At 39.5% G+C, this 126,782-nt stretch overlaps 12 protein-coding genes across 15 annotated transcripts; 4 read left to right on the top strand and 8 right to left on the bottom strand.

The window, feature by feature from the left end:
* Positions 1-20,328: 20,328 nt before the first annotated feature.
* On the bottom strand, positions 20,329-26,704 carry r3hcc1l (R3H domain and coiled-coil containing 1-like). The gene is made up of 7 exons (XM_042485412.1): positions 26,443-26,704; positions 25,057-25,537; positions 24,581-24,768; positions 24,263-24,333; positions 22,802-22,897; positions 22,539-22,679; positions 20,329-20,798 (listed from the first exon to the last, which is right to left on the bottom strand). The coding sequence occupies exons 2-7, from the start codon at positions 25,513-25,515 to the stop codon at positions 20,746-20,748; spliced, it is 1,008 nt and encodes a 335-aa protein (XP_042341346.1). The 5' UTR covers positions 25,516-25,537; positions 26,443-26,704; the 3' UTR covers positions 20,329-20,745.
* Positions 26,705-26,867: 163 nt separating this feature from the next.
* On the top strand, positions 26,868-32,980 carry crtac1a (cartilage acidic protein 1a). Its single transcript, XM_042485860.1, has 14 exons — positions 26,868-26,990; positions 28,066-28,271; positions 28,362-28,558; positions 28,669-28,805; positions 28,944-29,100; positions 29,731-29,865; positions 30,485-30,621; positions 30,703-30,839; positions 30,975-31,057; positions 31,248-31,348; positions 31,438-31,606; positions 32,103-32,248; positions 32,548-32,587; positions 32,685-32,980. The coding sequence occupies exons 2-14, from the start codon at positions 28,075-28,077 to the stop codon at positions 32,690-32,692; spliced, it is 1,644 nt and encodes a 547-aa protein (XP_042341794.1). The 5' UTR covers positions 26,868-26,990; positions 28,066-28,074; the 3' UTR covers positions 32,693-32,980.
* A 2,067-nt stretch (positions 32,981-35,047) lies between these two features.
* On the bottom strand, positions 35,048-39,611 carry golga7ba (golgin A7 family, member Ba). The gene is made up of 5 exons (XM_042485861.1): positions 39,558-39,611; positions 37,384-37,509; positions 36,776-36,928; positions 36,369-36,470; positions 35,048-36,263 (listed from the first exon to the last, which is right to left on the bottom strand). The coding sequence occupies exons 1-5, from the start codon at positions 39,603-39,605 to the stop codon at positions 36,180-36,182; spliced, it is 513 nt and encodes a 170-aa protein (XP_042341795.1). The 5' UTR covers positions 39,606-39,611; the 3' UTR covers positions 35,048-36,179.
* A 1,437-nt stretch (positions 39,612-41,048) lies between these two features.
* zfyve27 (zinc finger, FYVE domain containing 27) lies at positions 41,049-53,189 on the bottom strand. 2 transcript variants are annotated; one of them, XM_042485288.1, is made up of 13 exons: positions 52,893-53,189; positions 49,840-50,071; positions 49,652-49,722; positions 49,363-49,549; positions 48,320-48,415; positions 47,476-47,588; positions 47,265-47,383; positions 46,233-46,304; positions 45,516-45,536; positions 43,073-43,214; positions 42,883-42,929; positions 42,682-42,763; positions 41,049-42,567 (listed from the first exon to the last, which is right to left on the bottom strand). In XM_042485288.1, the coding sequence occupies exons 2-13, from the start codon at positions 50,061-50,063 to the stop codon at positions 42,497-42,499; spliced, it is 1,245 nt and encodes a 414-aa protein (XP_042341222.1). In that variant the 5' UTR covers positions 50,064-50,071; positions 52,893-53,189; the 3' UTR covers positions 41,049-42,496. The 2 variants fall into 2 exon arrangements, with proteins under 2 accessions (XP_042341222.1, XP_042341223.1); XM_042485289.1 differs by lacking the exon at positions 45,516-45,536.
* Positions 53,190-57,679: 4,490 nt separating this feature from the next.
* Positions 57,680-60,722, bottom strand: si:ch211-284e13.5 (uncharacterized protein LOC793850 homolog). The gene is made up of 3 exons (XM_042485697.1): positions 60,079-60,722; positions 58,928-59,260; positions 57,680-58,271 (listed from the first exon to the last, which is right to left on the bottom strand). Exons 1-3 carry the CDS (start codon positions 60,641-60,643, stop codon positions 57,745-57,747), a joined length of 1,425 nt encoding a protein of 474 aa, XP_042341631.1. The 5' UTR covers positions 60,644-60,722; the 3' UTR covers positions 57,680-57,744.
* A 3,029-nt stretch (positions 60,723-63,751) lies between these two features.
* On the top strand, positions 63,752-65,441 carry avpi1 (arginine vasopressin induced 1). Its single transcript, XM_042484447.1, has 2 exons — positions 63,752-63,841; positions 64,929-65,441. The coding sequence occupies exon 2, from the start codon at positions 65,013-65,015 to the stop codon at positions 65,373-65,375; it is 363 nt and encodes a 120-aa protein (XP_042340381.1). The 5' UTR covers positions 63,752-63,841; positions 64,929-65,012; the 3' UTR covers positions 65,376-65,441.
* A 3,572-nt stretch (positions 65,442-69,013) lies between these two features.
* pi4k2a (phosphatidylinositol 4-kinase type 2 alpha) lies at positions 69,014-76,623 on the bottom strand. The gene is made up of 9 exons (XM_042485044.1): positions 75,964-76,623; positions 73,030-73,230; positions 72,806-72,937; positions 72,413-72,566; positions 71,104-71,165; positions 70,897-70,996; positions 70,603-70,736; positions 70,390-70,449; positions 69,014-70,271 (listed from the first exon to the last, which is right to left on the bottom strand). The coding sequence occupies exons 1-9, from the start codon at positions 76,300-76,302 to the stop codon at positions 70,110-70,112; spliced, it is 1,344 nt and encodes a 447-aa protein (XP_042340978.1). The 5' UTR covers positions 76,303-76,623; the 3' UTR covers positions 69,014-70,109.
* A 716-nt stretch (positions 76,624-77,339) lies between these two features.
* On the top strand, positions 77,340-81,382 carry pgam1b (phosphoglycerate mutase 1b). Its single transcript, XM_042485045.1, is given in 5 exon segments — positions 77,340-77,734; positions 78,969-79,243; positions 79,355-79,535; positions 81,169-81,287; positions 81,289-81,382. Coding segments are annotated over 5 exon segments (765 nt in total). The 5' UTR covers positions 77,340-77,595; the 3' UTR covers positions 81,340-81,382.
* A 1,978-nt stretch (positions 81,383-83,360) lies between these two features.
* exosc1 (exosome component 1) lies at positions 83,361-89,910 on the top strand. The gene is made up of 8 exons (XM_042485225.1): positions 83,361-83,389; positions 85,038-85,153; positions 85,373-85,447; positions 85,564-85,652; positions 85,739-85,772; positions 87,154-87,204; positions 87,539-87,623; positions 88,681-89,910. The coding sequence occupies exons 1-8, from the start codon at positions 83,362-83,364 to the stop codon at positions 88,785-88,787; spliced, it is 585 nt and encodes a 194-aa protein (XP_042341159.1). The 5' UTR covers position 83,361; the 3' UTR covers positions 88,788-89,910.
* Positions 89,911-90,664: 754 nt separating this feature from the next.
* Positions 90,665-95,121, bottom strand: knop1 (lysine-rich nucleolar protein 1). Of its 2 annotated transcripts, XM_042485404.1 has the most exons (7): positions 95,059-95,121; positions 94,602-94,678; positions 94,224-94,292; positions 92,836-94,103; positions 92,673-92,735; positions 92,198-92,263; positions 90,665-91,225 (listed from the first exon to the last, which is right to left on the bottom strand). In XM_042485404.1, the coding sequence occupies exons 4-7, from the start codon at positions 94,054-94,056 to the stop codon at positions 90,920-90,922; spliced, it is 1,656 nt and encodes a 551-aa protein (XP_042341338.1). In that variant the 5' UTR covers positions 94,057-94,103; positions 94,224-94,292; positions 94,602-94,678; positions 95,059-95,121; the 3' UTR covers positions 90,665-90,919. The 2 variants fall into 2 exon arrangements, with proteins under 2 accessions (XP_042341338.1, XP_042341339.1); XM_042485405.1 differs by lacking the exon at positions 94,602-94,678 and having other exon boundaries at positions 95,059-95,118.
* Positions 95,122-98,416: 3,295 nt separating this feature from the next.
* Positions 98,417-109,651, bottom strand: gprc5bb (G protein-coupled receptor, class C, group 5, member Bb). Its single transcript, XM_042485852.1, has 5 exons — positions 109,576-109,651; positions 106,066-106,584; positions 104,285-105,380; positions 100,389-100,501; positions 98,417-100,303 (listed from the first exon to the last, which is right to left on the bottom strand). The coding sequence occupies exons 3-5, from the start codon at positions 105,378-105,380 to the stop codon at positions 100,259-100,261; spliced, it is 1,254 nt and encodes a 417-aa protein (XP_042341786.1). The 5' UTR covers positions 106,066-106,584; positions 109,576-109,651; the 3' UTR covers positions 98,417-100,258.
* Positions 109,652-110,998: 1,347 nt separating this feature from the next.
* On the bottom strand, positions 110,999-115,891 carry LOC121942599 (LITAF domain-containing protein-like). 2 transcript variants are annotated; one of them, XM_042485853.1, is made up of 5 exons: positions 115,804-115,891; positions 113,047-113,160; positions 112,844-112,894; positions 112,554-112,701; positions 110,999-111,823 (listed from the first exon to the last, which is right to left on the bottom strand). In XM_042485853.1, the coding sequence occupies exons 2-5, from the start codon at positions 113,150-113,152 to the stop codon at positions 111,718-111,720; spliced, it is 411 nt and encodes a 136-aa protein (XP_042341787.1). In that variant the 5' UTR covers positions 113,153-113,160; positions 115,804-115,891; the 3' UTR covers positions 110,999-111,717. The 2 variants fall into 2 exon arrangements, with proteins under 2 accessions (XP_042341787.1, XP_042341788.1); XM_042485854.1 differs by having other exon boundaries at positions 113,047-113,157.
* Positions 115,892-126,782: the final 10,891 nt, after the last annotated feature.

Genomic DNA, 126,782 nt, shown 5'->3' with positions numbered 1-126,782 from the left:
AATGCTAACTTCCAGCTGCTGCCATCCAGGTGTGAAACCTTCCATGGTAGAGCACATATGGAGGTTGTTGTAGTACTTGGTACTTGATTATGATGCACAGTGGAACATGGAAGAACTCCAACTTGAAATCAACTAGCTTATGTGGCACAGAGCTGTAAGCATTTGCCAAGTCGAGCTAAAGCACGTTGTATCTGCTCCCAGATCATGGATGAATGCTCAGTGCATCCCAGAAAGCCTGGGATCCCAGCTTTTTAGCAGCTTGTATCAATGTACCTGTTACCCTTGAGGAAGCTGGTCATCCTTCTTGCATGGACTGAGAAGACAATCTTCCCTTTCACATTTAACAAAGCAATGCTCCTAAACTGATGGTGGCGCAATTTTGCTCTTTGGGAATGAATACCCCAACTGCCTTTTGCCACTCCAATTGTATTGTTTGGTTCTCCCATGCAAACCTTATGAGTTTCCAAATGATTTTTACCACTTGGGGGCAGTTCTTACACAGCTTGTAGGGGATTACATTCGGTCCTGGCACTGATCTGGACCTTTTGATGACCTCTTTGATCTCACTCAGTCTTGGGAGGAAGGTATCAAAGGGGGTACTTGGTGGTGCTGGGCATAGTCCGTACCCCAGTGAGCCAAGTGATGTGTCTTTGGCTGTATCTGCATATTGGACCTTGGTGTACTGCTCCAGCTCCTCACTGGAGATGACCACCTTTTCACTTCTCTTTTCATCCAGCAGATGGCGGGCAAACCTGAACAGAACCTTGAAGAAGTCTCTTCTTTCCTTCTCCTTCCTTTTTCTCTGCCTCCTAATCCTCTCTGCTCCTCGGAGCTTGGCAAGCCTTTCTTTGAGCTCATCCCACAGCACCTTTAGCCCTGCCTTTTCCTCCGGGGCTGCTTTCCTCCCTTTTGTGCAGCTGACATCTGTTGTTTAGAAGCTCTTAGATTTGCTTCTCCCTTCATCCTTTCTGTCTCGGGGCTGTGGCTCGCCTGACTGTCAGTTCACCAAACCTCCTCTTGCACTCCAAATAGATGATGCTGCTAAGGTTATTTAGTTTGCGTTCAACTTTCCCTTGCAAGGACGGCGTCAGGATTTCACTCAGGTTTTTGTCAAGCCTGCGTCATTCCACTTGGTCTCTTGCCTGTGGCCACTTAATCCTGCCATGCCTCTCTAGTTGTTTTAACTGGTCTGATGTTTGTGTGTCTGAGATGGGCAGTCGTGCCTTTTGCTCTGGGGTATCCCCATCTCTTGGCCTACATCCTCTGCTGGTAGCCTCTGAGGACTGTTGGGTCCTGCTGCGCTGTGGTTTTCTACCTGGCTTCGGGTCCCTTTCGTCTGACCTGCCAAAGCAGTGCAGTCGTGCTGATCAGGCTCCCTGGCACACTTCTTCCTTTCTTGATGGATGTTCAAGCCTGTGAGTAAAGTCACTTTCTGCCAACCACATGAAGACTTCCGTGAAATTTCTCTTTGTTGTTGTCTGTTCTGTTATCGTTTGATCCATCCTAGTAGGCCCATCTTCCACCCCGCCTCTCGTAGATTTATGTAGATAATACCAATAGTAATACTATTATTGCTCAGGTGGTGATCAATCAGCCTGAGTAGCATTAGTAGCAAAGCTTTAAAATAAAAACAAAAAAAGGTATAACAGTGATGTAAGGTGTGTTTGCTGTTTGGTGCTGGGAAAGTCAACACCTTACACCACCAGATTCTTTTATTGTTGTGGCAGATTAGATTAGTCCTTCATTTGGACCATGCCTCACATTTAATTTGCTCCATGACATGCAGCAAAACTGAGGCAGAGCTGGCACTGGAAACCACCACTTGCTCAGTCGTGGTTTGTGTTTGTGTAGTTAATCTAATGATTGTGTGCGAGGCACCCAGCAGGCCGCTGTGCTCTGTGGTACATCACCTCCTCATGAAGCCACAGCAAAGCATGAGATTATAGGCAGGGCTCAGATCTCACACGATGATGGTAAAAAGCAGATAAAATCTGTATACAGCTCAGCAGCAAGAACAACAGAGCACAGGGAGGTCCACTTCTGTTCTGGAAAACTCACTGTGAATATTTGACCACATTTGGTCTAATTCCACACTGGAAGTTATGTAAGAAGTTTATGAAGGGAGAGTCACGTGTACACTGAGACCAGCTGAAACCTCAGCAGTTTAAAAAAAAAGTAGGGACAGAAAGAAAAGTGGCTCATAGTGGTCTAATATCCATTATGGTTATGTGTAATATGTTATAAAATGACGAAAAAGGCAAGACTATAGTAAGGCAAAAATGTCAATATTTGACATGTCCCAAAAACAGTGGAAAACACTTCAAAACAGCATAAAATAGCGTGCTGAGAAACACCATACATTGAAAACGTGCAAAAACGGCCCAAAATGGCATAACATAGCATGTCAAAAAAATGACCAAAAAAGCAAGGCTATAGTATGGCAAAAATGTCAAAAAATGACATGTCCCAAAAACAGCTGAAAGCACTTCCAAACAACATAAAATGGCTCGCTGGGACACACCATGACATTTAAACGTGCAAATGAAGCCAAAAACACCATAAAATAGCATGTCGAAAAAATGACCAAAAAAGCAAGGCTATAGTATGGCAAAAATGTCAAAAAATGACATGTCCCAAAAACAGCTGAAAGCACTTCCAAACAACATAAAATGGCTCGCTGGGACACACCATGACATTTAAACGTGCAAATGAGGTGAAAGAACAAAATAAAATAGCATGTCGAAAAAATGACCAAAACAGCAAGGCTATAGTATGGCAAAAATGTCAAAAAATGACATGTCCCAAAAACAGCTGAAAGCACTTCCAAACAGTTTAAAATGGCTCACTGAGACACGCCATGGTATTTAAACGTGCAAACATGGCCAAAAACAAAATAAAATAGCATGTCGAAAAAATGACCAAAAAAGCAAGGCTATAGTATGGCAAAAATGTCAAAAAATGACATGTCCCAAAAACAGCTGAAAACACTTCCAAACAACATAAAATTGCTTGTTGGGACACACCATGACATTTAAACGTGCAAATGAAGCCAAAAACACCATAAAATAGCATGTCAAAAAATGACCAAAAAAGCAAGGCTATAGTATGGCAAAAATGTCAAAAAATGACATGTCCCAAAAACAGCTGAAAACACTTCCAAACAACATAAAATGGCTCGCTGGGACACACCATGACATTTAAACGTGCAAATGAAGCCAAAAACACTGTAAAATAGCATGTCGAAAAAATGACCAAAACAGCAAGGTTATAGTATGGCAAAAATGTCAAAAAATGACATGTCCCAAAAACAGCTGAAAACACTTCCAAACAGTTTAAAATGGCTCGCTGAGACATGCCATGGTATTTAAACATTCAAACATGGCCAAAAACAAAATAAAATAGCATGTCGAAAAGATGACCAAAAAAGCAAGGCTATAGTATGGCAAAAATGTCAAAAAATGACATGTCCCAAAAACAGCTGAAAACACTTCCAAACAACATAAAATGGCTCGCTGGGACACACCATGACATTTAAAATGTGCAAATGTGGCCAAAAAACACCATAAAATAGCATGTTGAAAAAATGACCAAAAAATCAAGGCTATAGTATGGCAAAAATGTCAAAAAATGACATGTCCCAAAAACTGAAGCAATTCGAAACGGTTTAAAATGGCTCGCTGAGACATGCCATGGTATTTAAATGTGCAAATGTGGCATAAAACAAAATAAAATAACATGTTGAAAAAATGACCAAAAAAGCAAGGCTATAGTATGGCAAAAATGTCAAAAAATGACATGTCCCAAAAACAGCTGAAAACACTTCCAAACAACATAAAATTGCTCGTGGGACACACCATGACATTTAAACGTGCAAATGAAGCCAAAAACACCATAAAATAGCATGTCAAAAAATGACCAAAAAAGCAAGGCTATAGTATGGCAAAAATGTCAAAAAATGACATGTCCCAAAAAACAGCTGAAAGCACTTCCAAACAGTTTAAAATGGCTCGCTGAGACATGCCATGGTATTTAAACGTTTAAACATGGCCAAAAACAAAATAAAATAGCATGTCGAAAAAATGACCAAAACAGCAAGGCTATAGTATGGCAAAAATGACAAAAAATGACATGTCCCAAAAACAGCTGAAAACACTTCCAAACAACATAAAATGGCTCATTGGGACACCATGACATTTAAACGTGCAAATGAGGCCAAAAACACCATAAAATAGCATGTTGAAAAAATGACCAAAAAATCAAGGCTATAGTATGGCAAAAATGTCAAAAAATGACATGTCCCAAAAACAGCTGAAAGCAATTCGAAACGGTTTAAAATGGCTCGCTGAGACATGCCATGGTATTTAAATGTGCAAATGTGGCATAAAACAAAATAAAATAACATGTTGAAAAAATGACCAAAAAAGCAAGGCTATAGTATGGCAAAAATGTCAAAAAATGACATGTCCCAAAAACAGCTGAAAACACTTCCAAACAACATAAAATCGCTCGCTGGGACACACCATGACATTTAAACGTGCAAATGAAACAAAAACACCATAAAATAGCATGTCGAAAAATTGACCAAAACAGCAAGGCTATAGTATGGCAAAAATGTCAAAAAATGACATGTCCCAAAAACAGCTGAAAGCACTTCCAAACAGTTTAAAATGGCTCGCTGAGACATGCCATGGTATTTAAACGTTTAAACATGGCCAAAAACAAAATAAAATAGCATGTCGAAAAAATGACCAAAAAAGCAAGGCTATAGTATGGCAAAAATGTCAAAAAATGACATGTCCCAAAAACAGCTGAAAACACTTCCAAACAACATAAAATGGCTCATTGGGACACACCATGACATTTAAACGTGCAAATGAGGCCAAAAACACCATAAAATAGCATGTTGAAAAAATGACCAAAAAAGCAAGGCTATAGTATGGCAAAAATGTCAAAAAATGACATGTCCCAAAAACAGCTGAAAACACTTCCAAACAACATAAAATGGCTCGCTGGGACACACCATGACATTTAAAACGTGCAAATGAAGCCAAAAACACTGTAAAATAGCATGTCGAAAAAATGACCAAAACAGCAAGGCTATAGTATGGCAAAAATGTCAAAAAATGACATGTCCCAAAAACAGCTGAAAACACTTCCAAACAGTTTAAAATGGCTCGCTGAGACATGCCATGGTATTTAAACATTCAAACATGGCCAAAAACAAAATAAAATAGCATGTCGAAAAGATGACCAAAAAAGCAAGGCTATAGTATGGCAAAAATGTCAAAAAATGACATGTCCCAAAAACAGCTGAAAACACTTCCAAACAACATAAAATGGCTCGCTGGGACACACCATGACATTTAAATGTGCAAATGTGGCCAAAAACACCATAAAATAGCATGTTGAAAAAATGACCAAAAAATCAAGGCTATAGTATGGCAAAAATGTCAAAAAATGACATGTCCCAAAAACAGCTGAAAGCAATTCGAAACGGTTTAAAATGGCTCGCTGAGACATGCCATGGTATTTAAATGTGCAAATGTGGCATAAAACAAAATAAAATAACATGTTGAAAAAATGACCAAAAAAGCAAGGCTATAGTATGGCAAAAATGTCAAAAAATGACATGTCCCAAAAACAGCTGAAAACACTTCCAAACAACATAAAATTGCTCGCTGGGACACACCATGACATTTAAACGTGCAAATGAAGCCAAAAACACCATAAAATAGCATGTCAAAAAATGACCAAAAAAGCAAGGCTATAGTATGGCAAAAATGTCAAAAAATGACATGTCCCAAAAACAGCTGAAAGCACTTCCAAACAGTTTAAAATGGCTCGCTGAGACATGCCATGGTATTTAAACGTTTAAACATGGCCAAAAACAAAATAAAATAGCATGTCGAAAAACTGACCAAAACAGCAAGGCTATAGTATGGCAAAAATGACAAAAAATGACATGTCCCAAAAACAGCTGAAAACACTTCCAAACAACATAAAATGGCTCATTGGGACACCATGACATTTTTAAACGTGCAAATGAGGCCAAAACACCATAAAATAGCATGTTGAAAAAATGACCAAAAAATCAAGGCTATAGTATGGCAAAAATGTCAAAAAATGACATGTCCCAAAAACAGCTGAAAGCAATTCGAAACGGTTTAAAATGGCTCGCTGAGACATGCCATGGTATTTAAATGTGCAAATGTGGCATAAAACAAAATAAAATAACATGTTGAAAAAATGACCAAAAAAGCAAGGCTATAGTATGGCAAAAATGTCAAAAAATGACATGTCCCAAAAACAGCTGAAAACACTTCCAAACAACATAAAATCGCTCGCTGGGAACACACCATGACATTTAAACGTGCAAATGAAACCAAAAACACCATAAAATAGCATGTCGAAAAATTGACCAAAACAGCAAGGCTATAGTATGGCAAAAATGTCAAAAAATGACATGTCCCAAAAACAGCTGAAAGCACTTCCAAACAGTTTAAAATGGCTCGCTGAGACATGCCATGGTATTTAAACGTTTAAACATGGCCAAAAACAAAATAAAATAGCATGTCGAAAAACTGACCAAAAAAGCAAGGCTATAGTATGGCAAAAATGTCAAAAAATGACATGTCCCAAAAACAGCTGAAAACACTTCCAAACAACATAAAATGGCTCGCTGGGACACACCATGACATTTAAACGTGCAAATGAGGCCAAAAACACCATAAAATAGCATGTTGAAAAAATGACCAAAAAATCAAGGCTATAGTATGGCAAAAATGTCAAAAAATGACATGTCCCAAAAACAGCTGAAAGCAATTCGAAACGGTTTAAAATGGCTCGCTGAGACATGCCATGGTATTTAAATGTGCAAATGTGGCATAAAAAACAAAATAAAATAACATGTTGAAAAAATGACCAAAAAAGCAAGGCTATAGTATGGCAAAAATGTCAAAAAATGACATGTCCCAAAAACAGCTGAAAACACTTCCAAACAACATAAAATTGCTCGCTGGGACACACCATGACATTTAAACGTGCAAATGAAACCAAAAACACCATAAAATAGCATGTCAAAAAATGACCAAAAAAGCAAGGCTATAGTATGGCAAAAATGTGTCAAAAAATGACATGTCCCAAAAACAGCTGAAAACACTTCCAAACAGTTTAAAATGGCTCGCTGAGACATGCCATGGTATTTAAACGTTTAAACATGGCCAAAAACAAAATAAAATAGCATGTCGAAAAACTGACCAAAACAGCAAGGCTATAGTATGGCAAAAATGACAAAAAATGACATGTCCCAAAAACAGCTGAAAACACTTCCAAACAACATAAAATGGCTCATTGGGACACACCATGACATTTAAACGTGCAAATGAGGCCAAAAACACCATAAAATAGCATGTTGAAAAAATGACCAAAAAATCAAGGCTATAGTATGGCAAAAATGTCAAAAAATGACATGTCCCAAAAACAGCTGAAAGCAATTCGAAACGGTTTAAAATGGCTCGCTGAGACATGCCATGGTATTTAAATGTGCAAATGTGGCATAAAACAAAATAAAATAACATGTTGAAAAAATGACCAAAAAAGCAAGGCTATAGTATGGCAAAAATGTCAAAAAATGACATGTCCCAAAAACAGCTGAAAACACTTCCAAACAACATAAAATCGCTCGCTGGGACACACCATGACATTTAAACGTGCAAATGAAACCAAAAACACCATAAAATAGCATGTCAAAAAATGACCAAAAAAGCAAGGCTATAGTATGGCAAAAATGTCAAAAAATGACATGTCCCAAAAACAGCTGAAAACACTTCCAAACAGTTTAAAAATCGCTCGCTGAGACACACCATGGTATTTAAACGTTTAAAATGGCCAAAAACAAAATAAAATAGCATGTCGAAAAAATGACCAAAAAAAGCAAGGCTATAGTATGGCAAAAATGTCAAAAATGACATGTCCCAAAAACAGCTGAAAACACTTCCAAACAACATAAAATCGCTCGCTGGGACACACCATGACATTTAAACGTGCAAATGAAGCCAAAAAACACCATAAAATAGCATGTCAAAAAATGACCAAAAAAGCAAGGCTATAGTATGGCAAAAATGTCAAAAAATGACATGTCCCAAAAACAGCTGAAAACACTTCCAAACAGTTTAAAATGGCTCGCTGAGACATGCCATGGTATTTAAATGTGCAAATGTGGCATAAAACAAAATAAAATAGCATGTCGAAAAAAATGACCAAAAAGCAAGGCTATAGTATGGCAAAAATGTCAAAAAATGACATGTCCCAAAAACAGCTGAAAACACTTCCAAACAACATAAAATGGCTCGCTGGGACACACCATGACATTTAAAACGTGCAAATGAGGCCAAAACACCAATAAAATAGCATGTTGAAAAAATGACCAAAAAAGCAAGGCTATAGTATGGCAAAAAATGTCAAAAATGACATGTCCCAAAAACAGCTGAAAACAATTCCAAACAGTTTAAAATGGCTCGCTGAGACATGCCATGGTATTTAAACGTTTAAAACATGGCCAAAAACAAAATAAAATAGCATGTCGAAAAAAATGACCAAAAAAGCAAGGCTATAGTATGGCAAAAATGTCAAAAAATGACATGTCCCAAAAACAGCTGAAAACACTTCAAACGAAACGGTTTAAAATGGCTCGCTGAGACATGCCATGGTATTTAAATGTGCAAATGTGGCATAAAACAAAAATAAAATAACATGTTGAAAAAATGACCAAAAAAGCAAGGCTATAGTATGGCAAAAATGTCAAAAAATGACATGTCCCAAAAACAGCTGAAAACACTTCCAAACAACATAAAATGGCTCGCTGGGACACACATGACATTTAAATGTGCAAATGTGGCACAAAACAAAATAAAATAGCATGTTCGAAAAAATGACCAAAACAGCAAGGCTATAGTATGGCAAAAATGTCAAAAATGACATGTCCCAAAAACAGCTGAAAACACACTCCAAACAGTTTAAAATGGCTCGCTGAGACATGCCATGGTATTTAAACGTTTAAACATGGCCAAAAAACAAAATAAAATAGCATGTCGAAAAAATGACCAAAAAAGCAAGGCTATAGTATGGCAAAAATGTCAAAAAATGACATGTCCCAAAAACAGCTGAAAACACTTCCAAACAACATAAAATGGCTCATTGGGACACACCATGACATTTAAACGTGCAAATGAGGCCAAAAACACCATAAAATAGCATGTTGAAAAAATGACCAAAAAAGCAAGGCTATAGTATGGCAAAAATGTCAAAAAATGACATGTCCCAAAAACAGCTGAAAGCAATTCGAAACGGTTTAAAATGGCTCGCTGAGACATGCCATGGTATTTAAATGTGCAAATGTGGCATAAACACATAAAATAACATGTTGAAAAAATGACCAAAAAAGCAAGGCTATAGTATGGCAAAAATGTCAAAAAATGACATGTCCCAAAAACAGCTGAAAACACTTCCAAACAACATAAAATCGCTCGCTGGGACACCCATGACATTTAAACGTGCAAATGAAGCCAAAAACACCATAAAATAGCATGTCAAAAAATGACCAAAAAAGCAAGGCTATAGTATGGCAAAAATGTCAAAAAATGACATGTCCCAAAAACAGCTGAAAACACTTCCAAACAACATAAAATCGCTCGCTGGGACACACCATGACATTTAAACGTGCAAATGAAGCCAAAAACACCATAAAATAGCATGTTGAAAAAATGACCAAAAAAGCAAGGCTATAGTATGGCAAAAATGTCAAAAAATGACATGTCCCAAAAACAGCTGAAAACACTTCCAAACAGTTTAAAATGGCTCGCTGAGACATGCCATGGTATTTAAACGTTTAAATGTGGCCAAAAACAAAATAAAATAGCATGTCGAAAAAATGACCAAAACAGCAAGGCTATAGTATGGCAAAAATGTCAAAAAATGACATGTCCCAAAAACAGCTGAAAACACTTCCAAACAACATAAAATGGCTCATTGGGACACACCATGACATTTAAACGTGCAAATGAGGCCAAAAACACCATAAAATAGCATGTTGAAAAAATGACCAAAAAAGCAAGGCTATAGTATGGCAAAAATGTCAAAAAATGACATGTCCCAAAAACAGCTGAAAGCAATTCGAAACGGTTTAAAAATGGCTCGCTGAGACATGCCATGGTATTTAAATGTGCAAATGTGGCATAAAAAAAAAATAAAATAACATGTTGAAAAAATGACCAAAAAAGCAAGGCTATAGTATGGCAAAAATGTCAAAAAATGACATGTCCCAAAAACAGCAAAAAACACACTTCCAAACAACAAAAATCGCTCGCTGGGACACACCATGACATTTAAACGTGCAAAATGAAACCAAAAACACCATAAAATAGCATGTCGAAAAAATGACCAAAACAGCAAGGCTATAGTATGGCAAAAATGTCAAAAAATGACATGTCCCAAAAACAGCTGAAAGCACTTCCAAACAGTTTAAAATGGCTCGCTGAGACATGCCATGGTATTTAAACGTTTAAACATGGCCAAAAACAAAATAAAATAGCATGTCGAAAAAATGACCAAAAAAGCAAGGCTATAGTATGGCAAAAATGTCAAAAAATGACATGTCCCAAAAACAGCTGAAAACACTTCCAAACAACATTTAAAATGGCTCGCTGGGACACACCATGACATTTAAACGTGCAAATGAGGCCAAAAACACCATAAAATAGCATGTTGAAAAAATGACCAAAAAAGCAAGGCTATAGTATGGCAAAAATGTCAAAAAATGACATGTCCCAAAAACAGCTGAAAGCAATTCGAAACGGTTTAAAATGGCTCGCTGAGACATGCCATGGTATTTAAATGTGCAAATGTGGCATAAAACAAAAAAAATAACATGTCGAAAAAAATGACCAAAAAAGCAAGGCTATAGTATGGCAAAAATGTCAAAAAATGACATGTCCCAAAAACAGCTGAAAACACTTCCAAACAACATAAAATGGCTCGCTGGGACACACCATGACATTTAAACGTGCAAATGAGGCCAAAAACACCATAAAATAGCATGTTGAAAAAATGACCAAAAAAGCAAGGCTATAGTATGGCAAAAATGTCAAAAAATGACATGTCCCAAAAACAGCTGAAAGCAATTCCAAAACAGTTTAAAATGGCTCGCTGAGACATGCCATGGTATTTAAACGTTTAAACATGGCCAAAAACAAATAAAATAGCATGTCGAAAAAATGACCAAAAAAGCAAGGCTATAGTATGGCAAAAATGTCAAAAAATGACATGTCCCAAAAACAGCTGAAAGCACTTCCAAACAGTTTAAAATGGCTCGCTGAGACATGCCATCGCATTTAAATGTGCAAATGTGGCACAAAAAAAAAGAAAATAGCATGTCGAAAAAATGACCAAAAAAGCAAGGCTATAGTATGGCAAAAATGTCAAAAAATGACATGTCCCAAAAACAGCTGAAAACACTTCCAAACAACATAAAATGGCTCGCTGGGACACACCATGACATTTAAATGTGCAAATGTGGCACAAAACAAAATAAAATAGCATGTTCAAAAAAAATGACCAAAACAGCAAGGCTATAGTATGGCAAAAATGTCAAAAAATGACATGTCCCAAAAACAGCTGAAAACACTTCCAAACAACATTTAAAATGGCTCGCTGAGACATGCCATGGTATTTAAACGTTCAAACATGGCCAAAATCAAAATAAAATAGCATGTCGAAAAACTGACCAAAACAGCAAGGCTATAGTATGGCAAAAATGACAAAAAATGACATGTCCCAAAAACAGCTGAAAACACTTCCAAACAACAAAAATGGCTCATTGGGACACACCATGACATTTAAACGTGCAAATGAGGCCAAAAACACCATAAAATAGCATGTTGAAAAATGACCAAAAAATCAAGGCTATAGTATGGCAAAAATGTCAAAAAATGACATGTCCCAAAAACAGCTGAAAGCACTTCCAAACAGTTTAAAATGGCTCGCTGAGACATGCCATCCCATTTAAATGTGCAAATGTGGCACAAAAAAAAAGAAAATAGCATGTCGAAAAAATGACCAAAAAAGCAAGGCTATAGTATGGCAAAAATGTCAAAAAATGACATGTCCCAAAAACAGCTGAAAACACTTCCAAACAGTTTAAAATGGCTCGCTGAGACATGCCATGGTATTTAAACGTTTAAAATGGCCAAAAACAAAATAAAATAGCATGTCGAAAAAATGACCAAAAAAGCAAGGCTATAGTATGGCAAAAATGTCAAAAAATGACATGTCCCAAAAAACAGCTGAAAGCACTTCCAAACAGTTTAAAATGGCTCGCTGAGACATGCCATGGCATTTAAATGTGCAAATGTGGCACAAAAAAAAAAAAATAGCATGTTCGAAAAAATGACCAAAAAAGCAAGGCTATAGTATGGCAAAAATGTCAAAAAATGACATGTCCCAAAAACAGCTGAAAACACTTCCAAACAACATAAAATCGCTCGCTGGGACACACCATGACATTTAAACGTGCAAATGAAACCAAAAACACCATAAAAAATAGCATGTCGAAAAAATGACCAAAAAGCAAGGCTATAGTATGGCAAAAATGTCAAAAAATGACATGTCCCAAAAACAGCTGAAAGCACTTCCAAACAGTTTAAAATGGCTCGCTGAGACATGCCATGGTATTTAAATGTGCAAATGTGGCAAAAAACAAAATAAAATAGCATGTCGAAAAAATGACCAAAAAAGCAAGGCTATAGTATGGCAAAAATGTCAAAAAATGACATGTCCCAAAAACAGCTGAAAACACTTCCAAACAACATAAAATGGCTCGCTGGGACACACCATGACATTTAAATGTGCAAATGTGGCACAAAACAAAATAAAATAGCACTTCGAAAAATTGACCAAAACAGCAAGGCTATAGTATGGCAAAAAATTCAAAGAATGACATGTCCCAAAAACAGCTGAAAAACACTTCCAAACAGTTTAAAATGGCTCGCTGAGACATGCCATGGTATTTAAACGTTCAAACATGGCCAAAATCAAAATAAAATAGCATGTCGAAAAACTGACCAAAACAGCAAGGCTATAGTATGGCAAAAATGACAAAAAATGACATGTCCCAAAAACAGCTGAAAACACTTCCAAACAACATAAAATGTGGCTCATTGGGACACACCATGACATTTAAACGTGCAAATGAGGCCAAAAACACCATAAAATAGCATGTTGAAACAATGACCAAAAAATCAAGGCTATAGTATGGCAAAAATGTCAAAAAATGACATGTCCCAAAAACAGCTGAAAGCACTTCCAAACAGTTTAAAATGGCTCGCTGAGACACATGCCATGGTATTTAAACGTTTAAACATGGCCAAAAACAAAATAAAATAGCATGTCGAAAAAATGACCACAAAGGCAAGGCTATAGTATGGCAAAAATGTCAAAAAATGACATGTCCCAAAAACAGCTGAAAACACTTCCAAACAACATAAAATCGCTCGCTGGGACACACCATGACATTTAAACGTGCAAATGAAACCAAAAACACCATAAAATAGCATGTCGAAAAATTGACCAAAACAGCAAGGCTATAGTATGGCAAAAATGTCAAAAAATGACATGTCCCAAAAACAGCTGAAAACACTTCCAAACAGTTTAAATTGACTTGCTGAGACATGCCATCGCATTTAAATGTGCAAATGTGGCACAAAAAAAAAATAAAATAGCATGTCGAAAAAATGACCAAAACAGCAAGGCTATACTATGGCAAAAATGTCAAAAAATGACATGTCCCAAAAACAGCTGAAAGCACTTCCAAACAGTTTAAAAATGGCTCGCTGAGACATGCCATGGCATTTAAATGGGCAAATGTGGTAAAAAAACAAAATAAAATAGCATGTCGAAAAAATGACCAAAAAAGCAAGGCTATAGTATGGCAAAAATGTCAAAAAATGACATGTCCCAAAAACAGCTGAAAACACTTCCAAACAACATGAAATGGCTCGCTGGGACACACCATGACATTTAAACGTGCAAATGAAGCCAAAAACACCGTAAAATAGCATGTCGAAAAAATGACCAAAACAGCAAGGCTATAGTATGGCAAAAATGTCAAAAAATGACATGTCCCAAAAACAGCTGAAAGCACTTCCAAACAGTTTAAAATGGCTCACTGAGACATGCCATGGTATTTAAACGTTTAAACATGGCCAAAAACAAAATAAAATAGCATGTCGAAAAAATGACCAAAAAAGCAAGGCTATAGTATGGCAAAAATGTCAAAAAATGACATGTCCCAAAAACAGCTGAAAGCAATTCGAAACGGTTTAAAATGGCTCGCTGAGACATGCCATGGTATTTAAACGTTCAAACATGGCCAAAAACAAATATAAAATAGCATGTCGAAAAAATGACCAAAACAGCAAGGCTATAGTATGGCAAAAATGTCAAAAAATGACATGTCCCAAAAACAGCTGAAAGCAATTCGAAACGGTTTAAAATGACTCGCTGAGACATGCCATGGTATTTAAATGTGCAAATGTAGCACAAAACAAAATAAAATAGCATGTCGAAAAAATGACCAAAACAGCAAGGCTATAGTATGGCAAAAATGTCAAAAAATGACATGTCCCAAAAACAGCTGAAAACACTTCCAAACACATAAAATCGCTCGCTGGGACACACCATGACATTTAAACGTGCAAATGAAGCCAAAAACACCATAAAATAGCATGTTGAAACAATGACCAAAAAATCAAGGCTATAGTATGGCAAAAATGTCAAAAAATGACATGTCCCAAAAACAGCTGAAAGCAATTCGAAACGGTTTAAAATGGCTCGCTGAGACATGCCATGGTATTTAAACGTTCAAACATGGCCAAAATCAAAATAAAATAGCATGTCGAAAAAATGACCAAAAAAGCAAGGCTATAGTATGGCAAAAATGTCAATAAATGACATGTCCCAAAACAGCTGAAAACACTTCCAAACAACATAAAATGGCTCGCTGGGACACACCATGACATTTAAATGTGCAAATGTGGCACAAAACAAAATAAAATAGCACTTCGAAAAAATGACCAAAACAGCAAGGCTATTGTATGGCAAAAATGTAAAAAAATGACATGTCCCAAAAACAGCTGAAAGCACTTCCAAACAACATAAAATGGCTATCGGGGACACACCATGACATTTAAACGTGCAAATGTGGCCAAAAACACCGTAAAATAGCATGTTGAAAAAATGACCAAAACAGCAAGGCTATAGTATGGCAAAAATGTCAAAAAATGACATGTCCCAAAAACAGCTGAAAGCACTTCCAAACAGTTTAAAATGGCTCGCTGAAACATGGCATGGTATTTAAACGCGCAAACATAGCCAAAAACAAAATAAAATAGCATGTCGGAAAAAAGACCAAAAAAGCAAGGTTATAGTATGGCAAAAATGTCACAATTTGACATGTCCCAAAAACAGCTGAAAACACCTCAGAACAGCAGAAAAGTGTGTGCTTTTTTATTTATTAAAGTATTCATTAATTCCAGACATGTCAAAATCACAAGACCAAAACATTATAAATACAAACCCACATCCACAAATCTTTCACACTAAAGAAATTGTAATATATATATATATATATATATATATATATATATATATATATATATATATATATATATATACACATAAACACACATACATATGAACATATTTGCATATAAATAATCATATACATTCACATATATACATTTACACGTATGTTTAAGAATATACATACACCTATTTTAAGTGATTTTTTTTTCCCTTTTCCTTCCTTTTTTTCTTCCTGTTTTCTTTTTTGAAATAGACATCTACAAAATAAATAAATAATACCTAATGTTTACACCCTGTCTATATATACCTACTATGCACATACAATATACATACACATACATATGAATACACATACTGCACATATGTCCATTTTAACATGTCTGAAAAGGGGTAGGAAGAAGTGTAACTTATTTGATCCTACCCCTTCTCCAGTATTCATTAATTACCATCGATAATCAACATCGTCATCATCAACAACACCTCAAAACAGCATAAAATAGCGTACTGAGATACAGACCATAGAAATTAAAAGTGCAAATATGTTCAAAAACATCATAATTTGACATGTCGGAAAAAAAGACCAGACAAGTAAGGCTATTGTATGGCAAAAACGGCAAAATTTGACATGTCCCAAAAACACTTAAAACACTGAAAAACCACATAAAATGCCATGCTGAAACACGCTATAGCATTTAAAATGTTAAATATGGTCAAAAACACCATAATTTGGCATGTTGAAAAAATGACCAAAACAGCAAGGCTATAGTATGGCAAAAATGTGAAAATTTGACATGTCCCAAAAACAGCTGAAAACACCTTAAAATGGTATAAAATAGCGTGCTGAGACACGCCATAGCATTTACAAGTGCAAATATGGTCAAAAAAAAACATAATTTGGCAGTTGAAAAAATGACCACGACAGCATGGCGAAAAAGTCAAAATTTGACATGTCCCCAAAACAGCTGAAAACAGCTACAAATGGCATAAAATACTGTGCTGACACAGACCATAGAAGTTAAAAGTGCAAATATGGTCAAAAACATCATAATTTGGCATGTCGAAAAAAATGACCAGACAAGTAAGGCTATAGTATGGCAAAAATGTGAAAATTTCATGTTTCCCAAAAACAGCTGAAAACACCTCAAAATGGCATAAAATAGCGTGCTGAGACACGCCATAGCATTTACATGTGCAAATATGGTCAAAAACACCATAATTTGGGATGTCGAAAAAATGACCACGACAGCAAGGCTATAGTATGGTAAAAACGTCAAAATTTGACATGTCCCAAAAAACTGCTGAAAACACCTCAAAATGGCATAAAATACCATGCTGAAACATGCCATAGCATTTAAAATTGTAAATATGGTCAAAAAACAAAAAAAAAAAAAAAAAAACATAATTTGGCATGTTGGAAAAAATGACCATGACAGCAAAGCTATAGTATGGCCAAAAATGTCAGAATTTTACATGTCCCAAAAGCAGCTGACAACACCTCAAAACAGCATAAAATAGCGTGATGAGACACAGACCATAGAAGTTAAAAGTGCAAATATGGTCAAAAACACCATAATTTGGGATGTCGAAAAAATGACTACGACAGCAAGGCTATAGTATGGCAAAAATGTAAAAATTTCATGTTTCCCAAAAACAGCTGAAAACACCTCAAAATGGCATAAAATAGCGTGCTAAGACACGCCATAGCATTTACAAGTGCAAATATGGTAAAAAAAAAAAAAAAAAAAAAAAAAAAAAAAAAAACATAATTTGGCAGTTGAAAAAATGACCACGACAGCAAGGCTATAGTATGGCAAAAATGTCAAAATTTGACATGTCCCAAAAACAGCTGACAACACCTCAAAATGGCATAAAATACTGTGCTGAGACACAGCCCATAGAAGTTAAAAGTGCAAATATGGTCAAAAACACCATAAATTGACATGTCAAAAAAATGACCACGACAACAAGGCTATAGTAGACCATATAGACCATAGAAGTTAAACGTGCAAATATGGTCAAAAACACCATAATTTGGCAGTTGAAAAAATGACTACGACAGCAGCTATAGTCTGACAAAAATGTCAAAATTTCCTGTTTCCCAAAAACAGCTGAAGACACCTCAAAATGGCATAAAATACCCTGCTGACACAGACCATAGAAGTTAAAAGTGCAAATATGGTCAAAAACACCATAATTTGGCAGCATGTCAAAAAAATAACCAAAAAAGCAAGGCTATAGTATGGCAAAAATGTCACAATTTGACATGTCCCAAAAACAGCTGAAAACACAACAAAACAGCATAAAATACCATGCTGAGACAAGGCCCAGAACACCATAACGTGCAGAAACGGCTGAAAAAAACATAATATAGCACGTCATCCAAAACATCCAAAAATGCAATACTATAGAATGGCAAAAATGCTCAGAATTTTACATGTCCCAAAAACAGCTGAAAACCACATGAAATAGCACCCTAAAACACGCCATAGCATAGATTACTGCCACAACAGCCAAAAATACCATAATATGGCACGATGAAAAAATGACCAAAAGTGCCACATAAAACCACATAAAATAGCATGCTGAGACACTCCATAGCATAGGACGTTGCAAATAAACAGCCAAAAAATTTTAAAAATAGCATGCCCCAGCAGACCACTCCATCCAAGATGACTGATGCCACGACAGTGTCAAAGGAAGTCCTCAGGAACAACCCCTGTATCTGTATCCTGGCATAATACACAATGTGGAACAAAACGTCCAAAAACGTCATAATACAGCATGTAGAAAAAAAAACGACAAAATATGAAAAAAACGTCCTATTATAGTATGTAGTCAGAAATATCACAAAAAAGTCTTAGAATAGTATGTCATCAAAAATACGACAAAAAAGTCATAGTTTAGTATGTTGTCCAAAAAAGTGATATCCTTAGACACCCATAGACTACTATTTAGTTTCAGGTTTAGTCAGACTTTGGATGAAATCACTCAGAAACACCAGGACCCATCGCTCTGTCTCATCCAGCCGCTCTCATTAGCGCTCATTATTATTACCACTGGCAGATGCAGTGATTTGGGGGCCTGGGGCCACAGGACATTAATTTTCATCCTTTCTCCAACTGAAAATTTTGGCAGGGTGTTGGCAGCTAGTAAAGTAAAATGATCAATAGCACACACTGAAAGTTCAAGTCCTGCACTCTGGAGAGATTGGCCTATTGTCAGCACAATGTGCTTAAATAAAGATATAGATAATTTAATGATATATTGACAGCAAAGCTGGAAATTTCCCCCGTTTTCATTTTTTGAATCTGGTCACCTTGAGTTAGCCTAATTTACATTTCACCGCTTTTAACCAATAAAAATGTAAGTGTTTAAAACTTAAATGTGTAATAACAGCAGTTGTAAAGTGTTCCATTTCCATATAACACTAACACCATCAACTGCTAATATTTTCCATCAGAATAATTCATAAAGTTTTCTGGCCAGTAACAAAACAGTTTGGGGGGTAACCTACACAGTTCTATTTTTCAACTTCAATTTCAAGAATGTGAACTTTGAATTAAAATGTGCGATGAGTGCATTAACAGCATCAAAATAGAGCTTGTTTACAAAAACAAACAAACAACAACAGTTTAGGATTCTACCAGACCCCTACTGCAGAGGTGGGGGCTAACGGGTGATAAGCCCAGGGCATCAAAATCTCGCTCCAGCCAAGTATCCAAAGCTGGCGACCCTGAAATTTGGGCTGGGCCGCAACAACGCATTTCATACAACTCTGGTTCCCAACCTGGGGGTCCTGGGGATCATGAGGCCTTCTTGATTTTAAGGACTGCTAAAAAACCATAAAAAAATAACAGAAATTTTAACTAAATAAAACAAAACTACTAAGATACTTAATTGCAATTGTTTTTTTTTTTATTTTAGATTAATGTTCTATATCTACTTTTTTTTAATCTCATGGGGCACTGTGAGGACCTGAACACAAGCTATATTCACAGAGCCTCACTTTCTGCTAAACAGCCTCGACCTGCCATAGAAAAGATTTCTTAAACTTCTCAAAAAAAGCCTTTAAAGAATATCTGACTGTAGGTTTCTAGAATCCTATTTTAAAAAGCGTCAGCAAATATCAGGATAACTCACCTCTGATGCAATATTCACAGGAAATAATCTGCTCACCGTTTATCAGAATTGCTAATCTAACACAAACTTCCTGCTGTTAGGTATTTGGGTTAATCGGACAGTTTATCAGATGTTCTCTACTGTAATTATTGTGATTTTAATATAATATGAAATGTCCCTAAAATATGTCTTCAGTGTATTCAAAGATAGTAAAGACGTCCCTGAAGAAAAAATGGCTGTGAACCACTGTACACGGTCCAGCCAAATACTCGGTTTTAACATACTCTTGTTTTTAACTGACTTACAAAATGAACACAAAACTCAAAGCTTATTCAGAATGAATAAAAAACAGTATCATCTTCATCATCATAATCATCAGTCCTGCTTGGACAAGGCTTTCAATTCTCAGAAAAATGTTTAATAGACAAGTTAACAGGATCTCAGCAAAGTCTTCATAAAGAGTATGATGATGATGTGGATGTATATATATATATATATATATATATATATATATATATATAAAACACATGGATTTGAATGGGTCATCTTTAAAAAATTCATATAAAAACAAACATGAAGCCTTAAATGTACTCAACTGGGTTTGACAAATGGTTGTACTCAGTACTCCATACTGTGATTACTAAGTTAAGAAATATGAAAGAAAACACAGGTGAGTGGGTTGTGTTGGCCTTGGCCATGGCACAGAGGCGACATGGACAAACTATACACATAAAAGTGAAAGAAGAACAGAGGAACAATCTCATGTTATGTAACACTGCAGGAAAACCGGCAGCGAATAGAGAGAATTTAGTATGATGAAGGATTTGGGCAGAAAGGATAAAACAGTGTGAATCCACTTCTGGGAAGTGCAGTGGTAGGAAGGAGTGGCCACTTGATGAAAACAGAGTAGGAGAGGAAACTGAGAAGACTTGAGCCTCTGCTGAATCAAGGACCCTAAAAAGAAAATAAAGCAGTAGTTTTCTGTCCAGTTCACTTCCCCTCCCAAGCATCTTCCTTCTGTTTGGCTGCCAGCCGTTTTTGTTCTGAAAAATAAATCACAGACACACGGTTAAACATATCACTCAGCTAAAGCCTTAAACTAAGCGAGCCTCAGGTGATCTGAAGCTCTAAATTTGTATCGCCGTTTTCGCCACATGCAGGGAAGGGAAGAGTTGAGGCACGCCGAGGAGCCGGATGTAAATTTATCTCTGGATACGAACGCGCATGGCATGGATTCCAAGGACACAATGTTCAGCACATGATGCACTTCTGCGCTGACATTCACTGTTTTGGGTTGTGACCTTACGTAAAGAGCCCAGCAGTGCGTCCAGGCTGAGAACAAAAGGAGCTTTTTTTAAGTTATATAGTTATATATTAGTTCGTTTTTTTAGCTATACTCATGGGCCCTGACTTCCTGACTGGCTCCTCGGCGGACACCAATTTGTGGTTTTCTGTGCCTATATACTTATGTTCCATCTGTGCAGGGAAATGGCTGCTGTGCTGATTATAGACCTGTTGTCATCTGCGCAGCAGTGAGAGCATCTTTTTTTGGCATCAACTTGCAACTACACAGCTCCCACTTGTGGTGGGAACCTTGTGATGCAAAAACTAGGACGGTCAGATCAGAAAGCTTTTATGTTTTTAATATTTATTTACTTATTCAGGGAAGGTTGACCGGCAAATCATGTTCTTTCTTCACGAGACCCTGCCTGACACACTCAGACACATTAAAACTGAACCTAAGTTGAAGATCTGCAGCATTTCAGTAATATTCAATTCAATTCAATTTTAATTGAATTGAAATTAATTATTTTGTGTCTTAAAAAAGCATAATAAAAACAAAAAAAGCACAAACAATGTGACACAGAAATATACAATAAATGACATTAATCCGTACACAGGGTAACTTGCACCTATGCACATTCACGCTTCAACGAGCAGCTTAATCATCATCATCTGTACTGCAAGTATAATATGTACTTTTACTGTCACCGTATCACTGTCATCATTATCATCGTCATCGTCATCATCATCATCATCATCATCATCATCAGTACTACAAGTACAATATTAACTGTTACTGTCACCCTATCACTGTCATCATCATCATCTGTACTACAAGTGTAATATGTACTTTTACTGTCACCCTATCACTGTCGTCATCATCATCATCATCATCATCATCAGTACTAGAAGTACAATATGTACTGTTTCTGTCACCCTATCCTAACATCATCTTCATCATCGACATACTACAAACCAACATATACTGTTATTGTCGCTGCATCATCATCACAGGTAACAGACAACCAAAGCAGTTATCTTACTCTACTGTAAGTGTTTAAAGCATGAAAGGAAACAGGAATGAAGGAGTTTTTATACCTGTTTTTTGCTAACAGGTGTGTTTAGACACAGGCCAGATGGTTAGAGCTTGTTCTCTGAATTCAGGGGCACAGTCAGAGCGAATAGCTGATGCTTTTTTGAGCACCTGCTTATTAAATATGTCATTTAAACTACTAAACTGTACCCCCACTATCTTACTTGCATGTTTCACAATCTTAGCGAGGGCATTTCTCTCTTTTAAACAAAGGTTGCCGAACCCGCAGATGATGGAAAATGAGATGACTGACTCTGTGAAAGCACTACAGAACAATAGTCGGCTCCCTGTATATTAAATTGAGAGAGCAGGCCTTCAAAAGAAGACGTACGGCTCATCACAGGCCATCTTCACATAAAAAAACTCAGTCATAAACTCAGCATAACAATTTCTGTTAGTAATGCACCTCTTGCTTCCTGGAGCTTTCTCCGCTCTGCCTCGCGCTGGTCCTTTGTCAGGTTGCTCTTTACGCCGAGGGCACTGATCACAAGCTTGCGAGCCAGTGCTGCACTCGTCTGTGGTCTCTCTTTAGCAGGCAGGAGGTAGTCTGAGGATGGGAAGAGACATGAGGAATAATGAGGAATAAACATAACATAAGTCTCTTAATATGTGCGCTACAGAGGAAAAACTGACAAAGAACCGGAAAGGCATTCAGCTAAGTATTTGTACCTGAGCAGCTACGAGCTTTGGCCTTCGTAGCGGATGAGGATTTGGAGAGCGGTCGCAACTTCATCAGTGGATGTTTGGATCTTAAAGCTTCGCGAGCTGAAAATGGAGAACAAACACATTTTTTTTTTTTTTTGGAGGCAGCTGAGGCCACATTCACACTGATATGTTTTTATTTTAAAATTGACTCTTAAAATGAAACTATCTTTGTACACACAAGCATTTTAGCTCCATTTCAGAAATAATCTGTCCATACTAAGAAGCCTGAAATTGCATATCACAATGGCATGACACTGGTCATGTGTCTGTCAATAAAAACAGGAAGCAGATTATATACTCTCCAGCTGGTACCTTAAATACAGAAATATAATACAGCCATGGTGAAAAGTAAAAGCAAAGATTTCTTTGCTTGTGGCGCCAACAGGGTGAAACTGACAGCAATACATGAGTATAAGGCAGTCAAGGCAGTGGAAATCAGATTGGGAGTCAATGCAAAGCAAAAACATTGATATGTCAGAGTGATACCAGGAGCCAGAGGAAGCCATGGCAATGGGAAAGGATTACCACCACAAAACAGATAAAAATAAAAAAAAATGTATTAAGAAGCAGCTATAACATTTTGGCTAAAAAAACTGTGATTGCTAAGATCCAGTAGCATACGTGGGTGTCTATGTCATCGTTTTCAAAAGTCTGTTTCTGCCTGTTCAGACTAAAATGCAACCATGAATTTTCTAAACTACAACAGGGTCAGCAACGTTTGCAAAGGTCTCCACTTTAGGAGTTCCAAAACACTGAAGTAGACCCGAGTGGAGCATCAACATAGCAATAGCTGCATATTTTTTTTCCAAATACTATTTTTTGGGGGGGCATTTTGCCTTTAATGATAGGATAGCTGTAAACAGAAAGGTAGGGTGGGAGGGGGAGGGCATGCAGCAGGGCTGGAATCGAACCCTGCCCGCTGCAAAGGACTCAATGGGCACACACTCACCCCAATACTTACAAGGAAAGTGTAGTGGTGTGGACGCTGCCTGATAAAGCACGTGTAATGTTATGTAAAAAAGTGGTTCAAATGTGATTCTTCTTACAACACACAACAACATATTAGCTCAGCAGTTAAGATCTAATTCATGTGGTCTATTCATGTCCGCTGATCCTCCCTATTAAACCATTTTCCAGGGTGCCGGTTGGCTCTGTATGAAGGGGCGGGGCGCCCAAGGGACAGAGGCTGTGTCCTCGCCGTAGCAACCTCGGGTCTGACTCCAGCCTCTGCCCTTTGCTGCATGTTATCCCCTCTCTTTCCCCATTTCACCCAGCTGTCCTATGAAAAATAAAGGCAAAAAAGCCAAAAAAATATAATCCTCCCATTTTGGCAGGAAAAAGCCTCACGTCATTACTTACTGCAGGGGATAATGAATGGTTGTGTATCCGCCACTTTAATTTTATGCGACACAGCGCTTTACTAACCTGCTATGGGGCTTGAGAAGAGGCCCAGGGCATGTCTGTCATCAATCCACTTGATGTCAAAGCCTCTCTGTCTGAAAAAACAGTGAGTGAATCGTCACACAACTAACAGAAACTGTTACAAAACTTAAAGAAGATAAAAATGATACTTCTGAGTCTCAGATGCAATATGTACACTGGCGATGCCATTCACTAAAACACTGCTTTCGACAGATTTCTACTGTTTAACCTTCAAATGCAGCGAGGACATGATGAATGAGGATTCTACAGCTGTTTTAAATCGCTTTTAAGGCTAGCTTTGGTACAGAGAATTATACTTACTGGTAGCACTGAAATAACTTGAGGAGATCCTCTGTCTTAAACTCTACAGGGAAGTCGTAAATCTCTACGATGTGAGCAAGTTCGTCTTCTGTGAGGTCAATGTCATCATCGTCATCACGGTCCATTTTGTAGTAATCAAACCTGGGCTCCTGGATTGACTCCTTCTTTCTACCCGCCTTCACAGCCAGCTGGAGAAGGAAGAAGTGAGAAGATTGAGAGCAGATAAAAACAGGTGGGAGAAGAAGGGATGATAAGGAGATATGCTTTTATTGTTGTGTTGTACGTTTTATGTGTATAATAAGAACACTTATTACTGTTTTAGCCCAGTGTACACATAAACTGGAGAGTGTGAGAGTGTGAGTGTGTGAGTGTGTGTGTGTGTGTGTGTGTGTGTGTGTGTGAGAGAGAGAGAATTTTGGGGAAAGTTCTCCAATTATTGTTTATTATTTTTTTATCGCCGGGCCCAAGCCCCTCACCTCTTCAAGTAGGTGCGGATCGAGACAATCCCCATCATCATTAAATAAGGTGTCCCAACTCTCCTCCTCCGCTTCCTGAGCGTCTGTTTCTTCCAGTCGTGAGGCAACATCTCCCTCCACACTGGCTGAGTCAGGCACCCCGTTAACCTGCGCATCTGTGTCCTGTAATCGCTCTTCCTTTACATCAGAATCACCATTCTGTATCTCTCCTTCAACAGGCACTCCCTTGTCAGCTGCTCCAGCCTTGTCCTTCTTGTTCTTGGCATTTTTCCTTGCCTTGTCTGTGTAGCGAGGCCTGGGTCTTGGTTTGACTTCTCCCTGAGTCTGAGTTTTATCTTTGGAGCCATGAAGACGTTGCTTGGGGACATACAGAGCCTGACTTGGCTTCTTTGACTGAGAGGGAGGTGAGGCTGCTGGCTGGGAGGGAGCACAGTCTTCTTTTGTCTGTTCGGACTCCATTATTAAGTTATATTAAAAATACCTGCATCATAGAGGAAAGGAAAGAGGACAAAAGACAATGTAGTGGAAAACCAATGTACATAATATCACAATCAGAAATACTTGATTGATCACTAAGGGGAGACTGACTGTGGTTTGTGCAGTCACTCTGATTCAAAGCATAGAGAATTATGGAAAGTAGAAATACCTACCAGAACACAGTAAGCAAAAATAGAAAATAGAAATAAACTAATAATAGAAACAATCAGAACTAGTATGAAAATATTTAAAAGTATTATATGTATGTATAATGAGCTGAATATGTAAAGTGTGTAAAATAGAAGTACAGTAGTAATAATAAGAAACAGTTATCACTAATATATTAATATTTAAAATTATGCATATGTTGAATGTGCTGAGTGTGTGAAATGTGTAAAAATATAAAACTTTGTGCCTCATGCTACAATACAATGTACACAACAAGTATATAGAGTATAAAATGTGAATGATGCTACAATATACAACAGGTATATACAGTACATGAGGAAGAATAACACTATACAACAGGTATATAATATATACAATATTTACAACATCTGTGCCATGTTAAATATAATATAACCTATATAACGCCGATGTCTAAAATCTCGGTTAACAGATTTCCAAGCAAATCTTGGTGAGATTAATGGTAAAATAAATCAAATTCATTCTTATTCACTGGATTAGTTAATTCCGCGAGGAGAAAGTCTAAACATCGGACCAAATGACCGGTTAGCTTGCTAGCTTATCTATTTAGCTAACTAATCTTGCACTCGCTACGGTTGCAATTCCTGTTTGTTAAGGACAGAAACGTAACATTAACATCACTATAGAGCAAAATATAAATGTATGTATTCGTTTTCATTTAAAACATTCTTAAATATAATAATTGTTGCTCTTTCGCCTTACCCGTGTTTGGTTTGTTTGCTACAGATTTTCGTCGCACTGGTGACGCAAGCGTGGGACGACGCAAAGCATTGTGGGAGATGATGTTTTCGTATTGGGTTGCAACTGAACCACTCTAGAGGGCCTGTACGTTTTTTACCCATACAATTTGGTTTTTCTTGACAAAACTAATTGTCTTTATGAGTCTAGGGAATTTTAAATTTGTTGTCGCTTGTATGTATTCTCTCTGTGCCGTCGCAGTAATGTGCACGGCAACAGCGCCTACAAACCATGCATGTATTATAAGGAAGTCAAACAGAGCAGACTTCCGCCTCTGACATACTCTCGCACAGAAGCAGATCACACATTGGTCAACAGTCTGATTTGATACTCAGTTGTTCGCTGATTGGCCGATCTCCTGTGCGTTACACAAGCCGTTTCGTAAATTTTAGAGGCTGAAGTTGTGTAAGGTGGAGACCTGACAAATTATATAGTACACGGTGCCTAACACACTTACATCACTGAAGCGAAGTTACATTATTTCCATCTCTGTGCACAGATAGAGCTGTCAGGTAAGACGGGTTTTAACCAAAGTCCTGCACGCCATTAATGCTGGGCATCAGTGCTGCAGTATTATATCATGCATCTTCTTTCTTATCTTTATTTTTTTCCTGTTTTCTTTATTTTTTAAAATAACAATTAATCACAAATGTATTAATCTAGCAATAAAGAAACTGTTACCAAAAGAGGAGCATTAATAAATTTGTGTGCAAAGACACCGTCGTGCAGTTGCGAAAGAGTTGATTTTATGGACGGTATGCATGCATCCAGAAATTTTCAAATGTATGATTTCTTTCTTATAATGGGAAAACACAATGGTGATCAGTGGTAGATTTGCAGAGAAACACTTCGCAGTTAAATCTATTTTCTATTGTGGCTTTCTAATGATTTGTACAGTTATAGGAGACGAACTTCCTCTCCATAATGTTCTTTGTTTGATCTGATCGTCACTTTGAATCATTTTATAAAATTGTGGTGTTTTTACCCCTTGATGTGTGAAAGTGGTGTATAATTGTAATGCAGTTTTTACTCATGCTCAGTATCTCTATAAATTAGTACCCAAAAGCTATACTGAAGTAAAAGTACAGATTAAATGTACTTAAGTTATGTAAATATATGTGCAAGTAAAAGCTAGTAACAAACAAGCAAGCAGTCAGAATTTGGAGAATTTTATTTTATTTTCTTCTTCTTAAAATTTTTACCACCTTAAAAATGAAACCTACACTACACTGGAGGAAAAATATGTCTGTTTTCACAACTTAAAGGAATTAAACACTATTATTGACACTATTATTTTAGTAGTGACTAAAATGCCTAGGACAAATGTATTGGAGTAAAAGTATACATTTTATTTAGGAAATGTAGTTAATTAAAAGTGAAAGTTAAGTAAATATAAAAACTTAAGTCAAGTGCGAATTCTCTCAAGAAATATTTAAGTAACAAAGTATTATTTCTTCATCACATTAAACCACTGACATTATCTTTGCTCATCATCATTATGTCTGTCCTGCTTCATACAAAATTCTTGTGCATCTTCTGCATCATGATTTGAAATGGATAACTCAGTCCTGCTCTGTGTTGAATCAGGCCGCAGTGATGTGGGGTTCAGGACTGTTGCTCCTCCTGGTAGGACTCTGGCATCAGTCCCATGCCCAGAGCTCTGAGTCCATGCTTAAGGTTGTTACACAGACGATGCTTCCTCCGGACAGTCTGCACAATCCCACACAACTCAACTATGGGATGGCTGTGACAGATGTGGATGGTGATGGCGACTTGGAAGTGGTTGTGGCGGGGTGCGTGTTTGACAAGGTCATCAATTTTATATGTTAGTTAAACTGTATTGAAATATGCATCAAAAAAATATGTTTGATGTTTTCTTTCAGGTACGATGGGCCCAACTTGGTGCTGAAGTACAATTACACTCAAAACAGACTGGTAAACATTGCTATTAATGACAACAACTCTCCATACTACGCCCTGAGGGACATAGCAGGAAATGCTATTGGAGTCACTGCCTGTGATGTGGATGGAGATGGACGTGAGGAGATCTACTTCCTCAACACAAACAGCGCCTATTCTGGTAAAAAGTGCATTAATATGATGTGTCGTAAACTTTTTTTTTTTTTTTTTTTTTTTTTTTGCTTCAGCAAATAAACACAGATAGCTTAATGATTTTTGCTCTCTTTTTAGGACGGGCAACTTATTCAGACAAGTTGTTCAAGTTTCGAAATGGTCGTTTTGAAGATATTCTGGAGGACGAGCTCAATGTGCGCCGTGGGGTTGCTAATCACATGGCAGGACGTTCGGTTGCATGTGTTGACAGAAAGGTCAGTAAACTCACTTTGAAACCTTTTTTGTCAAACTCCACCATCTTATTCCTATTTCCCTGTTTTTTTCAGCCACTTTCTCAATAATTCCTTCAAAAACAACTTTCTCTCACTCTCTTGCCCGTTGTTGCTCTTCAGGGAACAGGCCGTTACTCGGTCTACGTGGCCAACTACGCCAGTGGCAACATCGGTCCCCACGCTCTCTTAGAAATGGATGAAGCTGCCAGTGATGTTGAGAAGGGCATCATCGCTCTGTCTGACGTGGCTGCCGAGGCCGGGGTCAACAAGTTCACAGGTCAAGAGCATGAGGTTACCACCGGGTCTGACAAGTGAAGCCAATTTATAAGTGCCTTAAACCTGCATTCTTCCTAATGGCCAGCAGGGGGCGACTCCACTGCTGCAGAAAGAAGTGTGATTGTCAGAAGTCTATGAAAAAATGTCCCTACTTACCACTTGTTTTATTTCTTCAGTGAACATTTTCTGAAAGAGTTTGAGGTCTTAATTGTTAGTTTCAAGTCTTCTGTAATACAACATGATGTTCATTTTGTAAATTCTGGTCCCATTTAGAGTAAAATAGGCGATAAAGCAGAGTATGCTTTAGAGTGTGCTAACATGTGATTGAAAAGTCTACCACAACGGTGTCCTTGGGTTTTTTAGTCAGACCCATCTCTCGCTCCTTCCAGGGTCCGTGCTGTCATCCAGATATGGTCACTTCTGGCTTCAAAACAACAAGATGGTGACGGCTAAAATGCCAAAATCCAGTCCTCAAAATAGTCGTCGACAAACCAATGCATGACATCACAGTGGCTATGTCCACCTCTTTCATACAGTCTATGATCTGGAGCCAGATTAGAGAAGTTAAGTCTGTGATGTTTTGGAAGTGTGCAGAATCAGCAGAGGGACTGACGGTTAGCTTGTTGTGCAGGTGGGCGCGGCGTGGTGGTCGGACCAGTCCTGAGCCAGACGAGGTCGGATGTTTTCTGTGACAATGAGAACGGACCCAACTTCCTGTTCAAGAATAATGGAGATGGGACTTTTGTTGATATGGCCAAACAGGCAGGTGAGTTTAAAACAAGAAGGGAAGAAGTAAGTACAGGTATATATTTTGATTTCACTGCGGTGTTTGAGCACAATTTTTAGTTCCAAAAGCAATTTAAAAATTTGTTCTTTTAGTTTTCCAGCAAAAATTGTATGTTTTGCCCTTTTAACTTTAAAGCCTACCAGTACTTTTAGTCATGCTAACAGCAGATGGGAGTATCAGTCTGTTTGTCAGTCAGTTTGATAACCATGTGATAGATTGCCATGGGAGTACTTTTGTGTATGACTAAATTCACAAAACAGTTGAAAAACTGATGATGTTCCCATCTCCTTCAGCTGTACTTGGGTTAGTGCTAACTAGGGGATTTAACACGCTAAACTAAGACCGTGTCCATGGTAAATATTGCACCTGCAAAACACCAGCATGTTAGCATTATAAGCATTTTAGCATGTTTAACAGTTTTGAATAAATAAGACCAGGGAAGCAATTTAAATGTAATATATTAAGGTAATTTCATTAAGAATGTAGTCTGGTTGGGGTACTAAAAAGCATTACCATCTGCCAGAGTGTCTTTTTTGATGCTACTACAAGGAGTCGCCAATGTGGGGAATTAAAATTATTTTTGTGTCACCTTGTGAAGGTGTGGCGGACCGGTACCAGCATGGCAGAGGAGTTGCACTGGCTGACTTCAATGGTGATGGAAAGACGGATATCATCTACGGCAACTGGAACGGCCCACACAGACTTTTCCTGCAGCGCAGCGACTCTAAATTCAAGGTAAAGGAGGAGGGCAGGATAGAGGCAGAAAAGATGAAGTGAGTTTGATAAAGGAGGTCTTGACAGTGCTTTCTTGTGCAGGACATAGCCACCGGAGAATTTGCAGCTCCCTCACCTATTCGCACAGTCATCGCTGCCGACTTTGACAATGACAAGGAACTGGAAGTGTTTTTCAACAATATTGCTTACAGAGGGGAAGCCCCAAACAGGCTATTCAGGTAACACTTGATCTATTATGTTAACCCAAAGTCCAATAAGAAGCAGCAAACTCTTGAAAACTGGCAGTAAAAAAAAATCCTGGGTAATTGTTCAAATTCTAATCTATACTTAGATTGTCTTGTGTTTGTTTGCAGGGTTTCAAGGAGAGTTAATGCAGACCCTTTGATCCAGAAGCTTAACGTGGGAGATGCTGCAGAGCCAAGGGGGCGAGGGACAGGTCAGCTCGACCTCACAACAGAGGACACTCATCCTTTTTATTCCCATAATGTTATAACCTGAAGTAAATATGTGACACTTCTACTCTTTGCTGTTTGAATGATATTTACAGAGACACAGCTGTAAGGTTAACACCGCAGTGATGTTGTTATAAAGGTCACTGCAGTGAAAGCTCTGTTTGTTTTGGACAGGCGGGACCGTGACAGACTTAGATGGAGACGGACAGCTGGAGCTGTTGCTGGCACATGGAGAGAGTGCTAAGCAGCCAATCTCTGTCTTCAAGGTCACACAGGTGTGTATGTGTGTGCCTGTGTGCGTGTGTGTATTTTTATAATAATTGAGCGCTAAAGATCCACAATCTGAATTGTCAAACCTCATCAGGGCTCATCCAACAACTGGCTTCGGGTCATCCCTCGCACACGATTTGGCTCTTTTGCACGGGGAGCCAAGGTGACAGCCTTCACCAGTCAGAGTGGAGCACACACACGCATCATTGATGGAGGCTCAGGGTACCTGTGTGAGATGGAGCCAGTCGCACACTTTGGATTAGGTAATTTCCTTTTATACTTTCATCCTAATATACACACACACACATATATGTGTGTATATATATATATATAAAGAAAATGTGCCCACATGAACCCCTAAAGCTTATTACTTAAAGATATACCATTGACAATTTTACCAAAAAAGAAAAAAAAAAAAACAATGTATAGACTCATACGTAAGTAATTTCTCCCAATCATCACTTATGAACCACTAGAAGTGTGGTGGTGTGTAAATTCACATTTGATTTTGCCGGTTTCGGAAAAGTGGTTCAAAATTTGCACCATAATCGAATGAAAATTGGACTGCATGTGTCTAACTAGCTGTTCCCCCCTGCCTCCACTCTTCCTGCTTAGCTAAGCTAAACTAAACTAAGGTAATGGCCGGCTGACTCTAGCTTTCATGTTGAAGGTACAGGCATGAGACTGATATCAATCTTCTCATCTCTGCAAGAGAAAATCATGTACATTTCTTTTCTTCTTTCTACCCATGACTACCAGGGAGTGACAATGTGACGGTACTGGAGGTCTCCTGGCCAGACAGCAGCTCCACCACTCGAACCCTTCAGCCTGGTGAAATGAACTCAGTGGTGGAAGTAGCCTATCCCAGAGCAGGGGAAACATCTCTGCTTGCCAATGACACGCAGGTACGCAGAGCGGCTCCACGGCATGAATTATGAAGACGGGTAATGTTCCAGTCAGTGTGGGATGGTGGCCTCATAAACTTATTCAAATCAATTTGACTTTGTCTCTCACTGTCAACGTCAGTTCAGTTAGAAGCAATTTTACAACAAAATGACAGAAGTTTTTTAATATTGTGTGTCAGCACTCAGTCAATAACTAACTGAGTGGTGACACATGATAATTTTTTGTCCTTTGTCTGCAAATTCTAAATAAATCTACTTGTTAGTTTTAAAAACCAATGACTTTTCTTCTTTTTGTTTAGTGTGGCAAAGGCTTTGTGGTCAGGAATGGCCGCTGTGCAGGTAAGAAATCGAAACAATTTAAACTTTTTTTTCTGAAGTGCCTTAAAGATGAATAAAACCATTTTATTTAATTTTATTTTTGTTGCTGTTTTCACAGGTCTGTGAAGACAATCATATCAAATGCAATAAAAATTTGCTTTGGAAAATGCAGTCTTACAGAAAACATGTTTTTTAAAGACTTTTTTGTCTGTAGCTGAAGACAAGAGCCTTGTTTTTATTACTCTATGAGTAGTGTAATGTGTTTGTGTTTCTTATTTTTTCCCTTTGATTGTTTACTTGAGTTTTTCTTCTTTTTTTTTGTTTCTCATGTTTTTCCTTTGATTGTTTACTACAACTGCTAGCTTATTTTTTATGTGTCATGGCAAACTCCCTAAATAAACAGCTACAAATCAATATGGTGTTCAGTACTAGTAGTAAAACACCCTCCATCTCCACCTACAGACATCTGAAAATGAACCAGTAAGAACAAGATGTGAACTCTGGCTGACACAGATGAGCTATCATCTCAAAGCTTTCCGCACCAAGCAACAATATTCCTAAATTCCTCTCTCTACCTCTGTTCTGCCCTTTTTTCTCATCTCCATCAATTCAGCCATTCATGCTGTGTTGTCTTAATCTGATGTTTGCCTTTCCCTGTTTTCCTTCACCATTTTTTCCTGTTCTCTCCTCCTCTGTCCCTCAATTCCTGCAGCACTGGCTCCCTTTTACGATGGCGTCCGCTCCACCTCTGTCTCTGCAGTTAAAGCTTCCCGTTATGAGACAGTTTTACTACAGTGTGTCATAGTACTCTCTCTACTGGCAGATCTCAGGGGATGGTAGTCTCGAGGGTAAAAGCGATACAGTGAGACAGCATGCACCAAGGTTTTGCTAAAAGACTTGACTTCCTGTGTCAAGGAGTAACAGCAAGTCTGCTGTATCAGAGTGAAAGTCCTAGGATCTGGACATCCTGCAATCTGGACATTTCTTCTATGCTCAGATGAGCTGGGTGCATGCAGTAGTGCCTCTGTGTCAGATCATGCTGTATACACAGATGAAAATGCTACAGTGGCATGGTTAAGTATGCATGCAAACACGAGGGAACTTTCTTGACCAAAGCTTATTATTAATATGTAATGTAGACCTTTTCTACAAACTTGTCATAGCATGAAAAGTACAGGTGTTCTGAATATCACTAATGATAAAGTGTCCCAGTAAGTTGTGAGCCAACATGCACAATACCAACACCAAACTGAAGCAGCCTGATGGAATTCAGCAGTCATTCATGCTATTATTTTCCTTACTTGATAAGTCAAACATGTATTTTGTGAGAAAGGCCTGTTGATTAAAAAAAAAAGCCAATAAGAACTTACAGTAAAATTCACGATATGAAAATATGTTCATAAGTCCTGTCTAGCCAAGATGACAGAACGGGACCTCAGACATTAAATGTAAGAAGGTTAAACCACAAGTGTACCTAAAAACAATAAAGCAGCAATTTTTTGACCATATGGGGACAGTGGGACCAACAAAACATCAATATAATATCACTCAACAAAATTTGATGGTGAACATGGTAGCCAACCGTTGTTATTTTTTCTACACATCCAGCAGTCACAGGGCAACATTATCATTTATTTGGAGATGTGTCTGGTCATCAAACAGATGAATGGGTAATGTTCAGTAGTTTTAATAGACCCCTTTGCTAAAAATAGCTGCACTGAAGAAAGCAGTTAGACTGAAACAGCAGTAAAGTTGTATACTTTAAAACCAAAACAAGCTAAATGTCTCTAAAAGCTTTGTGGATATGAAGGGAACTCCATGTTGGAGATGGCTCTAAATAAAGGTATTATGTTTCTGGTTTGTTCGTACATACATCCCATCCTCATAAAGGCGATTTCCTCAAGAACGCCTTGAGGAAATTTCTTGAAATTTGGCACAAATGTCCACTTGGACTCGAGAATGAACTAAAATTTGTAGTCAAAAGTCAATGTCTGACTTCACAAAACATGTTAATGACCACAACTCAAGAATGTACACACTGAGTTTGACAAAATTTACCACAAATGTCCAAAAGAAAAACAAATGAAGTGATGACATTTTATATCCAAAAGGTCACAGGTCAGCTCCACTGTGACATCATAATAAAAGTACTTTTCTGGCCGTTTATCAAGGCCACAACTCAGGAGCAGAAGGGGAGACATTTGGACAGACACTGAATGAGAGACACAAATATGGGTGCCCACCTTAAAACTGTGCTGATTATGTAGATCCTCTGTGCTGCTGGGGGGGACGATGTGTGTGAAGCATCCAAAAGCCTGCTTTCCATTTAGGAGTTCTGCCACTTTGCAGTCACGGCTTACTGACACACCTGCATGGAACGAGGTCATTATCAAGGTTACCCAAATGTCTGCGGCAGCTAAAGGACCGATTTGTGGATTTATGGTTCAATAACAAAGAAAGATGAGCTCTGTGTGGCTGTGATGAAACGGTATTTATTTGACACCAGTCATAGATACCTCATTGCCACATGTATCAAACAACAAGCAGTACGAAAGTTTGTTCTTGCACAAAAATGTCACCAAAATAAAAGACACATTCACATTTGCGAGCCAGTTTTTGGCAGTTATTGTTCTTTGGAAGTTTGTTCAGAAATCACGGACGGGTTGGTGTACTTTAAAACCCTACATGTAAGATTCAGGAAGACTTTTTGACCCATCCTTTTTCTCCTTAGTACTGCAGTTAATGTACAGTATGTCTTTGCATAATCAAAATTTAGGAAGAGTTGGTCTCTTTCATTGAAACCAAGAGGTTAGTACTTAGGTTTGTGCGTGTGTCTGTTTGTGTGTCTAACAAATAAAATATAGGCTTCATGTGAGAAATAACGAAGTTCTGCTACATAAAATACATGGACGGGCTGAATGACATTCATCTGCTACCAGACAGCATGATTCACATCAGAGGTGAAGGAGGTTCTTTTGTACAGTTTATCTGGGCTGTGCGTGGGTGAAACTTTGTGATGCCTTCAAACACATCCTACCTACATCCGATATATCCTGGAAACTCATCCGGAGCTACAGAGCACATATTTTAAAGCCAGTGTCTGGTGTACAGGGTTGATGGCGATGACTTCAGTCCAGTTTGGTCCGGTGTGGTTCAGCGGTGGTGGCTGAGGTATGAGGTTAGGTGAGGCTTTGGGTCTTCACTCCTGCCTCAACACTTCTTTCCTCCTTCTTCTCACATCCCATTTCTCACCCGGCAGAAAACACGTGAGGACAAACAGGATGGTAATGGTACGATCACACAAAGTATTACCAGCAAAAGGAAAAGGCTTTCTGTTCACAAAGACATTGCATCCTACAGTAACATGACTGTGTCGGCACATGCACATCGCTTTGCAACAAACTACAGTGTGTGCTTTAAAAGCTTGAACACCTCTACGATGGCATGTCAGAAGCAACATGCCTTTCTTTGTTAAAAGCTTGTGAATGCTTTGTGTGAGCGTAGCGTTGGGGTGTATGGGTTAAGTGTTGGAACAGGAGCAGCATCATTCTCCTAAGTTCTCCCTGCGGGGTTGTGAGTGATCAGGGGGACATGGTTGTTAGGGGGTACCCAGTCATCGAGCAGTGCTGCCGGACACAGAGCTGCTCCCTGAGCTGGAGCCGCTGGAGCCCCGGTCTTCGTAGATGGAAATCTCTATCTGGTGGAAGAGTTAAGGACCAATAGTTTGCTGTGGGGTGTGGTCGGTAAAGATCAGTTCTAATGCTTCTGTGTACATGAACCCAAAGACACTGAGAAAGGATACGACACGCATTCCCCTTTCTATGGGATCTGTAATGAGCAGTCCCCTGGGAGCATAGATCTTCTCATTCTGCTCCTGGATGTACTTGGCAATCTTCTTCAATACCTAAAACACAAACAAAGGAAAACAGAAATGACATGACATTTGAGGTGAGAAATAGGCAATGCAGTAACAGAATCTTTCATATTATTTCAGCACTACCGAGTCTGATAGTTTGACTGCAGTTCACTAGCAGTGATAACATGATTGACAGCTGCGTTAGAGACTCCTCGGCTCAGATTGTTTGTTTCTTTCACGTGTGGTGAGGCTATTACAAGCAATATGAGGAGGAACATGATTTTTTTTCAGCAATCATGGCGGTTACCAATTACAACTTCAAAATGTATCAAGTTTGAGATCATCGGTCTGACCTTCTCATAGCGTGTCTCCATGCAGAGGAAGATAAGATACGCTGTAGCGCAGGCCAGACACCCCTCCAGGTAAGACTGGCCTCCTATCTTTTCTGCCTCTGCGTAGTAGTTATTCAGCGTCTTCACAGTGTCCTCAAACAGTGTCCGCTCAATCTGGAGACACACACAGATTCATAAGTAGCAACGCTTTGATTGGTAAAGATTGATAATGGCCATCTCTGCATAGCAATAAGGCAAGCAAAGCACTGGAAAAGCAGAAAGTAACATGCTAAAAAAATATTTTGTCATTAATAAACAAATACTGCAAAGTGTACTTGAAGTATTCACAAGATACATTTTTGTGTGTGTTTGAGGATATAGAAGTTGGTGGAGTAAAGTATGTTCAAAAGTTAAGAAATGTTCTAAAAACATGTTCATACTACTGATGTAATGATCTGTTCATATAAATAAGATCAAATGCAGCCCATATTTCTTTGAATTTAGCAACTATTATCCCTCTTAACATGAAGAAAAGCTGTTTTAGGCTGAAAGGCTAGGATAAAAATGCAACAAAACATAAAAACAGTTCTTTTTAAATGCACCGAAGTCAAAAGCTACAATCTCCTCACCCTGCTCTCCAGCTCGGAGGGGAACTTGGTCTGAAACCTGCAGGTGGTCCCTTCGCTGTAGTCTCTCTGGATGAAGACTTTATTAGCCAGAGATGCACTGTGCCGCAACTCCTGCAGATTGTGGAACTGGGGAGGAGAAATCACACACACACGGACACATTATAAAAATGTTTGATACAGTATGTTTTTAATGAGTCCCCAGAGAGAGCCCTCATCTCTCTCTACGCACCTGTACGCTCACAATGTGCACAAACAGTGGCTGGTTTGGAAGTATAGGATGATAGAGGGGAAGCGAACGAGGTGTGATCAATCACTCTGTGGCTCAGTGTCTGCACTCATTTCTGCCTTGTTGTCTGTTGGAGCAGAGCCCAGCAGTGGACATACTATCTTCTCCATACACACACACTCTTCCCTGCTCTCCCTTCCTCTCTCTGGTCTTACAGGGAGACGGGACAACATTTCACTACAGCTCACAACAGATCGATCAGGCGGAACAAGATGTGGCAGACTGATAAAACAACATGAAAAAAGTCTGCATGCTTGTAGGTCCCTTATGTGCAATTTATTGACACGTCCACATGTACTATTTCGAGCTCCCGCTCTTCTTTAAACTTAATTTTATATGAAAAGGTGCTATCTTTAAATACCAAAGCTAAAATAAATGACACATCCACAAGTAACTGTCACATGGTATTACACGTGAAAAATATATATATAATATAAATCATCCTCTCATATAATATATATATATATGAATAAAAATCCCCCCTCAAATATGTCATACATTATATATATGTATACACAATATCCACAAATATGTTTTATCTTTTTTAAACTGTTCATGTGGAGAAAAGTACATATACAAAAAATACCATACACCAGAAAGGTTTACCGAGATTTATATAGAGATGTATATGTGTGTTAAAAGATTCTTAACTGGAAATACCTCTGAGCTCACAAGAAATAACATCAGGCCATAGGCCCTCGTGCCTCTCATATGGCTAAATCTATTTTAGAGACACCCCTATATTAAATATCTAATAAAAAGGATGTCCCTAATCACATCTTATAAAGACATTAGAAATATCCACCACTACACATGGATGAGAGGAACACAATGAGTAAATCTGGGGTCCAACAAATACACAGAAAACGATGAACAGTACTGGTTTCATGGATAGACATTGTCTGGAGTTGTACATCCTGACAAGAAGCCCAGACAGTTACCAGTACACCTAAACATCAGTCTGTATCACAAATAATGATCAACATCGTGTCAATATGGGTTAGAAAACACCAAATAAATAAATAAACTGAAGTAAATGAATAATAATAAAAATAATAAATAAATCGACACTCCTGGACTTGTCAATAATTGGTATATAATGGAGCTACAGTATGCAGACTTTTTTGTTTTTTCATCATGTTTTTTATTGATATTCTTCTTGTCCAGCACCTGTCTTACACGGTTTATGACTGTGCGGGACTACTGTTTTTCATGTAGACTGATAAAAAAACCGAAAAAACTCTCGCAGTGTTTGTGATGAAAATGTTTCGAATATGTATGTTGGGTAAACAAAATTTTTTGCATTATTATTTTCCTTAATTTTCTGAGAGCAAACAGATGCAGGCTGGGGAAGCAGTGCGGAAGGTCAGGACAGCGTGGCTTCTGTCCATGGTGCTGAACGCTATGCTTCCGCGCGTGCACGTGTGTGTGTGTGTGTGTGTGTGTGTGTGTGTGTGTGTGGTCACTGTCCGCACGTTGGCCTGTCACCGGATTAACGGGGCGTCTCAACAGACAAAAACACCGAAACAGCTTAACATCGCGGGGAGCTGATCTGCTGTTTGTGTCCCATTTCCATGAAGCACAGCTGACTTTCAAATATCCCGTTTATGTTTTTTCTTCTTAAAAATACGTTTCACGTGAGCAAAATAAATAAATAAATAAATAAATAACCGACCAGTCCTCGGACGAAACTGGCATGATAATGTAGGACACGGCCGTCAGTAGTGATTCAAGTGAGCCGCACAGTCGCACCGTGTGCAGCCTACACTGCCCTCACTGACCACGCTAGCTGCACCTGTTTTATTCAGATGGTAATAACGCTGTTTGTGCTGGAGAGCGAAACCTCTGCAGGGAATGAAATACAAGAGATATAACGTGCCAGTCTTACCTCTGTCGCCATGTTGCCATCCGCCGCCGTAGGGACGAGTCCCTGCATGCGCTGAAATCGCTTTAGTGGGACACGGGGACAGATTGGAGGAGTGGAAGGGGGAAGGGCGGGGGTCGGAGAGAGAGAGGGGGGTACTGTTAAAGAGGTCCAGGTACAGTGTTTAGGTCATATTAATTCAGCTTTTTCACGTGGATCTGGACGTTACCGCAAAGACAATATTCCATCTTGCCATTGGTGTTTCTAATAACAGTAAAAATGGCTCATCTCTTTTCAAGTGTCCCTGTAAAACATGACAGTGTGACAGTGAGACAGCATCCAAAATACCTGGACCTCTTTAACAGTAAAGTCAAAAGCAATCATCATTTACTTGATTACCAACACCTTTGCATATCCTGCTTTGTAAAAAAAAAATGTATTGAAACAAGGAAAGATTGTTATAGCTACTGGATTTAAGGCCCATCTGCCAAATCTGGGTCACCATAATAAAAATAAGGTGATTCACACCCGGAATTGTTGCCTACTTACAGTATACATAACCTGCATAAAACAGCAACAAAATAGAGCTTGTTTATAAAAAAAAAAAAAAATACCCGTGGAGGTGTGGAGGTCTGGAGGATTTCCCACACCCCCTGATAAATGTCCTAGCTAAGCCCCTGATGTCCTAGTGTCCTGACATCCTAAAAACGTCCTAAAATCCAAGTAATGTCTTAAAATCCTAGAAACGTCCTAAATTCATTGGGGGAAAAAATAAAAAAATTTGGGAATGTCATAAACTCACGTCCTGAAAATCTTGTAAATGTCCTAAAATCCTAGAAAAGACCTAAAATCCTAGAAATGTCATAAAATCCCAGAAATGTCCTTAAAATTCCATAAATATCTTAACCAACCTAGAAATTTACTAAAATCCCAGAAACATCCTAAAAATCCTAGAAATGTCCTAAAATCTGAGAAATGTCCTAAAATCCTAGAATGTAATATTGACACTTTTAGCTCTATTTTAGCCTCCTCCATCTGCAGAGTAAAATATCTGTCTCCTTAAATTTAGATATTTTTAAGTTGCTCTGCATTGGTCATTTTTGGACCAAACAAGTCCACATTCATTAGACAAAGAAATCACATTTCTGAAGTTAAATTGCTATAAGCCAGACAACAAATTAAACCTGAAAAACATGAACATCTGGGCTACCAAAGATACACCAGCCTGCCTGAGTGGAATTGATCAGATGATTGATCCATCCCATCAGATTATTTTAAACTGCAAAACCTGAAATTGACTATTTCCAAAATAAAATATATTTAAATAAGCTATTAGCTATTAATTCAGTTGTATATCAATATCAATAATTGTCTTTAAGTAGTGGTTAAGTCTTATAATTTCGTATAAAGTTGCTTGTATTATGGCCTTTCTTTGTTTCCATACTAGGGGAAAGACACCTACAGAGCCTGCCAGAGATGTCCAGTTCAAAAAGACCATACTTTACCACTTGTGAATTTAAGTTAATGAAATCATCACAGAGTTTATTTCAATAATGGCAGATCTCATCCATAAAATAAGGGCAATATATACAGACTTAATCACTGGGTGAAATAATAACTTGCACTTTCTGGAGTTTTAAATTAAATATATTAGATATAATAGAACAATTTGTAGTAACAGTTCATATCTGATTACAATAAAAGCAAAGCAAACTATTACAATCATCTGTGTCTGAATCATGATTAAAACAACTTTTCCACCACAGTCCACATTTGGGTTTGTAATGCCTCTACATCAATTCTTTTAAGTCCCGCTCGCAAGAGTGTGAGGCTCTGATGATGGTTTCAGATGGCTGCTCATCAGTCTACTTAATCCAGTTGGGTCGACTTTGATCCAGTTCGAGGAAAAGCACAGGACCTCTGGCAGTTTTTCCGACTTATAGACTGCTGTTATGTTCCAAAAATGTCAATGACGACCAAAGTGATGTGCCAATTACATCATAACACGTCGATGAAGCTGGTCCAAAAAACAAACTTGACAAAATGCTTACAAAGCCTCGTTTACCACCCTCTATAACACCCCTGCTGGCAACTAGTCAATGTTATGTGATTCACTGCAGGCCTTACACTTTCAATTTACTGCCATAAAGTTACTATTGTTTTATGGCATCCCATATTCATTCCCCTTGTGTCTTAGCTCCTCTAACTGGTGGGGAAAAAAAACATTGTCCCAAAAGCCCTGGACAAACCCAGAACTAATCACATGACATTGTTGACCAGCTGCAGGTCAAAGTATAACGTTTGACGGCAAACCAGCCTGACTGGCCAGCCTGCAGACACGGAGGAAATCACAGCCAAATGTGGAGCGCCTTTAGGTCGCATGTCCACTATTTTCTTCACCTAAACAATCAAAATTCACACTGCCAGCCTTTACTCACACCATCGCGCTATCGCTCCGTCCTTTGTACGGAAAGGTCTCTCGCCAATACAGTATAGTTTAACTGCTACACAGGGCTGAAGATATCCACATTCAAGTGGCATTGACTTTGTGGCGAGGCAAAGCATGGAAAAGCGAAACCACTGACAGCTTATAAACCAAACACCAGCCCAATCATGGCCTCCGCCCTGCATGTGTTACACCTCCCTCTGCTCAGCAAAGGGAAACAGTCCTTTGATTTTGTGCTCTGTAGCAAGTCTCATTGATTCATGAGGTCCAGTTTTTTCAGTGAGAGTTGAGACAAGAAATATTTAACATATTACAGTAGAAGTCCCATAAGCGACACGATTAGATAAGGAGGAATGCGACTGTTGAAGGCATGGGGGGGGGGGGGGGCTCTTGACACACATAAGTGCCTTAAATTGAAAACCAAGGCATGTGTTGGGGTTTCAGTCACTTGGAGGAGAGCTCGGGGGGCGAACGGTGAACGGCCTCCAGCTGGCCACTGGGAGACGAGACAGACACCTCATTGTAACTTGATGAGAGAGGAATTACAGGCAGCACAAACAAACACAGTCTCTCTCTGGGCCTCTGGAGCTGAAGAAGGAAAAATGATGAGAGGATCATAAGTCGGATGAGTAAGAGGAACACAGACGGTCTAAAAATAAACTGTTAGAATGAGCCAGTTTTCAAAAACGTTTCCCTTCTCACCTGTTGCCCCCATGCAAGATCTCAGCACCTTGAAGGAACAGCATCGGGAACAGAAGCTGTTGCCACAGTTACTGCAGCTTCTCTGAAATGTAAAGAGACACTGTGTTAAAAGCTTGTGACAATAATGCAGAGGACAAAATGAAATATGATGATGAGAAGCCTAAATATATCCCAATTCTCGCCGTAAGTTTTCCGTCTCACCCTTTTCTTCAGCACTGAGAAGACGGCACTGCAGCTCGAACAGTTGCCTTTGGAGCAAAAGAGATAAATAGTATGAGAAACCTAATTAAATTCATCTGTTCAGAGCTACAATATGAGACTCTTCCCTCTTTCATTACTGAGGTACAATAAGAGAAAAAATAAACCAGCGGATGAGTCAGAGCAGACTGACCTGTGCTGGTGGTGGGGTAGCGTTTACGCAGCTTCTCCGTCAGTTTGGACACCTTGCTGCGTATTGGTTCGTTGCGGCTCAAGAGACCATTTTCGGAGATGGTGTCATACTCGGGAGCTCCGAGAGGCCCGTCATCATCCTCCTGAGGGAGGAGGGGGGAGGGGAAAAAAACAACAACAAAAAATGCAGTTACATACCGTGTATTCTGATCTTTTGAAAACCCGGCCAGGAAAAAGAGCCAAACTCAGCAGCAGGGCTAAACTGGGTAGAATTCACTGTAATTTCATCATGAATTTCAGCCAGTTTAACTAATAGATGTTTGGCAGACAAATCAAGCATGATGATGGCAAATATTCAAGTAACTAGGGAGAAAAAAAAGGTGGAGAATACTTGCATTGACAGGAAAAATACATGCATACAGCTAATGCAGCTGTATCTAATCTATCTGCCACACATAAGGACACCACACCCTCCAAAGAGCTGAGAAAAAGAACAATGTGCATCATTATATCCTTTTAATAATAACCCTATAAAGATATAACAAGCATTTTAATTCTAACCCTATAAACCCCTATAAATAATACAACACGTGTTTCTATCTACATGCCCCCCAATAAGGCTGCATACAAACTGCAGGCAAGAATAGCCAAAATCTGTTTTTCTTTCCTCATATGTGACTCAGATTTGAGGCACTTACATATGTGGCCCTAAATCAGATAAAGGCCTGATTGTTTTACATCAATCGACCGTACGAAGAATCTTGCTGGGAGAGTCTTATGGAGAGGGGCTGATAGGCGTGGTTGAAAACAGACCTCGCATCCTGAAATTTTGCAAGGAATCTAATTCAGTGAAGCCGTTCCCATCACAGTCCTGCCACTCCTGGCTCCATCTCCTCATCCACACACACACACACCTCCCCACAGTGGGAGCCAGTTGCTCCAAAAAAAGCCATAATTAAAAATTTGGCATGTGATTTTCTCCTCAGCCTCGTCCTCGTTATTGTCTGCTCACGAATTAGCTGGCTCCCTCTGCACATCAACTTATAAAATGAAACAGTAAATGATGACTTCTTTGGCCTCCATTTTAACTTCTGTGTGACGTGATATCTTTGTTTAGGGCTGCAACTAATGATTCATTTAATTGATGGTTAATCTTACTTAATCTCTAGTCGATCATTCTCGCGATAGATAAAAGTTATTTTGTCTATAAAACGTAATAAAATTGTGACAAATGTGGATTTACAAAAGCCTGAGATGATGAAAAACTATTCTGTTTTCTGTCATAGACGTGTAAAGAAAATAGAAGATATTCACATTTCAGATGCTGGAAACTTTCCCAGAACTTCCCCTTAAAAAAACCTCAAACTGATTTACCAATTATCAAATAAGTTGGCAATTAATCTAATAGTTGACAATTAATACATTAATCGTTGCAGCTCTGTCTTTGTCATCATTCTTTTGCTCATGCAGGTCAGGTCACCGTCACCAGTTCACACTGGGATCTGACATTGGCCACATTTTAAAAATAACGTGAACAGCCAAAAAAAACCCCAAAAAAACAACTGCATGAACACTGCAGAAGAACTGTTAAAAGGTCCATTCCCCACTTTCTGGAAACCAATGGCAAATACAATCAGGCTGGTACAGCCTCATTTACTAAAAGACACAAGTAGGACCTTTTAAAATAAAGAACCAGTGTGTAAAAGAATCAAACAGCATTTAGAGAGCAGAATCACTTGTTTTTGCTCAATGTGTTTAACTGCAGAGAGACAGTTTGAAAAGGGCAACTAAACCGAGACGCAAAGTCTACCAGTACTAAATACATACGATACTATGCTGCAACCTTTACGTATTAAGTTGAGTAGTATAGTAAAGAATCTGACTCTATGCACAATGTGTAATCATGACAAGCTTTCAATCAAAACACACAAACACTGCGACATCTTAATGTGTCTAAATTACTGTAATGACATGAGGAAGGAAAAGCTCATTTTACTAATGCTATACATCTCATGAACAATGCCAGTCATGCAGACTAGAAATGAATGAGCACCTAATATGATGAGACTATTGTGGACAACAGTTATGGGTCTGTTAATGTTCACTATCACGACTCATGCCAGGGGAACAAACACATGATGGGTGGTTAGATGGGAGGCACTGGGAAATCCACTTACCACTAAGAGCAAAGGGGTTTCCTTATCAGGGAGCAGAACAACACATGAGAACAATGTTACCCCCAAAAACACTGACAGTCAGTGTGATTACACAGGAGCATACCCCAAAACCATGCTTTAAAGGGCAAAGCAGTAACTACACCACAGGGTCACCTCACACAAGGTTACAACACATGAAGACATTGTTCATGTGTCAAGTGGTTCTTTAGTAGTGTGAGTTTACTGGTTGGCGGTGCAGTAGCCTCTTCTAGACAAACACTCACTCACCTGCAGGGAAACTGAATGTTCCTGAGTTCAGAGGACAGCAGAAAAAAAAAACAGGAAGTCACACGACATATGACATGAGGAGAAGATTTTTCACACAATCATGGCAAGCTCCAAAAATCTAGATCCAAATATATACTGCTGAATATTTTTATTAAAGTGACCAGCTAGGTTTTTTGTAGCATACTGTAAACTGTTAGCGATTTTATTTAAAATGTATTTAATGATTTTTTTTGTCATCAGTTTGAAAACCACAATTCACAATGCAAAAAAATTTAACCTCTTATTTGCATTAATGTTCAAACTCTTTGCTAAGGTACTTCATGTGCATCCTGTTTGCTTTAATTATCCTCTTGGTATCCCTTGACCTTGACTGGAGTCTACCTGTGTCATTCAGTTGTCAATTCACTTAACATAGCCATTGTACTCAAAGCCAAACATGGTTGAACAACTTTAGAAAACCATTCACTGTAAAAGTGTCTAGTACCAGTGATTTTGGTTGGTTTTGGTGCGTCTTTTATCAACTTTTTGAAATGTATTAATCTAACAACGAATATCGGACGCTTTGGTGTGTTTAGTTTCACCATTATGAAGAGGTAAAGGTAGAGAGAAAAGAAAAACTATGGCCAATGCAAACTGCAAATAAAGGATTTGCAGATTTACATGGACAAATGTGATGAAATAAATGTGAAAAGTAATTAAGTTTAGATTTGTATTTACCTCAATGGCATCCTTAAATTCATCATCAGGCTCAGCCTCTTCAGCTTCCTCCACACTGCCAGGAGACAGGTCCTGTCATCAAACAACATACACACAGACGCACACACAGAAATTAAAGTACTCCTGAAGTCAAATCAGAGATTTGTGTCTCAACACATATACATGTTAAATGATGGAGCACATGAAAAGACCGGAAACTTTTCAGAACTAAATTATGAAGTCATCCCGTTAAACAGTTTTTCACTATATTTGTGTTCAGGATTTTTTTGAGCAGTCCTAAACTCGTGACTAGGTGAAACACTGGAGCCATCCTTATCATATCCCCTTCCCCACACTATAAACACTGGAGCATCAGTGGAGAAACTGTTAAAACGCGAGTTTCATCACTGGTCCAGCCTACAGTTTGCTACCTTGCTATTACCTATTATTAAAACCTGCAGGATGTCTGAATTAATACACCCACAAGACCCGTTACAAGAGCCAATCCACAAAAATATGCATTAATGCGTCAGGCCTGAGGACTGAGACGAACAAAGATGGGGACTGAGCGCTGTGGCGTCACTGTATATGTGTGTGTCAGAAAGAGAGAGAGACAGAGAGAGAGAGGGAGAAGGAAGGGAAGGTGGAAGGTGGACTATTGCATGTAATGTTTCTGTGAGATGCATCAACTTTGCCGCCATATTAAGCTGGCAAGACTGACCTTCAGCAGACACTCTGCCACCGCCGACATTTTAATCCTTCAACTTTGGCTCTGTGGTTAATAACACATTTTGTGGTGTGACAAACTCAAAACACATTTATTTTTGCTGTACCCGGACATTAATATATATACTGATGGTCCCAGGATCAACACCTTGGACAGTGGTCATGCTATAACTGACAGCCACACATTTTTTCATACTGCATAAGGGCTTGGGATGAACAGGATAAGAAGCTTACAGCCACGGTTGGTTTTAATGTAAATCACAACTGCTAAATCCCTCAGTACTCAAACCCACATACACTTCTCCCTCTCATGCGCTCTCCTCTCACCTCCACACTGGTCGGTGTGGGGGTGCTGTCCAACAGGTTACTGTGCTCTTGTTCTTCACACTTTCCCTCTGAGGCCTCAGCTTGGCCGATGTGGAGCAGTTTCCTGAGGTCCAACAGAACTGGAACCACAAGAGAAAAAACACTTAGCTTTACTCTATAAATGACAGTAAGTGATGCTTAGCCGTGATCTCTGCAGACTGGATGAACTAACCTCTGCAGAAATCTCTGTTCCACAGGAACATTGTGCTGTTGAGCCCAGCGAGCACCCAGCCCAGGGGGGCGACGTAGAGCAGGCACACCAATACTAACATCCCTCCATAGAACCTAAAAGGAGATATCACAAATGTCAGATCGCACTCAGACAAACCAACACATAGGTGGCTGCTCAGGCTGTGCAGTCTTACAAAGAGTAGGTTTCCGTTTTCAAATCACTACCATTCTCATTCTAAAAAAGCTGTAATCAATCCAAACAATAAACAGAATGCAATTTATTTGCAAATTCTTTTTGACATATTTTCAATTGAAGAAAGTAGAAAGACAAGATATTTAATGATCAAACTGATCTTTTTTGAAATGTTTTTACAGGCATCAAATTCAGAATGAGTGTATATTTACGCTAAACAATGAAGTTTATCAGTTTGATCATTAAATATCTTGTCCTTGTATTCAGTTGAATAAATGTGGAAAACAATTTGCAAATAATTGCATTCTGTTTTTGGAATTGTACCTCCTGATGAAGTAACATTAGGTTACCACATGAATTGACTAGAAAAAAATGCCTCTATTTAATTATGCTAGAAAGAATATGACCTTATTTGATTTAAGGTCATTACAAAATGCAATTTAAATTTCATTTACATTTCCTACTTCGATTAGGTACTTCCAAACTGCAAAACAAAGAGTAACCGATCTATTGCGAAGAAGTCCATGAGCAGGACAGTAGTAATACTAGGTAGATTTATTGATTGATAACTCGACTGCTAAGTAATGTCAGCTCAGTTAAAAGTGACAGTGCGTGCGTGTGCGTGTGCGTGTGCGTGTGCATGGATGCAGACCTTGATGATGTGGTGTGATTATCCCAGTACAGGACCTTGTAAAAGGTTTCTGCTGACAGGCAGGCAGAGGACAGCAAGTCATCCAGATGCTTCAACCTGGTAGAGACGATAAATATGGACACACCCACAAACACAAACACTTAAAGAACAAAGATGCCTTTCAACCCATAAATTAACAAACACCATGTGCAAATGTCACGTAGACTTATGACAGCAGGGTACAAGACACAGTTTGTAAACCTGTTCCAAAAAGGACAACTGACTGATATCATTGTTTTAGTTAGTCTATTAGTTATTCTGAATTAAATATAATACATTCTTATTATTTATATACCATTTATTACTATTATTATTACCTTTATTTAAACTCAAGAAAATCCTTAAGGGCTGGCCCTCATTTACAATGTTGAGTAATTTATTTTTCATAATGGTATAAAACAAAGACAAACAAGCAAATGTAAAGGTATCCTGTGGAGTTTGTAACCACAAGTGGAGCTTTAGGGCAATGTTTTGATGATCGGGGACCCATTTTTTCAAAGGCTTTGCAAATGTTTTATGAGGTCTGAAATGAATAAAACAAGTTTGTAAAGCCTCAAGGATGCTCAGTATTAACAGTGAACAGTGAATGTGAAAGTGCCTAAGCATTTGTGAAGCTGTAACCACAAGTGTTTACAAAAGTAAGTGCAACGTGGAGGTGGAGTGACATTAAACAGATTTAGATCCAGATCTCTCTCAATTATAGAAGAGCCTGAAATGTTTAGTCAATTAATGGAATCGTCCATCAACTGAAAATCAATTAGAAATGAATTTGAGAACATATTATGAAAGTAATAAGCAAAATACTGAATGTTATCATGTCCAACTTTGTCAAATGTGATGATCTGCTGTTCCTTCTTTGCCTTATGTGGTCATAAACTGAACATTTTTTTGGCTTTGGGCTATTTTTTGACATTTTATAGACAAACGGTTAATTAGGATATTATAAGACAATGAACTGGCAAAGAAAATAATCACAGCACCATTCTGTGCAGTGTCTGTCTTACAGGTCTTTAACTTCCAGCATGGCCTCCTGTTTGGTGAGATGCACTGTCAGCAGGTCCCTGCGGTGCACAGCGTGAAAGCGCCTCCTGTGAAGCTCTGCGTCTGAGGCTCTGCCCCCACACCTGTCCTGCAGGTAACCCAGGGCAGCAGGCACCGCCACCGCAACCACACCCACTGTGATCCAACCCACTGACACCAGAAAGGCAGCCGCAGCAGCAAGTTAATACATTATTCAGATATCTTTTAAAACACCAAACAAAAGCTGGATCAATATTAATCGCCTCATCTTACCTTCATTAACAGTGCAGAAGACGACGTTGAGGAACAAACAGACGAGCAGAGAGCACAGGGGCATCTTCCATCTGAGGGATAAAAGAAGCACATGATATTGAATCCTCTAATATATATTTGGCTTCTTGCCATGGATACTCAAGGCCAAAAGCAATTATATGATATGATGCTGAAACACGTATACACACCCGAGCAGGAAGCGGGTCAGCTCCACTGCATCTGCAGCTGGTTCTAGGAACAGAGCCATTCTCTTGTACGACACCACCATGTTGAGGAGGTCAAAGTTTGGCGTGCATCGCGGGCTCCCCAATTCGGAGGCATCTGGAGACCCGGGGGTCTCTTTAGATGATGCATGTGTCAGCTCCCCTCCTTCCCCTGTACTATGTGAGGGGTCCTGGGAACCGCCCTGCATCGTCACCCCTGTAAGGAGTGAGATAAAGAAAGCAGCCAGGGGTCAGGGGGGGGGACTGACATTGAAAAGGACACACGATTTCTTAATCGCTAATGTCAGAGCACCCTAAAGAGATATAATCTGGACGCGGTCGAAGCAAATTCACATTTTGGTCCTTATGAGGCCAGACTGGCAGACAGGACAAGTAGAGATTGATCTTTTGATCACAGTCTCGCCATAGATCGACCGACACAGGCAGACCTGGCTGCCTACAGAAGACAGGCTGTGTCAGCTCTGTCCACAAAGACAGGAGGAGACAGAGCAACATGTCCCGCTGCAATGTAGCACGTATGAAGTTTTACAAAAATGACACGTAAACTCTGAGATTTTGATACACTCTCTGCCCAGATTACAATGCAACATCTGCTTGGAGAAAACATTGTCAGCGCCGTAGAGGCAGCGAGGTTTGTCAGTGCATGTCAAAGCCTAAGAGACAACTAACACAACATAACAGTTTTACCCTGCTCCGTGGGTTTTAGGGTTTGTTTGTTTGTTCGCTTTTCGTAGATTAGATTCTATGAATTTGTTAATATATTGTTTTTGTTTTTTATTACCTCAAATAAACATTATATGGGGCGGCCTCTAGCTCACCTGCTAGCGTGTGCGCCCCATATGCTGAGGCCTTTGCAGTGGTCCGGGTTCGATTTCAGCCTGTGGCACTTTGCTGCGTGTCACTCCCCAATAAAGGGAAAAATCCCCCCAAAAATATTCTTAAAAAATAAATAAATAAAATAAACATTATATATATGTATATTTATATAAGATTATATTTTTAACTACTTAATATCCATTTTACTAATATTGTTGTTAGTTTAATTCACTGTATTTTAATTGTAATTTGGCTTAAACAATGCATGTCAAATGTCATGCCAATAAAGCCAATTGAACTGTATGAATTGATTGAAACTGCCTGATCAGAGGGTGGAAAGGAACGCACAGACTGTAGCCTGGATCTAGATCTCACAGTCACGCTACCACTAAAGAGAAATGACAAAACTGAAACCTTGGGTTGTCTCAAATGCAACTTAACAGAATTGTGCTGTAGTGATGGTGAAGTGTACTCCAGGGAGTGTCAGTACACCATAACGACATAGTCAGGTGTGGCTGCAGGTGCAACACAGGTCATGTTGTAATTGACCACATTGGCCTACTTGTTGTACAACAGTACCGGCGGGGAAACCTGATGAAATGGAGAGCAAACACTGGTTTACTGATGATTCTCTGTCAGCTGATGATCAAACAGCAGCAGGTGGTGGAGAAATGCTGCGGTGAACCTCTGTCTCATCTTTTCACAATTTTCATGTGTCTGCTGAGAGACAACAGTTCAGTGCGAGCAGCTTGTGTTTCTCTGTGTACCATATTAAAATGAAGTGGTGGTCATGTTTTGGAGTGCAGCCACAGCACAGCTGATCAGAGGTGGGACCAAGTCATTGCTTTGCAAGTCACAAGTTAGTCTCCAGTATCTGCACTCAAGTTAAAACTGACAAGTCCCAAATCAAGTCCCATATCCTAAATTTTGAGTTTAGAGTCCTAAAAAAATCATAATGTGCTCCTCACCACATGCAATGCCATTATAACAAGAGAATAACAAGAATTTGAATTTACGAAATAAAAACCCATGAAAGCTTTTTAAAATTTGTATTTACTTGTTAAAAAAAGTTTGTTGATCTCTGTGGATCTCTCAAGCATCTTCACTGGATGCTGTCAGATTGGTTTAAACAAAGTGGATCATCTGGGGTCAAAGTGTTGACTTGCTGGGAATAAATAGCGTTAACATTTGTTAACTCTTTAAAAGACCGGAAAATATATAAATTCTGACACACTTTTAAAATCCAATCCACAGTCCATGATACTGAAATTCAACCCTGGTCCTTTTACTATCTGCTTGAATTTTTTTTTCTTTTTACTTTATATTTTTTTTAATTGTCATCACACTTATTACATGGCTCATACGCTGATGGCACTTCTTTTTCAAATGAAAAATTACATGAATAGGTATGTCACCCAGTGATACATTGTGATAATATTCTATATTTAATGATAAAGACAGCTTATGACAGTAGTTACAGTACAGATTTAAATCTTCTGCTGGTTTTAGATTTTAGTATCCTATTTTATTGCCGTTTAGCGGAACCTCAATACTTAGTTTCGTTCCCTTCCATGAACCTCATGTTTTGGAAAGACAATAAACCTTTTTGAATCTTGTTATCATAATTTTGAAATTGTAGAAAATTATCTTTTATCCCATTTTATATTTAAAATTCTGCCTGCTATTTCATAATGCCATAAACTTTTCCTCCATCATAATTACAGCAACAAAGGGCTAAGATTTTTCTTTTTATGGGATGACATGAGCATTAAGCGTTTAATCCTACAGCATCACTGAATTTAATATAATGTAATTGATTCAAATTTTAAGATGATCTTTTCCAAGTTTCCTGACTAACAGGTGCCTAATACAGTCTACAAGAGCTTCTAAAACTAACCTGAGTGCTTAATTTTCAAAACAAGTAATAATAACCTGTAACAACAATGCATGCTTTTTTTTCTTTCTTTTTTTTTTTGCAGACTGCACTCCTCCTCTGACCATCGTCTTTTTGCAATAACGTGAAATAATCAAACTTTTCACCATGAGCAGCGGTGTGAAGGAGCATAAATCAGCGCTCGGTGCTGTGGCCTGTGAGATGCTGTCAAACAGGAAAGTTAACTTGGCTGACAGAGAGACTGTAGAGATTATAGCAGCCTCAGCACAGCCGATATTATGTGCCGGGTATGAAGGACATAACGTACCCTGAGCTGAGCGTCCGACAGCCGGCCTGTGAAGCAGCAGCAGCTGAGAGGAGCTCAGGCGGAACCGAGGAGCCCCACCGACACCGTCAGCCCGGAGGAAGGAAGAGCCCCCAAAAATTCAACCGACCCGGTCATCGTGACAGCAGCCTGCCCTCCTGCGTGAACATTAACCTGTCAAAACAAGACGGTTTATGTCGCTGTCCGGTTGTCTTTACAGAAAAACGACGGGTAACGCAGGTATTTAGTTTGGCTGCTCCTCCTAGCTGTCTTTGTTAGCTCCGTCCTGTTTCTCACTACGTCCGCTTCCTAGTTTAATCCAGGACGAGCAATCGATTGAAGAAAAAGGGCACGCTGTCTGATTCAGTCGATCACAGAGCGGGATGATCTTTGAGTTAAACTGATGTGGGCTTGCTTGAAATTAAATATTGTAAGTTCCTTTTAGTACAGAGGTTATAAATATGGATTGTGTAGTAAATGGATTCATATTGTTTTGATTGTAATATTAGTAAAAATAGATAAATTTAAAAAGACAAACATACATTAAAATAGCTACCCAAAGGCCTTGTTATGTAATGTAATGTAATTTTGTTTACACAGGGACAGTGCACAGTAAAATATTAACCTTATATAAAACAAGGAGAGATGCATTGTACCAGGTTTTATCAAAGATGCTATTTTCTGCTTGTTGTCCCAGGGCAGGTAGGTAAAACAAATAAAATAATGACAGTTTGAAGAAATAAAGTACAAAACATCAGTTTATTAAATTTTTACTAACATTATTGTCCTCATATCCCACTCCACCTAATCAGTCATTCCTACATCCTAAAACCAGTTTGCCTCCCCTTCCATCCCCCGAACATTCACAAATATGTGCAAAATAAAAAGATAAATCTGGTTAAAATATTCTGCTTACAATATTTTGTAAATGATATGTTTTTTTTTGTTTATTTGTTTGTTCTTACCTTGTTTAAAAAAAAGTTTAAATTACATGTAGGGGGTGTGAGTATTGTTTAAATGGAACGCTTTCTAAAAATCTGCAATCTGAAACAATTTACTGAATCATCCTTAACTCCCAACTTGATACATACTGAAAACAGTAACTCTCTGTCTACAATATATAGAAGAGAAAAATGAAGAATAATCAAACAGATAACTCCCTCTCAAACACAATATGTTCTGAAACCACTTTTTACAAGTGCTACTTGCAAAATGGGATACTTTATATTTTGACATAAAAAAACAGAGACATTAAAGTGGATAAGCTATTCCCTCCTCCTTGTTGAATGATCTGATACATTTATTCAAATATTTTTTTCATTTTGAAATTTAAAACAACAGACCTAAAATGTCTGTTTGAAAATGAATGTGCACTGGAGGAGTCAAGTTTCCACATCAAGTTGCATATTGCATCATGACTGGCTTTCAAAGTAACTGCGATATCACAAAATCTTGCTTGTACGCAGGCTATGAACCATAAACAAAGTTTTACAGCGACCACAGAGAAATGATGAGGTGACAATAAGCAAATAATTTTTTGAGCATAAGGAAACTTTGATAATGGTGGTGCTTGATAGGGCCTTATTGTTACTGAGCAAAAATGACAATTTGATAAGAACTTTAAAGTGCCACCATTCAATCCTACAAAGTTGAGTGTTTAACAGTCAGAAAAAAAGGTTTTGTTTGGAGTGTCACTGCATTTCAAAGTAAAACTCACCAGTTTCAGCGCTGCTTAAGTCATTTGTTGCGGTTGTTCCTCCGTAGGGCAGAAACTGTGTCCTGCAGCTGCTGGTGGACATTTGATGACAGCTGTGTTTCCTGCAAGAATTTAGAGCTTTGTTTACACACTAGAGCATGCAGGCAGGGGGTAACAAAGAGGGAGGTGAAACAGAGATAAAGCTTTAACCCTTAACACAAAGATGAAAACACAGGAAATAAAGATGTATTATTGATGGAGACACTGAAGAGTTATCTGAAGTGTCAGTAAACACACGGTCAGATGTGTTTACAGATACTCAACTGCAGAAACTTGGATGAACTTTGGAGTTTACTAATCTTGAAACAAGGGGTTAAATTGAGTCTACTAAGTCTACAGACAGGTAAGGTGTGATAGGACAAGATCTATCCCCTGGGACTCTGGAATGAGTTCATTAAGCTTTAATTAAACTGTTAAGCAGCTGCAGTGAGTTTGTGAGTACCTCATCAATTGTAACTCCATTGTACAGCAGTAAAAGGCTTTTATTTGATTTCCTTGACTACACACTGATGCAAACATTTTGTGTTTTTGTACTTGAGAGAGATATTTTCAGTGAGTCAGGGAGGGTCGAAGTTACCTGCGAGCCAAACAGGAGTAGTCCACATTTTGTCATTGTCCGAGCGTATTTAACATATTTTTATTTTGCCCGCCAAAGTCTTTACAGTATATTTCAGTGGTTGTTGCATGAATAGGAGAAAGTGGACTGCAGATTTCAGGATTCACTGTTTGTGACTGCCAGTGATGTCTTGTGTGCTACAGGTGAGCTGAATATCCCATGATGCACTGGAAGTTGTAATTCAACACCAGAATATTCCTGGTTTGGTGTTGAACAGATTGTGCATAGTTGAGTCATTGTCATTTAATAATAATAAGACCACCTCCAGCATTACTAATGGACTTACTAAACCATGAGAGGGGAGGGGGTGGTACAAAACGAGGGAGGCATTTAACCCTTTGAAACCTGGAGCAACATCACATAACATTTAATTTAATAATAATTTTAATTTGTTCAAATTTATTTATTTATTTTACTAATTTTAAGTCGTTTTTTAAAGTAATTTTCTTGTACTTTTTTACTACTTTCTAGCTGATTTTTGGGTGATTTCTTCTTTCATTGCTCATTGTCTTCTTCCAATGTTTTTTTGCTCAGGTTTCAAAGGGTTAGAAAAAAATTGATCACAAGTTGAGGGAGTTATGCTTTTTTTATTTGGCTTAGGAGAAGGACAATCATCTTTAAGCAGTTGTGTTTTGTATTTATTTTAAAGTCTAACCATCTCCAACCCCTATTCTGATAAATAAAGCGCAGTCCCTAATATTAACATAACATTTCCCTAAAATTACTGTCTTTGATTACATGATTGTGATTTTGCAGGTTTACATATTGAAATGTGGTCTTTGTCTCTCTCTACTGGCAGTCTGAATATCTTCAGGTCATTTCTCCTCTGGTGTCAGTTTGCTGTCTGATTCTCACTCACTTGACATGAAAGACTGACTTCTGTCAGTTGTTGTTGTTCTGGGCCTGAGTGCATCTTCGGCTGTCTGTAGGTTGGTAAATGTACTTTATTTTCAAACAATGACTAAATCAAATAATAAAGCCACATCTCAGTATGTATGTATGTTGGTACAGTAAAACAATTCTTTGTCCACTGAGCTATGTCCACACTTTTAATTGAAGTAATTAAAATTTCCACACATTGTGAACATTGTAGTTTGTGTGCCTGATGTATCAAAATACATATCTTGATACATCGGGCACACAAACAGATCCAAACACGAGGTGACTGTGAAAAAAAACCCAAACTGGTTTTCGTAAGAGCTAGCTGGGAAAAAAATTGCACTTAGAATTACACTGAAAGGTTCAACACACTTTATATTAATAAATACTACTGAGCCATCATACACAGTTGTGGCTGGTCACATAGCTAAAGTTTCTATATATTATGACTTTCTGCTTGGTCCTTTTTTACTCATGAGGACACCAATTTATAGAACAACATCACTGAAATACAGATGATTGTATTTGTTTCAGTAAAAGAATCTTTTATGGCCTGACTCCAATATGATGAACTTGACAGTTCCAATAACTTGAGATAAAACTTGTTGGTTTGAGAACTCTTAAAATCAATACCCACGAACTCAAAAGGAAGACCTGTTAGAAGGGTGAACACTACAGACAGAGATTCATCTAAAGAAAAACTTCACGCCCCAAATGACCTTTTGTATATCAATAATTCACCTTGTGCTGCGGTGAACTCATGAAGAAAGCTTTGTTTTTCTCACATGCCTCCACGGTGAACAAGAATCCAAAAACAGAGACAAGTCTTGATGAATTGAAGTCATGGGCGTCCGCATCAAACAATAACAAAACTATGTCAAAACATCTGTTTATAAACTCTCACACAACTCGTGCAGTTTATCTCCTGTGTACTCCATTGACAAAAATAGTAATTTTACCTTGGTGAATACAGGAGCTGCTGGTCTACCACTGCCTTAATCAGCTTGTGTTTTTAAGCGATTTCTATGTTTTAAAGAGTTTGTTCAGATTCAGCAAAGTCACACAATAGCAAAAAATAACTGATCCAGGCAGCAGTAGACCAGCAGCTACTGTTTTCAGTGAAGTAAAATTTGGATTTTCTCAACGGAGAAAAATTTCACTTTCAGATCGATTCACTGTCCAAAAAGCCTGTCTATTGGGGAAGTGTTGAGCATTTGATTATATGAACGAGTTGTGTGATAGTTTGTAGTCAGATGGTTTTATATGGTTTAGCTGTTGTTAAATAAGGACCTCCGTGACTTCAATTTCTCAAAACTTTTCTCCATTTCTGCATTCTTTGTTGGCCTTTGAGGCATGACAGAAAAAGCAAAGTTCTCCTCATGAATTCTATGCAAAATGGGGCGAGTAACCGATATAAAAAAGGTCATTTGGTGTGTGAAGTGTTTCTTGAAGGTTAGACCAATGAATGTGTGCCATTAATGTGTCAAAAAATCTGATATTAGCCAGTAAGAATGATCCAACTTTTAAATAATACTTATACTTTAAAACATATTAATCATTGCATCATATCAGCTGTTTCCATCTCACATTAAACAGAAATGCAGCTATTGTAGCTGCTTGCTGTGTGAACGCTGGTGGAATTTAAGCCCCCCACAGTTTCTGAAGGACTTCCCACACTGTCCGCAGATGTAAGGCTTCTCACCGGTGTGGATGCGGAAGTGCCTGGTCAACGCCCCAGAGTGACGGAAACACTTGGAGCATACCGAGCAGGTGTACGGCCTCTCTCCCGTGTGGATGCGAAGGTGAGTCTTGAGATTCTCCATGCGGTTGAACTCTCGGTTGCACTCCGTGCAGCGGAAGGGGCTGCAGCCCGGTGGATAAAGCTGCAGTCTGGTCCTCTTGCCTCCATCAATGGGTTGCTGATAACACTGCTGGAGCTTCTTCTGGCACTGGCCGTAGTGCCGCCGCAGCAAACTGGGCAGGTGGAACGTCTGGCCGCAGTGCTTGCAGGCATAGAGGTTGGTGAAGGTGTGGCCGAGGCTGCGGCTGGTCCGCACGTGGACTCCATAAACCTGTGGTGGGGCTTCTGGGATGGAGGTTGGTTCTGCCAGTTGGAAGATGTTTGGGAACTCTGCAGAGAGAGATTCGAGATCTGTGGAGGTTAGTGGTCATGGGATGGTTAAAGTGAAGAGAATTTGAGTTGTTTTACTCACTTTATTGCATTTAGAATTTGCCAAATTTGAATATTTTCATCTTTTTTTCCTTTCCATACTTTTTATAGGCTTCATCAGCCATAATAATACACAGCAAATATATAGAGTTGCAGTGCATTTGTTTTGGGAAATACTTGGATAAATATATAAAATAATATAAATAATATTCATTTCAAGCTATATGTATTGGTATTCAAAATGTTTTGAAAATAGGCTGATGTGTCCAGATGCCAAATGTTGGCAACATCAGTTTGACTTTCACATGGATATTCAGAAAACTGACTGATAAGATGTTGTTTGCAGTATTAAAAATACTAAAAAGGCAATCGATAGAAAGGCCTTCATCTGAATTAAGTCTGAATGGCCATTTAATCAAATTCACCTTTATTATAGATACCTTTTATGTTAAGTGCCATGAGGTCTAAAAGCTGTTTTGGAGGGGAAGCACCGAGCACACAGGATGTTAAGATATAGCATATTAACGTCAATCAGTATATCAGAATGTGGAAAGTTTATTTAGCTAGAAAATGTATATTTTGTGGTTGTTTGAAATACTCATTGTTTTCTTTCTCACCCTGAGCCAGCCTGGTGCAGGACAGAGGCGCGTTTGAGTCTTGGCCCTGATTATCCAGCACTTCTGGTTTCCATTCCTCCAGCATTTCTGACTGGACCGCTGACATACACTCCGGGCTAAAATCCTCCACTTTGATCGAGTCTAAACAGCAAGCCGAATCCTCTCCCTCATCTTCTGGCTTCTCCTGCTTTACTGTAACCTGCCTTAAAATGGACTCGTCGTCCCCGCTGGGAAGTGGTGGTGAGTCACAGTCTTGAGATGCCAGGTCTCGGCACGGCTGGTTGACGCTTTCTACTCTCACCCCGCACACACGGGAGGTCTCTACACTGGCTTCTGTTAACAAAAAGATCAAAGGGTTCACACAATGAGCAAGATAACATAAGAAATAAGACTATTATTCACCAAATATACAATGAAATTCTTTAAATTTTCAAGAACAGATACTTGAGTAAATTTCCTGTGAATGTCATGTCAAGTATATTCACTGGCCGACCTTCCTAAGGGTAAAATAGGCAGCTGACATTGAAAGATCTGCCATTTTTTTGAGGGAAAGCTTGCCTAGTGTGCCACATGTGCTAGGACCAACACTGAGTACTTTGCTGAGTTTGGCTTTGATGTCTCATCCATATTAATTTTAAATATACAAATAAATGAAGTGATCTGTGTGTTACTAACACATACAGTTGCATCTAAGAAATGTTTGTCACTACAATTTAGCACTCTTGTGAAAACAAAGGCTTCTAATTTAATTTATCCTATTTATTTACTGGCATTTTTCATTTTAATCCATTTACTGATTTAGTGGTTGGCGTATAATTTTATTATTTTAACTTATGTATGTATTTACTTTGTGCTGTTATGCTTTCATTTACTACTTATCTACTGTTGTGCTGAGTAATTTACTTATTTATTGTTATAAATGTTATTTTATCCATTTTTATGTTTCTATCTACAGGTTTCATCCTGCCTCCTGTGTTTCCTCACTTATGGCACATACTCCTGGCTTGTGTGTTTGTGTGTGTGTGTGTGGGTGGGTGGTGGATTTTGTTTTATTGTATGCAGCACTTTGTCTTTTGGTTTATATGAGAATTATTATACAATTAAAGTCTTATTGATTGATTGACCTACAGAAAATAAAAACGACAACATACCTTCAATCAAGGCATCACAAGCAACAGCACATCTATCATTTCCTTCCCTCTCATCAGCATCACTGTCATGCTGTGTCTTCACATCACCGCCTGATCTCTGCTCCTCAGGTGCATGTAGGGAGTCAGGGGGCGGCTGGTGTGCACGGCTGTGACCTGCAGGAGAAGCGTCACCTCTGACCCCCAAGCAACTGTGCACGTTTCCCACTTTAGGATTGAGGCTTTTTTGATTGAATTTAGCGTTAGGCGGTTGATGTGTACGTTTTGTGGCATTCGGGTGCTGCTTTGTAGGAGGAGAGCTGCCACGTCTTTCCTCCACGCGCGCAGAGTCCAGCAGAGCTTCAGCTCTCTGCAGTCTTTGTTTGAGGGACTCGTTCTCTCGTCGCATCTCCTCATACACGTCTCCTGTTGCCTGACCTACAAGCTTTGTCACCTCTCGGACTGCGATCTCCACAGCCACCTCAAACGCTCCGTGTATCGCTGCAACAAGCTCCTCCTGCAGAGACAGAGCGGACTCAGCTCCGGCTGCTTTCGGACGCTTCTTGGTCACAGACAGCTGCGGCTTCATGGTGCATTCAAAGGCACTTTAGCTCCGTGCAGCGATTTGTGATTATAAACTCCTGACGGATAACAGAATTCCTCAGTTATGGATGCCTTGTGACGACACAGCCTGTTTATATGCAAAGAGGAGGTTTTACTTCCGCTGACAGCTCCTGACACCCGCTGGTGTTTTGGCTGAACTGCACCGGTAAACTCTTTGAAACCAAGGTTAGGCCTGTAATTTTTTATGGGGGGCATGTATGGAGTGGGTGTTTGGGGATCCTCCAGCAGAACGTTTTGCGCATGAAAAACTTAATTTCCTTAATTCTCAGAAATCTTTATGCACCAATTAGTGCATTTTCTGCATCAGTTTAAGTAAAATGTCTTGAATTTTGTCAAAATAAAAGTAGACTACTCTGCTACTTTCGTGTTTTTATTGTGGGGGATAAATGTACTTTCTAAATATTGAGGGGGGCATGCCCCCCCCACAAAAAGAAAATCAATAACTATGTTTAAAACCTTTACACACTGGAAAACGTGCTTACAAATAGTTACTTTGTAACAATTTTAAATACAGTCATTTGCAAAAGTCTTGGCCACCAATTATTTGTTGTTTCAGCAAAGTTGTACTGAGGATCTTTCTAACTTTATTAAGATGAAGAAGAATACAGAGAACATACACAAAAGGTAGCTCAAACTATCAACATTGAGCTTTGGACATGTCTTGAGTACTGTAAATCTCATATTGTCTGCCCAAGAGAGTTCAAGACAGGCTATGTGAAAACGGAGGTCACACTAAATAGCTAACTTTAGACTGTTAACATTGTTTTATTCTGAAATATTTGCATTTTCAATACTGTATACATATTTCCTGCATGTTCTGGTTGTATTTTAGTAAAGAGGCTACTGTAAGATCACTATTACCTTGCTAAATTAACAAAGTTTAAAGGTGGCCTCAGAATTTTGTATGTAATTATATTTTTATCCTAGCTTTGTCAATTTTCCCTAGACATTTATCCCAAGCTTTCTAAACATAATTTTGTAGATCCACTAATTTCTTGCAATTTGTCAAACATTTCTTACCAAGCTGCTCAGTGACATTTCCCCTATGTTTTTGAAAGAAAGTGCACCAATTTGCTAAGGGTTCAGAGGCTTAAATCCTTGTGAAAGACATCTGAAAGCAGCACAAGGAAGGTGATGTCACTCCAGGTTTCAAGGGATTCATTAAAAAATTAAAAACTGACAAGGTGAAATTGAGAAACTAGATTTTATTTTGTAAACAAAACGTAAGAAAAGGTTCAAAAGGCACTTCTAACAAAGGCCAACAAGTGTAAGTGATGCTTTCAGGGTCCATCAGCCACGGGATTTGTAATGGTCCAAGTTAGCAAGTATCCATCCAGAAGGTCCGAGGACGGCCAGAGTCAGCACCGTCAGCACGAACATTGATTCCTGTAGGACAGAGCCGTGTTACCCCCAAAAGTTAAACATGGTTAGGAATATTTTAAAACCTTTAAAGTCAGGACGTTTTCCATGATAACTCATTTGTAAACTTACCGCTGGGCCTATGTTATCTTTCGGAGGTTTGCCGTGGATATAACTCGCTCGTTGTTGAATCATCACGCCTGCTCGGGGAGCAGGAGCCCGTCGAGCCCTCAGCAGTCCGGCAAAAAGTCCACTCATGTTTGGGTTTGTAAGACAAAGGCTGGTTTCTTCTTCTGAGACAAGATAAATGACCGCTGAAGACTTTGAGGAGGATCCACGCGCGCTTTAAAGTAGCTACGACACACCTGTTAATTGGTATGATTTTAATGAGGCTGCCTTCAGGGGCTATAGGAAAAACCAAAAACCTTTGATGGGTTCAGTGTCGATGTATGAAATTCTGTGGCAGTTTCTTTCGTCAGCATAATAATTATTATTGTTTCTAACAGTTTCTAAATTGACATTTAGATTTTAAAAAATAGGCTATGTATATTCAAGGATAAAATCTGTGGACAAATGTCTGAATTGGGGACATTGGATGTGAATCAGATAAACTTACACAATAATTATTGTTTAACCTTATCATATTGATATTTGGAATTGCTTATTTGACACATTTTTTAAAGAAAGAAGTATTTTATATGATTAATTGTAAAGCTATAATGTTGGTTGTTTTTAAAGCATTATATTTGTGTTTTATATAGGCCTATTCTAAAGCACTGACTGACGATGCATATTAAAATGATAGATTTAGGGATGTTGGCCAGAAAGAGCAGTGAGGCAGTTCTTTCTGCATCACAAAGGTCAAACACTAATTTCCACAGAAACAGGTCACAGCCACAGTGTCATGGACTGTCCTGTGTTTTCAAACCTTTTTCTAAAAAAAAATGATGATATCATATTAATTTTAAAAAGGACACAACAGACCCTGCCTCTACAATTCCATATTTAACTCACATTTTAATTCAGCATTTGCAGTGAGAATGTTTAGAAATACATTCAGCACACAGGCCTCAAAAACTGGGACATGGGTCCTCACTTTATCACAGCTGGTAGGACAATGGCGCCCATTGGTGGTCCATGTTTATAGCCTAAAGAAATATCTATTCTAGACATCATCCACATGTTTAAATTCACAACGCAAGGAAGATATGCCTCTTTATTTAAACAGAGATCTATAAAAGCTGCTAACATGCAATATCAGCAGCTGTGCATCCCGATCGATACTGGTCCTAATGGCTACAGGGCACACTCATCATTAGCTCTGTTATACTTGAACTGTCTCTCCATTAATGTCGCTCCAGGTTTCGAAGGATTAAAGTTACATTAAAAATATTAGGGACATCACTTGGACTTTCCCTGTGTGTGTCCTGTCCCTCAGCTTGACTGAAAGCTTGAAGCCAGTGTTTGACATAACAGGAGCCTGTAGTGTCTCCTTCTGTTTTGGACGTGCTGACTCCCGCTGGTTTGTTGTTCCTCTTTCTTTCCAGATTGGCTCCTGTTGTTTTTAAGGTGAGCTCCTCGGCACTGACGTCAGTGATGGATTACTCTTTGATTACTCCCCTCCGTTCCCCCCGCGGGTCCGCGCGCCACTGACGCACCGGTCGGAAGTGGGTCGGCTCAGCATTAGCGCGCGTGAAGGTTGCAGTCTGGATGCTGTCTGAGTAATTAGACTGTCTGTCTGTCGGTGCAGGTGCATGGTTACACTTTGTCTCATTAAAACGTCATTTAAACTGCAAAGCGGCAGGTAAGCACTCTCATTATACTCTATTGTTTAAAATAAGTTTTCTTTTGGTTCGTTGGGACACGTATTTTTCTTGCTATAGTAGACAGCTGTAACCAACAGCAGCCAGGATACTGTGTGGAAGTAAGTTAATTAACTCTTTGAACCCTGGATCGACCTCAGTTTTCGTGTGCTGCGTTTATACACCTTTCACAAGCAGAGAGAACACTTATGAAAAAAAACTAGAGAAACATTTCCAGTAGTCTACATGTATAATTATTTTAGACTTAATATTTAGAATTGTATTACTTTTTCTCTTTTTTCCCCCAGGTCATTTCTTTTTGTTTTTAATTAATTAATTTATTTATTTATTTTTTGAAAGGGGGTGGGGGTGATTTCTTGTTAAGTTGCTGATTAAATTTTTTCCAAGTTTTTTAAAATTTACTCAGGTTTCAAAGGGTTAATGTTAATGGGAAATGATTTAAAGAAGAGTTGGTGCTATTGGCTATTGCATATTGCATGTCATACAAAATGAAAATACTAACAAAAACATATGAAGCATGGTTGACTTGTAGTTTTTAATACTTGTTTATTCTTACAGCTACTCTGCAACTCGTATGGCAAAAGGTGACTATGCCAGGGCAAAAATCTTGTTTCCATCCCTTTTATGATATAAAATCGAGTTAAAACAAACTGTATCTCCTAAAAGCGAACATGCCATAAATCTACTAGTTTTATCTTCTTAAATGGGAATATTTTCTGGTGTTCTTTATTTGTTATGATATAATTTAAAGTTCTTTGGGTTTTGACTGTTGGTTGGACAGTAAAAGCAATTTAAGTCAACTTGAGATATGTAAAATTGCAAATTGCACATAAAAAAATCTTATTATTAATCTGATAAAACTGTCAGCTAAGTTATCAATTAATAATATGGGCACAAACGACTACACCTGACTAGACTGCTGTCTGAGACTTTATCAGACAGGAAAGGAAACTAGGTGTTTGGGCTGCAGCCATGGAAAAGTGTCTGCTGGCTGAAGCCCTGAGCTTTGCTTGTGGCTGTGATCTCATTAGTTTGACCAATTTGGTGTCTCTCCTTTCTCCCCTTCAGCTTACCTTCCTGTCAGCCACCTTCCCCCTCGATATAGTCCTCCTCTCCTCATATCACCGCCCGAAAGCTCTGCATCCTCGCAACATGGCAGAAACCCCAGAATCCACCTCCTCTGAGGACGGCCTGCATGTGCAGTGGAAACTTTCCAATCAACGAAGTAGGAAGTCTGGATGTTCCAATATTTTTACAGGAGTCCACCTGCACCAGCTGTACAGGCTGTTCAGAACCGCAGGAGAGAGAGATGCTGAACACCGGGCGAAGCTGGTGTGGCGAGGGATGGATGCAGATATGGAAGAGAAGGAGGAGGAAGGGGAGGACAGAGAGGAGGAGGCAGGGCTGGCCCAGGCCCTGGTGGGGCTCCGAGTCCGAGCGAGGAATAAAGCGGGGATCAGAGCAGAGGGACACAGAGACCACAAGTGGCTCCGAGCATCAGGGTATCTCAGGTAAGTGACGGTGCCAAAAGACAGGAGGCCAGCAGAGTGTAAAAAGATGTGAAAATAGATATGTAGATGAGAAGTTAAAAGAAAAAGGAGTGAAACCTTTTCTTAATCTTATTTGCAGAGGATCTGCGAGTAGTTTTTCTTTTGTAATTTATTATAGTCATTTAATGTACATATCAACAATCACTTGAACTTGTAAGACAATGATACTCAGCTTGCAGCCCATTGGCCAAATACGGCCCCTGATAGGGTGCTGGATGGCCCCCCAACCATTTTCTAGTTCACAATTAACATAAAGTGATTCACACTGGGAATTGCTTTTGTATTTTTAGTCTGCATAAATGCCAGAGTGCATAAGTATCAAATCGAGCTTGTTTAGCAAAAAAAGTGCCAGTAGAGGATCCCATGCACCCCCCAACAGAGGTCCTAGCTAAGCCCCTAATCTCATAAAATCCCAGAAACGTACTAAAATCATATAAATGTAAAAAAAAAAAATCCTATTAATGTCCTAAAATCGTAGAAACATGTATGGGGCTGCAGCGACTGGCCCCTGACCTCCTGTCATCAAAGTGGCTCCAAAGCAAAGCAAGTTGAGTATTCCTAAGGGTCCCTTCAAGGTCCCGTCTAACTTGACTTCAGAGTCTTGAGCCTTGAAATGCAGCATGTAAATTGTCATGTGCCTAACAAACTCAGCATGACCTCACAAGACTGTGTCCTCCTCTCTTTGCATACCATCTCTCACACACACACACACACACACACACAAACTGTCACGCTTTGCTTTCGACATTCCTCACTTAGATGAAATTAGATTAGTTGGAGGAGTAATGAACCGCCACTGAATGAGAAAATGGGGTCTACTGAGTCTACGGGGCAGTGTAGTAATAACAAAATGGTGAACCAACTTAACAAAATATTGATCCAACACTTTGGTTCAGTGTGAAATATCTCAACATTTTGCCATGACATTTGTTGCAGACTTTCATGTTCCCCTCAGGAAGAACTTGATTGATCCTTTACTTGATCTTTTCTTCCAAACTTCCATTTGTCAAGTATGTATACAAATACCTGCAAAACTAAAGACATCCCCACCAGCCTCAGTTTTACTTTGGTTATTTCTAATTAGAAACGTTAGCGACCTAAAACTCAAGAAGAAAATTATAAATTGTAAACATTACACCCTCTCAACATCAGCATTTTAACACTGTAAAACTGAGCATGTTAGCATGCTGATGTCAGGCTCAAAGCACTGCTGTGCCTAAGCACGGCCTCGCAGCCACCAGTGTTCATACTATTGTTTCAAAACCACATAACTACTTCTTCTGCATGATGCCGTGACTTCACAGGAGAATTTCTAAAACATGTTAAGGTATCTTAAGTTACACGGAAAGTCATGCTACACACATCTTTATTTCAGTTGCTGAATGGCTGGTCCTCCTCTCCTGAGAAAAGGGTGGTTGTGTTTCATTCAGGTCACATGTTCATTTGAGGATAAAAAAAGTATCATTTACACAACCTGAATCCACGCATTAACAAATCAAAAGCAGCATTATTATGTCCTGTGTGCTCAGTGTAATATGTGGGCTACAGTGGGCCTGTTAGAGTTCAGCAAAATCAGAGCCACATCTGTCTTTCAGGATCGAGGAGCCGTTATCCGTCTACAGTGTTGAAGACGAGGAGGATGACATAGCAGCCAGTTCAGGAGAGCTCCTGCCTGCGACGGAGGAAGACATCCCAGAGAACCCAAACCCCTTTAAACCCTCCTCATGGAGGTTGGGTTTGACAAGACAGGAAGGTGTCAGCCACACAGAACGCTACCTTCACCGCATCCTCCACTAACAACAGACTGAACTTGAACCAACACACAGTAGTGGAAGCTGAAGTCATGAAATACAGGACTGATCCTACATTTAAAGGACATCATGTATTCCTACTGTTAGCACCACCTGCTAACATGTGCTCTACATGTAAGAGTCCAGCTTAAAGAATCAACAGTGAACTTTGGTAAATCTGGGAATAGTTCAACTGTTTTAGGAATTTCAAATATATACCTGCACAGGGGACAGAGAAACAGGCATGACTTATATTTATATTTATATTTAATTATATTTTACCCCATTTTCGTGTCTTTAAGTTGTTTAAAATACAGCCCAATGTAATAGACGATCCCTCCTCCGAATACCTGCTTATTCTCAGAGACGAGAACCTTCATGACACAGAATATCAAGGGTGCCCCCCTTTTTGGGGATAAAGAAAATCGAAGATCCTATTGATAGATGTCAATACAATATGAGGTATGATGGGATTTTAATTTTGACAAATATGTACGATTTTATTTATGGTTAAACAATTGTGCATTTTATATACATGTCTAATAATTTTCTTGCGACCTTGCCTGAACCCAAAAGTACGGAATACCTTTATGAATTAAGGTTGATCTAAGTCTTGTCCCATCATGAGGCTTTCCCCGTCCAAGTGCATCAATGACCGAAAACAGTGGCCAGAAATCCCGACATCTATATGTGTGTAACAGTAGCCAAAACAATGTATATTCAAAAATATGTCAAAATATTCTACTAATTCTAAACCTTCTCCAGGCCTTGAAAACAGTTTTTCTGATTTCATAACTTTTCCAGGAATTTACTGACCATGGGAACCCTGACCAGAGTGTGTAACGCTAGAAATGAAATTTCCCATGTACATAAGTACAATGAATTTTTGAGGGCACACCAGTTAAAACGAGTTGGCAGGGTTGTTGGTACTGTACTTTCCAGATCCTGGTAAACACTACAGCATGTCTTAACACTGCATCTAAAGCACTTAAAGACTGTTTTCATCCAAGGATGTTTGATGGTTTTTATGACTTTCTAAAGGTGCTGTTATATAAATTTCTGAGCATATCTATGATTCAGAGTCTGACTCAGAGGTTGTCTGCACACAGTTCTCAACATGGAGGTGGCTCAGCTGGCAGCAAGCAGCTAAGAGGGATATTTCCATAAACAGTGGTTACTACAGCAACAGTGTTAACAGAAGATAATGGTTATGGGGGGGGGGGGGTATGCCATCAATCACATTCTTTTACAAACTGCAATAACAGGTGGGCGTTTTGTTTCCGACCACTTCGTGATTTTTAGTCCATCAATCACTCTCTTTTTAGCTCTCTTTTTTGGTCTCCACCAGGTCTTGATGAGAATATCTGTATCTTTAGCTGCTAAATGCTTCACTATTATCACCAGCAAGTCGCTAACTGGGTCTGTTTGCTGATGGGTGCTGAGCACGCAGTGTACAGCGATGGTTCAACTGGACCAACAAAGTAACTTTACCATAAAACTAAAAACAATGAGCTGAAAGACGCTGAAATGCTCTGTAGAGCTAGGCTGAACTGGAGGAGATAATTCTCTGTCATCACCACAAGTGACTCCTTTCACATGACGTCATTTGATCCACTGTTGATATAAAACTGCTGATTATAGCAGCTTAAACGACATAAGTTGATAGACTGTTAGCATATTATTGTTAGACTGTAACATTTCTAAAATGACCTGCAGCTGTAAGTATACCCAGTGTACATCAGCAAGACGGTCTGGCTGAAAGTTTCATATTTGTGTTGTGTGACTTTTCTCATTTTCAAAAATGCACGTCATCTGTATTAATGTAATATGTTTTAATTATAATCTATCATTAAATATTACATACAAATTATACAGTGCATTGTCACAACAATACATTTCATGTCAGTTCAGTACAGCAGGGAGTTACTTTGTTGTTTTACTTTAGGTCCACCCCAAGAGTCAGAAAGTGAACAGAGATCAACATGGCCGAGACACGAACAGAAGCCTGTGGGAACTCACCAGCCCCTCTCTGCCTGCTTGCAGACAGGATCAGTTTGTCTTCTTCGCCGATGATTTAACTCATCAGTGCAAGAAGAAGCCAGTCATACTTTTCTCAGCTTATCATATAACAAAAGTGCCTCTGCTTCCCAACATCACACCAGATGACTTGCAGATCCTAATCTAAACGGTTAGGAGGAGCATTGAGTAACTGTGAAAACAATTCAAATGGCTTGTGTTTACTGTTTAAAGACATACACACCACTGACAGCCCAGTTCCTAAATCTTCAAAACTTAACCACAATGAACACTTCTCTTATTTGTTAAAAAAAATATATATGTTGATCTTCACCAGTGGCACCACTGCTTTCACCAGCCCAAGGCTCTTAACTGTGTGGGAGGGAATATGCAGGTGAATATTAAAAGGCAGACGTAAAACAAGAAAAAACATGGAATGCAACCCCTCCCATCCAAAAAACAAAGTATGAGAGGCTTATGACTGGCGTGCATGTGTGTGGGCAACACATTACGTGCACCCTGGAGTCCAAAAGAAAAGTCTGACACCTCACTGAAAATCTTTCTTGCAGGAAGGTACAGAATCTTCATCACTCTGAGCGTTATTTCTTCACTGACATTCAAGCAAGGCACAGAGGCAAACAGGAAAGATATGTTGTGAAATTCTTCCTCTTTTGCCCTCATCTCTTTATCCACTCACTCACTCTGTAACCAAAATATCCAGAAGGAGAGGTGAGGAGAGGAGAGGAGAGGAGGGGAGGATGATGATTACTTCTGGGACAAAAACCTGCGCTCTCAGATTCTGCCCTTTCCTCCATCTGCTTATCCACACTCCATGCTCCTTTCCTCACTCCAGCTTCCTGCTGTTCCTCCACTTTCTCTTTGTTGATTTGTTCCTACCACCAGGTGAAGAACGGTCTTCTGCTCTGGAAACTCTGTGTGTAGGACTCACTGTTGGCTCTCTGAGGTGCTCTGGCTGTTTCAACAATTACTGGGGGCATCTGGACCAACTGCAGAGGTGTTTTACCGTCCTTCAGGGCTTGGCACAGGTTCAGGATCTTGGAATTAAAAAAAAAAAACAGTACATTAAAATAAAAACACTGTGCTTTAAAGCAATACGATTTGTCCAAGGAGCTGCATGACAAACTGCCGAAAAACGAGAGGAGAAAAACTCACCTGCCCCCTCATTACGGCTACTTGTTTGTGAAACTGTCCTCTATCGAAACCGGGGTCTTTCTATGAGACACAGTAGAGGATACACATATGTTATACGTGTTTACAGCCACAGAACTGAGTCATCCACCACCTTGAATTTTCGAACATTTCAGTTTCCTCACTCTTGTACTCCACAATTTTTTTTCTGAGTACTTAGTCTGAGTCTCTCCATACCTTGAATAATTCATACAAATCCTCCTCCAGGTCTTTGATGAAATTTGGGTCAGAGAGTTTGGGCAGGACCAGCTCTCTGATTTCCTGGGAGAAAGGAATTTTGGCCTGGGTAAGCCACGCCCAGTAGAACGGGTCTGGTGATTGGAAAAGGAAACGGTGTCTTAATGATTATTGATATGACTTGTGAAGAGCTGGACAGTTAATGATACATAGCTGATCTACTGTATCTTTGTATATACAAGATGCTATAGCAGCTTTCACTGGGCTGAAAACGATGTCAGTGTAGGTGCTTACAGGCTCTCCAGGAATCAGGGTGTTTGAGGGGGAAGGCTAGGCCGTTGTCTATAGCTGCCAGCTTGATGATGGGGTCTTTTACTACCACCCAGTCTGTGTCCTACAGAGATAAACATATAGATTATAAAATAAAAATAACCACACACCTATGTCATTCAGCAATTTATCAGATGACCATCAAGACTGACTGTGTCTGTGTGTTCTCACCCTATTCCCAACAGGGTCCATGGGACAGTCATACTTCAGCAACCAGTTGTCATTCCCCCTGTCTAGGATACAGAAAGGAGACACAAATTGATGGATGAATTCAAGACTGTAACTGAGTGTATAACATCTGAATAACAATTTAACCAAGTTAAGGGAACTCTGCGCAATATCCAGAACGTATCGATAGCCCCCTTCACAGCGCCTGTTTAAAGCAAGAATATCGTGCCATTATGCTGCCTCACTGTTTTGTATGAAAGGTACGACTGCGGAAAGGAGGGACAGAGTTGTCTCACCTTTTAGCTGGTAACAGAGGTAGTAACAGTGCCGAATCGAGGTGTATGTAAAAGGTAATGCTGGCAGGACAGGATTGTGGGTGGGATAGGTGAGACATTTTAATGGTGTGTTATGCATATGACCAACTACAGAAGATTTAAAAAGCAGCAAGCAGTAGTTAGCAGCTAAATCAAAGAAGAGGAACAGCAGCCGTAAATGTCCGCAAATTGGGAAAATAATGAGGTTTCCGAAACTCTTCACCCACTGAGCAGAAGACGAGATCAGCTGCCATATTAAAGGAAGGGTAAATGATTGTTACAGTCATGTTTTACCATTGTTATTATTAAAGCACTGCCGTATGCTATAAGTCACAGGAAGGCCAATGCTGTTGTGTTTAACATCACGCCCATCACACGTTTTGCTTCCAGATGCCAACATGCTATCTAAAATCACATACAGGAGTGGCATGATGCTGCTGTCATTTGGTTCTGTGTTAAAATGCAAAGGTGGTGTTAAGAAGGGGTTTTGTAAGAGGGCTTATGTTTCGGGGGTTGTTTGCTCATGGCTCTTAACATGGAAGTAGCAGAGCTGGCGGCTAGCAACTAACAATGCTAATAAAGGCAACAGTGCTGACAGAGTTAACAGTATTAACTGAGAGGTAACCAAAGAGTGGGTGCAATGTTTTTGGGCCACTGCTATCCTGTTATCAGCTGAAACTACCATAGGAGAGCTGCGTAGAGTGGCAGCCATGAGCTAGCCTGTGGGACACAAACACAGAGGCTCACGCACTAACAGCCATGGCCGGCCACACCATCTAGCTCAATAAAGATGGGAGAAGCTCTGATTACAACACACACACAGATGAGGTGACTTCATTCTCTGCTCAGGACATCATTACTCCACAATATCCATAGCAAGCAAATACTGGTTTGCTGCTGTATTAATGCCCCAAATGTTACATAGAGCTCCTTTAACATTGCTGAGTATGTTGCCAATACTGATGACCCCGTCCTGACAGTGCAGGGTGCCTACGTGCCTGTGTTCCTGATGATGTAATCGAGGACTACGAGCCGCTCAAACTGCAGCTGTAGCTGACGATTGGTGTTTTCGGGTAGAGGCTCTGCTTCAAACCTCCGCAGCCAGAAATCTGCGTCCTTGTAACCGTCAACAAAGAGCTGGAAGGAGCCAACCTGGTGGAGCAGCAACAGATGGAGGGCTTTGTGTCAGAAACAGCACATGCATTCTCTGGATACTTGAGGGCTTTTTTTTTAACATAGTAATGTCATTACCCTTAATGTGCTGAACTGAGTTAAAGAAAAAATCCCCCCTCAAACCCTTGACACAAAATGACTTTGTCTCTTTGTTGCTTAGCAGTGTGTTTTTTTGACTGAGAGCTCCAGATCACAAGATGAATTTGATTGATAATTACCTTGGGTGGCAGTCCAATCCTGTGGAAACGCTGGCCCACTTTAGGCACCTTTTCCAGGGCTAACCTCTTTCCTCGAGACTTCACCCTGTCTATGGCACTGTAGTTGAAGGTTTCACTGGCCAGGTAAACCACCTAGAGAGGGAAAGATTGATTAAGTGAGGGATTATTTGCCAAAATGGTTTGTTGCAGTTGTAATATGGCGGCAGCACTGTGTGTGTCTTTACTTTGGTCCTGGGAACGATGTTGAGCTCCAGTTTCTGATCGACGAGGCTGGCTCCGGCCTCTGAGAGGTAACCCTGGTTCAGGACCAAGCAGTCGCGGCCAAAACAGCAGGGACAACACAGTTTCTGGAGCCACTTGGTCCACTTGGGGTTCAGCTGTCCATAAGGCTCTTCATTCTTCGGTTTGAACACTCCAATGATTTTCTGTGCAGAGAGGGAGAATGGGGAAAAATGAGTTGGAAAATCAGAAAAGAGAGAGCGACAGGGAGGTTCAGAATCCAAAGGGAGTTTGGAAAGGAAAATTTAACGACAAAAAAAGGAAGGTTTTGTTCTGTGTGAGACAATTAAATATCTAAATTTAAGTACAATTTCTTCCCTTGCAAACTTGAAAAAATGACTGAACCATACTGAGCACACAGCGGGACAGTCGAGAGGCAGACAATGCTTTAAAATGACACTGTCATGCACTGAAGTTGCCCACAACCACAGTGCTCTGCTAAAACTGACACTACAAACTCTCTGGTTTCTGGTGTTTCTAGTGTGATGAGTGTTTGATAACCAAAAGACAGATTTTGGGTGTGGTGTCACTTTAAAGTTGTATATAGAAATCACATGTTGCATTACGCTAGCATGACACACACACACACACACACACACATATACCGATTACATGGAACTTGGTCATCGAAGAGAATTATATCCTCACAGAGAGCTAGCACATGACCACTAAGCACACTGGTGACTAACTAAAGAAACTGGAGCGGTGGGGGACAAGGGAAGCCGGTCACTGGATAAAAAGCTCACAGTCTTGAATACTTTTTTCTGTTTTGTAAGCCTTTGGGTGAGTGTAGAAAGTGGCACATACTAGGACTATCTTGTCTTGAATAAACTTTGAATACAACAAGTGAAATTTGAGAATATCCAGCAACAAAGGTTAAAGACACACTTCCTTTGTTGATCATGGGCTAAACTCAACACACACTGTAGATGGGGACATGGTGGGAGGACAGCACCTATCAGTTGCTCAAGACTTTTACTCGTAGGCCCTAGCAGTGCTGATCAAAGTTTACCGTCATTAACCTGGCATGACTAAAGTCAGGAGGGTGACTAAGGGAAAGAAATGCTCTATAACTGTCCATGTGTTGACTCCCTGATTTGTCTTGAATGTGTAGCTCTTTGTAAAAGCCCTTGCAAAAATAAAGTGATTACAAGTGTACATCAAATCAAACGTGTGCTCAGCGTTTTCTGTTTGATTAGATACTTCAGACTTTGCTCTTTGCTCAGACTTGTAATGCAAGAAAAAAGTAAGCGGCTACCTGAATTAATAGGTTACACGCTTCTTACCTGTCAATGTGTGTTATTGTTGTCGTCATAGTTACAGCTGGACCTTTACTCACACGCTACCTAAACATCTGCCAGCACAGCCGTAATCACAATGATGATACAGTAATTTTAGCGAGGGAAAAGCAACTGGATCAATAATATAAAATACATTAAAATGTGAGTGAAAATGTTGATTGTGTTTCCAATAATAATGTAATGTATACATGTCATGTATTATCTATATCTTAGTATTTTTGCTGTGAGCCAGCAAATGTTACTAGCTGTCAATATAGCTTTCATTAAAGTCATTCTGTCAAACAATCAGGACAGGAACACGCTGTCAGCAGTCATCAGTGTTGAGTCACAGAGTCATGTGGGGGCTCCTTGTATCACCAGGAAAGCTTACGCCTCCTAAACTCTGGAAGGTGTTACAACATTGGTTGAGGTGTTACATTTTAATGGACAAAATTTCAAAACTTTTCCATGACTTTTCAAGGACCCATGATAATTTTTTTTCTTACCCTACTTGCCCAGTGTTTTTCACACATATCAAATTCAAAGAATTATTACTTTTTAAGCATTTCAGGTAATTTCCATGTTTGTTGCTGGGTTTTTTTCAAGTTCCTTTTTTAGCTTATTTTTTGATCATTTTCGTATACTTTTTACTCTTTTTTTTTTTTTTTTAAGAAAATGGGTAACTTCTTCTAATAAGTACCTGATTTCCAGTTTTTTAATGCCTGTGAGAACCCTGTTTTTTGTTTGCTTTTAAAGTTATTTATCCGCCTCTTTGTTAAGATGCAAACAAAGAGTACAGAAAACATGTACAATGCATTAAAACACCAAACAAATTCAGAAGAAAATGGCTAAAGTCAATATTTAGTGTGAAACATGGAATCGTACATTCATAACAAAAGGTAGCTCAAACAATCAATATTGAGCTTTGGACATGACTTGAATGCAACCTGGTGTAAATACACCAGAAGATTAGCATTGTAAATCTCATATTGTCCGCCCAAGAGAGTTTCAAGACATGCTGAGTGGAAAGTGAGGTCACGCTAAGTACCTGCAACTTTAGCCTGCTAAAGTTGTTTTAGTAATTTTTAATACTGTACATATACAGTATACTGTATATACTGTATATATACTGTACATATTTACTGTTTGTTCTGGTTGTATTTCAGCAAAGAGAATTAGGGGAAATAAATCTGTATGATCATTATAACCTTTCAACAATAACAAAGTTTATGGTGGCCTTTGACTTAAGGCAACTCAGACAGTGTTGCTGCTGTGTGTTAACTGTCAGATAGGACAAAAAATATTTTTCCACCTATGTATAGAAAAAAAATGTATTCTGTTCTTATTTTTTCTATAGGTTGTTTGTTAAGTACTTTAACCTGCAGGTTCTCGGGTGTTGTCATGCCTTACAGCCTATTTGCCAAGTCATCACGGGCTAGTTATAAGAGGCCTTTCCTCTTAGTGACCAGCACTTTATTCAAAACAGTCTCGCACACATTGCATCACACACACTTTACACAACACAGAGACAGCTGCAGGGACCCTTAGCACACAAACTGTGGTAATCTGTACATGTTAGTCAGCAGCTTCTCCTCTTACCCCCTGCGAGTCTTTGACAAAATAGCTTCCACTGGATCCCTGGTAGATCCTCTCCGGGTAGATCCCCTCCTCTATGGCTCGCTCGGCCTTTCGGATGATCTCCCTGAACTCGGGATCCTCCGGGAACTCGTTTCTGTGCGGCTCCCGCGGCGAGTTCCCTCGGTCCCGGTCCAGGAGCGGCTGTCTCTCCCGGCTGCGCCCCGGACTGCCTGCCGGGATGCGCACCACCGAGCCCGGGGTGCCTCCAAACGCGCCCCGGGGGCTGGTGGGCTCTGTGGGACAGTAGCTGAAGTCACCGGAGTCCCGGAGCGGAGAGACGAGCGGACTCGTCTCGTCCATGATGCAGGAGGAGGACGAGGAGTGGTTTTAACTCCTTGAGAGAGAGAAGAAACAGAAAAGAGGACGAAGTAGAAGAGGGGGAGAAAGTGGGACGGTTGTTTTGTTGGCTAGCACTGACGCTGCTAACAAGGAAAAAAGAAAAAGTCAGGTGACTGTCAGCTTCCGGAAAGAGGCGGGACTTGATGAGTATTTTGATTTTTAACCAATCAGAGTTCAAATGCTCCTGTCAATAAATGAATCTCTAGCGCTGATTGGACACAATTGCTCCGCCTGCGGAAGACACGTGAGTGCACAGTTAATCAATTGACTTCATATAAATAAAGCATTTAGTGGAAAAATTATGCGCTCGACAAAAATCTGTTGGTTTCGATGAAATGTTAACAGCCAAATCCAACTCTCGAGTGCGTTTACATCCAACATTAAAAATCATGTAATCAATAAATATTAAGATTAACACCTGTAAAAGTGATTTTTTTTGTCAACGCCATTAAGTGGAACGATATGCGGAATATTGCATGTGACCTCTGTTTTACATATGTATTTAATAATTTAAAAAACAACTATATATCTGCCTGCCAGTGAGCAGTAGACGCTGATCTGACACAGTATTTCAGGGCTTATATAAAGTTTTTGTTTCTATTTATAATAATCCCCAGCGCTACTTCATTGTAAAACTGATCCAGGTCCAACGTCAATCCTACAGTCCTAGTGTCTATATAGCCACATAAGCTACCGGTATGTGAGAGAGACAGAGCTATAACTTTACGACCACAAAGCATCACTCATTGACAAAGTGTTGACTTTAAGAGATAAGGAGCAAAATGAAGACGTCTCAGATGGTAAATTGTTATTTTGCTAGTGTGTGACATTTATCACGTGACTTATTGTTGCATTTTGTTTGTGTTTCCCCATATGATGCTCAAATGCTCGGCCTACAGGATGGGCGTGTGGACCCTGGATGTATGGTGTGGACGTGCTGCTGCGCGCATCCTCCTGCCCTCCTCCTCCTCCTGCGGCGCACAGACTTGCTCAGCTCGCCCTCTGATTGGTGGAAACCAGCAGGAAAAGAGCTCGTGTCGAGCGTGAGATCTGTCAAGTTCGAACAAGCCGGACAACTCACCTACAGCAAACTATCCCTGCAGACCTCCAAACATACTGCGGCGGCTTCTCTGTGGCCGTCTTTGGGGTTGCGGCGTAAGCAGGACAAATCCGCGGACGTTGCTGCCGCGATTCAAGAGGAGTCACCTACCCCACATTTCCCGGAAATACAGCGTAGAGGGCATCGGTGTGAGGATGGCTGCCTACAAGCTTGTCCTGATCCGCCATGGGGAGAGCTGCTGGAACCAGGAGAACCGCTTCTGCGGCTGGTTCGATGCGGACCTGAGTGAAACCGGGGAGCAGGAGGCAAAGAGGGGAGGACAGGCCCTGAAAGGTACCAGATAATGTCACAGGGCCTAATCGGGCTTTCTCTCTGTCATTTGATTAATCCTTTTCAAGCCTGTGCTTATGCAACTCTGCCGGAAACAGGTAGTCGACCCGCTGCGACACAAGACGAGCCAGGCTGAGCCAGCAGCAGGGGACACGAGAGTACAGACCAAATCTTTATGTTTATTGGGATTTATGGTTGCTGTTAGTCTTTGAAGTGACAAACTAGGGGGCCACGTGATTCTTGGATGATTAAGATGCTGCTAAGGCTTTGATCAGACATTTGTCGCAGATGCCCTGTGCTGGACCCCTTATTCCTTGAGCCCCTGCTGGTCCCACACATCAGTCAGGACAGCGTGGTGGCCCCTGGTGTTAGCCTATATGATCCTTGTTTATGGTTCTCCTTACCTCAGCTCTATCCAGTAAAGATAAATATAGAGAACTACACTTACTTACACTACATGTGATAAATGTAAGCTCAAAAGTCCAGTGTATATAGGATTTAGGAGCATTTACCTGCAGAAATGGTAAATAATAGTAACAACTATGTTTTCATTTGTCTAAATCAACTTAATATAAGAACAAAAAGTGCACAAGCCCACCAATTCAGCCATAACTTCACTGTCAGCAGACCAACTCGAAATGTGACATCTCATGGCATCATAATAAAATTGAGATTTATTTATAATAATAAAAATAATAACAATAATAATAATAATAATAATAATAGCTTGGGTTTATATAACGCATTTCATGGGACCCAAAGTTGCTTTACATGAACACTACATAAGGAATAATAGAGAACAAGGTCAGACTGCTGAGCAAAGATTGTCCCATTTTATCAGTATAAATTACTGCTGGTTGCTCGGTAAAATGTTGTCTATTATGGAGAGGAAACAGGACAGACTAGGACAGTTTAATTTTGAGATATTACTTCCTATGTGGTGCACAGTCCTTTTGTTTTTCTGTGGCCCAAAAATCCTCTGCAGGCACACCTTGCCGAGCCCACAGTCTGCCACTGTAGCACTGCCAGTGACTAAGCAAAATGCTGTGAGGAAAGCAACAAAGAATCCACACACCTGTTACTGGGTTAAGTGGAATGTAGATGGAAACATACTTTTTTCCCCCTCTTTAACTAAAAAATGCTGCCCTGCTCTTTATTATTAGTGAAACTTCTCACTTTGTCTCAGATGCAAATGAATATTCACATTAACTATCATTTCATGTCTGATTCACCTCAGATGCTGGCTATGAATTCGACATTTGCTACACCTCTGTCCTCAAGAGGGCCATCCGCACCCTGTGGTTTGTTCTGGACAGCATCGACCAGATGTGGCTGCCCGTCCATCGAACCTGGCGCCTCAATGAGCGCCACTACGGTGGCCTGACTGGGCTGAACAAGGCTGAAACTGCAGCCAAACACGGAGAGGCTCAAGTTAAGATCTGGAGGCGGTCCTTCGACGTTCCTCCCCCACCCATGGATGAGGGGCATGACTTCTATCAGACCATAAGCAAGGTGTGACACCTGAGGAAAACATCCCGTTTTACAACTGCAGACACCTTAATCACATCAGTGTGAAGCCACACGGCTGAAAAGTGATAACATTAACTTCCTCTTTTGTTTCAGGACCGGCGTTACGCCGATCTGACGGAGGACCAGCTTCCCAGCTGTGAGAGCCTCAAGGACACCATCGCCAGGGCTCTGCCCTTCTGGGACGAAGTGATCGTACCACAGATCAAAGAGGGAAAGAGGGTTTTGATTGCTGCCCATGGCAACAGTCTCCGAGGCATCGTCAAGCATCTTGAGGGTAAGAGATGGAGCTGAGAGCTTTTAAGGCACTGCCCTGGGCCAAAAGTGTTTATCCCCTGTAAAACTCAGGAAAGTTTGTATTTATTGATAACCTTAATGTTAGTCAGCACTGAATAAAGGGGTTCTCAGATAATAAAACAGTAGCAAAAGAGTTATTTTACAAAATCACTGATTACAGATTCCAAATCTATTGAATTATTTTTACAGGTGGGCTGTAAGTGTTTTCTTTTCAGTGACTGAATTTTTCTTATTGCTGTCTGTGGGTCTGATAGTTGATTTATCTGCATCTCGAGTTGTTATTTACACAGCACTACATTGGCCCTTCGACTTTTTTTTGAATGAAAAAGAATTACTTTTATCAAAATTTCGAATTTTAGTCATGCCTCAAGTGACAGTTTTATGCCCATTTAACACTCAAACAGTTGTTCACGTACTATCATGGGAAAACAAATTGGCATTTAATTTCCTTTTTGTCCCAGGAACACTGTCAGCCCAATAAAGCCCTTCCTGTTTCTGTCTCATTAGGCATGGTCAAAAAAAAAGAAATACTTCACCTCCCAAATCTGCCTAAAACTCTCCTAAGACAACTTGTGAAGTCAAGTCCAAGTCTCATTTATTCAGTCATATGCTCCGTACTTCCCAAACAGAGAGCCCTCACACAGGTCGAGTAATTGATATACACATGTTTATTTGTGTGGTGAAGAATTCATTTAACCTTCTGTCCAGCAAAATTAGGAGTAATGGACAAAGAATAAGTGTAAAAGTATTTTTTATGGTTCTATAATGCATATCCTTACACCCTTATTAAATGTTATCCATGCAATCCTCTCTGTATTAAGGTATTCAGAAAATACTTAACCACTTCAAATGAAACTGGCCTGTCTCAGTCTAAACAGATGTATGGCAGGCATATCCATCAGGGTTCCCATGGTCATGGAAAACCTGGAAAAGTCAGGGAATTTCACAATCACATTTTTATGCCTAGAAAAGCCAGGGAAATAGTGAAAATCATCGGAAGTTTTGGCAAAATCATGTTGTGTGTAATAGATTAAATTTCATTAATCATTAATATAGTGTAACAGTGAATGTATTTTCTGTTGCTGACAACGCTTTAGTATGTTCATGTTTTGTGAATATGCCAATGTTTTCTGAAAAAAAAGTCACAATTTATTTTCTCCTTTTTATTTTTGATATTAAAAAGTCAGCCAGCAGAAAGTTTAAAAAGGTTTGGCAATATTTTTTCTGTTTTTAATTTCCAGCCATTTTTATAGAAACTTAAAATTTTGGGGTGGTTTTTTTTTTCTTCAAATTTTTTAAAGGCATGTTTTCTTTAAAAACCACCAGTCGCCATCATGTGGGCCAGTGAAATTAGGTCTGGAAAGAGTTTGAATCTCATGTTAAATTTTTTAAAAAAATAAATAAATTATATATGTTATATATATATATATATATATATGTGTATATATATATATATATATATTTATATATATATATATATATATATATTATTATATATTTTATGAGGTCTGAGGTCTTTGAAATGTCATGGAAATGTCCATGAAAATGTGTGGGAACCGTGATCCCTGCAGCATTTGGACTATAAGCTCTACATGTGTGTTACTTTTTCCCAGGTATGTCAGAGGAGGCCATCATGGAGCTGAACCTGCCGACAGGTATCCCCATTGTGTACGAGCTGGACGAGAGCCTGAAGCCTGTAGGACCCATGCAGTTCCTGGGAGACGAGGAGACCTGTCAAGAAGGCCATGGCAGCTGTGGCTGCTCAGGGCAAAGCCAAGAAATAGACCCCCCCCCCCTCACGCTGGATGAGCTAGAGTACACAACAATCATGTGCTGTTCAGTTATCAAGTTATTACAAGGTCATTTACTGTTACTGTCGTCACAGACTTGCGCACACACAGACACACAATGTGCACTTTATTTTGATATCATAAAATTGATTTGATTGGTCTTTATTTTGTGACAAACATACACACCATTATGACCCAATAGATATCAGCTGTAATATGGATAATAAGTACTAACCAAAATACAAAATTTGGGACCAGCGAATAGGACCTAACATAAACTAACCGTGCAGAGTTATCCCATGTATTCCTCCATGTTTTCTATCCATGTAGGTGAGGCTAAGTGGGAGGACCCTAACCCCTGCATATAGAGAAACACTGGCTGTTATTAGAAGGGCAAGTTGATACGCTCTGCACTGCTGATTTTTTGTTTGCTGTGGCATTGTGAGGAACAGAATAAATGTTGTGAGCCATTTTGTGATGAAATCTTTTTTCACTGACTGATGTTATTTTCCAGCATGAATATCTAATCTGTCTTCATGAGCAAGATAGTTACGGAGAAGTTGATCAGGTGTAGTTTCTCGTGATAAATAGTTGTAAAGATCTTAGTTTTGGGTTGTTTTTTTTTAGAAATGTGGAAGAGAGAGGGGGAATGACACACAGCAAAGTGCTATAGGCTGGAGTTGAACTCGGGCTGCTGCTAAGGCCTCATTGCATGTGGCGCATGCTCTACCAGGAGAGCTAGAGGTCACCCAAAAAATGTTAGTTTTGAAGGGAGAGTATGCTGCATACATAACAAATGGCATGTATTATCAGTATTATACTGATACTACAAGGATACTACAAAACTAGAAAGTTTTGGGCATCAAACATCTTATTTCCTGCATTCTGGTGAATTTGTATTCACCATTGCGTGCCTCCTCTGCACCAATTTATAATGAGAATGTCTTTTTTTGTCAACATTTAAGTACTCCGCCACTTTCATGTTTTAATTTGGGGTCCCAGTTTCAGGAGGAGAGGTGCCCCTGTAATCCTCAATAAAATCTCTACCTATGTTGCTGTCAACATTTGCTAAATACAACCGCTGTTATGGACTAAGTAGCCTAACCAGGAATATTCAGTTGTAGCTGCTCTTTACCATTATATTCTCCCCTAAAATAAGTAGTTTTATTCCCCCTCACACATCAGTACATTTCCAGATACACTTACAGCTACATGTGAAAACAAAACAAACAAAAAAAAAGATACAGACATCAAATGTAAAATAACATCACCAGCTAATCAAATCAGAAAATTAGATGGAAATTACATGGCAAAGCATACTAACAAAAACAATATCTGAGTAGATAAAGAAACACATGAGGTGAACACAGGTCAGTTTTGTGATTTGTGGCTATTTTGCTTCCATAAAATTCTTCTTTAAAACTGGTGGAAAGAAAACTTCCAAACTAGATAATGGCTGATTTGTACATTTAAAATAACCTCAGATGATACCTCAGTGATATGAAAAATAATTGTCTTATTAGAAGTAATCAACTGGCAAAGTTTCATATTGATATTTGTATGTTAAACATGTTATGCTATTTGCCTGTAGTGTCTCCCATTAAATAACCTAGTATGAACTGACAAATTCAATATTAAAACACAATACCATCCAAAATGTGCATTAAAAACATGATTTCATAATTGTCAATAAGACCGTTATTGTGATACAATTGATTATTATTATTAGTAGTAGTAGTAGCAGTAGTAGTGGTAGGCTAGTATTAGTATAAGTATTGTTATTGTAAGCTGCTGTTGTAGAAACTGTACATACAGTGGGCTTTACAGCCTGTTAAACTGTGTGTGCGTTTGTCTTTGTGAGGCAGCCTTGCCTGCATGTGCCCATGTGTGCCTCAACAAACATGGCGGCCCGAGCTGCCCTTATTTTCCTTCCGCTCAGCGTGAGATCAGCCAATCAGAGTCGACTAATACCCCTCGTGTCAGCCAATCAGCGAATGATCTGCTCTTCTCGAAAACATGTCGCCCATGAAGCTGTGTGTTCCAGGTGAGTCCCGCAACCTTTGCTATTAAAATTAATTAAAATGTGGTTTAACCCAACTTTAGGCCCTTTTCTCCCTCAGTGCGAATATTGGCTTTTGTAAACGTCGCTGAGTTGTTGGAAAACATAGTTACGCTGCAGTCTGACAGTGTAAAACGCTTTTAATTATTTCCAGCTGCCATGCGTTGTTTGGGCTTTGGCTTCTAGCGCAGCTCAACTTACATTTCACTTACTTTATACGCACGTCTATGTGTATCAGGTAAATAAAAAACGTTGTAGGTGAGTTGAGAGCTGTTAAATCCCAATGTTTGAGGGTAAAGACCACGGTTGTGCACGGTGTGAGCACTTTTACTTTTCACGGCAGGTTTCATCTCCTGCCCTGCCCATCGCCTCAGGCGGGACAGCAGCATTCCTTCCCTCACTTGTTTTGACTCAGCCATGTGAAATCCTCAGTTGTATTGTGCGGTTAGCAAAAGGAAATGTCAACAGAAATGTTTCAGACTCATGAACTGCCTGAGATCTGACAGTGAGCTTTTGGGTGTGTGAAACTTTTATGATAAACACCAGTTTAAAGAGCTCAGAGGGATCAGATTATTAAATCTAGAGCAATAGGTGAGTGACAGCTTTGGAGATAGTGTTTTAGGAGATAAGTTATATCCTGTGTGCAGATAGGACTGTGATTGGTTTCACTTTTGTCATGTGTGAGGGTGTTCTTCAGAGTCTCACGAGTAAACCTGCCACTAGTTTAACCCTATAACGTTGTTGTTAAAAGTCTGGAGATGCAGAAAAATGTTATGCTGAGGTAGTAATCCAACCACGTTCTGACGTAACTTGTCTCATGATTTGGGTGGGTTACAAGACACAGGCTTATCTACATAGGTACAAGACAGATTTTGTGTCTTTTGCTATGTTGTGTCTCTCCTTGTGGTTGTTTAGTGTCTCTTTTCAGTTGTTTTGTGTGTCTTTGTGGTTGTTTTGAGTGTCTTTGTGGTTGTTTTGAGTGTCTTTGTGGTTGTTTTGTGTCACTTTGTGGTTGTTTTATGTGTCTTTGTGGTTGTTTTGTGGATGTTAAGCATCTCTATGTGGGTGTTTTGTGTCTCCTTGTGGTTGTTTTGTGTCTCCTTGTGGTTGTTTTGTGTGTCTTTGTGGTTGTTTTGTGTGTCTTTGTGGTTGTTTTGTGGTTGTTTTGTGTCACTTTGTGGATGTTAAGCATCTCTATGTGGTTGTTTTGTGTCTCCTTGTGGTTGTTTTGAGTCTCTTTGTAGTAATTTTGTGTGGTTTTGTGTGACTTTGTGTTGCTTTGTAATCATTAAATGTCTCATTGTGGGTTTTTTTTTTGTCTCTTTGTGCTTGTTATGTGTCTCTTTGTGGTTGTTTTGAGTGTTTGAGTTATTTTGTGTTGCTTTGTGGTCATTCTGTCTTCCTGTAGCAGATGACAGACTAATTAAAAACAACACTAATTAAATATTAAACATTAAATATTTTGAATTTGCATTGTTTTCCTCCACAGGTTAATGTTTAATCCCACAGTTTGTAAAGCATATCATTATATTCTGACTTAAGCAGAGATGGTCCACCTCCACTCAAAAAAACACCGAAGTATATCAAAACCTTTCTGCAACATCTCCTCTGTCTCTCTCCTCTTTATCTCCAGGTGACAAGCTATGCAGTGTAGAAGACTGTATTCCCGGCACAGGAGTTTATCTACGGCACGGCTACATTTACTCCTCACTAGCAGGATACGTGCTCAGGAAAAATGAGGGAGAGGAGGTGAGGGGTGTGGCTGGTGTGGGTAGGAGGGAGGTGGGGAAAGCTGCAGAAGACATGTAGGAGTGCCAGAGTAAAGATATTACGCAACGTTTGTGAATGTGACTGAACAGAAGTGTGTTTGTTCAGTGCTTGTGGGGAAATATGCAGCATGTTTTAGTGTGAGTTATTTTCTTCGGGCTCTTTTGAACCTGAATCATAACATTTTTGTCTTTTTTCTAGTTGCCAGTGATCTCAGTGGTGAGGGAAACAGAAACACAATTACTACCAGATGTAGGAGCAATAGTCACCTGTAAGGTATGTATTGCAATCAGACATGTGTTTACAAGTAGATGATCTGATAAATCGATCCTGCAAAGTTTAGATGTAGATTTCTGGTTTGTCTCGATCTTTACTGTTCTTTGTTTGGACAGGTGACCAGCATCAACCCCAGGTTTGCCAAGGTCCACATCCTTTATGTAGGCTCCACACCGCTGAAGGACCGCTTCAGAGGGACAATCAGGTAAAAACTGTCTACATAGTGAAGCAATGTTTTACGCCGTATTTCTCTGTCATTCCCAAAACTGAGCCCACTCCCTCTGCCTGCAGGAAAGAAGACGTGCGTGCAACAGAGAAAGACAAGGTGTGTTTGAATCCATGTATTAAACCGGATCATCAGACATTTACTCATTAAAGCTAAAGTCGGTAACTTTTATGGAAATAACTTTTGCCATATTTGATGAAACTGTCAATATATTCTGCAAGGAAGTACATGAGACATAAAAAAACAAAAAAATCATATTCCGCCTCCTCTGCTATTGCCTCTAATAAAGTGGTGAAGTTATGAGTCCTAAAACGCGGAAGTCCGTTAGCCTTTTTGCTCTTCCGTGGCCCTCGTCTTAAAGTCTAAGGGTTTTCGGTAAAATGTCTTAAATAAAGTCTCTGGTTAACACAGGCTAAAGATATTTAGACGTTTTGTTCTGCAACATAAAATACGTCCGCTTAAACCAGATTTTTGAACTTTTAAGGCTTTACTCATCTTAAAAAAGGCGGTTGCTAACAAGTGGCTAAATGGGACTACAGTGTTTGTCTGGGACGTTCAACGTCATCACACCGGACACAGAAACTCATTAAGCCCACTTGTCCACCTTTACAGCTTTACATTGTTGCACTCGAACTTGTAGATTTATCTGTTAATAATGTTTTTCGATCGTGTTTAACGTGATTTCACAGTGTTTGTAGTGGTGACGTTGAAGTCAAGCGACCTCGATGTACTTCGTGTATATCCTTTAGCCTAACAATAGCTTTTTGCCTCTGGCGATTTCATTTACGCTTCAAAACACACAAAAGTGGTGTTCACCTGTGAAGATTATCATGCTGAACAAAACGTGTAAATCTCATAAACTTGTGTTCTTCACAGAGCTTATTTTTGGCGAAAACCGAAAACCCCATTTAAAAATCCCATAAGGTTTTTGACAAAGGAACCAGTGTGATGCTAACTTCCTGGTTGGCCTACAAAAATACATCATCCCTTCACCACTCTGTGGTATAATACACTGTGGTGTAGGGAACAACCAATCAGAGCCGAGGAGTCTCTGGAGATGTAGCTTTAACACGTCAGTCACTGCTCATGAGCTGCGGTCAGATTGTCAAACTAGGCAGTGCTGATCAAATATTAATCAAGATCCTGTTACTGCATTGTCTGTTTCTCCCCCCAAGTATTTTTAGAAACATATTTTAGTGTACTGTTTAGCAGCTGCAGGTTCGACGATCATCTGTGGCCCTTCACTGCATGATGATTGTTGTCTGATTGTTTTCGTTTGCGTACGCTAATGCCATTAGAAGCCCTACAAAGATAAAGAGTACAGGAACTTCTTTTTTAACAGATTATCAGTCTCATGTACTACTGTGCAGATATACTGACAGTTTCAGTTAAAAAGTTGATTTTTTTATAAAAGCTACTAACTACAGCTTTAATCTAAGATGAAGTGTTTAGCTGAAAACATTTGTCTTAATTCTTACAGGTGGAGACATACAAAAGCTTCAGACCTGGCGACATCGTCTTGGCGAAAGTTGTATCCTTCCCCTGTTTTTGGGTCTGAGACAAATAAATACCTTTCTTAAGAGTAAGAGATGAAACCTATTCAACTCACGAACCATCTACTTTCTCCGGTGAAATTCCTAAACTTTAATGACTCAGGTATAGTAAACGAAATCACCTCTGAGGTCACCAAGTCTTGCTATTGTGATCTGCGTGTTTGACAGATTCACATTTTCAATTGTTACTCGTAGAAATAATCACAACCACCTTTAGATATTCACTGAGTGAAAAAAAACAGCTCCGCTTTAGTAGCGTGGGTGCTTGCTATTTCATTAACTGCGGCATTAACCCTTGACCTGCGATGTCAGATTTCTCTAGGTGACGTGCAGTCTAACTACCTGTTGACAACAGCAGAGAACGAACTGGGGGTGGTGGTGGCACACAGTGAAGCAGGTAACATGATGCTCAATTAATCAATGCTTTCCTTTTTGAGGAGAAACAGAGTTTCCAGCACAAAGTGATGGTATCTTGTTCAAACACAAGGTGGTGCAAGAGTGACTGCCTAGATAGCTGGAGACTGTTAGTGTCACTTGTTTAGTGATGCCATATTTGTCAAGCATTTGCTGGAGTGTTACTGCAGTTTGGCAGAATTTTAGAGGAGTGCCAGTACAGTCATCCATGATCTTGTAACCAATAGGCCTGCAACTCATGATTATTTTCATGAGTGATTAGTCATTTTTTCATAGCTGTTTGGTCTATAAGACCACAGTGATGTCTTCAAATAGCTTCTTTTGTCCGAGAAATAGTCCAAAACCCAATGACTCATTTACCATCATAAATGACAAAGTAAAGCAGCAAATTCTCACGTTGAAGAAGCTTGAACCAGCAAATGTTTGACATTTTTGCTTGAAATTGACTGAAACGAGTGTCAAAGTAGTTGGCGATTAATTTTCTTTGGATCGACTAAGTTATTATTCGACTGATCTGTGCAACTCTTGCAACCAAGTATTTTTTGTAGAGCAATGTGAGAGACATGATGGAGAGTTGTGGTGCTTTCAGTCCAATTAATTTGCTACTCTTGACAGCAATGGAAGTGGCAAAACTCAAACACAATTACTGAGATTTGGTGATACAGAAATTGTGCGAGAGGAGCACCAAATGAATCTTATCTTAACCTCAGACATGAGAAGTCGTGCAGCTTCTCTGTACCCGGTCAGGTGACATGAGTCAGTAAAAGATTTTTATTTTTCTTGTATATATTTATAGTGTCCTTAGCGCAAATAACAAAGTAAGAAAGTGTGATATCCTACCCGATCTGAAAAGATGTTTGGCTGCTTGTATTTGCATTGCATTCAGATTTTTGAGGTGACAACACTGCAGAACGAATTAATGCTTTATAATTGTGTAGTTTCCAACTCTTTGGGCTTTTGAAAACATATTGTGCTGGTAACAGTATGGTGATACAAAATGTTGACTTTTTCATTTTGTCACGTTTCCCTCTGTGAACCAGGTGCCCAGATGGTTCCCATCTCCTGGTGCGAGATGCAGTGCCCGCGGACACACGGCAAAGAGTTCCGCAAAGTTGCGCGAGTGCAGCCGGAGTATCTACAGGCATGAGACAACCTCTTTCTAACACAAGGAACACACAGCTTCCCCTCCTCCTTTCACTCCCTGTCGTCACGTAGCCTTGCGACTCTGTTTCAGAGGTTTTCTGAGAGACTGGACGACATGCGTATTGTTGGCTACTTTCTGGTTTTGTGTCTTTCTTAAGTGTTTTTTAAATAGCGTTCCCTCTGCACATAGTGTCATCATTTGATTGTGCCAGCTTAAAAACACTGAAGCAGCGTAGGACCAAACTGACGGGAAATATTCTGAATGATGTAGCGATTGTTGTGAAGACATTTTTAAACTGAAGTCTGTGCATGTGCCAGCATCAGGGGGTTTTAAAGTTGTCTTTCAATTGCTTGTTGGCAACCTGATGAGAACTAACTCGGGATGTTACATTGCAACTGCCAAACTTCCTGAGTGACCACCATGTTGAGAAGCTAAAAGCGTAAGAATTTTGTGCCGAGTGAAGAACAGTCTTTTTTTTTTTTTTTTCTTACTCAGTTGAAAAAAAAGTATTATGGCTGATCATCAGGTCACTGGAAGGATGAAGCAGTTGGTGCATGTTGCCGGGTGCTTGGTTAAGACAAGGCCCGGGCTGCATTTTGTAACCAGAGAGATTATTTAAAGGGCAGTGGCTGTTTTTACTTTAAAATCAGGTGAGTTCAACCAAAGTTGCTGCACTTTGAAACTTCTTCTGTGTGATGTCATGTATGCAACGGACTGCTTTTTTTTTTTTTGTTTTTTGGTTCATTACAAGAACAAAAACATAAATTTCCTCAGGTCCAGTTTCATACTCCTTTCCTCTCAGTTTCAGGTAAACTGATGGACAAATGTTGTCCACACAGCAGTTTTAAAGGAGAGTAGATGTGATTCTGAGAGCCTGATGTTCAATCAGAATTACAACACAGCTACCAACGTGCGGAATATTGAAGATCAGCGTATGATAGTCTGATATTTCTTTTTTGTTTTCCTGCTTATTTTCAAAACTAAATGATCTTGAGCCTACAAACAAGCATAAATCTTTCTATTTTATCTTTGAAGTAAAGCTTACTTTGACTTTCCTAATTCCTTCTACACTTTAAAGCAGATGTCATTCATGTGCAAGATCGAAATAAAATGACTATTGAAGCCATCAGTGCGAGTTTTGTCTTTTTAGCCAGACTGATTCAAGTTAAGAAAGCCACTGGACTCTGTCATGTGTCTTTGCTGCCACAGTACTGCAAACTCAAAATTTCTCAAAATTGTGGCTAGGTGGTGGTTATTGTGTAATTTAACATATTTTGGTTTGTCTGTGTGGAGTTCAAAAACAATACTGATATTAAAAAGCTCAGAATCTCTTTCCAACAGTCTTGGTGCAGACCCATAGGCGGAGGGTAACAAGGGGAATGCTATCTGGTCATTTTGCTAACAATGTGGATGATACACCCCTTGTCTGCCCTTAAATCACAGACTAGATGTACTTTTGTATCAATGTCTGAATAACAGTTTTAGCTGTCCATGTTGGACAGCACACAGCTTATTAACATCAGGCGAAGGAACTAGTGTTGACAATTAGCTCTTGAATGAATTGGCCAACTTGGATGCATTTTCATTTTTTGAATGTGGATTAATTTACATTGTTCCTTCTTAAATAATACATTTGACAGAAACATAACTCTTGTTGTGTGATGTTCCTGACAGATTTATCTATTCAAGTATTAAATGGATAAAAAAATCTTGGGAACACATTTAACAAAGAACTGAAGTTAGAAAAACATATTTAATATATATATATATATATATATATATATATAATCTATTCAGGGTAAACAGTGACCTACTTAAATTGCCTAAACTCTTATGATAAAATGATGTTCAGTTAATTTTTTTCATTAAAAAAAGCCCAGTTCCTCAAGCAGGACGATGTTTAATAAACAGTATGTACAAGTGGCATTTTGTGACAGTCTGATATTCATTTCTATAAAAGTTTAAATCCTATTTTGTTGTTTTATGTTGATTTTTCCAGTGAAGCTAAAAAAACATTTGTGGGCAAATCTACGTATAAAATTATACATTAAAAAAATCCCACCAATTTTGTACAACCATACACACATCTCTTAAACATTATCCTACACACACACACACACACACACACACACACATCAATCATCAAAGCGAACTGATTGACGTGAATTGATGTCGATGGAGAACTTCTTATTGGACGGTGCGGTATACCCAAGTCCTGACCCCCTGTTACTGAAGTCCATTCTGCGTGACTGAGCACGTTCAAACTCTCCCAGAAGCCCTTGCTGCAGCTGCTTCTGTGCGTCGTTCCCCAGCGCCATATTTGCTCCTCCGCTGCTCCCCGCAGCTGGCTGGAATCCCTTTTTGAAGCCGCCCATCAACCTCAGAAACTTCTGCTGCTGTTCAGAGCTGCTGAACTCGGCAGTGCTCCACTGGCCAAAACCCTGAGGGACAGAGACATTGGAGACAAATATAAGAGACTTAATGCATTAAAGGAATCCTTCACCCACAAACGACTATTTATATATCAATTATTCATGATGCAGCGGTTATTCTGTAGGTGAATTATTCCTTTAAGGAGCGCTCTGCTGATTTTACACGAGCAGTACTGCTCAGTCTGTGAAAACTGTGGGACAATGAGCTCTGTGGGCCTGGAGGACTTCACTAAAGTCTGAAAAAATAACCCTGATGATCTTCTCAGACGTAAGACAACTTGCTTGGGCTTTGTAGGCTTCATGTGTAAAATAGAAAGCCAGCTTTACAAAGTGGGGAAGTGGAGTTTGAAGAAGAGGGCATTTACCAGGGCTGCGTTATGCCCTAACAAAATGTAGCGAAGTGTTTGTTGAAACAGTAACAGTGGTGCGTTGAACACCCTGTTTTGTTACACAGGCCCACTGCCTTTAAATACCGTGGGGTTTAATTCAGTTCCATTCAAAGGGGCTTCACTGGCATAGGAAAACATATGTTTACATTAATAAAGCTAGTGTGAAATGACATTTGTACAATTAGAAAAGTCCCACCAGAATCTGGTTTATATACATGTCACTGCTGACTGAGTATCACCTCTGAAACACCCACCAAATGTGAGAAAACGTACTTCAAAGCCTACGGCACACCGTATCAAGGAAACACGTTCAACATGAAAACTGTGGCTAAACGGTGCATACAGTTTGCGAACTGAACGTGCATTGGGCAGCATGGGTCTAATGACGATGCTGTTGAGTTGCATTATGGGAAATGTAGAGCCAAGTGTTTTTTTGTTGTTTTTTTTAACTTTACCAGTTATTTTGACTAAAAATCAGAAAATCCTGCTGGAACAATTTACATATTTTATTCTCTTCCAAGTCCCCCACTGTTGTGAAAACACTAAAACTCTGGAGTTTTACTTTATTGAAAAGAAAGTTGATAATACTGACCGTAGGTTTGGCTGGTTTTGGCTGAGAGACCTCGTCAGTCTCCATTTGTAAAGCCTGTCTTCTTTCCTGTGACAAACCAAAACAGTTCAGTAAGCTTAACTAAATAAAACTGATACACCAAGTTTTTTACAGATTCATCTGGGAGGTAGAAGTTCAATTCAAGTACAGACTATTGTCCTTCTAAAGAAATAGCTCAAAGTTTTGGGAAATCCGATTGTTTGCTTAGACTTCCCTGAGAGATGATTGAAACTACAGCCAGGGGAGAAGCCAAGCTCGCTGTTTCCCCTTTGTCCAGTCTTTATGCTAAGCTAAGCTAACAGGCTCTTTGTGGTAGCTTCATATCTACCAAACAGACTTTTGAGTGTTATCAGTGCTCTCATTTCCCAAAATGTTGAGCATTTATGCAAAGCAATAATAATCACATGTTATACAGAGATGGAGTCATAAAGACCTCTTTCCTTGTCAACCTCTTTACCTGGTTGATGGTGACCTCATCAGTTTTCTCTGACAGGAAAACCCCGTCCACACTGGTGAACTCCTGAAACACAGTGAAACATAAACAAGGTTCAGTCCAGATGTGAAAACCAAAAAATAACATCTGAGCACAGTGTCAATCACATCTGTTAATACACACTCACATGCTGCTCTTCCACCTCCTCTTTAATGTTCTTCTTCTTCTTCTTCTTTGCAACAGTCTCAAAACTCTCTGCTTGTGTTTCCACCTCAGTGGAGCTCTTCTTCTTCTTCTTCTTTTTGCTCTTCTTGCCCGTCGTTTCACCAGCTGCCGTGACAAGAGTTTCGCTGCTCTGCTCCTCAATTTCTTCACATTTTAACACTAATGCTTCTTCCTTCTCTCCCTCAGAGTTTCCCTTTTTTCTCTTCTTCTTTTTCGGCTCTGTCTCCTCTACCTCGCTGACCTCCACAGAAGCTTTTTCACGCTTTTTGTTTTTTACTTTCTTCTTTAGCACCGTCTCCTCTTCGTCCTCTTTGACAATAATCTCACTCTCTGTAGATTTCTTCTTCTTTTTGTTGGGCAGTTTGTCTGTCTTCACCTTTTTGTCTGATGCTGCTTTGCTCTGTTTGTTGTTACCTTCGATCTGAGGTGTTCCTGATTCATTTCCATCTCCTATAGTGTCGGCTTCCTTTTTTTTCTTTTTTTTCACTTTTACCTCCTCAGCCTCTTCAGGCTCTCCCTCTGGTGTTTCTAACTTCACTCCATTCTCAGACACTTTTATTTTAGCTTTATTTTTCTTTTTTGTTACACTTATTTCACCGATAGCTTCTCTGGTTTCCTTATCAGTGGCTTTCTTTTTCTTCTTTTCTTTAACATGTTCCTTAATTTCAGTACCTTCAACTAAAATGTTTTTTTCTTTTTTAGCTTTCTTTGTCAATTTATCCTTCCCAGCTTGCTGTCCCTCTTCCTCCGGTTTCTCGGACTTTACATTTTCTGGTTCAATTTGTGCAGGTTTATTTTTTCGTTTCTTCTTTTTCTTTTCCTCTTCATCTTTTACTGAATTGTTACCACCAGCCAGCTGCTTCTTCTTCTTCTTCTTTTTGTTGGCTTCTTCGTCGTTTCCATTCTTGACATCAGAGCCGTTAGCATCATTCAGAGACTCAGTAAGAATTTTCTTCTTTTTCTTTTTCTTCTTCTCTTTCTTTTCACCACCATCATCCCCTTCTATATCTATAACAATTGCATCAACTTTTTTACCTTTCTTCTTCTCTTTTTTCACCTCTACTGGGATCCCATCATCACCAATAAAGTTTTTCTTGTCAGGCATTGAGGCTTGTTCTTTTGTGAGTTTCTTCTTCTTCTTCTTTACAAAATTCTCCTCACTGTTCTCTTCTACCATCTTCATTTTCACTCTTCCACTCGCCTCTCCACAACAAAAGACTCCTGGCTTGTCTGGTGAGAGAATTACAATTACTGCAAGAAAGCGCCTTTTGATAATAAATAAAATTGCAAACCAAGGTTCATAGGCTCAATGTGTATGTTCATGTTTGACTAACAGCAATAAACACTAACCAAGGATATGGCCTGCTGTCTGGGCCGGGACTGCTGATCAATGTGTCTTTGCAGTGCCAGTCGTAACGTCTGCAGAGAAAAGAAACATAATTGTGCTGAAATGTTTACATAAACATACATACATGATACATGCATCAGTCTGCATGTGTCACTCATGCTTAGTTTTGTGTTAAAAAAATGTACATTTATGAAATTCTCAGGCTTTGAATGTCTACTTAAAAGCATTTTTTTGGAACACTTTCACACCATACAGTCTGTATGCATGTTTTGTTTTTTTTTTAAATCCAGCTAAGGGTTAAATCTTGGATTATTGTTAACTGATCTGCAGCACAAATTATCCTCATTCAGAGTTGGATGTTTGATGTTGCAAATCTGTACCTGGTCGATGATAAATCTTATTGGATTTACGTGCACACTTTTCAAAAAACGAAGATCACACCCTCATCGGTGTCCGTCTGAAACACAGAATGAACACAGTGATCTGCTGGTTCAAGTGAGCATGCTTTCAGTCACACTGTTTATAATGTAAGGTAACACTTACATTGCACTTATACCTGAATGGAGAAATTTTGATCAATAAATCAATTTACACGAGTTACATGTCCAGAGTGATAACACAGAAAAATCAACGCTTTTCAGTCAGACTAAGATGAGAGTTTATTTAGCACTCTCTTGGTAAATCATGCTAGCTAGCAGATAGCGGCTAATGTTAAATAGCAGCTAAATGGTTGCACCGATTAAGGTAAAAACTAATCAGTCAGACAGATGATAAGAGTATTTTATCACAGCCGCACATTGTATCGTGAAATCTTGATATACTGACAAGTTTACTTACTTTGTATACTTTGATAATTCACGTGGATATCCAGCTACTCCTTTCACCCGGAAGTAATTCCTCCTCTTTCCTGTTAGTGACCAAGGAGTCCGTAGCAACCAGCAACCATGGATGTGTTATCAGGAAGTAGCAACGAGCGCGCGCATGCGAACCACGTTCCAGAGTTGTGCCAGGTAACACGAAAGTCCAACAGGTGTTGTTGTCGTTTTTATCAATGTCATTTTGGTTTTGTTTGTTGGTTTTAACCGTTAATACTATTTGGTGAATTTTCTAAGTTTCTCGTGAATGTCTGTACTTCAGTTGTGAAACACCGTCCAAGCTAAAGCTAATGCTATCGTGGTCAGTTTCTCCCCTTTTTTTGAGCCAAAGTTAGTTTCAAGACAGACTTCCAGGGAGTATGTGAAAGAACTGAATATGGCACAGTTACAAATACTGCTACTACTACTACTACTACCGCCACCACCACCACTACTACTACTACTAATAATAATAATACTAAGTAAAAATATACAAATACAAATGAAGATAACTAAACAAATGACAATCAAACTATGAGTTAAAGGTCCAGTGTGAATGATTGAGGGTGATACATTTGCAGAAATGCAATAGGCTATAATATTATACGTAAGCTATGTTTTCTTTAGTTTATAATCACCTGAAAATCAAAATTTGTGTTTTTGTTACCTTAGAATCAGTCCTTAGTATCTATATAGGAAGCAGCACCTCATCCACAGAGTCCACCATATTGCATCACAATGTCTCTACAGTAGCCCCAAGTGGAAAAACCAAACACTAGCTCTAGGTAGGGCCATTTGCATTAAAATGACAATGGCTAATATATCTTTAAAGGAGCAGTGTATACTACAGCAGTGTTACTGTATAAACCAGCAGTTCATGTCACTTTCACCTGAAATTCCTTGCAGCAAGAAAGCTGCAGTGTCAAGGTACCACCTTTCAAAGTGTTTATCAGATGGTCAAACAGCATCTGAAACTCACCTTGCCTTAAAATTTTTCTGCTGGATACCTTTTCTAACTTTGAGTCTGACATTCACACCCAATTAGTGTGGCAGTTTGTCAGGTGAGTGGAGGTGCGAAAGGAGAAGGGCTTGAACTTCTCTTTTTTAAAATTTTTTGGACATGGTTTGGCAAAGTAGTTTGTTTCAACATACTCGGGCCTTTAGATTTTGACACAATACTTTGGGAAATAGTCTAAGCCCCAGCCTCTACCTTGCCTTGAGCCTCAGAAATCAAAAAGACCAAGACCAGCGTCTGTCTGCAGCTTGACAGATGCCAGCTGCAATTTCTGCCTCTCCCTCTAGCCTCTGACCACCAGCTTTCACCTGCAACTATGCCAGTCAGCTACAGCCCTGAAATCTTCTATCAACTTATGGTAGACAGCCAGTGCAGATCCAGCAAACCTAAGGTTTCCCATTTACAGTCATACATGTACAGTCTTTGCCAGCAGGCAGCAACCACAGTGTTCTCATGGAGGACTACCTGCCAGCATTGGCTGCTAGATTCTCTGGGGTATTGGTTGAAATGGCCCATCCCCGCCCCCATATAACCTCCACCACAAATTAACACAATAAATACAAGGATGTAAACTAAATTACTTTTAATGAGCCTTAAATCCATAGCTCACAGTAAAGTGAACAGAAATGTCAAAGCATATTTCCTCTTTTTGGGGGCTGTTTCATCCATTTTCAGTTGCAAAGTGTGTAGTGACTGTATTGGCGCCACGTCGAACATGAGCTTGAACATGCGCAGTGACAAGTAATGCACCGCACGTCAGGCGGGGTTATTTGGGTTAGGTTGCCAGGTCCCATGACACATATCCTACGGTCTGGACATATCACAGAAACTCTGAAACACTCATTTGAGACATATCGCTATGAAATCAGGAGATAGCAGAAGAAATTACCAACTGGGAGCAGGGCAGTAGAAAGGGTTAAAAATAGGGAGACTCGTGTAAATCAGGAGTGTTGGCAGGTATGCATGGAGGAGTGGTATCCACCCTCAGCCTCAGCCTCCGCCTGCTACTTCTAGCTTTAACACCACCTGCCACCTAAGATGTGTATGCCAGCTACATCCCCATCTTCCTGCGTCTGCCTACTACCTCTGACAGCCATCTGCAGCCCCAGCGCTCCACCTCAGCATATTTCACCCACAGCCTGTCGGCACCCAGCCCTCAACCTGCAGTCTCAGCCAGCTGCATACCAAACCTCCATCTACAGCCTCTAAGAGTTCTAAAAATTTAAGGTGCCATGACTTGAATATAGCACAGGTTACTTTTAACACACTCCCACATGCAGTGAGGGATTTCAGAGCAGCTGCTATGTTGCTATTTTTGATTGCATTTTCACAATGCAACACAGCGCACAGAGGGGAGACATCCTGCATGTCTTTACTTGGCTCATAAACCAGCCAAGCTCCATAAATAATACAGCAATTTTGTGATTACTAATAACGAAATATGACATGTGTGAAACCCATTCTGTACTCTGTCTGATAAGAGCAACAACCAAAATAGTTTTCTGTTTTTTTAGATACATATTCGAAAGCAACTTTTGTTTTAGACCCAGTTTGTAATATAAGGAGAGGGGTCATCAATAAACGTATTTGTTTCATTTGTGCACTCTGGACATCTTTCCGGACTAACTTTGACATATAATCACACAAGGACATCAGTTTTTAGTGTCCTGTGATGATGTTTTCTTTATTTGCCTGTATTTTCTTAAGTTGCATGACATTGTCATGGTACATGAGTTGTTTTAGTTGTTTTTTTTTTTTTTTGTTTTGTTTATTTGTTTTTCAAAAATTACATTTACAGCATACAATGTTAATGATAGGCTAACGGTTATTAATCAGTCCTTGATGAATCCTTGTGCCAATTATTTACTATTAAAACTAAAACATACTGGCCAATTAGAACTCATGTGAGCCACAATGAATCATTTTGTTAATTTTTAAGAAAGAGACTCTGGAATACGTCTACCTCAGAAATACAAACATGATGTAGAAATATACAAATCTACCAATAGTTAATATTTTAAAAGCTTAGTATTCACTATAAAAAGGTACGTTATACATGACTCTTTAGACTGCTCTAATATGTTACTCCATTTTATAAAATATAGGGTGTCTTTGCTCCGTCTCTCTGTCAGCTAAGGAGTCCTTTGCTCGAAATGTGTACTACTGGGACCCTTGCTCTGCTCTGTGTCTCTGCATCTCTATGAAGTAGCTGACGCCTACAGTGAAAATGATCCATTAGTGCACCATGAGGATTTAAAGCTGAAAAAAGAATAGTTCAAAGACCAGACAATGATTAACAGAAAATATGCACCAATGTATTAGCCACTTTGTGCGAATCACATTACAGACATTCATGTTATGCTGCCATAAAACAGTGACAGTGCTTTCATCATAAGAGCATCTTAAAAGGAAAATACCATTGTCACATTTGGATTATTTACATGATTAAAAGTCACATATATAGGGTTAACACATAAAAATTCTGTTATGATAATATTTTCATTGTACAATATCTGAGCACACACTTGTACACAAAAGCAAATCATTTAGTTAAGTCTTATAGCAAAAAGAAATGGTCACAACATGAACATAGTGACTGTTCTTTAAATTATATTTTAAGTGGATAAAATGTCCTGGAATGAATCCAGTGTAAAACTGCATCCCTTCAGTCAAGTATGAAGTTGCCTCAGAGTTCAATTGCCAGCAGCTGCCGGCTAGATATCTGTCTCGCTTTGGAGCCAAACTTTGCTGTGTCAGTGATAAAAAATATACATTTGATTGAATCTGTTCCAGTTAAATTCACAGTGATGGATGACAAAACGTTTTCTCTATATTCAGTGGGATTTTGATATTTAAAGGGAACGTAAAGAGTGTTACCAAACATCTTAAACAAAGTGGATAGAATTATCAGAAACCTTTTTGAAACCATCTTTGGGAAAACATTAGTGAAAATGTACCAAAACTAGAGTCCAAAGTCAAGGTCTTTTTAGCTGTTCAAGATTTTTGAATCATACCACACGTTCTTCCTCTGCGGATAAGGCTTGCCCAGTTTTAATGGAATTTCAGATGTTTATATTTTCCAAACACTTTACATGGGAATCAACTCAACACTAAAACTGGTATTTGTCTTCCATAAATATATCAAAATTCTAAAAAACACTCAAAATACAATAAAAATGTGACAAAATACATTACCTTTAAACTGCGCTTTTACATGCATCTCAAATATCACAATGCCCAGACATTATAAAGTGCAAAATCACAACCTCCAACAGTAAACCCTATATACTTCATTATAGGCATTACAGTATTAAATGGCTTTTCATGATATGCTTATTAAAAACTACTCATCCATGAGCTGTCGACTCAGTTTATCCTTTAAAATAACCAGATGATTCTCCAGAACTCTACACAAGCTCTGTTAAATGCATGGCAATATTCAACACGTGGTGAAATGTGCCAAACTGTGCGATAGCACTGATAATAGGATGGAGATACGGAGAGAAAAACATTGTGAGTCCTTTGGGTTTTTTCCAGCGTGTCACAGAGGCCAAGCAAGCTTTGTGGGCGTATGCAGGTAATTTACATAAACAATCGAAAGGGGTTTTTTTCTGAGTTGTAGCTTGACGCCAGATAAAAAGAGAAGATAAGTTTTTATGAAGCAAACATCACTGATGACATGTCATCAGTAAGTAACAGCATTCAATAAGAGCTGCTCACACAAAATGTTACTTCACTACATTCAAATTATCCTTAAGTCTCTACTGTCTCGTGGTCAACATCACATTGAACACTTGTCTTTGATATTCATCCTCTATATAATAACATTTGTCCTCCTCATACATTCCTCATGAGTGTATTAATTTACTGTGGAAGCTGTGTCACTTTCTCATCCCTCTTTTGGGATTTCATTTCCAGTAAGCCAGTAAAGAGGCACCCAGAAAACTTCTGCAAAAATACTACAGTATAGAATTGGTACCTTAAATGTAAAATTCATACATGTGTGCAGAAACACTAACACATTAAACATTTTTTAAGCTCCCATCAACTCAATCCTGTGTGATATGCTTTCTTTAATATTTCCTTCCTCCTCTTTTTAGGCAACAGGAAATTCTACTGTTACACACCAGCGTCACACCAGTGGATCCTCTTCAAGTCTCATCCCATTTTACCACAACCGTCGTCCTGTGTAGTTAACTGGAGCTGTGGGCATCTACAAGAGACAGATGAACACATAGTGAACGCGTGAAGCACTCCTGTGGTTGGTTGGTAAGTAGATAAATTTCTTCCTTACTTACTGTTCCACCGTTCATGACCAGAGCCATCTCAGTAGGTTGGTAGACATGACCTCTGAACGCAACGCCATGACGGGCACTCCCGTGGCTGCTGTGGTACGTTCCACTTCGGAGAGCTGACAGACCAAGCAGAGCAAAACACACACGAATTACAGATGTCTGACAAATGTTACATCTACTTGATCATGATGATTCCAGTTTCAAGAGATGATTGATGACTGTGACTGGTAAAAAGTACACATGCATCAAATTTTGAGGATAAAGTACATTTTTTCCAAGTAGTTTGTAGCCCTTTTTACACCCCTAGTAAACCCACACAGGTGATTTTTCACTATTATGGTTGATTAGCTCTCTCTTCAGTGCAGTGTGGGTATCTACACACTATAGCTGCAGTTAGTCTTTTTTGCTTAGGAAGGTTACTATCTGAGTAAATGACTTTGAGCTGTCCGAGTGTCCGCCATGATAGCCGAAGAAAGTAACAGCTGTGTAATGCTGTCCCGTAAGTCCTTGTGGCAGCAATATTTCAGGAACCCCACCAATCTTCCATGGCTTATTAGGGCCCTGACACTCCAAGCTGATGATCAGGGGTCGAGGGTGATCGAGGGTGATGTCGGGCCGTTGTGAGCATCTGTCACACTAGTTTTTGTGATGTGTCCTGCACCGTTTTCTACATGCTAATGGAGCCCGATGTTCATGGAGAAAAAAACACGTTTTTTTAGGAAAAAAGTTGAAACATGATCCTTAAAAAAAATAATACATCCAGAAGAGTCCCATGTTTCTATGTTAAAGATCAAGTGTGTAGAATTTCGTGGAAACTAGCAGTGAGGTTGCAAAAATGAAACCTCGCCTGTATGCCAAGCGCGTATGAGAACTATGGTGGCTGACCGTAAATGCAAATGGCCCTATCTAGAACCAATATTTGGTTTATCTACTCTGGGCTACTGTAGAAACAACATGGCAGACTCTGTGGAAGATGACCCGCTCTGTATGTAGATGTAAATGGCTCATTCTAAGACGACAGAAACCCAAGATATTTTTTTAAGGGCATTATAAACTAATGAAAACATAGTTATGAATAATAGGTGCTCCTAAATTTTACACAATGGTCCTTTAAGTAACATAGATCAGATTGTTAAAAACAAAAAATTAAAATGGGAATGCAGAATGGGAAGAACCTTTCTGGAACCAGCAGCCTTTCTCAAGTTTCAACTCTGTTTGCAGCTGTTGTGTCACAAGACTGATATTTTCAAACTGAATACTTCATATTGAATACTGGGATTGTTAACATAAAGGAGCATACAAGCCATGGACACTACTTATTTTGTTAGGGTTTTGTGAGGGTTAGGAATATTTTTAGGGAACTTTTTAGAAAAAAGTTTCACACACAGAATTTGCACATCCAAATGAAATGGCCTGCAGTAAATGCTAGTAGTAGTATCATTAACCTAGCACACTATTTAGTCAACAGGGAGTGATTTTGAACATGAGCTTGTGCTGAACAGCAGCGTCTTTGACCATATGTAGAAGTTAAAGGATAGTGGCACATAGAATTTTACTTCATTTCTAAATATAGAAGTCAGGCGAGCCAATTAGGTGGCCTGCCTGTAAGCGTGTGAAAAGGGACCGCAAGCAAGAAGCGATTAACGTCCGCTGATAAAGTGTAGTGTGTGTACTTTATATTTTTGTTTTATTTTTGAAAACAATAATATTAAGATATTTATCAGTGACATGCTAAAACACAGGGGCAGATTACTTATACAGTCATTTACACAACAGCTGTATCTAATGTTTGGGTCTAAGCTACTACAAAACTTAGGAGTGTGTTGTGGTGAATTGCATTGCTGTAACAATCCTGACATTTGGAAGAGAAACATTGTGTTATTTCTTAAAGGAAAAAAAAGTCAGCTCTGGTCTTTCTTTCATAGTATCTACCATCATTCCTATCCTATGTTTTAACATAAGCTCCTCTGCAGAAATTACAGGTACAGGGAGTGTACAGTCCATTACAGAAAGTAACGAAGGGCTTAACCACATCTTTTCAACCACAAAGTAAATCCTTTAGTGACTGCCTTACACCAACGTTACATGGCTTTTCCCTCCGTATGACTAAATTGGTCGACCAATATCATCAATTTCCTGCTTGCTTGTGAGACGCTCTCTGACTCCATTCTGCTACTGCCTCCACTCTTTGTTGATCCTGTTTCATCGTGGTTTAGCTCTTCATCAGCGCATCTGGCTTCGGATAAATTTGGAGAGTAACCAAAATGAGATGACTCATACATTTTCCTATAAGCCTTCTGGATAATCAGGCATTTCATGGGGTTTAATTGGATGCTGGATTGCATACAGTGGCTAAAAGTGAGCCCAATTTTGCTGTAAACAAACCTACATGGCACTCATGGTAGTATGGTAATATGGTCATCTTGTATGTTCAGTTAGTCTGCAATGCAGTGGATGAATGTCTATTTATCTGGCATTTATTACTTACAGGTGCAGTATGTTATTCTGGGAAAAAATAGTTGATTACCGAAGCTGTCAAATGAATTTGGGTTGGTGGTTCAGTTCTACGACCAACCAAAGGTCATCAGTATTTGATGACCTTGTAATGACACTCAGCAGTCAACTATCTTTCTCCAGAATTGCGGACTGATCCTTTTAATAATGAACGAGCAAATGAATATTTAATTGATTTATTGACATAGACCAGCCACCTGTCAATCACTAAAGATAGAGAAAATAAATCCCTAGCCCCTTTTACACTGCCTATTCAAGGTGGGAATATCGCACTGTTATTCCACTTTGCCATTCTATAGAAAAGGTACAATCAAGGAACCTACCTCCATTGCCTTTAAGCTGGCAACGGAGGTAGGGAAAGCGCTGAATCGAGGTCTATGTAAAATGGACAGCTGGCAGCTCGAGACCATGGGCACGATGGGTGTGATGTTTTGACAGATTTAAAAAGGAGCTAACAGCAGTTAGCAGGTAACTCAAACAAGAACAATTCTGGACGAAAATGTCCATAAATTGGGAAAACAAATAGACTCGGGATCTCCTTACCCTAAGAACAGGTGACAAGATCAGCTGCCATAAAACATATAAGGTAAATGATTGTTATTGTCATGTTATGTCATTGTTAATGTTTAGCAAAAGCTGCTGACCCTGTTGTGTTAAACATGACCCATCACACCTCATGTTCTTCTGCAATGCTGGCATGCTGTCTGAAATGACACTGCTGTTGTTTGATTCTGTGTAAAAATGCAAAGGAGGCATAAAGAAGGGACTTCTTAGTGGCCCATCAGCACAATTTTTGTGTAAAAAGACTCATGAGACATAAGGTCATTCCTTATTTTAGCTTAGGAGTTCTTTCTGCGAAACGTGTTCAAGAAAAGTGATTGTAAAAAACATGAGACACTCTGTGAATAAAGCCCCTGGTAACTGCTCAGATCCAATGTAAAGGACATCAATTCAGCTGACCAGAGCCGAATTTACCACCTTTCAGACTCTAAGGATAGATCTGCTTTCAATTTTGAAATATTTAAAAATGTTAGACTCCATGAAAGTGAGTTACTTTTGTTATCTACTCCTTTTTCATTGCTTGGTATGACATTGAATGCAGAAAACATAAGCCATTCATGGTTTTTGGAGAGGACTCAAGGCAACATCCAGTTTTGTTGTAAGTTGCCAGGCAACAGTGTTCTCGTGAACTCATACTGAATGCCAAACATTTTGTACTCATCCTATGATGTTGAAAATACAACCTTATATACTCCATTTGACCCAGGTTTGAAAAAAAAACGCAGATACTTTATCTCTGTTAAATCAACATGCACAGTGACACACACACACACACACACACACACACACACACACACATATACACACACATTACATAAGCCTACTTGCACCATGCTCCTCCATAGAAAAAGACTGGTTTTCAGCAAAAGGTCGGTGAGAGTGTGATGGGAGGTCATCTCCAAAATGTGGAGGTGTCGTGTGACTGGTGTCGAAGAAGTCTTGCGTGTTGGTTTGCGGAGGGTTCCGGAGACACAGGTGTGCTTCTGGAATAGCGTGGAACAGCAGCAGGATCCAGCCCTGAATGACGAGGGCCACCGCCAGTGCAGGCTCATCCAAGACCTTTGCATCGTTCTTTCCTCTCCCCGACCCCTTCCCTTTTCCCCTTAGCGCCTGGCTGCCATAAAGATAAAACCCCAGCCAGGCCACCCATAGCAATGCTGACGCCAGACTGGACAGGAAGAGCCACACAGCGTTACACTTCCATCTTCGTTTTTCACTATCTCCTTCCCTATCTTCTTCACTCCCACCTGTTCCCTCTACCCCCATCTCTCCTCCACACAGCACCACTCCTAGAGAAAGCCCCATGGCAATGAGGAGCAGCCCCAGGGTGTAGCTGCATGTCAAAGCAAAGTCTAAAGGTGGATATTCGCAGGCTGGGTGTCCCTCCCTTACAACAGTCAGCAAGACCCATTCGGCAGAGATGATCCCTTGAACCAAAGCCAAGGCCAGGCCGAGCGCTGCAAGGGAGCTGCCCGATGGACTCGTCTTGCCAGCCACCAGCCTCCTCAGCCGCACACCCTGCACTAGCAAGCTGGAGAAGCACAGGGCAAAAAGGGGCCCCCAGAAAGCCCTGCGGACCACACACAGCGCCTGGTTCTTCCCCACCAGGAAGGCCAGAGAGATGGAGAAGAGCCCAAGGAGTGTGCCCAGGAGCAGGAGGAGCGGCCCCATGCCAGAGCGCCTGGCCGAGTCGGAAATGGAGCGCAGCTTGACTAGCAGCAGCACGGCGAGGACCAGAGAGGCGAGGCCACCGCTGCAGGCCACGGCCTCCAGGACCACACCCCAGACTGACTCCAGGTCACACAGAACTCTGTACGGAGGGTCCACATCCACGCTGCATCCCCGAGGAGGAGGAGAGGGGCTGGATGAGCCATAGCCAATCAGTGACAGGAGGCAGATGATGATAGGGCTGACGGCCATCTTAGAGACACACAGACAGAAAATATGTAGTGATGGAGAGAAAGGTAGAGAGAGATAAACAAGAGGAAGCGAGATCCAGAGAGGGGGAGGGCAGAAAGGTGAATGTTCTGTATATTACTTTATACAGCATCTTCATGAGTCACAATATAGACTACAAAAACAGCAGCCAATATATATTAACATCCAGTAAGCCTGTTATATATCAGAGATTAATATGTTTCTCTCTCTCTCTCTCACTCACACACACACAGACACACACACACACACACACACTCAGAACAGCTTTTAGCACTGGGCAATGGTTTCTATGGTAACGGAAAACAGCGTGGGCTGACTACATCGCATACAGAGCTTTTGAGTAGTCGAGTTTCAATACCCAAAAGCACAGAGAAATGCACGAGTATGTGTGCGCGCACACACAGGCGCTTGTTTGTACTGACTTGTGAGGACCCTCAGTGACATAATGCATTCCCAGAAACCTGACAAGAGCCTGATTTAAACCTTTGTCATAATACTAAATTTTAACCCACAAACAGCCAATACACAATGTTCTCACTTTTAAAAAATGTCCTCACTGCGAAGGTCTGAAACTCAACTTGGTCCTAACAAAACTAGAACACACAAATACAAAATACTACAGCATTAGAATGATTAAACTCATCAATTATAATAACTCCATACTCACCTCAGATAAATTCTCGACTTGAAATCTTGATTATTGACAGCGAAGGGGCATCATCATTTTTGCAGTCTGCATCCCTTCAACAAGTTCAAGTATTTTTTTCTTATAATCCCAATTAATGAAATCCTTGAGGCAGGTGAAACAAAATAGTTTCCATTTTGTCTTTTTTGTCGCTCTCTGCACTCACAGCTTTCAGTGTTTTAAAGTACAAAATGTCACTCTTTGTGAGGCCAATAATGTCCTGCTGCTGCAGTGACACGTCCGGCTGCTCCGAGAAGAATCCACAATTATGATGCATGCCTCGATACTTCACACACCCACATAGTCAAATATATCTTCTGTCTCTTTCAGTCTTCTCTCTCGCTCCCTCTGTCCTCCTCATTCTATTCATTCTGTCTGCATGTCTGTTTCTCTCTCTCTCCCTGCTTCACGCTGAATCTGCGGAGGTGTCAACAGAGACGCAATCCCAGCCTTACTTCAGCTCACCCACACATGGGGAGTATGATTTGCTGATGCACCTGTCTAAACAGGAAGAAGATAGGAAATAAGTACAGTACATAAGCATGATAATTCACAGCCAAGCCGGCATTAGTCACCCGTTTGCACATCTCGGTGTTATTTCCTGCCTACAAGATCCCACGCTTTCCTCATACCACTTATACAATTCTTCCTCACACTCAGAGCTGGAGATTCATCTTGGATCACCAGATTGGACCAAAACAAATGAAGGTCTCTGCAGCAATAAGATGTCCGCTGACAGTGTGTGTTGCAAAGCGAAGATGGGCTTTGGAAGCAGAGGGGCAGATGGTCAATCTAAACACAGGTGAGCCCTGTGGCCACGTGGTAGAGAGTGTTACATAATACCCTTGAAGACATGATTCAGCCAAGTCTCCCTTTAGAGGGGAGTAATCTCCTCCCCTGGAGATGGGAAACCATGACAGCAACCATTGTCCTAGCTAATTGAGTCAGTTTGGATCAGTGTGACAGAGATTAAAGCTGACAGACACGAGTGAGCTCAGTGACAGATAGAGGCCAAATGCAGGAGAAGCCAAAGCTGGTTTGTCGGACATAAGTAAACTTGCAGATGAACAGATGTAAGAAGAGTGCACACCTGCACCCTGCTTTGTCAGTAAAGACAGGCTAATCCAGAGAGTGATAGTGATAGTGTGATAGTGGACGAGCAGAGTAATGAATGAGATGAATGAGAAACAGTCTTCTAAACTCCAGGATGTCTGCCAGGCTCGCTGTCTCTCCCTGTTTACAATCTTTGTGCTAAGCTATGCTAACGGCTGGCTCCAGGTATGGAGCCTACACACTCATGGCTCTGTTTTTTAGACTTAAGAAAATATAGCCTGTGACAGAAGATGTTGGCCAATCACAGATCCGTTCAGAGAGAGAGTGTCACTATTGGCTATTCTGAAAAGGCAAATACATTTGCACGTCTGTTCCAGTGTTGCCAAATTGGTGACTTTTTGCCAGATTTAGCAATTTTTCAGGCCCTGAGTTTTACACTAAGTGACTTAGTGTAAAACTTCTGTTAATAGCCCGGGCTATTATTTACTTAAACCACTGAACTCAATAGGCTTATATTTGGGACAGGCATTTATATGGAGCAAGCTTTTAATTCCTTTCACACAAAATTGTTGCTGAGCAAAGATGGGAAATACAATCAAAGAATTTATTTAAAACTTTTTTTTTTTTTTGCATTTGCTGGTATTGTCTCTTTTGGTGCTCATGACATCAAACGTCCATTTGAATTTTGGTTTCAGAAAAATGAAGTGAATGATTGAATTGAGAGAATTGTACCAACGAAACCATTTGTGTAGCACATTCATATTGACAAAAGTTTAGATATTTATATTTGCATGCGCAATCTAAGCAGTTAACTAAGCTCAAGCTGGTATCTAACAACCTAGTTTTATACATCCACATAAGTTCTATAAGATGAACTTCACAGCAAGCAGACCAGGCCTCTATTTGAGACAGGTGTTTCTCATTTTTCAAAATGCGTTGCCACACCGGGCTAGGAAAAGGGACTTGTGTCTAATTGGGACTAGGTTTACATTTGGGTTAAAGTTAGGGTTAGTAAGTTTTACAGTAAACAGAGCATCACTCAAAATGAGAGAAATGTGTTGTAATTCATCCCCATGCATGTAATGTGCTGTGCAAAGCCCTGCAATGAAATAAAATTAAATAAATCAGTGTTTGGGAAACACTGCTACTGTATGAATGGCATGCATATGCCAGTGGTCATTTGATAAAAGGGGCTTAGGACAGAAAAGGCAATGCTGCAAGAGAGGATTTTAATTGGTTTAAAGAAATACAAACAACTCAGAGCATCTTTCCCCTTTGATTATGAAGGGTTCAGCCAGAGCTTTCACCAGTGCTGGCACAGTGTGAGATAGGTCTGGCTATGTGAGACTAATGCTGTGGTAACACTTTTCATCTCACCAGCTGCAAGGCTCATAAGATGAGCTGATATAAATAAATTCACCAGCCTGGTTTCAATCCTAAAAGTCGTAGTCTGCCAACAAACATACTGCAATTACTGCATATCACCATTGGTGCCGCCAAAGAGAAGTAAACTGAGATTTTCGCATTTCTAACTTTAAATATAGTACTTGTCATAGCCCTCATCAACTTTGAGACTCTTGCTGAATTTGATGATGTGCAATTCTGGTCGCTCTTTTGTCTCGTTTTGAAAGAAACAAAAGAAGACAGAGGTGGGAGACAGAGTAGTGCTGACTAACTCAGGACATCAGTCCTAATCTGTGTAATCCAGTGGTTACTATGGTCACAGTCTAATAGGGCCTTGGTAAGTATGGCCCATCCCATAATCCTATCTTTAGGTCTCTCCTCACAATTGTCATGAGAGGCACATGCTTGTCCAGTCAGTTGAAGACCGTTTGGGGTGGTGCAAGTGCCTTTTTACTGCCAGTGGAGACCAAGTATAAAACGCTGCACTTCACACTGAACAGGAGGTGGCAAGTGGAAGTGATGAGTGAAGCAAAAGACTGCAGATCACAGCCTGTTGGCTCTATCTGCTGTGTACATGTTGAACTGCAGTCATATTAGATCTCAGTAAATGCGACATTTATCAGTGTTGTCCTTGGCAAAGTAGACGGACAGCATAGACAGGACCGCCATATTAATTTGTTATTTTCAAATGGATATTGCATAATCCAAATCTTGGATTCCAACTTTTTTTGGCCACTTCCTGTCCTATTGTTTTCAGAATAAAAGAAAGTTCAAGGAGCATTAACCTAAGTGGCAACCTCAAGGGGCTGAAAAATGAAGCCAAATGGGAAGTGCCAGAAACTGCAGTTCCTATAATGGCCACCTGAGACTGGCTACAAAAGAAAAAAGTCAATTCCTGTAGACCCCCATGTAAAAATGCCCAACTTCACAGCAGAAATAACTATGTATACAGCCCAGTACAAAAAGGTTAATTTAGTCTTCACTTGAACATATTAATTATTTTTTTATCAACAGACCAGTGACAAGTTTTTTTACCTTGACTGCCTGCAGCCCTCCTCAGAAGAGCCACATGATGTTGCTGTGATGTGTCCTGTCAGCTGTTTTATACAGCGTGTTCCTGTCTGATTTTGACAGGACGACCACGCCCCCTGTTGTTCAACAGTTTCTTGAGGATAGCATCCCAGGTGTAGGAAAACATGTATGCCCCCTTGTCCTGGGTTACAGTCTTTTGGGCCCGTTTCCAGATCTCCCTAATCCAATGGTATAAGGTACAAGGTAGATTTATTAGTCATTTTTTTAAGCGTAGTTTAGGAAAAAATGAAATAAAATGATCTATTAAATCCTGCTACTTCTTTTGGCGTCAAAAGAGGAGTTTAGTCTCACAGTGGTGCTTGTTGCTCTCTGACCGAAAGACTATGGCCTTTTCTCCGTCCATGATGTGGTTTTCTGTTGCGCAGTTTTCTTCAATTTTAGGTTCTCCTGTTAGGAGCAGTCGCATTGTCGTTCACGATCCAAGCCAACATTGTCAGAATGCTGTGTAGGACTGTAATTAGGTTGATATTGAGTATGAACAAGGCATAGTTCCTCTTCTAGTTTGGACTCCTCTTGTAGTTTAGACTGCTCTGCCAAATTGGCTGTGCTCTTCAGCAGTCACCTTCCCTCGCTGTCCATAAGGCAAAGCTCTCGATTTACCGGTCGATCTTCGTTCCTACCCTCACCTATGGTCACGAGCTTTGGGTAGTGACCGAAAGAACAAGATCGCGGGTACAAGCGGCCAAGATGAGCTTCCTCCGTAGGGTGGCTGGGCTCTCCCTTAGAGATAGGGTGAGAAGCTCGGACATCTGGAAGGAGCTCAGAGTAGAGCTGCTGCTCCTCAGTGTTAAGAAGAGCCAGATGAGGTGGCTCGGGCATCTAATTAGGATGCCTTTCCGGACGCCTCCTTGGTGAGGTGTTCAGGGCATGTCCCACCGGTAGGAGGCCCCAGGGAAAACCCAGCACACGCTGGAGAGACTCTGTCTCTCAGCTGGCCTGGGAACGCCTCTGGATCCCCCGGGAAGAGCTGGACGAAGGGGCCGGGGAGAGGAAAGTCTGTGCTTCCCTGGTTAGGCAGCTGCCCCTGCGACCCGACTCCGGATAAGCGGAGAAGAAGGTGAAGGTGAAAAGGGTATATTAATTACATACCATATATAGTGACTGGGATCTGCTTAAGTATTTTAGGCCATATTCTAATAACATTAGAGAAACAATATAGATTGATAAATACATATAAAGAAATGGTTATTTTTCAAGAGTTAAATTTTGATTCAAATTTTCTTTTAAAATGCTTATAGGCAACTTTCAATTATAAAGTAAAAAAAGTTAACTTTACATTTTAATGGTGATTAATTAGTGATTTTTTCATTGAATCATTTCATGGTACAAACAGTGAGTTGTTATTATTGCAATAAAAGGCTTTCAATTATTGACAGAATGAGTTTATTCAATAAACGTAACCTAATTAAGATGATCATCCTATGACAGTTAATTAAATCTGAATAATTTCATATCATGGTAAAAGACTGGAATATGCAGAAAACTTTTTTTGAAGACTTTTGACTCATGGTCAAAAAATTGAGTGATTTTGTTCATTTTAAAATAGATATTCTTCAATAAATAAAAGAAAGAACTAAAATTAAAATGAATAAAAACATTCATCATATAATAAATATTACCTCAATGTAATTGTAACTTAAGATTCAAATAGAAAGCTAGCTGATTTGATTTCTGAGGTTGAAAAAAAAAACACCAGAAGAATCCACTGGAGAGACTTAATTTCAGAAAATATGTCATGGCATATTTACCATCCTACATTGTTGCTTATATTTAACAGTGAGGTATATTATATTAATACAACATCACCCAAGTCAAGTCAAGAGAAAATCTGAAAATATTTCTTTACATGATATTATTTACAACACGACTGCACATTTGAAATCAGCAGAAAAGAGGGAATCACAGCTCTTATGTACAGAGTCATGCAGGCACAACCTGTATTTTACACAAGTAAGCACAGAGGTCATGATTGCATAATGTTTGCATATAGGTTTGGCTCCTGTTCAGGTGTTTATTCGGTTGGGTGTTGACTTTGACCTTGATCTTTTGTTGTCACTTCAGCAGAGTTGACACTGCAGTGCTGTTTCACATGCGTTTATGAATGTGCAGGACATTGTTACAGGTGGGGCAGGAATGCTCCACATCCTTGGTGGCATCTACACAGAAGGGGATGAAACAGCAAAACCAGCACCTGGTGTGGAGTATCAGAATAATGTCAAAAATAACAATTCATCATCAGTGTGAGCTTGTTTAGAAGCTCCCCTGGTGCCTTAAAAATGCAAGTTAATTAATTTAGGAATGATTGGTTTACAATCTTCCAATGAGTTTTGAAAATGTGAATTTTCTGTGCTTAAGAAAACAACTTCAGCATACTTAAGACCGTAGGCTGAATCAGTGACTGCTCAGTCACATTGGCAAATGCAGAAACAGTTATTCTCAGTTTACATTTTCTCAATTAGTTAAGTCAATATTTCTTTAAGCATGAAGAAGTGACATCTGTGTCTATTGCCTGGCTCACCACATACCAGAGTATTACAGACAACATGCACGATGCTCCCAGGGACCATTTCACATCGCTAGTGTAGTAGAGAAGGGTCAAACTCCATACTAACCTTCATTATGGTTTGAATTGTTTTTAATATAATAGAACCGTGTGTCTTCACAAACTTAATTTAATGAGTTTAGTGAACTCAGCAATACATATATTGAGCTCATCATTTCAAGTAAAAACAAAATCAAGTCAGTTAAACTGATGTTTACAATTGAAGTGGTGTAACAAAAAATAAACACACTACATTTTAAGCTGAATTAAATAGAAAAGATGAGTTGATTCCAATAAATTCCTGTATGATGTTTATATGGTGTGTGTGTGTGTGTGTGTGTGTGTGTATGTATGTATGTTGGGTAGGTTCTCTACTTACAAAAAGAGTCCTAGCACACCACAGATCAGCCAGGTGAGCATGCCATTTTTGTGCTTGGTTTTAGTAACAACTGTGCTTTGGCAGTGAGGACAAATCATCTGTCCAGGACAATCAGTTGGCAGCTGCTGCACTACCACCACTGGGTTCACTGTGAAGGAGACACACAATACCCTGTAACGCCTACACCTGACAGTTATACACCAACTCGTCACTCGTCGCTCTCTGACTTTTTGCTAATGCAAATTCAAAGTAATTTTAACTTGTGAGGAAAAACATGGAGAGACACTTACCAGAATGCACATGTGCATGTTGTTGGCTGTACTGGTAAGCGGGTTGTTGAACTGGATATGAAAAGGAGACAGCTTCAGTAAGGTTCAAAGAACATAACGCCACATGGAGTAACATGACAGGAATAACTCCAGAATATAAGCACTACATTACACTACAATACATGCAGGTAAAATAATACAGATGAAGGCCTCTGATCTCTTACTGGGCTGGATGGTAGGCTGAGCTTGGTAGACTCCCATGTTGTAATTTCCAGGAGGACCAGGGTACGGCGGTGCTGGTTCTGGAGGAGGTCCCTGATGTTTTTCCATTGTATCTGCTAAAGGAGCAGAAAAAATGCTTTCAGGAAAAAAAATATACTTGGGTAAAGCCTTGTAGCCTAGGATATATGTGTCTTGGGCATTTGAAAGAAACAGGCAAAGTAACAGCGCACAGCCACTTCATATACACACAGTATATCTGTATTCATATACAATCAAACTACAGCTAATTACACACACACCAGTGGTGGATGAAGTACCTAGACGTCATACTTCTTGCCAGAAAATGACTTTGGTCGAAGTTGAAGTCACCTAAACAAGTATCCAGTACACATAGTGTACTTTTTACAAGCACGGGCATCATCCAGGTAAAATGTGTCAATATTTGTACTCGAGATGAAGGAGAATTCTCATTTGGGCAGCTGTGTTCACCTTCTTTTGATGACAGATGATAAAGGTGAAGCTCAATCCTGACATTTGTCTGTAAATAATTTATTACATAATAAATATAGCAAGTTCTAATCAACCTATATTCATTTCAGGCTTGGACCATACCTGTGTCTGATTAAACACCCATCCACCTCTGATTTTTACTCCGCCCTTTCAGAGTACAGATATGACTACAGATAATTTAGTTGAATGAAAAGGTACAGATACAGATAATGGTGTACTTGTTCATCCCTTACTGGTGCCCTACACCAGATATTGTATTTCTGGTTTACAACAACATTGGGCTTGATTTTAGCTTTCTATGTGCTGTCCTGTAAATGAAAAATGGTAATGCAAAGAGCCTCACATTTCAAGGGAGGGCAGTGCCACCTGTGCCACCCTTTAGTGCTACCCCTGGTTCACACTTTTATTTGCCCCATCTCTTTTCTCAAAAGTATGTTCACTTGCCAATCGAGTCATAGAGCATTTAAAAACAATGAAGTTGTTACGACACTCTCTCCATGACGTGTTTGCATGCAAGAAAGCTGGTTTGGTGGCATTGCCAAACCCCTCTTGACTCTTCACCAAACACGCAAATAGAACTAAATGTCCAATGCCCAATGGTATTTACTATCAGCAATTTATTTGCATGCAAGAAAGATTTTCAACACACCTGTCAACAGCTAAATCAGCTGTTGTGAATATGTATTGACGTTGCTCTGACACTGGGAGTGGGGCTTAGCACACTGCAGAGGAGTGCGCACTGATTGAATACAGAGAGTCTTGACTGATGGATGTGTTGGGACATGTAAACAGACTTACTAAGTTACAGCCAAAGCACGAAGAAAACAGAAAAAATACACATGGAAAGGCACTACGAATACAAAAAACACAAGCAAAAAGAGAAACGCTGCAGGTTATATAAACACAATACACCTTTTTACAGCACAGCAGACATTTCAACGTGTCACATTAGGAAGGTGAAACAAATTTGTCAATACTGGTTTAGTGTTCCAGTGAGCCATGACAGCCGATGGAACAGAGTCATTAGCTGTTTCCAAATTCACTCTCTCACTATTCTCTATGCATTGTGTATTATATAGTGAACTGTATGGGGAGTAACTGAATGAGATTTCGAACACTATGCTGGAATTTCTCAAAAAGGCCAGCAGATGTTCCCATGGGACTCTAAAACCTGATTACAGTGAAAAGGCTTATACTGTATTATAGCCAAAATGATCTTATTGTGTAATCTTGATCAACATATCACACAATAAAAAGGTTTGATAAAAAAATATATCTTACCCCAGGTCCACTTGCTACTTTTTCTCACTTTCGGTTTGTTGAGTTTTCATGTGATTAAAAGCTCTGAGAAAAACCTAATGTAACCTTGAATTTAGTTTTTGTTTTGGTTCATTTTGTAAAACACTTTCTAAGGTAAAAAAAAACCAAAACAACAATGAACTTTTAGGCTGATGTACAGTGCAAGATTTTTTTTTTGTTTGCTTGTGTTTTCTGTATGTGTATAAACTTGTTGATGTATTTCTGACAGTACTTTGCATTTAATTTATTTGCGTCATTTCTTTTCCTAAATGTTGATATTGTCTTCATTTGCATGAGTTTTTTTAAGCTTCATTCGCTGAGCTCTCTTGGCCACCACAGACTGATGGACAGGCGATTGACTGAGAATGAAAGGGAAGACAAATAGAAAAATAATAACAAAAACAGTGCCAGGGAGTGAGATGGCAGATCTCGTTCAACCTGTGTCACTTACATTTAGTGTTTTAGTCATAATTTACTCTGACAAACTCCATGATCATAATGGATGATTCAACAACAGTTACATAATTAACTGTTGGTCAGATTTGACTTTAACATTTCTTTCATATATGACAAACCCAAGATAACTAATACAAACATGAAAACCAAGAAACACACATGCAAATCCAAACATTACGTAAGGTTTACTGTAGTTGGTTTTCCTCTACAAGATATGACATACATGTACTCTTTACATATTTAGTTTGCATTCAACACGAATGGCTGATTTCAAACTTTTTTGCAGTCTATGTAGGGCAAAGGATAGTGGGAACTGTGAAAGACAATCCTTTAAGAACCTAAAGAACAAACTTAACTCAGAGTAAAGTGGCTAAAAATGCCAGCAGCACCTTGCTCATTTCTTTAAAAAATGTTGTGGAGTTGCTTTTTTTTTATTTTTAAATTTGAAGAAGAATTTCAATGAGCCCATGTATGTATGTACATATGCTGCTTACCTTGGTCAGGAGGATGTGTGAAAAACGGCCACTGCTTCTTTTTCTGATGTTTGAGAGCAACTAAGAATGACAACAAGGCAAATGACACTGAAATGTGTCAGAAAGAGGGTGGAGCAATATGTGAAAAGTGCAGTTGTCAAAGGTGTGGATCACACAGCAGGACATAGTGGTAGGAACACCAGCAACTTAAAAATCGCACATTGTAAGACTTCCATGTGTCAGTCACTCTTTTCCATAAAAGGCTCTAAAATATGCACATACCACCATTGAAATAAAAATGAACACAAGAAATTAAGATTTTTAACAAAACTGACAAACTATTCAAAACTATTCGGTCAAATGATTATGTTTTTATTTTTCATTGGCACCTGTGCCACAGACAGATGAAATGTTGATTGTTGGGTAATTTGTGTATGTTGTTGTCCAAAATCACTGATTAGCTGATTACAGAAGTCAGGCCATTCAAACACAAAAAAGACAGGACAGAAAACAAGAGGAGGACAAGGTTGCAAACTCCCTTAATTGGATTTTTTTTTTTTTTTTTCAAGCGGTGGCCAGCTAACTGACAAGCCCCTTGCTGCTGCCATCCCTGGGCTGCCATGAGTGTGTGTCAACAAACCAACAGCAGGTGCGCTAATGTTAGCAGCAATAGATAATGGTCTAAATAATTGTACTGTTTAGGTATTGTGTTAGATGTAAATTTAAAGACAACACATACATGTATTGTTTAGGCTAAGTTGTAGGGTGCTAATAAATTGTCTGTCTCTGATAGCCAGAATGAATTATTATTGAAAGCTAACTGAGAGCCAAGTAGATGCTAGCTGTTCCTAGCATTAGATAACTGTTATATTTTCATGTTTTCGGTTGCAGGTCTAACCAGTCAGAGAAAGAAGCATTCAAATAGGTGAGTACAATCGCCTTTTCAAGGGGATATGGGGTATCTGTTGGGTTGCCGTGCCCCTGTTTTAAATGTTATTATTTCGGAGTCAGGTCGCCATCGTGCCCTTGTTTCATTGTGTGTTTGTTCTTTTGTGAGTAAACTGTGTTCGTGCTGCTGTAGCTGGCCAGTTTTCGGGACATGGTGTTGTATATTGATAAGTATTGCAGCTCTCTGCTCTCTGCTCTGCTCTCAGCTGCTTGTTGTTATGTTTGTGAACCTTGACTGTCACAGCATTGTCCATGCTTCTCATCACTTTCTCTATGACCTCTGTAATCTGCAAATACAATAGCCTCGGTAACACATTCCCACTGTAACATCCAATACCTGGCTGGTACTGCGTATATACGCCTAGATGTGCGTGCATATCTATGTGTGTGCATATCTATGTGCATGTGTGCTCCATAACAAACAAGACCAAGGGCTCCTCTTAATAGCCTGCACTGGGGACCGTCTTTACTAACTTACACCACTGATAAAGGCATTTGAATTTTTCCACAAATCCTACAGTGTGCCTTGGATTATTTTTTGAAGAAGACTTGCACTTTATACTTCTATATTTTTTTGATCCACTTAACCCATGCAACGAGCCCTGCACAAGATAAAATAAACACAGTATACCTGAGGCATCCAAAGAGCACCTGTATGTGAACACTATCAAGACCCTGCAGAACTTCTAATCATTCGTCCTCGTGCAGGTTAGGTTATTAGTGACTCTATAGGCTTCAGACCCCCCTGTGACATAGCTCTTTTAAGTGTACTGGTTTTGCTACTAGTATTATAATTTTTTAAACATTATCCAGCCCTAGACATAATTTGGTTGGTACCCTTAAAACTACTACAAAGTGTAACAGTAAATTAGTGCCAGCAGAGGGCACAGTGAGACGGTGTTATCAGCACTAACTGTGTGTTTTGTAGCAAGAGGACTTGATCTGGCTCTTCTGAAGAGAGGGTAGGTAGACTGCCTGACATGGAAAGCCATCGATGCAGTGCTGCTTTAGCAGCCTGATCCTCATTGTTTATAGTTTGTGTTTGTGTGTCATCTCATTTGCGTCAGCTTTTAATAAACTTTTTGTTTCGTCTCCCATCATGTTTTGTTGTCAGGATTAATTTACCTTGTTTTTTGAAAGCTTGTCATGGCATCAGTACTGCACTCTTTAATGGTGCATACTGGACATTTAAAAAAAACAGAAATATCTGGAGAGATACATTGTTAAAATGATTTTAATGTGGTTACACCTGTTCTTGCACAAGTATTGCCTTGCGTCTGTAAATGTCCGTGTCCATGTTGAAGAGTTTTGTTTTTTTTGCATCCATGGTTGACTTTTTCCAGCATGCAAAGAATTTCTTTTTGCTTTGAGATGACAACATACAGCTTAAGTAGGGTCATTGGCTTACGCGTTAGCCATGTTACAAAGGACTGTGTGGGTTTTCCTTGCACTGTACATGCAGGTCAGGTGATACATTTACACCTCGTACAGGGTGAATCCCGCCTTCAGCCCCTCGATGACACTGAACAGGACAAGTGGTTCATGGGGAATGTGTATATTTATGTACTGTAGATATATTTTTATCTAAGAGCTGTGAATGAGGTGTGGAGTTCGACCTCTATTATATACTAAACTCCTTTTGGAAGAAGAGCTCTTTTCTCTCACTATATAGGCTGTCATGTCACCTTGCAAAGTCCAAGTCTGGATCACGTAGACTCATACAAGAAGAATGGAAAAAATATGTAAGAGTGAGGGTAACAAAGACGTTTGCTATTTCATCACATGATCACAAAACTGTTAACTGTTCATTGTCAAAACAGTTAAAAAACGATGTCGACACTGAAACGAAACAGAAAACTTTATCGGGATTTGGGAGTGCATTTTAATATTTATTTTGGTTTTCATACGGCTTCACATAGCAAAAGTCTTGTTTTAACAGTAATTGAAAACCTTCAAATTTTCCACAGTGTATCTGTCAGTGTATCTGTGTCATCTGTCACTTGTATTTTCACACATACGCCATGCACAGATGTAACACATAAGGGCGAATATGTTCGTGTATTGTCACAGATACATTCACACAGGGTGTTGCTACAGCTGCAGATAGAAAAATGTCTCGCTTTGAGCAGTCTGACAGGAGAGATGAAAGAAAAAAAGAAAAGGAGAAACAATAATGTGTGTGAATCATCTGAATGATTTATGAGTCATTTATTTGTATATAACATTTAGAGAGTGAGGTAAGAAGGACAGATCTTACAGAGGATCCAGAGACATGGGCTGCCTGCTGTGTTTTATTGTTTTTAACATTTACCTGCCCAACTTGGAATGAAAAAAGAAATATCAGCAGTGGGGCTTTTTGTTCCCTTTATTAAAAGCGATAGATAAAAGCTGCAGTATGTTCTCCAGGTCATCGCTAACTGTGTCTGCCTGCTGTGTGGGGCTGAGCAGGTGGTGTACAGTCAGTTTATCAGAGCTGCATGCTGCTGCTGAACCCAAGGTTTTAAGAGCTGTGAGGCTGAAATAAGACAGTTGGGCTGAGATTGAATTGTTTGACCTAATTTTTCATTGCTGTGTTGAGCTGAGTCCCTTGAGACATTTTAGGTGACCTTGGGATGTGTTGACTCAGCTTGTCATTTATTTTCTGGTGAAACTTTTTCCTCATATGATAATAGTGCAATGTTCTCAAGGTTGTTACTGCCACTGTTACTTTCCTAATCATTCTAACCTGTGAATAAATACTTGTCAGAAACAGTTTGAAGTAATCCCATCTACACAACTGATGCAGTTGGCTTTCAAATGCTTAACACTTATTTCTCTAAGTGAGTGTCTTCCCACACCTGCGGTTCTCATCTCTTTAGTTACAGAATCTGAAGCTTTACTGACATGCTATTACCTCCCTGGTCCGTCAGTAGTATTAAGAAAGCCTCCTTTGAAAGATCAGCAGCCTCCTTCTCTGCTGGTGTCCCTTTGTGGATAACGGCTTTAAGAAGTACTGTGCAGTTATTGCATATAACACATGAGCACAAAAAAAAAGGGATTTTATCTTAAAAGACCATCCCACTTAACCTGGCAGTTTTTTTGCATAATTTTCGCTGACTTTGTGCATTGATTTTTTTCTTTGTTTAACACCTTTGAGGAATATAACACCCACAAAAGTCCAATTTGTATATCAATTACTCACGCCATGTTTCATTGAATTGTCTAGAAAGCTTAGCTTTTTTGCATGCCACTTTAAATTTTACTTATGTTACTAACACCAGTCTCCTGGGTAAAAGTCCTGTGCTTGTGAGACCCACTCACCTAAACTTTCACACTTTTTATACCACGTCCATTGTTCTGAGTGTCTAACAGTGACACAGATGGGCTTACACTGGAGTTGGTTGAAAGCCCAGTGAATCTCACACAGACATTAAATGGTGCCATCTGCGCTGGAATCAGACACCAAATCACGCCCCCTCGGTTTCAATGCACATGGCATTGGGTAATGCCCGTGGCATCACTGTATTGATGGGCACTGTGTGAAGTGTCCGTCAAAGGTCTACATTATAGGCTCGTAACAGAACCCTGTCACAAGTGGAGAATGGTTCTTTTTTTGTACCCACACAAAGGTTGTAAAAATGTAACACCTCTGCTTGAGGGGTACTTTTTCCAAGCAAATAGACTTTAGTTCTGATGTCCATTCAATTGCAAAATGTTTTCCAAAAATGCTTGAATAAAAGATGCCAATAAGCAGGGCGGACACATCAGTGATCTAAAAATAAGTCATAAGTCTGCAAACTGAAAACAATGTGACAATGTGATAAGGGTCATTTGTAATAATTATATATATATATATATATAGTTTTTCTGCATCATATTAAACACTAGTCAACGATAAGATAGTAAGGCACATTCCACTCTCCCCAAAAACCTTATCTCAAACTCTTTTTCTCCTGCCTTCAGAATTCAAATAGCTGCTCTCACACACACACACACACACGTATGCAAGCACGCACACATATGTATCTATCTATCTATCTATCTATCTATCTATCTATCTCTCTAACTATCTATCTATCTATCTATCTCTCTCTATGTATGTGTATATATATATATATATATATATATATATATATATATATATTATATATATAATAGAATAGAATGCTCTTTATTGTCATTATACAGTGTATAACGAGATTGGAGAGCTTCTCCATTCCTTCAGTGCAAAAGTACAAAAGCTTTTTACAGAATTAAGTACAAAATAGGTAAAAAAAAAAAATAGCAATAGGAATAAGAATAAAAAAAAAGATAAAAATAGAGAGATAAAAATAAAAATAGACTTATATACAGATATGTACATGGGTGTGGAGGTATAAGTTAAATAATAAATATAAGTAGAGCGACTCGGTGTATTGCACGATATATTGCACAGTAGTATGTATAGTATGTAGTATATTGCAAATATATTGCACATAGGTAGATAATTAGGGTGTGCACCGGGTGGATTGAGGTAGGGATGTGATGTACATTGTCTATTGTCTGTTGTGATGTCCGGGGTGGTTATTTGTGAGAGTTCACGGTGGTGATGGCTCTCGGAAAGAAACTGTTTCTCAGTCTGTTTGTCCTGCCTTGATGCACCTGTAGCGCCTGCCTGAGGGCAACAGGTCAAACAGCTGAGCGCCAGGGTGTGAGCTGTCCTTGATCATGTTATGTGCTCTGCTGAGGCACCGGGTGGTGTATATGTCCTCCAGGGAGGGGAGAGGGCAGCCAATGATCTTCTTGGCTGTTCTGACTGTCCTCCGTAGCCTCTCCCTGTCTGCCTCAGTGCAGCTCCCGAGCCAGGTGGTGATGCAGTAAGTCAGCAGGCTCTCGATGGACGAGTGGTAGAACGCCAGCAGCAGCTTCCTGTCCAGATTGTTCTTCCTGAGGATTCTCAGGAAGTGTAGTCGCTGCTGAGCCTTCTTGATGACCGCTGTGGTGTTGTCGGTCCAGGAGAGGTCGTCGGAGATCTGGACTCCCAGGAACCTGAATGTATATACAGTGAGTGCAGAATTATTAGGCAAATGAGTATTTTGACCACATCATCCTCTTTATGCATGTTGTCTTACTCCAAGCTGTATAGGCTGGAAAGCCCACTACCAATTAAGCATATCAGGTGATGTGCATCTCTGTAATGAGAAGGGGTGTGGTCTAATGACATCAACACCCTATATCAGGTGTGCATAATTATTAGGCAACTTCCTTTCCTTTGCAAAATGGGTCAGAAGAGGGACTTGACAGGCTCCGAAAAGTCAAAAATAGTGAGATATCTTGCAGAGGGATGCAGCACTCTTAAAATTGCCAAGCTTCTGAAGCGTGATCATCGAACAATCAAGCGTTTCATTCAAAATAGTCAACAGGATCGCAAGTAGCGTGTGGAAAAACCAAGGCGCAAAATATACTGCCCATGAACTGAGAAAAGTCAAGCGTGCAGCTGCCAAGATGCCACTTGCCACCAGTTTTGCCATATTTCAGAGCTGCAACATCACTGGAGTGCCCAAAAGCACAAGGTGTGCAATACTCAGAGACATGGCCAAGGTAAGAAAGGCTGAAAAATGACCACCACTGAACAAGACACACAAGCTGAAACGTCAAGACTGGGCCAAGAAATATCTCAAGACTGATTTTTCTAAGGTTTTATGGACTGATGAAATGAGAGTGAGTCTTGATGGGCCAGATGGATGGGCCCGTGGCTGGATCGGTAAAGGGCAGAGAGCTCCAGTCCGACTCAGACGCCAGCAAGGTGGAGGTGGGGTACTGGTATGGGCTGGTATCATCAAAGATGAGCTTGTGGGGCCTTTTCGGGTTGAGGATGGAGTCAAGCTCAACTCCCAGTCCTACTGCCAGTTTCTGGAAGACACCTTCTTCAAGCAGTGGCACAGGAAGAAGTCCGCATCCATGATTTTTCATGCAGGACAATGCTCCATCACACACATCCAAGTACTCTCCACAGCGTGGCTGGCAAGAAAGGGTCTAAAAGAAGAAAAACTAATGACATGGCCTCCTTGTTAACCTGATCTGAACCCCATAGAGAACCTGTGGTCCCTCATCAAATGTGAGATTTACAAGGAGGGAAAACAGTACACCTCTCTGAACAGTGTCTGGGAGGCTGTGGTTGCTGCTGCACGCAATGTTGATCGTGAACAGATCAAAACACTGACAGAATCCATGGATGGCAGGCTTTTGAGTGTCCTTGCAAAGAAAGGTGGCTATATTGGTCACTGATTTGTTTTTGAATGTCAGAAATGTATATTTGTGAATGTTGAGCTGTTATATTGGTTTCCCTGGTGAAAATAAAATAATTGAAATGGGTATATATTTGTTTTTTGTTAAGTTGCCTAATAATTATGCACAGTAATAATCACCTGCACACACAGATATCCTCCTAAAATAGCTAAAACTAAAAAAGCCCCACTCCAACTTCCAAAAATATTCAGCTTTGATATTAATGAGTCTTTTGGGTTCATTAAGTACATGGTTGTTGTTCAATAATAAAATTAATCCTCAAAAATACAACTTGCCTAATAAATTCTGCACTCCCTGTATATATATATATATATATATATACACAAATTGCACCTGAAGGGTATGGAACACCGTACCTATACATATCAGGGAAGCCAGTTCACTAAATATTTTAAAAGAAGGCTAAAAACTTATCAACTTAGCCTTTAAATAGCTATGTCCCCATTTGCACAGAGATCATGCTAGAAGGCCACTATGAAGTCCCTTCTTTGCACTGCCTTTGCATTTTTTTTTAAAAATAGACTCTGGAAGTGAGGGGACATGTCCCCCCAATCACCAATACAAATAACATCCTTGTCCCCTTTTGACAAGTGTATGCCAAACATAACCTTCTGCTCTCATTGCTGCTCTGGGGACAGGACTGTTTTTTATCAGTCACATGAAGGAAAATCAGCAGTATTTCATTATCATCAAAATGAGGAGCGCTACTCTGGATGATTTAAGAGCTCGAAGAAAGGTTTTTGTTCATATTTCCCAATTATCTACAATTTTATGATTTTATCCACTCAGGCTGATGGGAGATTGTTATGGCAACACTTATTGGCTGATGTTCAAAATTCAGACTTTGCTTGATCCTTCATCTTTGCTACCCTGCTGTGGACCAGAAGGACTTGCATCTTGTACATAGATTGCATCATTGGAAGATCAAAGAGGATTTTAGTCATGTAAAGTGTCACAGATGAGGTGCTGTGTGAATGTTTCTTGTAGTAAAGGAATTAAGCAGCGCTGGTCTGGAGAAGCACGATTGTGGACCTCTGTTGTGACTATCTATGTGTCTGAAATGAGGAAGTCATTTGCAGCTCATGACACTGGAGAAGGTGTGAAGGGTGAATGTGTGAATCACTGCTGAAGAAACAGCAGACAAAGAGCTTTTCAACATCACAATGTTTCCTGGGTGCAAAGAATAAGAAGCAGTTCTGCGTACAAGTAACAAAAAAGAAGTATTTTAAGCACTGATATCTCACACAATAAAATCTATGAATACAAAATATTTCTGAGGTCACGATCATGTACAAAAGATGTGCGAGCTGAATCAAAGACTGTGACTCTCCGCTTATATTCAAGGCCATTTCATCCATGTCAGATTCGAACAAAACAGTTTGTCACTCTTTGGATACAAACATACCCCATTTTAGGAGATAAAAAGTAAAATAAGCTGATATTGGTCATATCTGTCATTTAGTCAAACACTGATGTCTGTACTGCAGCCATTACATTTTTTTTTTTTTGTTCTTAGTCTGGTCTTCATTACATGAAATCAGGGGCGTCATTGTGGGGGGAAAAGTGAAAAGTGGGACTGACTACTCAGGGCCCCAGTGGAGGGGTGGGGGGAGGGGGGGGGGCTTAATGGGCCTGAAATAAAAATTAATTTTTTAGTTTCTTTTTTTCTCTCTCTAAGTTATAACGGCAATAAGTTAACTAAAATTGTCTGAATAAATACATAAACATTAGGAATTCCTTTCTGCAAAAAATGTGGAGTCTCAGAGGCCCCTCTCCCCCCTATTATGCGCAAAATGGTTTAGTCTGCTTTTCACCGGTCGACTGGATTGATCTGTCAGCAGACAGTCAAGTGTGAGTGCTGTTGCAGATTGCAGCACCATGCCCCCCCCCACCAAAAAAAAAGCAAACTGAGGTGAAACAACTTTTAACAACTTTCTTTCAAAAGAAGGGTGGGCACACCTTAATATAATAACAGCCGTGATGACATACAGCACAACACCCGACCTTGAGTGTGATATTGCTTTTATACAGCAGTTCTACAAGCGTCTTTTATTTGTTAACAACAAGCGACAACAGATTATGATTTGTTTATTTAATTATATTTAGTTAATAGTTCGGCAACCGCTGGAAATTACAGCTGTTGCCTAGCAACGCATAGACATTTTCGAACACTGCTTGCTAATCTGTGTTAGCTTGGTTTTCATGTTATGCACAGAGCAGCTGCTTAGTGTCATGAACATTTATCTCTGTGTTTTCAATTAAATCAGACACACTGAATACTTATATGGATTACCGTTTTAATTAATTAAAGATGAAATACTGTACTTTGTTTCAGAGTCAATATTTTAATTTGAATAACCATTTAAACTTTTTTAGACTACAGTTTAGTTGGTACCTTTGGGTAGATCAAAACAACTATTTGTTGTTGTTGATTTTCAGTCTGTTTTCAAGGTTGGTAATAGGTCTACCGTTCATGCAAGTCCTAATGTCATAACTACAAAAATGTGTCTGATAAGTAAACAAACAAACATAAAATAAACAAATGAAAAAAGTTAAACCTGACATAACAGTTTTTTTCTTTTACCTCTCAGTCATGAATACAACATTGATATACCATCAACTTTTGAAGCTGATATGGTGAACTTTGTAAACAGTTGCTTATTTACTATGGTCAGCTGAATACTTGGATAAAGCAAATATCCAATACTGATAATGCACTTTTCACCAGTAGTAAGTATAATCCGAGTCAAACGCGTCATTATCCAAACTTGTGATGAAGGAAAATCATTTGGGTAGCTGTGTTTAATCTCCTACACCTGTAATGAAAAATGATCAGAAAACAATGGTATATGGTAAAGTGTCCTGGAGACATGCATGTGTGCAACATTTTACATGTACAGATATGAAAACTCTTTCATTCCATCCTGCATTAAGATACTAAACAGCAATAAGTCCTTTTGTGATGCTGAAAACATAGCCAAACAACAGGAATTTCTCAAAAAAGAAGCCTTTAAAGAATGCATTATTGTAGGTATATCGAACCCTATACAAAGTTTCAACCAATATCAGGAAAACTCCTCTCTGATGCAATATTCACAGGAAATAGTTTGTTCAAAATTCATTTATACCTGTTAATCTAACTTCCTTCAGTTAGGCATTTGGGTTAATCATACAGTTTATCATTTGTTCTATACTGTTTGTTATAAATTGTTATAAATTTAATATAATATGAAATATCCCTAAAATATGTCTTCACTTTAATCAGTGATAGTATCCCTGAAGGAAAAAGGTTGGGAACCCCTCTATGCAGCCAGGTAGGTTTTAACCTAGTCTTGTTTTGTTAGTTTTGGATTATTTTAAGGGATGAAATATTTTATTTCATTTTCTTTTTCGTGCTTTTAATTTGCGATTGCCAGTTATGTTTAGCTGCTGCTCTAAACTTTTAGCAGAGGCATGCAGTCATGTCAAGATACTAAGGTAGAAAACTGTTATGATCTCAGGGTTGTCTTATGATTTGTTTCCTGTTTCATTCTAAAAGTCAGTCCGCTCATGTGTCATGTCTTGCTTTACTTCTCCCCTTGTCTGTCTCATTATTCCCTCCCTGTTCAGAGTTTTCCCTGCACATCTGTCCTGTTTTAGTGTCGTTTGCTCCATCCTCGTGTTACCCTCCACACCCACCATCTTCATTGTTGGCCAATCCCTGTGTTTCCCTCCTTTAGCATGTTTCCATCTGCTCCAGCTTTGTCTCGTTGTGATTAGTTCGCTGTTTGTATTCACCTGTGTCT

The sequence above is a fragment of the Plectropomus leopardus genome, chromosome 4 (assembly GCF_008729295.1).
Source record: "Plectropomus leopardus isolate mb chromosome 4, YSFRI_Pleo_2.0, whole genome shotgun sequence".
In the NCBI taxonomy this organism is placed as follows: Eukaryota; Metazoa; Chordata; class Actinopteri; order Perciformes; family Serranidae; genus Plectropomus; species Plectropomus leopardus.
Note: the sequence above shows the minus strand (reverse complement) of the source record. Positions and strands in the feature narration are given on the sequence as shown.

Coding starts and splice junctions, on each gene's coding strand:
- r3hcc1l (XM_042485412.1), bottom strand. CDS start 25,515: ATGGAGTCCGAACAGACAAAAGAAGACTGTGCTCCCTCCCAGCCAGCA. Junction 22,898..24,262: donor CTTCTCAAGCCCCATAGCAG/GTTAGTAAAGCG, acceptor CTCCATTTTCAG/CTCGCGAAGCTTTAAGATCC. Junction 22,680..22,801: donor CAAAGCTCGTAGCTGCTCAG/GTACAAATACTT, acceptor TCCCATCCTCAG/ACTACCTCCTGCCTGCTAAA.
- crtac1a (XM_042485860.1), top strand. CDS start 28,075: ATGTGGGGTTCAGGACTGTTGCTCCTCCTGGTAGGACTCTGGCATCAG. Junction 29,866..30,484: donor TGATATGGCCAAACAGGCAG/GTGAGTTTAAAA, acceptor CACCTTGTGAAG/GTGTGGCGGACCGGTACCAG. Junction 30,622..30,702: donor GCAGCGACTCTAAATTCAAG/GTAAAGGAGGAG, acceptor TTTCTTGTGCAG/GACATAGCCACCGGAGAATT.
- golga7ba (XM_042485861.1), bottom strand. CDS start 39,605: ATGCAGGGACTCGTCCCTACGGCGGCGGATGGCAACATGGCGACAGAG. Junction 37,510..39,557: donor ATGGCAACATGGCGACAGAG/GTAAGACTGGCA, acceptor TCTCCTCCCCAG/TTCCACAATCTGCAGGAGTT. Junction 36,264..36,368: donor TAGAAAGGGGAATGCGTGTC/GTATCCTTTCTC, acceptor CTCTTCCACCAG/ATAGAGATTTCCATCTACGA.
- zfyve27 (XM_042485288.1), bottom strand. CDS start 50,063: ATGCAGGGCGGTTCCCAGGACCCCTCACATAGTACAGGGGAAGGAGGG. Junction 48,416..49,362: donor ATGCTGGAAGTTAAAGACCT/GTAAGACAGACA, acceptor CGTCTCTACCAG/GTTGAAGCATCTGGATGACT. Junction 46,305..47,264: donor CCACACCGACCAGTGTGGAG/GTGAGAGGAGAG, acceptor GTTTGATGACAG/GACCTGTCTCCTGGCAGTGT.
- si:ch211-284e13.5 (XM_042485697.1), bottom strand. CDS start 60,643: ATGAAGCCGCAGCTGTCTGTGACCAAGAAGCGTCCGAAAGCAGCCGGA. Junction 59,261..60,078: donor TTGTGATGCCTTGATTGAAG/GTATGTTGTCGT, acceptor TTTTGTTAACAG/AAGCCAGTGTAGAGACCTCC. Junction 58,272..58,927: donor CTGCACCAGGCTGGCTCAGG/GTGAGAAAGAAA, acceptor CTCTCTCTGCAG/AGTTCCCAAACATCTTCCAA.
- avpi1 (XM_042484447.1), top strand. CDS start 65,013: ATGGCAGAAACCCCAGAATCCACCTCCTCTGAGGACGGCCTGCATGTG.
- pi4k2a (XM_042485044.1), bottom strand. CDS start 76,302: ATGGACGAGACGAGTCCGCTCGTCTCTCCGCTCCGGGACTCCGGTGAC. Junction 73,231..75,963: donor TTGTCAAAGACTCGCAGGGG/GTAAGAGGAGAA, acceptor CTCTCTGCACAG/AAAATCATTGGAGTGTTCAA. Junction 72,938..73,029: donor ACATCGTTCCCAGGACCAAA/GTAAAGACACAC, acceptor TTCCCTCTCTAG/GTGGTTTACCTGGCCAGTGA.
- exosc1 (XM_042485225.1), top strand. CDS start 83,362: ATGTCGCCCATGAAGCTGTGTGTTCCAG. Junction 85,448..85,563: donor GAGCAATAGTCACCTGTAAG/GTATGTATTGCA, acceptor TTGTTTGGACAG/GTGACCAGCATCAACCCCAG. Junction 85,653..85,738: donor CGCTTCAGAGGGACAATCAG/GTAAAAACTGTC, acceptor CTCTGCCTGCAG/GAAAGAAGACGTGCGTGCAA.
- knop1 (XM_042485404.1), bottom strand. CDS start 94,056: ATGAAGATGGTAGAAGAGAACAGTGAGGAGAATTTTGTAAAGAAGAAG. Junction 92,736..92,835: donor AGGAGGTGGAAGAGCAGCAT/GTGAGTGTGTAT, acceptor ACTGTGTTTCAG/GAGTTCACCAGTGTGGACGG. Junction 91,226..92,197: donor CAAAACCAGCCAAACCTACG/GTCAGTATTATC, acceptor TCTGTCCCTCAG/GGTTTTGGCCAGTGGAGCAC.
- gprc5bb (XM_042485852.1), bottom strand. CDS start 105,380: ATGGCCGTCAGCCCTATCATCATCTGCCTCCTGTCACTGATTGGCTAT. Junction 100,502..104,284: donor TATGGAGGAGCATGGTGCAA/GTAGGCTTATGT, acceptor TTGGTCTGTCAG/CTCTCCGAAGTGGAACGTAC. Junction 100,304..100,388: donor TGGTCATGAACGGTGGAACA/GTAAGTAAGGAA, acceptor TGTCTCTTGTAG/ATGCCCACAGCTCCAGTTAA.
- LOC121942599 (XM_042485853.1), bottom strand. CDS start 113,152: ATGGAAAAACATCAGGGACCTCCTCCAGAACCAGCACCGCCGTACCCT. Junction 112,895..113,046: donor TCAGCCTACCATCCAGCCCA/GTAAGAGATCAG, acceptor TTTCATATCCAG/TTCAACAACCCGCTTACCAG. Junction 112,702..112,843: donor ACATGCACATGTGCATTCTG/GTAAGTGTCTCT, acceptor TCTCCTTCACAG/TGAACCCAGTGGTGGTAGTG.